Source organism: Schistocerca serialis, chromosome 5, assembly GCF_023864345.2.
Source record: "Schistocerca serialis cubense isolate TAMUIC-IGC-003099 chromosome 5, iqSchSeri2.2, whole genome shotgun sequence".
Classification (NCBI taxonomy): Eukaryota; Metazoa; Arthropoda; class Insecta; order Orthoptera; family Acrididae; genus Schistocerca; species Schistocerca serialis.
In genome coordinates, this window is record NC_064642.1 from 469,099,702 (window position 1) to 469,243,880 (window position 144,179).

General features: G+C 43.0%; 1 protein-coding gene across 1 annotated transcript; it reads right to left on the reverse strand.

Moving 5' to 3' along the window:
• Window positions 1-6,033: 6,033 nt before the first annotated feature.
• On the reverse strand, window positions 6,034-90,287 carry LOC126481116 (chondroadherin-like protein). Its single transcript, XM_050104650.1, has 4 exons — window positions 90,251-90,287; window positions 65,215-65,469; window positions 38,359-38,577; window positions 6,034-11,114 (listed from the first exon to the last, which is right to left on the reverse strand). Exons 1-4 carry the CDS (start codon window positions 90,251-90,253, stop codon window positions 10,764-10,766), a joined length of 828 nt encoding a protein of 275 aa, XP_049960607.1. The 5' UTR covers window positions 90,254-90,287; the 3' UTR covers window positions 6,034-10,763.
• Between the last annotated feature and the right edge of the window lie 53,892 nt (window positions 90,288-144,179).

A 144,179-nucleotide genomic window follows, 5' to 3' on the forward strand; every position in this document is an offset into this window, starting at 1 on the left:
AAAATAATGTATTATATTATTTTGGGGATGAGAAATGTTGCCCTTTGACCAGCATTGGGTGCTCATTTTGCGACACAACAGTGTAGCCATTATGTAAAGCATCTCAGAGCCTTTTATAGTATGAGGTTCAGCTATATAATGCAAGAGAACTAGAAAAGTTAAGGGACAGAATTATTGTAAATCCTAAGCTGTTAAAATAATTTGTAAAAATGAGGGGCATGATTTAGAGTAATTGCCCTAGAGAGATATTGTAGCATTTAGAAGAAAAGAATAAATCTTGGAGAGAAATAGGATGATACATATATTTTCACTAACCAGTCACTAGGCATCAAGACAACATATGGGCTTTGAATTATGCAAAGACAACTGTATTTGATGCAATTAATCGATAGAGGTTTTTCAGTAACTGACTGAATGTATAACAATAATGGAAATTGCTGGATGGAGTAACATGTAAATAAAGGAAAGGCAACCACTCACCTGTAGTGAATCCATGTGTGGAGCACAGAACTACATAACAGAAAACAGCATTCACTCTAGCTTTTGAGCATTAGCTCTTTTTCGAGCAAAAGTACACCCTTTCTCTCTCTCTCTCTCTCTCTCTCTCTCTCTCTCTCTCTCTCTCTCTCACACACACACACACACACACACACACACAATTACACATATTTTGTTATGTGTCATTGTGTGTGTGAATATGTGTACTGCTTCTAGAAAGAAAGCTAATGTTTGAGAGCCGATGTGAATGTTCCCTTATTTTTGCATATGAATGAATGTACAGCACTTGTTACATGAGAGAATTTTCCATCTAGTCTACTGCTATGAAGCTGTTCCCACTTATGAGATATTGGAACAGAATATAGTTGTGAGAAGCTGAATGTGAGCACTTGCTCTTAGGGCCCACTATACCGATTAATATGGAGTCAATGATTTAAAGTCCCAGAACAACAAGGTAGGCACAGGTAGATGAAAGGAAGTACTAAATTAATACTTCTGACTTCCTCCCAGTCAGTCAACACAAAGCTCAGATACTACAGCCCCTAACATAAAGCTTTTGTAGGGAAGGCAAAGAGAGGATTTGATTAATTATAGCATATGCACAGGCATATAAGCAGTCATTCTTCCCAAGCTCCATACACAAGTATAATGGAAAGAAACTGTAATGTGCGATATAATGGGTTGTACCCTCTGCTGTGTACTTCACAGTGCTATGCAGAGTTTGGATGCAGATGTTGATGATACACCTATAGTCATTTGCAGATTCTATACCACACGTAGCTTTTTTGCCTCAAAGGAAATGATATCTACAGGTCTGTAGCCTTTTAAAATTATTTCAACCTGACAAATATTATATTAAATAAAGGGTCAAAGGGAGAAGAAGGAAAGGAAAGGAACTATGAATGTCAGCTGCGCCATGTCAGCTGCATCAGGGCATTATGCAGAATCTGCAGTGATGAGTGAAAATGTATGCCGGACCAGGATTTGAATCTGTGCTCTCCTGCTGACTAAGCAGTTGCATTAACTATTGCACTATCCTGACACAGTGTTTATCGCAATCTCGCAGACTATCTCGGCATGCTTCCCAGCTGACCTACATTCCCACCTAGCGCCATCTATCAGCAGTCCCTGCCCATGTCCTTCGTGCCTGCTATTTTGAGATTCCCACAGGAGCTGGAATGTAATTGTGCACCGCACTGAAGGTGGTGGATTCATTGCCTACTGAGGTGAATCAATTATATGAATTCTTGGTTTCTATTCTTTTGGATATGTCCAAAAGAATGGACACCATGTGTTCATATAACAAATATTACCTGTTTTGCAGGTAGTGTGACTGCATACTGCGAAGTTTATGTCATCTTTGCAATATTAAACTGAGACCAGTACCATTCCATTTTACCCATTATGTTCAAACAAATCCTCAAACCAAAAATTTCCACAGCATTGGACTGAAAAGAGGGTCGACTATCAGGGTCACCTTGTTTCTATGAATTTTTTGTGTTAGGAATTTTTACCGACAATTGTTTACAGGGTCAGGGCAAGACTGATCAACTATTAACATTTCTACATCAGTCCCCCTTTGACATCCTGCACTGTACATGGGTAGGTATGAATTGTTGTCTGGACATTGTGGTGTAACCTGTTGCTTCTATGGAAAACATGTTCCACTTCTAACGAAAGATGTTTGTGCAAACTGGAATCATTGTTTAGGTAGTTGTTAAATGTAAAACATCCCACTGTGCATGCTCTGGTTTGCAATATGTGCAGATTTGGTGTAAAAATTGCCAGGTCGGAACACTGACAAGGTGCAACAGCATTTAATTGTCTCCACCCGCTGTGGAGAACCTCTAATGCTTGGGCTTCGTAACTTGGCAGTGCATTGGAAGTCAAGGAGCAATGGATGGGGGCTATAATGTCAACACCAGAACAACTGAAGAAAACATAAAAAACTGTCATTCTGTAATATCATATCAGTACAAGAATACATGTTGTGATTTATTTCAAGCTACAGGTTAAGAGAGATATGTTCGCCCACAGCTGCAACTGCAGTTGTCTATTGGAAAGATTGCATTTATGCCACAGAAGAGTTATTGCAAAAGTGACTATGTCATTTTAGTAGCTTGAACAGATGAGAATTCTCTTTCAGCACCCATCCAATGCATAAGGTGTAGTAGTCACACGTACTGTATAGTGACACTGCATAGCAGGTTCATTACATCGGATACCGTCAAGAATGGTGACCGCAAGTTATATGTAATGTGAAAGTTCCAACACATATCAGCTGGATAACAGATCATGTGGGGGGTGAAAAACAGAACCACTTCTGTCCCACTCCAGTATCTCCTGAGTAACAGGTGAAATGTATCTGCAGCCATAATCACCACATTGCACAATGGCATGTGATATGCCTACAAAATAAAATGTCTTTGGTCTGCTTCATAATTTCTGTGTATAGATAACACAAAAGATTATGCACATTTGATATTAATTTGTACATTACATCATTATCTGTTGCAGTTCAGAAATAAAGATCAGTTGTCTAGGGGGTGTAACATCTGCCATGTTTAATTGTCTCATGTGCAGTATCTTGCTCAAGAATATCTGAGTGCAGGTATCTGAAACTCATTCTGTAGTTTCTTTCTCTTTGTGTCAATAATAATGGGTGATCTATGTGCAGGTATCTGAAACTAATTCTGTAGTTGCTTTCTCTTTATGCCATTAAAATGAGTGCAAAAATAATCAACTTCAATGTGTTATTTAGAACTGCTCACTTAATTTCTCAAAATAAAATGGTTTAAAATGGTGGAGGAAGGGTAAGGTAATCATGTTGTGCATTTAGAGATGGTCCTGCAAATGTGCACATTGAGGAGAAGCAGGTGTGACGAATTTGTTTTGGAAAACAGTCTCTTGAGAGGCAGTTAGTCAGGTATGGAATTTCTTTAGGAATCACAGATAGTGCTCACACAGAAAGTCAGCTTCTACATGTGTGCATATCAGAGAGAGAACAGTTTTTTTTATCATGTCATTATTTGCAACGGAACTTCAACTTTTTTTTGGTTCAGTGTGGAATCCAAACCACATTGTGGTCATTAACATTCACTAAAAGAATTCGAGCACAATCTGCACAGAAATTTGAGGGAGCAAAGACTTGTATTGTTGGTGGATTTTGTGGATTTAGAAACACAAGTAATACTTGAAAATGTACTTTCTAGCACTTTCAAAACTTACATGTTCATTCGAAACAGGAAAAATTGAGGTCTAAAATTGTTTTGACTCATGGCCACACACAGCTGCCTGCTTGTCAAGACATTTTGGAATTTTAGAAGGGAAGTTTTGGAAAAGCTTTCTCATTGTACCCAATGACTGTTGTCTCTGCCAGCACCAAAAGAAATGACTTACCTCTCAATGTTTTGCAGATAAAATGTGCTGAAACATAACTCCTGAGTGGCAGAAATAGCAAGCGGAGGAATTCAATGCACGGGGGAGGAAGGAGAGGGGGACTTATTTACTCTACAAAACTACCTGAAAAGTAATTGTGGCAGTAGGACAATATACATATATCATGTGTCTGTGGGTCTCGAAACAATTTTGGCCAGTCCTGTACTGTTACTCACTGAAAGAGCACAGGGGGCAGAAGTTGGCGTCCACTATTGTGATCCTGTGCCAGATTATCAAAGTTGAGATGGTTTGCCCTTGCCTTCCTGCAGTCTGTTGTGAAGTGTCAGGTGTCTATATGTATTGTGTGGATGACTGATGGGTTCTTGTACTGTATAATCATTATGTTGCTGTGTACAAAAAGTCAAGGAAGGGTGAAATCTGAAGTTACCACATAGCCCATATCTCCTAAATAGCACCAAGACTGCTGAACTTTATGTCTTCATGCAGTTGACACATCACCATCAACAATGTTACATGCCCTCACTCTGTAATGGTTCAAACATCAACAGCCAAGACTGCAGCCAACCAACCAAAACCAGGTTGAAGTTACAGGCCAATAGACTAGTAGTTGAGAAGCATCAGTAGATGTGCCTTCTGCAACGGACACTTCCATGTGAGGGACATCACGTGAATCACCATTGTACAGTATGAGTGACTGACCTTTACACTGCCCCAAACCATCGACCCCCCTCCAGATGTTTTGACATGGCCTTAGTGAAGAAGTGCCTTTAGCAACTGTCAGCATGTGGAAATTGGATTTAAACTGTCAGGACCAACCCATTAGAAAGTCATCACAGCTGGGTCATCTGATGACACACAGCCTATGTCAGTCATTGCTACCCAAGCACAGGAACATTGCCCCACTGCTACACCATCATCTTGCAGCTGTCAGCCACCATCTGTCATCCATCAGCAGGCTGTAGTAGCTGGGCCATCACTACCATCCACGGGAAACACCTGTGTCGGCATGCTTGAGCAAAAATGGCAATGTTTGCAGATGATACAAGTATTTTTATCAATGGTCCCAACTCTGCAATGCTAGATACAGTTGTAACAGCCACCAACGAAGAGCACAAATGATTCACAGAAAATAGCCTAACCCTAAATTTTTCAAAAACTATCATTATACAGTTTCAGACAGTAAATAAAAAGCTCCAAGTTCCCAAAATGGAGATCAACAACCAAAATTTTATGAAACCACAGATCAAAATTCCTAGGCATCTAGATAGACATCCAGCTAAGATGGACAGAGGAAACTGATCACCTGGTCAAAACACGTAGCGCAGCATGTTTTGCCCTGAGAGCTATTTCTCACGTTGTTAACAGAGAAATAATGCTTTTGTCAAATTTTGCCTATTTCCATTCTATACTCTCCTAAGGTATTATCTTTTGGGGAAATGCTACAGGGGTTGAAAGATTCTTCAAACTACAAAAATGAGCAGTGAGGTTGTTATGTGGGGTCTCTAACAGAACATCCTGCAGAGGTCTCTTTAAGATTCTCAGGATATTTACTGTTAAAAATCAGTATATATACTCACTGATGATGTTTGTAGACAGCAACAATGAATTATTCCACAAAAACTGTGGCGTTCACAAGTGTAACATAATACAGGGGAAAAATTTCCACCAAAGGTCTGTAACTCTGACAAAAGTCCATAGGGTCAGTAATAAAAGTATATAGCAAACTTCCCACCAGTATAAAAAAGGAAACTGATAACATACAGATATTCAAAAGGAAACTAAAAACATTCTTCAGAGTACAAACTTACAAAATGAATGAATTCCTAGAGTAATAAGGCATCCTTTTGAGTAGAAATAGAGGAAAGAAAATCTTTACTTATGTCATGAAGACAAAATTGTGTACTTCTGATATAAATTGTAGTGACAATTAAAGTGTAAATATATTTATATCGTAGTTAAAATGTGTATTACCATTTATTCTTCCCTATTAGGTATTCACTTGAATGCACTTATGTGATGAAGATAAAATTTTTGTATTTTAATTTAAATCATAATAAAAAATGTAAATTTCATTGTTTATTTGTGGCATTGGGATAAAAATGTTTACTTCCATTCATTCAGCTATTTTAAGCATTTACTTGAACTTATACCACTGAAATGCAGGTTGCAATATTGTCCACAATTAATTGTTCATAGAAAATAACTATTTGTATGATAGATAAAATGCTGACAATTTTTTATTATTTCACGTGACTTGTTCTGTATTACTAGTACACCCTTTATACAATATCTAATCAACAGGACCAAATAAAAAACAACTCAAATCACCTCTTGTTGTCTGCAGCCTGTCTATTTCAGATGTGCTGAATCATGTGTGGTTGTGTCCATCAATAAAGTGTCCTATCAACTGATTGGCTGTCTCCTTCACCCACTCCATCACCAACCCCCAGCAGAGAACCACTTGCCCACTCTTACCCTGCAGTAAATCCATGCTACAAGTCCATGTGATGCTGTGGAAAGGTCTGATACATAACTTATGATACTGGCTGAAGTATGATGTTCGGAACTGTATGCCACCACTTCTCCTACCATTGTATCCAAACACTGGCGATGGGACTGCCTTCCCTCTGACTAGGTTTTGGACCAACAGCTCCACTGTTGAGCATCATAACACATGTTTGTGATAATGAGCTACAATACGTGATGTATGTATGTTTATACAGGACGAATCACCCAAGTAGTGCACCTGTTTTATTTCGTAAATTGTTCAAAATATTTAAACGAGATTTTCAGCATTTTTATAGTACACAGAGGGGCACATAAGTTTGTTACATGTTTAATCCACTTAACTCAGTTGTCAGCTGATACATTGAAGCAGTATTTTTTAAAATGGGTTGATATACTTTTTTAATGGCATTCAAAAACTCTTGAAAAGATGAGTACAGTAATACTGGTGCTGAAACTTTTCACAAAAATAACCAAAAAATGAAAGATAGAAAGACAAGCTGGTGAGAATTGGCTATTGTGGTGTAAACACTGCCATGTACGGCTCTTTTGTCAGCATGTATTGTTGTCTCAAGCCTTTTGGCTGTTGACTTGTTTCCACAAAATCTGTTCACTGAAACATGTTTGTTGCACATCACACATTTGGAATAGTTTTCCTAAGCCCCTTCTGATGTGTAGAAGCTACCTATCATTTCAGTTACAACAATCATAAGTGACTTATATCTATTTCATACAAATTAGGGCCAAGAGGAATCATGTTTAATAGTTAGTAGCTTAAGCCTGTCTTTGTGCTGCATATAAAGATGGAGTCTGACATGAGAGCCTCACTTGGCAGTTTATGCTCTTTGCTAGTCATTCGGGTTCAGTTCAAAGCTGGACTCATCACTGAAGACAATTCTACCGCAGTCAATGAGGTTCTGCGTAAAAGATGTGTCTGGAGACACCCAGGAGAGTGGTGGGATGCTGATCTGACTGGCATCCACCATACAGTCTGACAACCATCAGTGATGGTCTGAGGTGCCATTTCTTTCATAGCAAGACACCCTCAGTTGTCACCTGCGGCACCCTTAATCATTTTGTTGCTCTTCATGGCAAGCCATCCTGGGCTTACATTCCAGCAAGACAATGCCCACCTGTACATGGTGAGTGTTTCTACTGATTGTTTTCATGCTTGCCAAACCCTGCCTTGACTAACAAGATCTCTAGATCTGTCCCCAACTGAGAACATTTGGAGCATTATGGGGAGGGCCCTTCAATCAGCTCGGGATTCTAACAATCTGATGTGCCAATTGGACAAGATATGGTATGATATCACTCAAGAAGCCATCCAGATACTCTAATCTATAACGGTAAGCCAACAAACTTCTTGCTTAAGGGCCAGAGGTAGATAACACATTATTGACTTGTTCAATTTGTGAAGTACTTTCTCATGAATAAATAACCCAATTTTTCTGAAATTTTAATCATTTGTATGTCTGTAGATGTAATCACATCTACCAATTTCCTCCCTTTTCAGGTAATTTCTTCATGGTGCATCACTTTATTTCTTTTTCTTTTTGTAGAGTGCATCACATGCCAAAAACCTCGTTTCCATATCTTGAACAGTTCACAAAATTAAAGGACATACAAGCATTAGGCTATGCACACACTAGATTTCACAATAACTGATGTGCATATTTTTAAAGTGGGGCGTAGTGGTGGAGGAATTGGGTGAGAACCGCCATAAATATGGTAAATGTTGACCAAGATTTGCTGTCAGATTGGAAATTTACACCTGACGCGTAAACACACGGCATTTTTCCTGGCTTGTTGGACACTTAGCATTTTTTCTCGCCAAACTTAGAGGCACTTATGTATAGGAATTTATTGACTATTTGTCGCTGCAAAATTAGGACCAGATATGGAGTGACAGAGTGCAATTATGTGCATGTGATACTCAAGACAGGTTAAAAAATCAAAATGACAATGAAGAGCATGCGTTATTGACATAATCATGTAATGAAACAGGAAAATTGGGAAAACCATTTCAAGTTAGAAAGGAAACAGACTTAAAATGCAAACTACTTTGAGATCACACTTGGAATGCAACATAGACAAATCGTTGTTTGGTGTAACATTGTGTTTTTAAAATTTTATCATTATTATTTTTAAAAGTAAGAGAAGGAAATGACATGTTTTGCATTTGACATCTAATTTCATTTGTTTTAGTAACAAAACTGGACTAATCACTTTTAGCTACAAAAAACTGAACAAATCATTCATATAATTAAGATAAATATCACTTGTTCATTTTCCTTGTAATACATGTGAAATTCTTATTGTAGGAAAAAACTTTAAACCTGTAGCAACTGTTACAATCCTACTGTTTAATTTCTCTAAATTACATTTGAAAACAGTGCAAACAATATATAATATAGGATAAAAGAAAAAGGAACTAACAATAATTTATGTACTTAAAAAAAAAAATGTGCCTGTGGATACAAAACATTCACAGCTATAGTCGACCTTTTTTTCATAGTCGTCGTCATCATCATCACCACCATCACCATCATCATCATATTGTTGTTATTATTATTATTATTGTTATTACTAATTTCTTGTTTAGTGTAAATAATTTGTAGGCTATACTGATCATGGTTAAGCTATGCATCAACATCTGTAAAAGCATGTAATTCTTGTATTTCAGTTCATAACAGATTAGTTAAAAAATGGTAAAACACATGTCTGGAAACCAGAAGGTCATGGGATCCTGGCCAGATGACAGAAACTTTTAGCCTGCCTTCAATCTAGAATTCGCCTCACAATGCCGTGAGTAGGCACCAGGAAAGAAACATAGTTAGGATTCAGCGTGTTACACTACAGGTTCCCTTTACCCAGCTGAATAGCTGGAGTAGATAGGGATACGCAAGTTGTCAAAATGGTGTCCAATTGAAAGACATGCACCTGCCCATTCAGCCACATGAAGTAATTATTATTATTATTATTATTATTGTCTTTTTAAAAATTGTTCTAGTCAGTAAGCCCACTATTGCGAGTGATTCCTCGTATGCTACAGTGGCACTCTAGATAGTGCCAGATTATGAGGGGCAACCAAATAAGAACCGAACACCCACCACAATGGGACCATGAAAGGGTGCCACTCAAAAGTAAGAACCATGCACATTAAGACATTGACCCCACTGAGAGACAAGATGGTCAGTTTCTGTGTCATAGAATGCAGCTGGCAGATCCACAATGACCCTTGCATTTTCTCATCTAATTGAAACTGACATCCATGCATGTCTTACTTCAGGTTGCCAACAATGTGAAAATCACATCTGGGCTGTACAGATGTTGCTGCAGTGTTTCGCAACCAGATCAATGAAGTGTAGCCTTCATACAATTGGCAGTGTAAGTGCGACCATTATCGTGCAACAGGCGATTCTGTCTGAGAACATTCCTGGGCGTTTTGACTTCATGGCACATCACAGTTTCTGCAAAGTGTTTTCATAGTGCTGTGCACTGATTGTGGTTCTGCAGTTGAGGAACTCGGCAACCAGAGGGCCCCGAGAGGTGAGGAAGGAGATCGTAATGACTTTACTTTGTGCCATCATCTTGAGCCCGAGGGCAAATGGCAAAGCCAGCACTCTAGGCTTTTCACATTTCCCCTGCTAAATAAATCCAAAACTGTTCACACAAGTCCTGGTAAGGTTACAATGATCTACAACCGCAGGGGCCCTGTGCTCATCGAGTACTTTGACCGTGGGACCACGATCGAGGCATAGCGCTATGAAGACAATTACAGAGACTGTGACCTGCCATAAAGTCAAAACGCCCAGGAATGCCGTCAGACAGCATCATCGTGTTGCACGATAATTCCGACCCACACATTGCCAATCAGACAAAGGCTACAATTCAGTGATTTGGTTGGGAAACACTGCAGGAGTCTCTGTACAGCCCAGATCTTCCAACGTGTGTTTTTTACATCATTGGCGACCTAAAGAAAAACATGCGTGGATGTCCCGTTTTATTTAGTTGAGGAAGTGTAAGAGCAGGTGTGGTCTATCTGTCGGTGGCCAACTGCATGCTACAAAACAGGAACTGATCGTCTTGTCTCCCAGTGGGAATGTCTTAACACGTGTACTGATTACTTTTGAATGGAACCATTCCATGGTCCCATTGTGACTGGTGTTCGGTTTTAATTTGGCAGCCCACTATAGATAATGGGAACGGCAGAGGATACTAAAATAGTTTTATAACAACTTGGAAACTCTGCCTCCTAACGAATCAGTCTCCTCAACTCTGTTCGTATTTCGAGTGATACATAAAATCCATTCAAAGTCCGAGGAGGCTGTTAAGTTGTACACGAACTATGGTAAATATTAGGCGTCCACGCTGCCACGGATGAAGAAGCGGCGGTAGGGCACGCCGGTGCTCGCGCCTTTCCCGTAGCGCCAGCGCCAGAGGCAGGCCAGTGCAGTTACGACGGAGACGATGGCGACGACGCACCAGAGGACGACCAGAAGGCTCGGCGGCCGGCGCAGGCGGCTCGCGCGAGCGGCGTCGCACAGCAGTCGGGGCGCCGCCGCGCTGTAGCGCATGCGCTGCCGCAGCTGGCGGCAGTGCGGCCCCGCCGAAGGGTTCCCGCGCGTGTCCAGCTCGGCGGACGGAGCCGTGTCCGACAGTACCTCGAGCGCCGCTTCCGGCACCGATGTCAGGCTGCAGTGGCGCACCTACCGGAACAGGGTGCTTGTTTATTTATCGTATGGTGAAAAGGTTTTAAATTGTAAGACATTTCCAGGGGCAGATGTGGGCTCTGACCACAATCTATTGGTTATGAACTGTAGATTAAAACTGAAGAAACTGCAGAAAGGTGGGATTTTAAGGAGATGGGACCTGGATAAACTGAAAGAACCAGAGGTTGTACAGTGTTTCAGGGAGAGCATAAGGGAACAATTGACAGGAATGGCGGAAAGAAATACAGTAAAAGAAGAATGGGCAGCTTTGAGGAATGAAATAGTGAAGGCAGTAGAGGATCAAGTAGGTAAAAAGACGAGGGCTAGTAGAAATCCTTGGGTAACAAAAGTGATACTGAATTTAATTGATGAAAGGAGAAAATACAAAAATACAGTAAGTGAAGCAGGCAAAAAGGAATACAAACGTCTCAAAAATGAGATCGACAGGAAGCACAAAATGGCTAAGCAGGGATGGCTAGAGGACAAATGTAAGGATGTAGAGGCTTATCTCACGAGGGGTAAGATAGATACTGCCTACAGGAAAATTAAAGAGACCTTTGGAGAACAGAGAACCACATGCATGAATATCAAGAGCTCAGATGGAAACCCAGTTCTAAGCAAAGACGGGAAAGCAGAAAGGTGGAAGGAGTATATAGAGGGTTTATACAAGGGCGATGTACTTGAGGACAATATTATGGAAATGGAAGAGGATGTAGATGAAGATGAAATGGGAGATATGATACTGCGTGAAGAGTTTGACAGAGCACTGAAAGACCTAAGTCTAAACAAGGCCCCGGGAGTAGACAACATTCCATTAGAACTACAGACAGCCTTGGGAGAGTCAGTCCTAGCAAAACTCTACCATCTGATGAGCAAGATGTATGAGACAGGCGAAATTCCCTCAGACTTCAAGAAGAATACAATAATTCCAATCCCAAAGAAAGCAGGTGTTGACAGATGTGAAAATTACCGAACTATCAGTTTAATAAGTCACAGCTGCAAAATACGCGAATTCTTTACAGACGAATGGAAAAACTTGGAGAAGCCGACGTCGGGGAAGATCAGTTTGGATTCCATAGAAATGTTGGAACACGTGAGGCAATGCTGACCCTACAACTTATCTTAGAAGAAATATTAAGGAAAGGCAAACCTACGTTTCTAGCATTTGTAGACTTAGAGAAAGCTTTTGACAATGTTGACTGGAATACTCTCTTTCAAATTCTGAAGGCGGCAGGAGTAAAATACAGGGAGCGAAAGGCTATTTACAATTTGTACAGAAACCAGATGGCAGTTATAAGTCTAGGGGCATAAACGGGAAGCTGTGGTTGGGAAGGGAGTGAGACAGGGTTGTAACCTCTCCCTGATGCTATTCAATTTGCATATTGAGCAAGCAGTAAAGGAAACAAAAGAAAATTCGGAGCAGGTATTAAAATCCATGGAGAAGAAATAAAAACTTTGAGGTTCGCCGATGACATTGTAATTCTGTCAGAGACAGCAAAGGACTTTGGAAGAGCAGTTGAACGGAATGGATAGTGTCTTGAAAGGAGGGTATAAGATGAACATCAACAAAAGCAAAACGAGGATAATGGAATATAGTCGAATTAAGTCGGGTGATGCTGAGGGAATTAGATTAGGAAGTGGGACACTTAAAGTAGTACAGGAGTTTTGCTATTTGGGGAGCAAAATAACTGATGATGGTCGAAGTAGAGAGGATATAAAAAGTACACTGGCAATGGCAAGGAACGCGTTTCTGAAGAAGAGAAATTTGTTAACATCGAGTATAGATTTAAGTGTCAGGAAGTAGTTTCTGAAAGTATTTGTATGGAGTGTAGCCATGTATGGAAGTGAAAGATGGACGATAAATAGTTTGGACAAGAAGAGAATAGAAGCTTTCGAAATGTGGTGCTACAGAAGAATGCTGAAGATTAGATGGGTAGATCACATAACTAATGAGGAGGTACTGAATAGAATTGAGGAGAAGAAGAGTTTGTGGCACAACATGACTAGAAGAAGGGATCGGTTGGTAGGACATGTTCTGAGGCATCAAGGTATCACCAATTTAGTACTGGAGGGCAGCGTGGAGGGTAAAAATCGTAGAGGGAGACCAAGAGATGAATACCCTAAGCAGATTCAGAAGGATGTAGGCTGCAGAAGGTACTGGGAGATGATGAAGCTTGCACAGGATAGAGTAGCACGGAGAGCTGCATCAAACCAGTCTCAGGACTGAAGACCACAACAACAACAACAACAACAACAACAACACATGGTGAAAAGAATTACAAATAAACAGCATCTGTGGACAAATGTGCACAATCACAAGTGCGTACAATCTTACGTCTCCAGATCTACTTCCACGACCCATTCGATAAGTTCATCCTATGAAGCATGTAGCCAGAATTTTGTCAAAGAGTGGGTCCAATGCAGCATTATGCTTGTTTAATACCTCTAATAACGTTTTTAACACCACCTGTCGCAGTTACTGCGTTTAATCCCACATACACGGCCGCGCTGTGTTCACGGGACCTAGACGTGGTAGAGAAGACCTTAAATAGACTCATGCTTTTCATTTCATTCGAAAACACATTTATTTATTAATTCTATGTACTTCGACTCAGTCTTCTAATACACTACTGGCCATTAAAATTGCTACACCAAGAAGAAATGCAGATGATAACTCGGTATTCATTGGACAAATATATTATACTAGAACTGACATGTGATTACATTTTCACGCAATATGGGTGCATAGGTCCTGAGAAATCAGTACCCACAATAACCACCTCTGGCCGTAATAACGGCCTTGATACGCCTGGGCGTTGAGTCAAACAGAGCTTGGATGGCGTGTACAAGTACAGCTGCCCATGCAGCTTCAACACAATACCACAGTTCATCAAGAGTAGTGATTGGCGTATTGTGACGAGCCAGTTGCTCGGCCACCATTGACCAGACGTTTTCAATTGGTGAGAGATCTGGAGACTTTATTGGCCAGGGCAGCAGTCGAACATTTTCTGTATCCAGAAAGGCCCGTACAGGACCTGCAACATGCGGTCGTGCATTATTCTGCTGAAATGTAGTGTTTCGCAGGGATCGAATGAAGGGCAGAGCCACAGGTCGTAGCACATCTGAAATGTAACGTCCACTATTCAAAGTGCCGTCAATGCGAACGAGAGGTGACCGAGACGTGTAACCAGTGGCACCCCATACCATCACGCCAGTATGGCGATGATGAATACACGCTTCCAATGTGCGTTCACTGCGATGTCGCCAAACACGGATGCGACCATCATGATGCTGTAAAGAGAACCTGGATTCATCCGAAAAAATGACATTTTGCCATCCGCGCACCCAGGTTTGTCATTGAGTACACCATCGCAGGCGCTCCTGTCTGTTAAAAAAAAAAATGGTTCAAATGGCTCTGAGTACTATGGGACTTAAATTCTAAGGTCATCAGTCCCCTAGAACTTAGAACTAATTAAATCTAACTAACCGAAGGACATCACACACATCCATGCCCGAGGCAGGATTCGAACCTGCGACCGTAGGGGTCACGTGGTTCCAGACTGTAGCGCCTTTAACCGCTTGGCCACCCCGGCCAGCGTTCCTGTCTGTGATGCAGCATCAAGGGTAACTGCAGCCATAGTGTCCGAGCTGATAGTCTATGCTGCTGCAAACGTCGTCGAACTGTTCGTGCAGGTGGTTGTTGTCTTGCAAACGTCGCCATCTGTTGACTCAGGGATCGAGAAGTGGCTGCACGATCCGTTACAGCCATGCGGATAAGATGCCTGTCATCTCGACTGCTAGTGATACGAGACCGTTGGGATCCAGCACACGGTTCCGTATTTCCCTCCTGTACCCACCGATTCCATATTCTGGTAACAGTCATTGGATCTCGACCAACGCGAGCAGCAATGTCGCGATACGATAAACCGCAATCGCGATAGGCTACAATCGGACCTTTATCAATGTCGGAAACGTGATGGTATGCATTTCTCCTTCTTACATGAGGCATCACAACAACGTTTCACCAGACAACGCCGGTCAGCTGCTGTTTGTGTGTGAGAAATCGGTTGGAAACTTTCCTCATGTCAACAACTTGTAGGTGTCGCCACCGGCCTCAACCTTGTGTGAATGCTCTGAAAAGCTAATCATTTGCATATCACAGCATCTTCTTCCTGTCGATTAAATTTCGCGTCTGTAGCACGTCATCTTCGTGGTGTAGCAATTTTAATGGCCAGTAGTGTATAAGTAGAGATATAGGTAGAGGCGACAGCCAACAGTAGTATCGATAGCTCAGGCGTATCGATGGCCTTGTCGACTATCTATAGTGCATATTCCTTTTTCGTTGTATGATTGAAAATAAGAATGTAAGTGCGATCAAAAGTTTCCGTCCGGAGGCCGTACAGTCCAGAACTGGTATGCCACTCAGGAAAAATCACCGTGGGCGTTGAGGCAGTCGTCCCTGAAAACCGTGTCCTGCTGCGTCGGTAAGTCCGTAACTGCTGCTGCACATCCTCTTCCGGCAGGAATAGTCGACCCTTCAAGACCTTTTTTAAGGGACCAAAGGCGTGATAATCGTGAGAGGAGCGATGAGGTCAAAAGGACGGCCACTCGACTGTGTTCCACTTGCCGTAACTTCTGCGTCATCACATTTGCGATGTGTGGACGGCATTATCATGAACAGTAGCACCTCTTGTCACACCCTTCCACGACGGCGGCTTTCGACAGACATGCTGACCCATACTCATTCCTCGTTCTCCAGTTTGAACGCGTTTGTTATAACGCCGCCATAGTTAACGTTTCGGCATTTACTGCACATACGTTGGAAAGGCAGTAATGCCACACTGATCTCTTGCCTTCATGTCGGTGCTCATATACCCACATTGGAGTCACACTACGTTGCATATACGCTGTAGCAACACGCTCAAACGAAAACTCTCCTTATCTTTCAGTTTCACTACACGGATACTTGGTTATGTGTAATTTAAGTTATACAATATAGCACTGAAGATGGTCACTCAGTGACAGAAAATCGATTTTGCAATAGTAAAAAATATACGACCAATGCTGTCTCTTTTTTCAAGTATACCTGTTACCTGGTCGTAGTGCACAAGACAACATGGAGTCGCCAATCAATAATTTAATTTAGATGATACGGGAGCCCCGGACCCCATGCCTTTACACCAGGCACAGTTGGGCAACGCTAATCAAAAAGTTAATTTCACTAATCGTTAATCCGTTACCAAAAAATTTAACTTCGTTGAACGTTAAAGTGTTACATTACAGAAGATTTATCCGAAGTTACCGTTAATTTTTAATCATTGACTCGGAATGGTAAACTTTATATTGTGGGTACAGTGAACTGAGCTATGGAATCAAACGCATTACCGTTGCTTAAATGAAAATTTATGGTTGGCAGTCCGCCCCGATAGCTGAGTGGTCAGCGTGACGGATTGCAGTCCTACGGGCTCGGGTTCGATTCCCGGCTGGCTCGGGGATTTTATCCGCTCAGAGACTGGGTGTTGTGTTGTCTTCATCATAATTTCATCCCCATCCGGCGGTCAGGTCGCCCAATGTGGCGTCGAATGTGATAAGACCTGCACCAAGGCCGCCGGACCTGGCCCGTAAGGGACCTCCCGGCCAATGACACCAAAAGCTCATCTCCATTTTATGGTTGGCAAAGTTTAGATAGAACATCTAAGATAAAAAGAGCAGTTTAATTATTTAATAATTTACTTTTATAATTATTTAGTTATCAACAATAAATCACTGGAGAATCAAAATACGGGAGAATAAGGTAGTATTTGATTCTCGGTGCATATTTCCTTTAATAAGATGTTGCTTTAATCGATTACGCTCACAACGATGCGTCTGCCCAGAATTCTACTCGAAACTGAACTTCAGTTATCAGTCTCAAATGACTTCGATTGCTGGCCGGAGTGGCCGAACGGTTCTAGGCGCTGCAGTCTGGAACCGCGCGACCGCTACGGTCGCAGGTTCGAATCCTGCCTCGGGCATGGATATGTGTGATGTCCTTAGGTTAGTTAGGTTTAAGTAGTTCTAAGTTCTAGGGGACTGATGACCTCAGAAGTTAAGTCCCATAGTGCTCAGAGCCATTTGAACCATTTTTTTGCTCACAGCGATTTGAACCATTTGACTTCGATTCTGCGACTTGTGAAAGAACAAAGTCTACTATACATTGGTCCACACTAGCTTGGGACACACCGCTGCCATTGCTGCAACGCCAAAAGACTCTCCTGTTTCTCTGTCGTATTCTTTTAACTGGATTACTGTTACTGGCTCCGCTGTAGATATCTGAATGTCCAACACTGATGTATCTTTTGAGTTTCCTCGACCAGACCCCGCATTCACTGTTTCTTCAAACGTACTGTGATTTTTATGTTCTCGTTATGTGTTGCTTCAAGTTGTTAAGGCTGGAAATGTGAGTCCCGCCTGTTGATAATTTAGGCAAGCACAGACTACAATCGCAAAGTATTTGTTCTCCCGATATGGTTACAAAGTTAACGTAATCTTTTAAGTGCGGCGATGGATTTTCATTGGTTGTAGAGCTAGAATCCGATTCTATGATTTAGTTTCCACAGTCAGTGCATTGACAAAAATTAGTTATCATCCCGCACTCAGTAAACAAACAACAATAAACAGCCAACACCTATAATTATTCCCATTCGCGGTGGCGCATCCAGGATTTTGTTTTGGGAGGGGCTTGACCCAACTGAGCGTAATCTTTCTGAAGGTAAAGATAATAGTCTAAAAAACACACTTTTTTGCTAATTTAACGCATAACGAGTCTCCTCGGATAACGCTTTGCAAATTCTTCAATGACTTCGACAGGTTGTAGGCAGGCTTGACCCAACTGCTAGATATATCTCGGTGAATTTTCCACAAAATACCGCCTTATTACGTTTTATAGCTGCAGTACATTTTGTTCTACGTGTTTTAAGTTTTCTGGTAATATTACTGTCTGTGAATTTACTCTTGCACAAATCAGTTAAGTGATGACATGACGTGATCGATGGACACAAATAATGCAAGGGAGCCCTCAGCTTCATTCACTTCTAAATATTCTTTCACGGTTTTGAAAGGTATTTTCGTTTGTTGACAATGGTGCTGCCGCTGCCCTGTGTTTTTTTTTACGTCACTGTGGCTTATTATTGCGCAGAACACGCTGACAGAATATTATGGCAAAATTTACATGCTCTTGTGTCATCGCCTTGAATTCTTTCTAGCCAGCCTGCAAATTTACTATCGCGTAGCGACTCTGTACGAAATTTTTGGGCCTACTGTCCCATTACTTTACATATGTTTAGCACTAATACAACAGCAACTCATTTAAGAACACTACATTACCATCGGCACTACAGATATGCACTGTGCATGAAATTGCTGATTTATTAATACTAGAGGACATAACAAAACGGGTGCATAAGAATACGGCCACAAAACAACACGGGAACGAAGACAAAATACTGTGTCTTAGAAATGTTTAGGTGATATATATTTAAGAGCTACTAGACTTCAGCAAATTAAATAGAGCTATTTGCTGTATCTAGAATCGATCAACTGATTTTAAAAATAATTTTACCATGAACCAATCCAATCTTTTTAAAGTCCACCATAATTCACAGCAGCCAGTAGATGCAAAATCTGCGCACTAGACAGATACTGAAAAACACCAAATTTATTGTGAAAAACCAATAACTTCGCAATACTGATCCAGAGTCCAGTCCACAGCCACCAACACCACACCGACCAAAAGATCAACGAACGCAACCTAATAAAAAGTCACAAATTCGACTAATCGTGTTTGTATGTATTTCATTAAGTACGTACAAAATAATCGGAAAGATGTACCTGCTGGACGTTGAGTCGACAATGATAAGTCACCGATATTGTTTCCAGGTAATACTGGCTCATTTTCTCTCGATTCTACCTCCTCTTTCTTCCTTTTCAGTAAAGAAAAACGAACGAAGATGTCCTTGTCTATGTTTCGATGAAAACTAGTCACATAAGCACGTTCTTAAAGAAATGCAAAATTTGAAAACATACTACGCCTACTTTAAATGGATTACGCAATAAGTGATGGAAATTGTACTGTAGGTAGTATAGTACTAAGACAGTAGGATAGTATCAAGTTTAATTTGAGATTTGTCATGGGTGGACCCAGATGCTTTTTTTTGGGGGGGTGGGCGGACTGAGCCTCTTAGCCCCCCTCTCCCCGCCCCCTCCCCGCGCCAATGAATCCGCTACTGCTCACTCGCACTCGATTGTTTGCATTGATCGCGCACACTCCGTCGTAGTCACACTCCTACATGACACGAACTTGTCAGAACATGATTTTCGCGGGCGGTGCTGCGTCATTTTTGCCATAAATAGTAGATATCTGATTAACGGACTATGAGAAATTTAACGGAAATTAAAGAGTGGGTTAACGTTTTTCAAAATTAATTTAAAGGTTTAAAAGTTCAGCAATGATACCACGTCTGACCAAAGAGCACGCCGGACGCTGCTAGAGCTGTACTGTCGCCTTGCCGGACGCCAAGCAGTTTGCCAACAGTACTACTTGCGTTAAATTAGATTTATGTTCTGCATTGGGAGTACTAAGGTGTCTACGCACTTGTCCATAAAGGAAAAAGTGGAGAATCACTCGTTCAATTCCGAATGTACTTTTACTACCTTTAAAAGACAAGCAAAGGCCCTAATATACCTTCGCTCTATTATGAGCCGGTACAACATTTATTGGAACGTCATTACAACACCAGCTACAAAGACAATACGATGAATTTGTTTTTTGTAGAATGACGGTGAACGCAGCCATTAGAGAATAAAACTGAGTTCAGGGTAAGTAGAGTAGTGAAAAAAATCTTTTATTGTTGGCCTCACAAATTATTTGAATTCTTTAGGTACCTTAATGCAAGAGGAGAATCATTTGGTAACACATGTGACGGACAAGATATATGCTATCAAACAAAAAATAATCTTGTGGAAAAATCACCTTCAAGTTCCTGATGTGAAACACTTTCCATAACTCAAGATAGTCATATGTGGATCGGGCATGACCGAATATTTTTCAGTAATTGAAATACACTGCATAGCCAAGGAAACTGGTACACCTACCTAACGTCGTGTGCGGGCCCCGCGAGCACGTAGAAGTGCCACACGACATGGAATGGACTCGACTAATGTCTGAAGGCAAACTGACACCATGAAACATGCAGGGTTGTCGTTAAATCCGTAAGAGTACGAGGGATGGAGATCTCTTCTAAACAGCACTTTGCAAGGCGTAGCAGATAGCTCAACAATGTTCATGTCTGGGGGGTTTAGTAGCCAGCAGAAGAAGTGTTTAAACTGAGAAGAGTGTTCCCGGAGCCACTCTGTTGCAGTTCTGGACGTGGGGTGTCGCATTGTACTGCTGGAATTGCCGATGTCCGTCGGAATGCACAATGAATATGAATGGATGCAGGTGATCAGATAGGATGCTTACGTGCCTGTCACCTGCCAGAGTCGTATCTAGGTGTATCAGGGGTCCCATATCACTCCAACCGCATACGCCGCACACCATTACAGACCCCCCACCAGCTTGAACAGGCCCCTATGCTGACATGCAGGGTCCATGGATTTATGAGGTTGTCTCCATACCCGTACACGTCCATCCGCTCAATACGATTTGAAATGAGACTCATCCGACGAGGCAACATGTTTCTGTCTTCAGTAGCCCAATGTCGGTGTTAACGCGGCCAGGCGAGGCGTAACGCTTTGTGTCGTGCAGTCATTAAGGGTAAACGAGTGGGCCTTCGGCTCCGAAAGCCCATATCGATGATGTTTCGTAGAAAGTTTCGCCCGCTGATACTTGTTGGTGGCCGAGCATAGAAATCTACAGCAATTTGCGGAAGGGTTGCACTCACGTCACGTTGAACGATTCTCTTCAGTCGTGGTTGGTCCCGTTCTTGCAGGATCTTTTTCCGGTCGCAACGATGTCGGATTTGATATTTTACCGGGTTCCTGATATTCACGATACACTCGTGAAATGATCGTACGGGAAAATCCCCACTTCATCGCTACTTCAGAGATGCTGCGTCCCATCGCTCGTGCGCCGACTATAACACCACGTTCAAACTCACTTGAATATTGATAACCAGGCGTTGTAGCAGTAGTAACCGATCTAGCAACTGCGGCAGACACTTGTCTTATATATGCGCTGCCGACCGCAGCGCCGTATTCTGCCTGTTTACATATCCCTGCATTTGAATAGCATGCCTGCACCAGTTTCTTTGGCGCTTCAGTGTATTTCATCAAGAGTTCTCAAAGAAATTCCAAAACATTGCGCACAAAAAACAAATTTCGATTTATTAGCAAGAAAATTTTCTCTTTTCGCTGCTCATGTACATCGTTTCTTCTGACTTGAGGTGATGGACGCACGGTCGAGCACCCAGCTAAACAACCTGCTTGTCCAATTGAGGAATTTACAAGACTTTTATAAAATGTTACTCCACGAGCCACATGCTCGGCTGCACATACAAGCCACTAAAGTTAATTCAGTATTTGATGAAGTGCCGGAAACAATTTAATCTGCGTAACTCATGTGTTCAACTGTTTCATGAACGATATTTCGGACATATTACATATTCTAAAATCGAAATATGTATAAGTTTGTAGCCGGCCGAAGTGGCCGTGCGGTTAAAGGCGCGGCAGTCTGGAACCGCAAGACCGCTACGGTCGCAGGTTCGAATCCTGCCTCGGGCATGGATGTTTGTGATGTCCTTAGGTTAGTTAGGTTTAACTAGTTCTAAGTTCTAGGGGACTAATGACCTCAGCAGTTGAGTCCCATAGTGCTCAGAGCCATTTGAACCATTTTTTTATAAGTTTGTAAACATCACAACGTAATGTTAAATTCCTATCTGTAAAGCTTTTTATAGTCCTGCTATTGGCATTACTTATTATTTTTATTTAATCAAGTAATAACAGTTATTGCTTTGGCAGAAAAATAGAAAGTGGAAAGTAGACAGATATGATAAAATCCTGCTTATAAAAGTGTGCTGTGATATTCACCTTTGAGAAGTAGCTGCACCGAGTTGCAAACACCTCTTGCTAAGGTTCCCGCGTGTGTAGCCTTCAGCGTGTAGCCGTTACACTCACAGCTTCTCGGAATAGCGCAGTGGTGGGGGAAGCGCCGGCCGAGTAGCCGAGCGGTTCTAGGCCCTACAGTCTGGAACCGTGTGACCGCTTCGGTCGCAGGTTCGAGTCCTGCCTCGGGCATGGATGTGAGTGATGTCATTAGGTTAGTTAGGTTTAAGTAGTTCTAAGTTTTAGGGGACTGATGCCCTCAGAAGTTAAGTCCCATAGTGCTCAGAGCCATTTTTGGTGGGGGAAGCCGAAAAGCTGAGCAGACTCGATCGCACTTGGAGAGCGCTCTGGGAGCGCACATGTTGCTTTATACGTCAAAGAGGACACCCAGTAACGATATGGTGGACTGACTGTAAGGAGGCACCTCTGTCACAATTTTCAGAACTAACCTAACCCCATTTGTCAAGTAGATAACCACATGTGCATTGACAGGTTCCAGTCCAGATCAAGGTCCTCCATTGACTTCTGGGGAAATCGAATCCTTGTATCTATATGGAAGGATCCTCAACTGATGTTTCTTGACTATTGATGATTGCTGTTACTGGATTCTCCTTGAATGGTTGACACTGAAAGTGGACCCAACAAGGTTGTTTGCTGTGCGCCACGACATTACCTTGTAGTCAAGTGTTGGTATTCTGCTTGTGCAAATCCCGACGAAAGGGTAGCTGAGGGCTGAGGATTCTTCTAAATTTTGTTGTGAACCTTCAGCGTAACTTCTGATGATCTTTGAGCTGGAGGTGGGATATTGCTGAGACCACGAAGTCATAGGGTATTTGTACTCTGAGAATATCCCGTAAGTATCTGGATTGTTTGATTGAATTGCACAGTAATGTACTTAGTGTGACCACTATTGATGTAGATCAAACAGCAGCATTCAGCAACAGAGTATGATAGGACTAAGGTCGTAGATCATAAAACATGAACATTATCTCACAACGAGGTACGTTGCTTCACGTCCGTAGGGATGGGCTTGTGCAGAAATTTCTGCCAGAGGGAGCAAAATTCTAAAACTGACACTTTTTATATGACTAATTAGAATAGTGTGAAAAACGTGACGTCCCACAAGAATTATAGCTGAGAATAAGAACATAAAACGTATTGTATCTCAAATAATTGACAGTCGTCCCCTTAGTACACTGACGGCAAAAAATCGCAACACCAAAAAGTAATGTACAGTAATGAAATTTCTGGAATACGTTTGCCTAGGTAACATTTATTAACATCGCAAGACCACAGGTTAATCTAAATGCGAGATAAGCCATCGTAAATGTGAAATTCTGGTGCATTAATCGGTGTAACGGCCAAAATGTTGAAAGTAATCATGCAAATTTGCATGCATTGTGTTGTGAACGCGCTGGATTTCAGTTTGCAGAATGGATTTCAATGCCTGTTGCACTTGATCGGTCAATACAGGGACTGTTAATGATGTTTGTGGATAACGCTTCAGTTTTCATCCGATGACGTCTTATATGTGATCGACGGGAGACAGGAATGCTGATCGAACGGCAACATGTCGACACTCTAGGGCATGTTGGGTCACAACAGCGCTACATGTGAGCGAGCGTTATCCACTTGTAAAACGCCCCATGAATGCTGTTCATGAGTGACAGTGCAACAGGATGAGTGACCAAAGTGACGTGGTATAACGACGAGAATGCTCCTGCTGTCACATGAAATTGCTCCCCAAATCATAACTCCAGGTTAGGTTCAGTGTATCTGGCTTGCAGACAGGTAGGTTGCAGACCCTCAGCTAGCTTCCTTCTAACCAACACTCGACCATCACTGGCACCGAGCAGAACCAGCTTTTATCAGAAAACACAACAGATCTCCACACTGCCCTCGCTTGACACCACTGAGGTCGCAAATATGCTGTGATATTTGGAGCAGTGGAATGCACGCTACAGGGCGTCTGTCTCGGAGCTATTCTTGAAGTAAACGATTTGTAACAGTTCGTTGTGCCAACTACTACTCAGATTGCTGCCGCAGGTGCTGTACGATGCTCCAGAGCCATACGTTGAACGTGATGGTCCTTCCTGTAAGTAATGCCACCTGGCCGTTCGCAGCCCGTTCTTCTTGCGACCGTACATTTTGTTGACTACTGCTGCCAAAGTCATGTGCAGTGGCTACATTCCTGCCAAGTCTTTCTGCAGTGCCGTACGAGGAACATCCAGCTTCTCGTAGCCCGATTACACGACTTCGTTCAAATTCAGTGAGGTGTTGATAAAGGCACCTTTGTCACCTTAAAGGCATTCTTGATCGACATCCCATAAGTGACTAAAGGTCACAATAGTCACTTCTTGTATTTAACGCAAACCTGATTTGCATCCTCGAAGTGGTCCTACTAGCGCCACTCTTATGCGGCTGGCACGAAATTTGGATGGAGATCATCATCAGATGTAGAAACACGCCTACAAACTTAGTTCATGTCACACAACTCCTTCTTGGTGTTAAGATTTTTTGCGTCAGTGTATGTACGCTAGGAATTTTCACGCAGTGGTGTTGGACCAACTCCTTTCTCCAGCTCGGAAAGTGCTGTAGGAGCAAGTGACAGAGAGAAGACTGAGGACACTATTTCGATACGGTTCTGTAAAGGTTCGCAGCCACACTGGATGCGAAAGAGCATCCAAACCGCCGTTGTACCAAGGGATCAGCAAAATTTCGTGTGGACAATGTGGCTACCAAAAAGCCCAAGGGTGTACACTTATTGATAAAGTCACAGTATTTCTTGTGTTACTCAATATTGTTAGACTTGCTCTCCAGTAGAGTCGCAGGCAGTCATTAGTATAAGTTCCTGAGAATAAAACACCTATACTCAATAATTTTGATGGTTTATTAACAGCAATATCGATTTTCGATCACATAATGATGATCTTCAGTGCTTTAGCGTACAAATTAAAGCTCGTGTCTAGTTAATAGCAGTAACAGAAGCTATGATCGTTTCATAGCTTCTGTTACTGCTAATAGCTAGACACCAGTGCCTACAAACTTTAATTTGTACGCTAAAGCACTGAAGATGATCATTATGTGATGGAAAATTGATTTTGCTGTTAATAGATCATCAAAATTACGGCCAATGCTGACCTTCCTTCTAATTTTATTTATCATATGGTCGTTGTGCACACAGCACTCAATGGAGTCGCCAATCAACCTATACTCAAATCACTCACCTCATGCCGATAATTGCGAACACTTAGGTCAGTAGGTATGATCTTTAATTACCTGCACAGGATCTACGGCTGGTGCTAAGAAAGCAACAATGTTGAGACCGAACTGTCTGAAAAGACCTCTCGGCCATAGGACATACAAGAAGACAGAAGATCCTTTTCCAGGCCCAGAAGTTATCATAATTGGACCATCTCTGCACATCCGAAGGGTTAAGCGAGCGAAGTGTGAACAGGATGCTAACTTAGTAACAGGGTGTGGGGGAACGTGGTGGTTTCTGCAAAACAGGAAAATAAATTACTAAAAAGTTATAAAACTGAAAAATAGAGCAATAGACATGGACGGTGAATAGTCTGTTATCGTAGCACTACGTACTAAACATACTACCAGATCAAGCAAGCGGCGCCGCCTCATGTTTCCGGCAACTGTTTATAGGTAAATGTTTGAGGGCAGGATTGCAGTTGGTGCTGTTGGGATGGGATAAGAGAGCTGCAACAGCCAGTTTGATCGAATGATGTTTAGACCTCATATTACTGTGGTGAAAGCGTAGTGGCAGATTGGAGGTAGGCACAAAATATTAAACGAACTACTGAACGAAACAAAGGGAGATGCTATTCACACATTTACTTCTTTTCTTTTTGCCAACAAATCGCACAAATCGCATCGGTACGAATTGTTTCGTTGTTGTTGTAAGTCCCCCTGCGTACACCCATCCAATAAAAAATACACCACGTACGTAGAGCTTGTTGGGCTCCTCGATATGCTGTAGTTCTCCTTTTCAAAGAAGAAAGATGACAGTAAGCTGGAACATAACTTTTATGAACATAGAATCAATTGTATGTTTTTTTAAGTAATCCCATCAGTGATTACCCTTTTGCAGCATGGCGTCTTAATTTTGTAGCGCACAAAAGACCTATGAAAACAGAGACATCGAAAGTTGGAAACGAACGAGAGGGGGGTGGGTAGCTGAAAAGGCTCTAGCCTAGAGTGCCACACTCTGTAGATCTGGTCCTGAATTTAGGTGAAACACTGAGATTGATGATGGTAGCTAAAAGCTTGTCCTTCTATTGTGTATAGACCATGGCAACTGCCACGAAACACAGCTCTGTAGATCTGGTGTCTATTTAGATCTGTGGAAACGGCGGTTACCGGTGTCGTTTTGTTGACGTTTAAAGACATTTATTTTATTTAACAGCATTAGCGTAGTTTTAAATTCTGTACATGTTTTTTATTCGGTGCTTGTTATTTGCTTTGTGCTCCACACCTACCATTTTTCATGCGTCCTTAACAGTGACACAGGAAAAACAGTGTCCAAAGTTTACAAAAGTTTATTGACGAAACTGCTTCGATGATAATAACAAAATCATGATTACAGTGTCTGACAGGTATGAAGTCTTGACAGTATGGTGATTCCAGAGTCTGACAAAGCAACACAATTAGCATCTTTATAGGCAAATACACTTGTACGGAAAATATTCTAAGTCCGAATATGCTGTAAATAGTCTTCACGGGTTTGCCGCCGGATCACGCTGTGCAAATTCCACTTTATATTTTCTCGGAGCAACTGTCCGACTTCTTCAAGTGGTTCAACCTTGCTGGTGGCTAGGTACGGCTGACGGTATCCGCACGTCGACGACCAGTTTCTAGAACACGCACGCGAAGAATGCGCAGCCGCGGAAATCGCGCATGCGCAATGATTTGCCATATACAAACTCCCTCTGAGGAAAATCTTAGAGCGGCTCTCCTGCGCGTGCGCTGTACACTGCGTTTGTCAACAGTACTGCCGGACGTTACTCACCAACGGCCGTACCAGGCCAATATTATGACAGGCCCGTTATCGAAGAACCTTAATTTTCGTGTCGTGATTTCAAATGGTTCAAATGGCTCTGAGCACTATGGGACTGAACTGCTGAGGTCATTAGTCCCCTAGAACTTAGAACTAGTTAAACCTAACTAACCTAAGGACATCACAAACATCCATGCCCGAGGCAGGATTCGAACCTGCGACCGTAGCGGTCTTGCGGTTCCAGGCTGCAGCGCCTTTAACCGCACGGCCACTTCGGCCGGCCGTCGTGATTTAATAGCAGCCAATGCAGGGAGGCTGTGCTCAGTTGAAATCCCGTATCCTTGTTCATGAGATTATGGGCTGTACGGATATATATTGCTTCCTTAATGAAGCAGTCCCAGAAAGATGAAGCCGGGGATACAACTTCTGTCTCTTCATAAATCATACGATGTCCTGTATTCAGACAGTGTTCCGCAGTTGTCGTCTTTTCCGGTTGACGAAGGCGTTTATGACGCTGATGTTCATCGCAGCGTTCTTGTACTGTGTGGCATGTCTGCCCTATATACGCTGCCCCACACTGAGAAGGAATCTTGTACACACCACATTTCCTCGGGCCAAGGTCATCCTTAACCGAACCCAACAGGTTTCTCAGTTTTGCAGATGGTTGAAAAACACACTTAATTCAATATCTTCCGAGGACTCATCCGATTCTTGACGACATGGCACCAAAATATGGCAAAAAGGCCAAAGTTGTGGGTCTCTTCTGCTCCATAGATTGAACTCGCCTGGGCCTGAATGCATTACGTATCTGTCTCTCAGAATAACCGTTTTGTCTTAAAATGTTGTATTTCACTTGATAGGCTCTCAGGATCAGATACCGCATGTGCTGTATGAACTAACGTACGTCGGCCGGCGTGGCCGAGCGGTTCTAGGCGCTACGGTCTGGAACCGCGCGACCGCTACGGTCGCAGGTTCGAATCCTGCCTCGGGCATAGATGTGTGTGATGTCCTTAGGTTAGTTAGGTTTCAGAAGTTCTAAGTTCTAGGGGACTGATGACCTCAGAAGTTAAGTCCCATGGTGCTCAGAGCCATTTGAGCCGAACTAACGTACGTAATGCACTACCGCATTGTGCAGGATGATGGCAGCTTGTGGCCTGCAGATATAGATCTGTATGTGTTGGCTTGAGGTAGACACTGTGTTCCAAGGTTCCATCTGCTTTCCTTCGAAACAAGACATCAATAAAAGGTAAAGTACCATCTTTTTCCACTCCCATTGCGAAGTTTATATTCGGATGGAGCGAATTCAGATTCTGAAGAAACGTAGGTAGTGTATCAAGTCCACGTGGCCCCATCACAAATGTATCATCCACATACTGCAGAAAACAAGAGGGTTTGAGAGTGGCTGACTGTAGTGGATTTCTTCGAAGTCCTCCATAAAATAAATGGCCACCACAGGAGACAGAGGGCTTCCCATGGCGACACCGTCCACTTGTTCGAAATATTGTGCATGAAATAAGAAGTATGTTGGAGTAAGCACGTGTTTAAATAATTCTACTATGTCCTCTTCAAACTTGTTGCTAGTGAGCTCCAAAGAGTCCTGCTAGGGCAAACCCTTGAAGACTATTTTCAACACATCCACCGGGAAAGCTTGAAGAGTCACATCCGAATATGCTGTCCTAAATAACAACAGCATATGAGCAGGAAAGTTTATCCTGGATACAGTGTGATTACGCCAAGGGAATAACAGTGAATACTGAATACAACGGCATCGGTCCCTACAATGGGCTTCGAGGGCGTCCTAAGACGATGGGCTGTGTAGCACCTGCCCGGAGACTAGGAGAGGCTCTCGACGCCGGAAGAACTAATTTCTATAGCTTTGGTGCCAATGTTTGTAGCGACCGGCGGGGGAGTACTCGCGGCAATTTTCTCTGGTCACGTGTGCGGAGGATGCGAATAGGTTCCTTGGAAGTGGCAGCCTCTGTTAGCGCTCGTACCGCCGCCGTGTTTCCCCCGTTTCTGCGACAGTGCGAGTCCGCCGTTCTGAGGCATGCAGGGGCCTTGTAGGCTGCACGCGTGTCCGAAGTGTCCGAAGGGTTGCTGATCGCTTTTACGAAGATCGTCGGTATAGCATTTTTTCCCTTATTTTTCATGTTATGCCGAACGTTGCTAAAAGGGTGTTCCAAATGGCTCTGAGCACTATGGGACTCAACTGCTGAGGTCATTAGTCCCCTAGAACTTAGAACTAGTTAAACCTAACTAACCTAAGGACATCACACACATCCATGCCCGAGGCAGGATTCGAACCTGCGACCGTAGCGGTCTCGCGGTTCCAGACTGCAGCGCCAGAACCGCGCGGCCACTTCGGCCGGCAAAAAAGGGTGTTCCGGTAATGAGTTAATGTTCACCCAAATCTCCTGTGCTCTGCGTGAACACCTGGGTAGATTATGGTCCTAATCACACAATGTTTAGACCGTATACGGGGTGGTCCATTTATCGTGACCGGGCCAAATAACTCACGAAATAAGCGTCAAACGAAAAAACAACAAAGTACGAAACTTGTATAGCTTGAAGGGGGAAACCAGATGGCGCTATGGTTGGTCCTCTAGATGGCGCTGCCATAGATCAAACGGATATCAACTGCGTTCTTTAAAATAGGAACCCCCATTTTGTGTTACATATTCGTGTAGTACGTAAAGAAATAAGAATGTTTTAGTTGGACCACTTTTTTCGCTTTGTGATAGATGGCGCTGTAATAGTCACAGACATATGGCTCACAATTTTAGACGAACAGTTGGTAACAGGTAGGTTTTTTAAATTAAAATACGGAACGTAGGTACATTTGAACATTATATTTCGGTTGTTCCAATGTGATACATGTACCTTTGTGAACCTGTCATTTCTGAGGACGCATGCTGTTACAGCGTGACCTCGTGATGGCTGGGTGTTGTGTGCTGTCCTTAGGTTAGTTAGGTTTAAGTAGTTCTAAGTTCTAGGGGACTGATGACCATAGCTGTTAAGTCCCATAGTGCTCAGAGCCATTTGTTACAGCGTGATTACCTGTAAATACCACTTTAATGCAATAAATGCTCAAAATGATGCCCGTCAACCTCAATGCATTTGGCAATACGCGTAACGACATTCCTCTCAACAGCGAGTAGTTCGCCTTCCGTAATATTCGCACGTGCATTGACAATGAGCTGACGCATGTTGTCAGGCGTCGTCGGTGGATCACGATAGCAAATATCCTTCAACTTTCCCCACAGAAAGAAATGCGGGGACGTCAGATCCGGTGAATGTGCGGGCCATGGTATGGTGCTTCGACGACCAATCCACCTGTCATGAAATATGCTGTTCAATACCACTTCAACCGCACGCGAACTATGTGCCGGACATCCATCATGTTGGAAGTACATCGCCATTCTGTCATGCAGTGAAACTTCTTGTAGTAACATCGGTAGAACATTACGTAGGAAATCAGCATACATTGCACCATTTAGATTGCCATCGATAAAATGGGGGTCAATTATCCTTCCTCCCATAATTCCGCACCATACATTAACCCGCCAAGGTCGCTGATGTTTCACTTGTCGCAGCCATCGTGGATTTTCCGTTGCCAAATACTGCATATTATGCCGGTTTACGTTACCGCTGTTGGTGAAGGACGCTTCGTCGCGAAATAGAACGCGTGCAAAAAATCTGTCATCGTCCCGTAATTTCTCTTGTGCCCAGTGGCAGAACTGTACACGACGTTCAAAGTCGTCGCCTTGCAATTCCTGCTGCATAGAAATATGGTACGGGTGCAATCGATGTTGATGTAGCATTCTCAACACCAACGCTTTTGAGATTCCCGATTCTCGCTCAATTTGTCTGCTACTGATGCGCGGATTAGCCGCGACAGCAGCTAAAACACCTACTTGGGCATCATCATTTGTTGCAGGTCGTGGTTGACGTTTCACATGTGGCTGAATGCTTCCTGTTTCCATAAATAACATAGCTATCTGGCGAACGGTCCGGATGCTTGGATGATGTCGTCCAGGATACCGAGCAGCATACATAGCACACGCCCATTGGGCATTTTGACCACAAAAGCCATACATCAACACGATATCGACCTTTTCCGCAATTGTTAAACGGTTCATTTTAACACGGGTAATGTATCACGAAGCAAATACTGTCCGCACTGGCGGATTGTTACGTGATACCGCGTACTTATACGTTTGTGACTATTACTGCGCAATCTATCACGAAGCGAAAAAAGTGGTCCAACTAAAACATTAATATTTCTTTACGTACTACACGAATATGTAATAAAAATGGGGGTTCCTATTTAAAGAAAACGCAGTTGATATCCGTTTGATCTATGGCAGCGCCATCTAGCGGGCCAACCATAGCGCCATCTGGTTTCCCCCTTCAAGTTAGACAAGTTTCGTTATTTGTAGATTTTTCGTTTGATGCTTATTTAGTGAGATATTTGGCCCAGTCACGATCAATGGACCACCCTGTATAGACTCTGATTTTTAAAATCAAAGTAAGTTTTATTTTTTTCGTAATTGGTGATAAAAGTGTTTTTTCGGCGACGACAGAGAAGCGGATTCAGTAAGGTTCATAAACAGCTGCCATCGTGAAGGAAAACTAACTGCAACACATGAATTTACAAAGCGTTTGCTTGAGAAATGTTGCAGAGGCATTTGACGTTGTTGAAGGTAGGTTTAGAAAACAAAAGAGCTCCTTGGCAGGCTGTGAAGGCCCAAGGGATTATTACCGGCCGCCGTGTTATCCTCTGCCTTGCAAATTCATGCAGATGCAGTATGGATGGGTGTGTGGTCAGTACACCACTCTCCCGGTCGTTTTACAGACTTTCCCGACCATTTGCTACGTCAAGCAGCTCCTCAGTTGGTACCATGAGGCTGAGTGCACCCCGTGCGTTGCCTCATCATAGAAAAAAACTTAGGCAGTACCAGGAATCGAACCCAGGTGCACCCCCTGGCAGCCATGTACGCTAACAACTCAGCTCTGTAGGCGGATTGGAGGTATGTTACTGAAACCAAATGAATTTGCAGAAGACGCAGGTCCAGCTGAAAAATCTGGGCACCATGTTGCTTTGGAAGCATTTCTCAAGATCTGTAATAATGTATTACTTGTTTTGATGACAAATGCGAGTGTGACCAGGCCGAATTTAAAAAACAGCTAATGCGATTTGCTTCTGCCTCAGAAATTAGGATAAAATGGCACAGATTTCTTGTTGATGCTTCTGAAGCTAAAATGTGTGACCTGTGTTTCAGTTTTTTGTCATGATATTATTACCAACATATCTAACCTGAAAACTGCACGGAATTATTTGGAGCAAAAAATGAGGGGTGGCGCTATGAATAATTCTGAATTACCTGATTTATTTTACTCTGAAAGATTCTAAGGAGCTTACTAAAGGAATCTTTTCCATTTAAATCCAACTGGATCCTTACGTCTAAAAGTGATAGAACAATTGATCATCCGACACCACAGCTTATGAATGGGCTTTATGAAATAAAAGAAATAGAATATACATATGAAGAAACACTTACGTTAGGCTCGAAAGAGCGGAAGAAATATCTACAGAGTTGAAGCAGGAGAAGAAAATAATCTGAAATTATTACAAAAAGCCAAATCATATATTCAAATAATATGGAAAGTGTAACCTTTTTGCCAGTACCTACTGTTGCTACTGCAGATGGAACTACTGTTGAAGAAGCTGTAAAGGAAGTATGGATATAGAAGTAGCAGTAAGTGGGTTGCAGAAACTGGCATTGGGAGACGTATGGCAACTCAAAGGAATTTATCTTCTGTTCTTGCAGCACAGGATAAAAATTGAAATAGCAAATTTATTTCATCAGTAAAAAAAATGTAGTCTTAAAACTGTGAAACCGCTTATCAAAATTACAAACTTTGTGTCAATAACAGAGACAATTTCAAAAATATGTTGGAAGAACATCCGAAATACATAAACAAAAAAAAGTGTTTTTTAACTGACGACACAGCACGTGTTATTCAAAGATCACTACTACTGATCAGTCAACCGTTGAATTCATGACGAAATCGATCACCATTTATCTGTGAAAGAGAGAAGATATTTTTTGTTGAATAGAGGTAGCTGTGAAGAGGTGAAGATGAACTGAATAAGAGATTTCATAATTAAGTAGGTCATGTATTTACGCAGTTATAATATAAATGACTCAGATAAATGCATTTGAAATCAAAAGAAAAGAAATACACTCTACGAGGTCAATGCTGGTAATTTGTTGCATTTCTCGGTCGTTTGACATAACATGGAAAAGAGGGTCAAAAGTTGTCTATAACACTAGTCTAAACATAAAGTTTTAAAAATAACGACGATCTCTCTTTACAAAGAATCATTTCATGGTGTACCTCTTCGAACTCCAGGGCCTATCCATCCTGTAAGATGGATGGCGAAAGCTATTGTTGCTTGAAATGTTCACGAAACTGATAAATTTTAACAAGAAGAGAATGCAGTTTATCAATTTAGTTTTTCTTACCACTGCGTACGTCGAAGGCCTTTCTAAAATCTCTGTGGTCCTTCAGAACTCAGGGCGCTGTATTTCGATTTCAGTATGCTTTTAAAGCTTTGTAAATACCAAGTTGTCTCTCTCATGTAGTCTTAGAGAAATTGAAAAATCGTTTGTGGTTCTTACCTCCTGTTCTAGAATCTTTACGATATTTGATACTAATTAACCTCCTGAATAAAATAAATGAAAATGGCCACCGCACTGCATTATAAGAAAAATGTTAAAATGATTCAAGAAGGAATCAATTAAATCCAAAAATGATTGATAATTAGGTCAAAAAGCTTGTTTCCAATAAATTAATAGTATTTTTAACTAGATTTCAATTTTGTCTTTCTTCACTGCAAGGGATAGATGGAGGTGTTGGAGAGCTGTCCCATTATACAGCCTCGGTTAAAAAAAAAAAAAAAAAAAAAAAAAAAAAAAAAAAAAAAAAAAAAAAAAAAAAAAAAGGTTCAAATGGCTCTGAGCACTATGAGACTTAACTTCTGAGGTATCAGTCCCCTAGAACTTAGAACTACTTAAACCTAACTAACCTAAGGACATCACACACACCCACACCTGTTGCAGGATTCGAACCTGCGACCGTAGCGATCGCGTGGTTCCAGACTGTAGCGCCTAGAACCGCTCGGCCACGCCGGCCGGCAGCCTCGGTTCCTTCAAGCCAAATACCAGGCATAGTGTTACCATTTGGGAGTAAACGGGAGCGGATTACCCAGCTCCGCTATTTGCGTTACAACGAAGGAAACCCTCCTGATAACCCTAAACGACATGCCCCTTGAGAAAGATCCTCCGCAATGGGTTATTAAACTGAGAGTTGCAAATGATCCAACTGAGAAAGGTACCAGGCTAATGGAGGACTACACGAAATAATACTCAATAGACGAGCAACGAAATCAGAATGTGTTTCATGTTGTGTCTGAGAATCGCCTAAGTTTCCAGGGCCTAAAGAGAGAGCTTATGAAAAGAATAAGAATTTTGAAAAGAAAATTCGAATTTTTCGTCATAATTGTCTTACAAGCATTGTGTACAGTAATTCCACGTATAGCATTACTAAATTTAATTTAGAAATATTAATAATTAAATGCAAAGAAATGAAGTTTTTCATTAAAAAGCTAGTTCTGAACAATGTTTTTTGAAATATAAATAAGTAGTTTATGCCTCGATGTTTTACACATGTCTGGGCCAATGCGTAGCCCTTCCCATTTCCTGTTGGCTTCAAACTACACACAAATGATTTTTTTGTGCGGTGGTACCAAATTGAAGGTGAGGGGGTGGGGGGCGGTGTTTAAAATGTGTGATCAATTTCTGTCTGCAGAGATGTGGAATGTGATGGAAACGATAGGCCGCAGGAGTTTGGAAGTTGGAAGGGAGTGAAGGCTAATGGTGGAAAGTTCAAATGGTTAGTGAAACAAGACGACGACAGCGACGGGCGAGAGCCTGTCTGCCGGCAACTGACGGCCAATGAGGAGGAGGGAATCGTGATCAATGAGCAATGGTGACGAACCTGTTACATTTGATAAGAAACAAAGTAATCTGAATGGAAGGAATTTAGTGCTAGATGTTCCGTCTGCGAGGGTGTCATAGAGACGGATCTGAACCTCAGATAGGAGAAGGATGGGGAACGAAATCGACCAACTCTTTTTCACCCGTTGTTTGTTTTAAAACTTCGGACGGAACATCCGTCTGACAGGCGGATACGGTTTACATTTGTTCCTCTACAGGCGCTTAAAATCGCCCTTTGGTTGTAGCCAGTCGCAAGAGCCTCGGTTGGTATTTGGTCGTAGTGCAGTGAAGGTCATGTGCATCGTCGTGCTGATTTACTGAACAAAAATTCTTTCCATTTCAGAGCCACCTCCTCACAGGCGGATGTTCCAGGTAAGAGCAAAATTCACCCGCCCCACAGACTGGTGTTCATGAACCTGCACTATTCTGCTTCACAGGCAGGTAATTCAACTTATTCTTTAAGTTCTTTTACATAACATTTATAAAATCGCAACTACCAAATTACTTATATTTAAGTGCAGTTTTAGTTCTTTTTAGTGTGGCTCACTTTTTTTATAATTCACAATATTACTCGTTTGAAATATTTTCTGTACAAAGGCATGTATTTTACAATCTATAAATTTTGATTTATTTATTATGGCTCATTCATTTTACCATTGTTTCTTGGTTGTTTGCTAGTTTATTAAGATAGGCAGGTTCTCTTCTTAAACTCTTTTTCATTAATTACAGCCAACAAGGAAGTCCCAGCATATATTGATTCCTATATCAGGCTGTCTGTTTAGAGTGCAATGGCTGGAAAAGTACCTGCAAATGTCTCTAACAGAAACAGCTGAATTACGCTATCTGTCAACTGTAGGACACGACACAGACTCAGAAATCTCCGAAAATGAACTGGTTCAGAATATTTTATATGAAGAGAAAGCAACTATTACTACTAAAATCAGCACGACCGAGCTGAAAGAGAATGAGCAATCTCAATTCTGATCATAATGTGCCAGATATGACAAACTCGGAAAGTGAATGACCCTCCAAATCCACCACGTCTTCCAACTTCCTCTGTCGAAGTGACTGTTCGTTATTTCTGTATAGCTACAATATTATACATGATTTACAAAACTTTGTTTGAGACTGATTGATTTTCTTTCTGAAATTGAATAAAAAATTAAAATCTTTACATTTCAACATTTAATTTATTTTAAATTTACAGGTAAATCCCAGTGGTCAACAAAGGCTTAACATACGTCAGAAAAAAAGCGATGCCGCGCGGGATTAGCCGAGCGGTCTAGGGCACTGCAGTCATGGACTGTGCAGGTGGTCCCGGCGGAGGTTCGAGTCCTCCCTCGGGCATGGGTGTGTGTGTTTGTCCTTAGGATAATTTAGGTTAAGTAGTGTGTAAGCTTAGTGACTGATGACCTTAGCAGTTAAGTCCCATAAGATTTCACACACACACACAAAAGCGATATTCGCCCCACAGGCGGACATAACAATTCCCTATCCGCCTCTCAGGCGGGTGTTCGTCAGAACGCGCTGTAAAACGACGTTCCTGTCTAAGTGTTGGCCCGACGGGAATGTGAACTACTGCCTTCCCTAGTCCGATGTCTTACCACTCTGCCGTACCCCTCATTGAAGCAATCTGTTTGAAAGCGAGTTCAGCGGAATTTTTTCGGATCCAAAAAACACGAACAATGTGTATTAACAAAACTGATGGCGTATTTGTTCATAAAAGTGTGATAGGTTAATAAGCTTGGGGGCAGATGTTGAGTCGATGAGTTTTTGTGATAAAAGTTTGTGAAAAAGTTGGGAAACACGTACACTCATGAACCAAAACGTTATGATCACTTCCTGCTAAACAGCGTGTTGGTCCGCCTTCCAAACGCAATACAGCAGCGTTTCTGTGCGGCCTGGAATCACAAAGTGCTTGGTAGGTTTTGGAGGTATGTGGCACCAGGTACCTACGCACAGATTACTTAATTACCTAAATTATGGGTCGGTGGTTGTGCGCGCGGAGCTGGCTGGCGCCCGGTGGCGTCCCATATGTATTCTGTTCGTTCATTTTGGTGACCAAGACATCAACATGAGTTCATGATTATGCTTCTCAAACCACTGTAGCACGGCTCTGGCCTCGGTACACGAACAGTTATCCTGCTGGAAGAAGTCATCGATGTAGGGCAACACATCAAGCATGAAGGGATGCAGATGCTCCGCAATTATGTTCACGTAGTCCACAGCTGTTACAGTGCCTTTGACTAATACTGTCATGGAAAGACAGGTGAATGTTTCCCATAGCATTATACTGCCCCCACCGCCGGCATCCGTGGTGCGGTGCATTTTAAAGCAACCGTTCGCCAGCAGAACGCCATATCTGGACGCGACCATCGATCTGGTGTAACAATAAATGTTATTCATCCGATTAGCTACAAGTTTCCCTTGAACCACGATCCAGTCTCGGTCATCCCATGTCCACTGAACTCGTAATCGCCGATATCATTGGGTCAACATGGAAACACGTGGGGGTCATCTGCCGTGGCGCCCTATGTTCATCAATGAGCGCTGAACAGCGCGCTCCGAAATGTGGCTAAATCATCATTACCGTCAGATCTGCCACAGGTGCTGTTTTACACAGCGGGAGAGCTCCAAAATTCAACATTCAGTGCTGTGGTGTGGACGTCCTATACCTCGTTGACTACTCGTTTCACCATCTTTGAACCACTTTGCAAAGATACACATAACAGTAGCACGTGAACACCTGATAAGCCTTGCTATTTCCGTGATATTCGTACTGAGATTCCTGGCCATAACGATCTGCCCTTTGTCAAAGTCCAATAAGTTAGTGGTTTCCCCATTTGGGGCCCATATTGTTGATGGAATGATTTCCCTTTGTCTCCTTCCTAACCATATCACATGCTAACATACTAAAGTGTAGATTGACGGGTTTTCTGGATAGCTTAGGATCAACGATCTAAAATATGGTCGTGTGCAACATGTCTATGAATTTGCAATGTATATGAACCTACGAACTTCTGACAAATCCGGTAAGAACAAAGTAAAACGTCCATTCAGAGTAGCGAGCAAACTGGAGTGTAGACGCTACCTGGAGGTGGCTGAGCTGTGTCAGCGGCAGCAGGAAGGCCCAGTCCTGAGGCAGCGGCATGGCCAGCGACAGCAGATGGTTGTGGGACAGCACGAGCGTCTCCAGCTGCGGACTGCCAACCAGCGCCCCAGCCTCCAGCCGCTCCAGCCGATTGTGCGACAGGTCCAGAGTGAGCAGCCCCGGCAGTCCCACCGTCGCATTCTCCAGCACCGTCCGGATCTGAAACAGCAGAGATAGTTTCTGCGCTGTTGGAGTCTACTATGCACCATCAGCTCAAAACTGTGTGAGCACCTAGCAGTGGAGGTTAATACTGGGTGCATTCAAACTTAGCCTTTATGACGACTTGAACTCTGCTGGGGACACTTTCACTGACGTGTCTGAATGTCTATGGAGAAATGGCAAACCATTTCTCCTCAAGAGCAGAAACGATAGAAGGTAGTGATGTTGGACACTGCGGTCCGATGTCGATGTTCGATAGTTAACGACTAAGGTGTTCCACGTCAGCACTCTGGACATGCCATTCCATTTCAGGGATGTTATTGTCAACAGACCATTGCTTCACAGATGCTGCTTTATGACAGGGTGCGTTGTCATCCTGATATGAACAATCGTCATCTCTGAATTGCAAAATCGGTTCATATCCTTCTGCATTTAGCCTTTTCTTAAGCGCAATAAGGGTCCACACTCTAACTTCGAAAAAAAAAGAAACATACATAACACCACCTTCTGTACTTCACTGTTGGCACTACACATGATGGCAGGTAATGTACCCCAGGCATTCGCCAAACCCAAACCATTCCATCGGAATGCCACAGAGCATACCGTGATTCATGTCTCCAAATCACTAGTTTCCTATCATCCACTGTCCAGTGGTATCGCTTGTTACACCACTTCAAGGGTAGCGTAGCGTTGATTGCAGAGGTAAACGTCTTTTGAAGCACTGCTCGCTCAGTGTGCTCCATTCCTTTTAACTCCTTACGCTCACTTTAGAACTAGAGTTCCTTTCTTCCACTGATTTCATTTGATTTTTTGCAGGCATCCAGCTCAATGCTCGACGGTTCCTATTTGTCAGTACATGAGGACTGCTAAGTGTTGGTTTAGCTCTGGTTGTTCCTTGGCGTTTCCAGTTCACAATAACAGCGCCAAAAATCGACTTTGGCGGCCTTAGAAGACTTGAAATGTCTGTAATGAATGTTTTACGGAGGCATCAGTCAATGACCAGTCCACGTTCAAAGTCGCTGAACTCTCCTGACCGACGTATTCTGCTGTCACTGCCTCTCTACTGACCACATAATATTCCACGCCTCTTTTTATACTAACGGGTCACCCTCTCTTAGCTATCCGTTGTGACCGAGCGGTTCTAGGCACTTCAGTCCGGAACCGCGCTGTTGCTACGGTCGCAGGTTCGAATCCTGCCGCGGACACAAATGTGTGTGGTATCCTTGGGTTGGTTAGGTTTAAGTAGTCCTTAGTCTAGGGGATGGATGACCTCAGATGTTAAGTTCAAAAAATGAAATGTATGTGAATCAGACTAAGAACAGCCGACCAGTTGCAAAGGATAAAGTAAACTTTACCTAGGTTTCAATAGATATAAATCTATCTTCTTCAGAAGATGCAGTATTATAACAACATGAAGTGATATGTCCTTATCGTTTAGGCAAACATCTGCATAGTTACATTAATCATATAAATTAACTATGCAGATGTTTGCCTAAACGATAAGGACATATCACTTCATGTTGTTATAATACTGCATCTTCTGAAGAAGATAGATTTATATCTATTGAAACCTAGGTAAAGTTTACTTTATCCTTTGCAACTGGTCGGCTGTTCTTAGTCTGATTTACGTGGAACCATTGCTGTAGCGCAGCTATGTTTAAAATACTGAAATGTATGTGAAGTCTTATGCGACTTAACTGCTAAGGTCATCAGTCCCTAAGCTTACACACTACTTAACCTAAATTATCCAAAGGACAAACACACACATCCATGCTCGAGGGAGGACTCGAACCTCTGCCGGGACCAACCACACATTAAGTCCCATAGTGCTTAGAGCCATCCACCTCTCTTAGCATCTAGACCTAATTCCACATTACGTATGGATGTTCGGATACTTTTCAAATGGTTCTAATGGCTCTGAGCACTATGGGACTTAACATCTGAGGTCATCACTCCCCTAGAACTTAGAACTACTTAAACCTAACTAACCTGAGGACATCACACACATCCATGCCCGAGGCAGGATTCGAACCTGAGACCGTAGCGGTAGCGCGGTTCCAGACTGAAGCGCTTAGAACCGCTCGGGCACACCGGCCGGGTCGGATACTTTTGATCAGATAGGTAGTGTATGTACAGTCAGCTCTTGCTAATGCGTACCTTGATAAATCGGATTTGTCGACAAATCAATATTGTTGTCCGGCCCCTCTCGAGAAATTTAAAAAATCCTATGCGTTTTGTTATACGTTATAGGACTCGACTGTCGTGACAAACCGTCACAAAATCCTCTATAATTCGAAGTTAGCTCCTATCTAGCACTCGATAACTCTGTTTGCTCAGTGGATTTCTTAATTATTTAGTCATTCAGATATTTACGGCATTCCTTTGTTTGCTAAACGATATATAATGCTCTAGGGTACGTAAATTAGTGTTACAAATGACTTCAAAGAAGAACAAATACTAGATTCTCGCAGAAAAGGAGCAACTCTGATGATTTCGTACATTTTGTTGATTATGTGAAAGCCTGTCTTGGTCTGACTGACGATGAAATTTTAGCTGTTCGGTATGACAAGAACAAAGACAATGACGAAGAATAAGGAGAAGCAGAGCCGTTTCTATCTGTGACTACAAAAGAAGAGGAGGCATCTGTGGAAACTTTGCGTGAGTACATCTCTAGAAACGAAGTAGGCGATGATTTATTTTCGGCTATGGTCACAACAGAAAATCCACTTGGCTAAGAACGCTGGACGTGGCTATCACAGAAAAAAGTTCAGCGATGTCGTTGCAAAATACAACTGAATTTCACCTAGCTATTTACGGAAATTTGTCTGTGCTCTTAGCCTGAAATGTTACATTGGTAAAAATTAATGAAATCTGTAAAAAAGTAAGCTTCATTCTCTGTTCTTGTTGTCGCTTTCTAAAGAAATACGAGTGTTATTGAAAGGTCCGTATTACACTTTAGTTTAGTTTTTGATGTTCTTCGATTTTTTCTTGTTTTCTCCATGATTAGCCAGTCTTCCGATAAATCTAACTGTTAATTATTGGAAATTTTCCTTAGCTTCCTTGAGCTTCAAACTGTCGATCGTCGACTGTATTTGGTTTGGCCCATTAAATAATTTTTAGCACATTATTTGTGCGTGTGATACAGGACAGCTCACCTTTAATACAATTAATTTATAATTATAGTAGTTAATAAGATAAATTAAACGCTCAACATAGGCAAAGTAAATAATAAGCGTAATATTAAGGGATGTAACGTTCTCTGGCAGCACGCATCCAAAGTGAAAGTTAAAGGGACATTTCGATGTATAATGCTCACTGTAAAAAATAATTTATATGCATTTCTGTTAATTGAATTTCAAAAGGACACTTAATTTTGTGAGGAAAAGTATAATTACGAATTTTGCTATTATAAATGATTATTCAAAGAGTGTGAAATACTATCTGTGGCGGAGGATGTGAAAACCGCCACAGAAGAAACGATATGTAATGAGAATGACGAAGACTGTAGAAGAATTAGTTAAGATATAAATACGCAATATATTGTGATAGAATCGCTTGTCTTCTGCACGGACTGAATGGAAGAGGAACCCGTGACGTTGCATTAGGCTCTTAAGTAGTCTTCATTTGTCATAAGTCGATGATCGACGCCATTTGTAGCTGGGATTGTAAAAGGTGTGTAAAGATTTTAATTCTTTCTGTTAAAATATATTTATCTAGTAAAATCTGTTTGTCACAATTACTGCAAAGTTCGCAGCGGACGTTACCCATTTTATTTAAGAAATTTTAGCATTTTATTGGATATCGCTGGCGGTGTGGAGCTGCGCCGCGAGCGAGCAGTCTGCAGCAGCGGCGGATTTAAATATACGATCGCAATAACGACCACATCCTAGAAAGGGTACAGGTAGAGATGAACGAAAATAATAAAGTGTTTCTTTTCACACCATTCCAGACGCAGAATAAAAGGAGATAGTAGATTTTATCTTGTGCATTCACAGGTGGATACAAGCTGCAGCTATTGTAAATTTTCATTCAAAAAGTGATAACCTCTGAACATATCGTAAAGTGTATTTAAAAGTGGATAATTTTTCAGTAGAGCTTAGCAATATATACATAAAAAAACATTTTCATATAGTAAAGATAGTCTTATGCTTCAAAGCTAGTCGGGGTATATTCAGTTAACAAAAATCCACTGCACCGTGAAAATGTTTGCTAAGTTCGATGGACAATAATATTTTCATTCTCGCACAAACAGCTTTGGTACTTGAATAAAAGTAAAACTTGAATCATTATTTTGGGAATATTCAAAGAAATTCATTTTTATTAATCTGCAACAGAATATGTCATACATAAAGTAATAATCACAGATGAAAAATTTATTGCAACCTTTCATTTCTCATGTCCATCCATATATATGTTAAGTTCAATCGCAACGGTTTCCCAAGCAATTTAAACGCGAAAAGCAAAGAAAGTTTAAAACTAGATGGTCAACTCCCGAATAATTAAAACAGACAGAATCGCATTGAAGGGAACATAACACAACGTGACAATATAATTAACAGATTTAATAAATTAGATTTACTCTTCTTGCTTCTCCAAAAATTCAGAATCATAGTAGGAGCAGTTAGCAAGGAAGAGCACTCCCAGGTTCACATTCAATGTATTTGACGTCATTATGTATATTAAGTAAGCAGGCTTGTGCCTGTGTAACATTAACACCAGTACGATATACTCATCTTTTGGATATATTTATTCTTGTCGCTTTTATTTTGTAGGCTAAGCTTCTAGTTTCACATGAGTGAAAACCATTCTTATGTTTTAAAACATTTGTTTTCTAAGATACCCCTTATTGTACAAAAAAAGCATTTCATCTAGCTTCCCAGAGTATATCTTCTCTCAGGTTCTTCTCAAAATGTAAGCCTAAAGGTGTTGTACCACTCACATCTAAAACATTTTCACGCTCAATAATAAAGAAACATTTTGCAGGATGGAGATTTTGTGTTATGTGATAGGTAACTACCATTGTTTTCTTTCGAATTTTGATGATCGAGTTAGTTCTGAACCACAATTTACATTGCCAGTGATGCAGTTACTAGCAAATTTTCTTCATTGTGTGACCTAGTTAAAAAGTTACGTCATTTGCAAAGAATGAGATGGTTCCATCATTTTTTGCCAGGTTATTAATAAAGAGCAGAAATAAGAAAGGTCACAGGACTGACCCTTGAGACGATCCATGCCTTCTTTTGGTACATGAACTAGAAATTCTGTGTGTTTCCCTGTCTTTGTTTGTTATTTTTGTAACCTGCAAGCGATCGTCGAAGTGTGATTGTATCAACCTTTCAGACAGGCCTCTAATTCCGCAATTACTTACATAATACAAGAGACTGTCACTATCAATAACATAGGCGGAAAATCTGATATCCCAAAGAAGCAGCGTATAAGACTGTAATGTGCAGGATGCGCCAGAGCACTGTCCTGGAGCGAGAACACCCCCGGGACCATTTCCCACAACACTTCCTCTTGACAGCTTCCTGTACCCTCATCAGGAGATTTAGATAATATTAGTTCTATCATTCTGTGACGGTCTAATATTAAATTTGCCAAAATTAATACCTGAAAACAAAAATATTGGCTTGTACAAAATTAAATTTTAATAGGATTTCTTTTTCGAGAAACTTGATCCAAGATGGCGAACGTGGCCATAAAGTACAAAGTTGCAAAAATGATTTCTCTTAGATAAATAAAAAATCCAAAGCTCCATTAGAAAAATTTTAGATGAGAAAGTTGTAGGATGTAAAAAGATCTGCTGGGTACTCATCGTAAGTATCGACTGCTTTTCCAAGTTTCGAAATATATCGAAAAAACCGCTAAAATCGAATTCTCTAGAACCCTCATTATTCACGTCTGCATCCTAGCTATTTCCTGTAAGAGCAGCCAGCGGTAAGTCAAAAAAGTACTTGTTTGAAAAAAATTAAATAAAATTAAAAATAAGGCTCTCGTTAACTGGCTAGATATTCTCTGCGAACGGTCCTACAGCAACGGTTTTAAGCTTATTTTGTCCGCAAAGAGTTGTGCTACCATGCTATTAAATAATTTTTACTATTGTATTAATTGTAATTATCAAATAATAACTTCGAAAATCTTGCTCTTTTTTGTACGTCTTTTTAACTATTTTAATTTTTATTTTATGAAAAGAATTTTTAAAGAAAGAAACTACTGACATTGCTCCCTACATTTAAAAAAAAAATCTGATTTTTAGTTTTAGTAACTGAGTTGGAGCACGCGCCGAATCACGACGCCCCTCCAGCTCATGCACTCCGCACTTGCAAACGTCACTTTATTACTCAATTACTAATATTAAAAATCAGTGAAACACATCCAATCATTTTCTTGAAAATATAGTTACTCGGTATTAACCTCCATCAAGTGCATCGTTCTAAAATGTTAACTGCGTCCACTAGATCCATAAAAATGTTATCTCATCTCCAGAAAATCTTAGATTCTTTTTTTTAAATTCGTGAAAAAGTGAAAGCAATTTTTTTCTTTAAAAGTTATTTTAGTGAAATGTTATCGATAGCGCCTTTTTATTTAAAAATCGATATATCTCGGAAAATAAATAAATTCTTTAAATTTTTTCAAAAAGTACTTTTTGACTTACCGCGCTCTTTATTTATAGTAAATAGCAATGTTAACGAGTTACACTAAACACGGTTTTAATGGATTTTCTATTTATCGAAATGTAACAAAGCAGTGGATACTTATAGATAGTAATCGATAAGTATTTTTACGACCTACAACTTCCCCATTTAACATTTTTCGATCAGAGCTATAGCTTTTTTACTTATTTAAGAATAACCATATTTTGCACCTTACTGTTTTTTCGGCCATGTTCGCCATCTTGGATCAAGTTTAATGAAAAAGAAACTATTTAAAATTTAATTATCTATATGCTCATCTCTTTGTTTTCAGATAATAATTTTCACTTCTCATAATATCCACATGTCCTTACTTTGTGCCATCGTTTTAGGGTCATAGTGACTCAACTAGCACTCATCTTGGTGATTAGGTGGCTAAAGAAGTCATCTGGGTTGTTCTGACAGAGCAGCATCATTTCCGCTGCTGCTGCGGCTCGTTTGGCATGTTGGATGGGTGTGAGCCTTCGCGGAGCCCAATGGCGGCGCCCTACTTGTGTTCATATCGTGCGAGATTTTGAAAACTGGTCCACGAGTGATTTTTCACTCTTTCCACTGTCGCCTCGATTTTGGTGAACCAGTCTTCATCCGCCAGGAGCTCCATTATGCTTGCGATGTCCTTTTCTTCACAGAAACATTGCCTGCCACTTCATTCTTCGTCCTTTAGAGTTCTTTGACCACACTGGAAGTACTTAACTCAACTAACCGCTGTATCATATGATGGGGTATTGTTGCTGTATGCTTCCATCAATTCAGCATGGATTGTTGCGGTGTTGTTTCCCTTGAAATGTAGAAAATGAATTACCGCACTATACTACATTTTATCAATGGATTGCGTCAATTTTTTCGGCTTATCTAGCGGTGTGCTGCGGTACTGTGACGCGGGAATTTGAATGTGTTCCAGGACTGCAGGCATATACCTGGAAATACAAAAAAATTGATTACGGAACCTTGTTTGGCGGCCATAATCGAAACTTTATGACTATCTCTCATATTTTGCCTTTGTCATCCAACTATAAAGCGTTCAACAACTTTTTCATTGCAGAAATTGTTACGTTTAGTTACACTACCGAATTCCATATTGTCTCGGACATATATACGGCAAGCCCCTTGACTAGATCTTTTCCTAAGAAACATGCTTGACAGTTTAAACAGTGGGGACTGCATCAACTGAAACATATCTTGATTTAGGCATAGACTAGACATACTACTGTGACCCTTGCTTACTGTACAGCGGCTGAAAATTCTGACGAGTTATTTAACCTCTCTGGCTGGAGAAATATAACTGGAAGTTCTGCTCAGATGTTTCCACTCAGAGTACACTTGGCTAGCTACAATCCTCGAGAACATAGACTATGAGGATCTCCTCACCACGAATTTCTGAAACAAAAAGTTAATCTAATCTAATCATAGTCTAAGATAAACCCCCCTAACTGGCTTCTAACGGATGCATTCACTTCTGTTTAGCTTTGTATCCATCCTCAGGGTGTGCTATTTCATTTGCAGTTTTCATTATGGCCTGATGAAGCAGTTGCATTTTTGAAGGCCATTGTTTCTACACATTAGTTGATTGAGCTGATAAGTGTTCAAAAAGGAAATTCTCCATGGTCTCGCCGTAAAGCAGATTCTCTTAAAATTCGGATACGAATGCTTCATGACGGAAAGTCTTCATAGAAGCTTCCTCCTCAAACAACGTATAGGAAAAAAAGAGACACTGTAATACGGACAGTGAGAGATATTTATTCACAAAATAAAGGGTGATTACAATTAAACTTCCGCTAATTGAGAGGGCACTACAATTTGTGGCACATTAGCCGTCCGCCTCTCCCAGCAGTAATTCCCAAATCGCCAGTTAATTCTAACTTCCGAATCGTATTCTCCAATCCCTATGCGGAAAGAGGACTTCTCGGTATGCTTTTACTGCATCGATACTCGCAAAGAGCAGCATTATTATTCCTCTTGTTTTGATAAAAAAACTTTTGGAATAAAGTGGTTATATGTCTCCTTGAGTGGCGCCCGCTCCTCGTAGCTTCATCAGGCTCAAATGGAGTAAGCGGTATGATGATAAATAGAACAGTGGTCGACACCGGTTACCAGTAAATACATAAACATCTTTATGCAGTTGGGATTGTTTTATTACTGAAAAATTAACATTTGTTATAAACGTTGACATCCCAATAGAAACAAGGTAAAATGGTTCAAAAAACTTTTATGAGTAAACCCCTGTGCACCTTGTCCAGACCTATGTTGACAGTCTGCAACTCTAAGCAAATCCTTGCAGTGCACAGTGTGAACATCATTTTTATATATTTGGTTTACTCTGGCTCAAGTAGCGAAATTTTAATTATAACTACCCTCTACATTCCTTCCACTGTTTCCATCGGCCAACCGAAACCATTACGAATTCGTTAAAAAGGAAAAAAAAAGCGTATGATCACTTGAAATTCTGAGATGGTTTAAGACTGTCACATGTTATATAATTTCCATGTTGTTCGATAATATACATAATTTCATTGTTACTCTCATTTGAACCTTGCCGAGTCCATTTCCCACTTGTTTTCTTTTTTTCTGGAAGACTGTTAAGCAAAATCAAGCTGGTCCTCTCGGAAAATTACATTAATACATGACCTCTGTCATTTCTAGAATAGCACTCAAAAGTTTTCATTTGAAGCACTCAAAAAATGGCTCTGAGCACTATGGGACTTAACTTCTGTGGTCATCAGTCCCCCAGAACTTAGAATTACTTAAACCTAACCAACCTAAGGACATCACACACATCCATGCCCGAGGCAGGATTCGAACATGCGACCGTAGCGGTCGCACGGTTCCAGACTGTAGCGCCTAGAACCGCTCGGCCACTCCGGCCGGCCATTATCCACTTTTCACTAAAATGTTCGTTATTACCTTTTAGTATAATAATAATAGAAATTAAGAATTACTCTTATTATTGTACTAAAATATAAATAGTAATAATAATAACACTTAAAATTTACGTGCATAATGATTGTGGATAACGGAAGTGTTGTCCAAGTCCAGTCAGTAGCTACAGAAACCATCCCAGCATCCGCCTGGGATGCTTTGTGATTGGCATGGAATATCTGTATTAGAACAGCTGGAAAGGGTAAACTAGCTTATAATTCCTCTGTATAAATAGTTTCACACTCTCCATTCCTTCGAGTTTCATTCATTTTTCTAACAGATATAACAACACAATCAAGTGGTTACCAAGTTTCCATAACCATTAGGAGGATCTAAAATATTTTGAAAGAAATAGAAGCAGATAGCCAGTGAAAGGGAAGCAAAGGACCATAATGCTAATGGATAATTTTATGGATTTCGAAAATTAATTTAAAAAGTTTCTTTTTGGCAACATCTTATCCTCCATTAAAAATGTAAATGTCGTATGACATTGTTGGTGGGGTGGGTTGAGCCGCCTGTCGGAGAAGTTCTTCCTCCGCGCCCTTTCCTTACGGATATGTGAGAGTTGTGACTAACGCATGTCTATAGAGAGTAAAGTAAAGTCGTATGGCATGAGGTTGGGATACCCTGAACAGCAAGTTCAGCTGTTTAACTGGAAAGGTATCTTCCTATTTCTGGGGCCAGAAGCACCTTTCCTTATTGAAGTATGAGAACTGTACATGCAACTGTATTTGTTGAGTGTAGGGACTCCAACGTCGCCACATGGCTTACTCCTCCCGTTAATAGCAAGGGGACCGCTGAACTTAACATCAACAATGTCACAAGGGCTCACTTTATGAGGCACTGTGGAGAGGTTTGAAACTGAATCCAGGGCGCTGGCGAAAAGAGACGTGATCAGGAACTTAATGTCATCACCTCATAGGGACCGATGACCTCAGCAGTTTGATCCTATATTCCTTACCACAAATTTTCCAATTTCATCACCTCTCCTCTCTTTGCCGGTCAAATACTGGCAGTGAAAATCTCATCCTGCACCAGGATTCGAACCAGCTTACCTCCGACTAGAGGGCACTACACAGACGTGCGTTAGTGACATCGGCTACTGAGGCGGATTCTGCTCCATTGGAGAGGAACTCCATTGAAACTCTTAAACTTAATGTAGTACGCCATATTTCACGTATAATTAATATTCACCCTGCGTTATAATATTATTTTTTGATGTTGTATTGAACTTAAATGAAATGTACATCCATGGCTTCCTTCCACATTCCAGAAACGTCTGTCTGGAATACGACTGATGTAGCAAATTTTGTATTGAGAGTATCCACAGTTGTAGAATTGTATCATGGTGAAGAAGACCATCTCAGCTGAGTGATAAATGTTTATTTATGATCCAACTAATTTCGTGGCGTTAGAGCCACGTTCTAAGGGATATATCTGCATAGAAACAATAGCAAAATGTATAAAGATCTGTTTCGTTTAATATGTAGTTGAACTATAAACGGAATTATATAGGGATATTATGTATTCACATTTATTTCATAGCTTAGGTCAAGAGATAATCAACACTATCTGCCAGCTGTGATAAAAAATTCAACCTTCAAGAGGTCGGTAGTCCAGGTTAAAATGCGGCAGAATGCACGGAACATCATCCCGATTCAGGAAATCTTAACTGAGGATAATGTGGTAACCCAAATGAATGTAAAAGAATAAAGCAAATGATACGTGTAGGTGATGAAACCTACGTTCACCTGGTAAGGTAAAATAAATCTCATAAAACAGAGATTGTATGGTCCTGTGACAGGTAACGAAAGTCAAGTTCAGATAAAATTCTGCTTACGAAATAGACCCTCTTGATAAGAGAAGGACTGGGGAAAGGCAGAACGCAAGGAACATCACTCAGATACAGGATATCTAGGATAAGGATAAAGTGCTAAGCCAAACGGATATAAAAGTATAAAACAGATGATATGTGTAGGTTATGAAACCTAAGTTCACCTGGTAAGATAAAGTAAATCAAAGCAGAGCTTGTACACGTATCATTGTACGACAGGTGACGTAGGTGAAGTCCAGGTAACATGCTGCTTACAAAATAGATCGTCATCTGGATAAAAGAAGCACCGGAGATAGGGAAAATTAAGATATTATATAAACATACCAAAGACGTAACATCGTCGTGATAACACAACGCAGGCAGTGACCGCCAAGACTGGAAATGGCAAGGGGAAGGTCTCAGACACGGCCAACCGATTCGGCTCAAATGTGGCAGGTCGCTTGTGTACAGCCTAAAACGAAGGACTCTACGATATTTTAGCTCAACACCCTCCCGTTTTTCAGAAAATCACCCCTAAACGTTATGACGAGCAATCGACTCAAAATTGGTGGGATCGATAGATAATTGTAAATAGAGTATTTTTCATCATCAGGTATGGGGTCCACAAATGCATACTTTTCCAGAAATCGAGGAAAGAAACTTTTACAAGTGCCCACATGGTAAACGCTTTTCGCGAACGCCGATAGCGCAATGGCCAAGGTAACTCCGGCACGGTAGCTCAACGTATTCGGTCAGAGGATTAGTTCCCCTCTATAATAAAAAAAGAACTGAGTAAATGGATCTACAATGAACTTCAAGGGGTGTCATGGGACGTCAGCTCCGAACAAATGCAACGAACTATAACCAACAAAATGAGATTAGAAACAAAATGTAACTGGCTGAGAAGAGGAGATATTGGGTTCGAATCTCGAGGAAACCTAGCGGATGCTATTCTTCTCGTTCGTATTTTTCCATATCTCAATTGATAGGGGTAGGAGGGTTAATAAGGTAAGTAAATCAATAAGGAATGGTAAGAAGGTAGGCAAATAAATTTCTCAAACCTCTTGGTATAGTAAATAACTGAAATGTAACTCCTGGTCATTTTACAATGGCTCTTCCAGTCACTGTCACATGTCCTCACTTTTCTTCGAACAGCTAGGTGGATGGTACTTGTCACACAAACATTCGAAATAAGCGCACTCGCCCCACCAAGAACATCTAATGAAGGCAATCTTTCGACAGGTACACTGTTCCTTGCGAAAAGTCGGCGGAAAACAAACTTGGTTTACATTTTAAAATATGCCTTTTTCGGGAATTAATTTTGATGCGTACCACGCATAAGATATCTTTGCCGCAAAAATCGGCGCTGAAAGTTGGTTAAGAATTATGCTGTGAATAGCTATTTCATCCGTGCGGTTGTGCAATTCCCGCTGGGTTTCCAGAAGCACACTGCAATTCTGAAGCCTCGAAATAAAGTTTTTAACCTGGCGATAGAAATAAACATCACACGGCTGCAACACAGGTGTGCAGTTTGGCGGTATTACTTTTGTCATACTCGTCGTTTGACTCTCGTCATCGATAGACATTAGAGTATTACTTTGTCCACCCCAGGAATCCAATATTAGGCAAAATTTGTTTTCAGCAACGTTTGGTTTTAAAACATTCTCAGGAAATGCTCCGTAAATCGCATTTGACAATTTTCCGGATTTGGAGCAAGTAATGTAAACGTTTTTCGAGTCGGCTAAGCGATTGACCTCTTCTATAAACCGAAGATCAAATGTAACATTCGTTTCCTGTAAACACAGAGGCTGTGGTGGCATATTGCTCCGTGTACGAATGTGTTAGTTGTTTTTTTTACTACCAGCTGCGACAAAGATTCATTTTTTCTCCTTTATGCTATAACATGCGTCGAATGCCCACACGATATTCGCATGCTGTTTGATCGGTGTTGAACGCATAATCACGATTAAAACCTGTAATAGGTGATGCCCAAGAAAATAATGCAGCAAACGTAAAATACTTGTTGGTCGTATATAGAAGCGCTGCACCTGCAGCCCACTCCTGGAGCATTCTCGTTGTTACATTCTCGTTACGACAACGAGATTCGACAAATCGGTCGTACGTCCACTTATTTATCGCCTGGTATGTATCGCATGTTGTCCCTCCTTTAACAATATCGTTTTCCCACAATTTTAGGTTCTTCTTCCTTTTCAGGTCTGTTGTTGCTCCACTCTTTTGCAGTGTTTCTAGGTTCCAATTTGGATGATTCCTGGCTAGCGTTACCGACTTTACTTCAAGAGGTATAGTGCCGTAGTTCAATCGTTTAGTAACCGGTTCGTAATACTCATCGGGAACAGATGAAGTACAGATTGCCTGCGACGTGAACATTGCCAAAGTGTTATGACCATTTTGCGATTCACTAGTCGTGACATATTCCACTGAATCACCTTCTATTTCGCCTTCATGGTGTAGTTCTTCAGTACCAACAAAAGTCATTTCGTTCGTCGGCTCCAAAAATCGCTCGACAATAGCCGCAACTGCCAATCTGGAACACCGAGAAACAGAACTGCCTGCTTCAGGTGATGGACTGATAATACGTCCGTCTTGCAACAATTTCACAAATCAAAACACAGTGTCGGTAACTTCCCGCTTGCCATCGTCTGTGACAGGCTCCCAACTATATACTTCAGCGCTGTTCAAAGGGTGTACATCCTCCATTATTCAGATTATGCAACTGAAAGATATGACACAACAAACAATAACTAGTTAGTACGGGATAAACAAAAAAGCTAATTACTACAAACTGTATACAGTACAAGTCATATCTTACTTACGGAAGATCACTGTGTTTTTTCACAAAGAATATTTAATTCGGTGGATTAACGATGAAAAATCATTACATGTATTCTCGAGGTTCGCGGCAGCCTAATGACGGAAAACAACTCTTTCCGATTGACTTCTATAAGTTTCGTGCTGGACACCCTCACTCATCGGGGTTCACAGCTATGATGTGACGAACAGGCAACCGGGACAACATAACTCTTCCCGCGTGCACTCTGTCCCGTGCCTGGATGTAAATAAGCGTCGTGCGGTTGGCTATCTGTGGTCCCTCGTGAGGAATTCGCAGCACTCTTACTCGGAGTTGTTTCCATGTGACAAGGCTTAAAAGTTTAATTCTTAACTAATTCACGTCGTTTGCGAAATTAGTTTGCCTACCTTATTACTATTATCATTCCGCGTTGAGTTGCGTACCTTCCTATCCTACGAATTCTGATACGAAAAATTGAAATTCAAAAAAATGAAAACCGTACAGTTTCCTCGAGATTCCATCCCGGATTATCCACTTCCCAGCCAGTTAACTTGGCCGTTGACGTCATTTTTTTTTTGTTGTTCGTCATCGCTCGTTGTAATTGGTCGTAGCGGACGTCACATGACATCCGTTGAAGTTCCTTGCTGACCCCTCAGTCAGTTCTTTTTATTACAGAGACCAGCTAGCTCTCTGACCGAACTCGTTGAGCTACCGTTCCGGTGTTATTGCCGCGCACGGCGAAAAGCGTTTACCACGTGGGTACATAAGCGGCAGTTGTAAAAGTTTCTTTCCTGGGTTTCTGGAAAGTATGCGTTTGCGGACTCCATACCTGATGATGAAAAATGCTCTATTTACAGTTATCTATCGATCCCGCAAATTTCGAGTCGATTGCTCATCATAGCTTTAGGGTTGATTTTCACAAAAACGGGAGGGTGTTGAGCCAAAATATCTTAGAGTTCTTCGTTTTAGGTTGTTCACAAGCGACCTGCCACATTTGAGTCGAATCGGTTGGCCTTGTCTGAGGCCTTGTGAGCTAAACCGGGGCCGGCGCCGATACGGAAAACGAGCGCATGCGCGAAGGAACGTATGCGACGAGAGGCGACAAAGCAACAGAATCACAAACAGTGGCAGAAAAAGTTGAGTAGCATAATTACAAATAATTTTACAAATGAAAGGCGGAAGAACCTAAGAAACAATTGTTACTTTATCTTCAAAACAAGGGGCGGGAGGGCGGGCAACCATGCCTAGTGGAACACAATTGCAAAATAAAAGGAATTATATAGGAATTTATTGATAAACTTCTTTAGGAATAGAAAATATTAGGATGTTGCATAAGTTCATAGCGTTTTTGTTTTATAGTTTGGCATTCCTTTTGCTGTGGATTTATTTATAAAAAAAAATGTGTGTGAAATCTTATGGGACTTAACTGCTAAGGTCATCAGTCCCTAAGCTTACACTCTACTTAACCTAAATTATCCTAAGGACAAACACACACACCCATGCCCGAGGGAGGATTCGAACCTCCGCCGGGACCAGCCGCGCAAGGTCAGTTGAGTAAGGTGGGCGCGGAATGACTTCGCAACCCAACTCCTGTATAGTGTTCTTTGTCAGTGTGGTAGATTGCGGCTGGGCGTTATTGTGGAGTGCCATCACTTCACGCAGTCTTCCTGGTCGTTGTTCTTGAACTGAGTCTGCAAACGTCTCAGTTATTGACAATGAATGTCAGCAGTGATGGTTACGCGTTGTGGAAGTAATTTGTAGTACACCGCAATGTCGCTGTTCCACCAAATGGAGAAGATGATTTTTTGTGGATGCGCGCATGTCTTTGTAAGGGGGGTTGCTGCTTTGTGTAGGTTCAACCATTCCTTTCTTTTCCTTATGTTAGCATAAAAACACCATTTCTCGTCACCAGTAATGCTACTGGATAGGAATGGTCGGTTTTGTTCACGGGTCAACTGATGACGAGTAAGAAGAGATGCACATATAGCAAGCCGCTGATTTTTGTGATTTTGGCTTAGAGGATGTGGAACCAATATATTCGATTTTGAAATTTACCCATTGCATGCAAATTCCACACGATGGTGGAATGATCACAGTTCATCATATTTGTAAGTTCTCGAGTACACTGACGTGGATCGGTATGGGTTATTGCGTTTAAACGGTCTTCATCAAGCTATGAAGATTCTGGTGAACGTGGAGAGTGACTTCAAACGAGAAAACCATTTTCTTGCCGTGCTCTGTTCAGTGGCATTATCCCCATTCACAAGGCAAATGTTTCTTCCTAACTCCGCTGCTGTTGCTCATCTACTGAAGTCTAACAGAAGAATATCTTGGAAATGTTCCCATTTCTCTACTTAGCACTCCATTTTCTAGCACTCATTCACTATCGCCAAATGACAAAATGACAATACGTAGCCGGCCGAGGTGGCCGAGCGGTTCTACGCGCTACAGTCTGGAACCGTGCGACCGCTACGGTCGCAGTTTCGAATCCTGCCTTGGGCATGGATGTGTGTGATGTCCTTAGGTTAGTTAGGTTTAAGTAGTTCTAAGTTCTAGGGGACAGATGACCTCAGAAGTTAAGTCCCATAGTGCCCCAGCTGACCAAATGGAGTCCCACAGTGAGGACCCTTTCAAACACTGTCAGGAGCTGGTAATGCTGTCTCGCACTTGTAAGCGGCATCCCCGTGTGCTTCACAATGATCACACAACGTCTGACGCTGTTCACGCCCCGTCTATACAAGGTCTGGTTACAATACAAAACACTAACAGCACTAATGCACTCTAATAGCCGTTGGACCTCTCACAGAGAATTTCAAGTCTAATCATTTACCCTCGAATATTGTGTACATACGAAGCTACACTGACATCCGGCTATGTCTTCAGGATGCTTCACTCTATTTGTCAGGCAATATACACACATAAAAAAACTTTTGCATCACCTCGGTTCCGAGAGTTCCTGAACCTGTACAGAAAATTGGAATAGAGATCAAGGTAAACATAATTTACGCACTTTTTATTGCTCATGAATACCACATGCTGCATATTGTACCTCTAAACAGCGAGACCTTCAGAAGTGGTCGCCCATATTGCTGTACACACCGGTACCTCTAATACCCAGTAGTACATCCTGTTGCATTGATGCTTACCTGTATTCATCGTGGCATACTATCCAAGAGTTCATCAAGGCACTCTTGGTTCAAATTTTCCCACTCTTCAAAGGCGATTCGACATAGATCTCTCAGAGTGGTTTGTGGGTCACGTCGTCCATAAACAGCATTTTTCTATCTATCCCAGGCATGTTCGATAGGGTTCATGTCTGGAGAACATGCTGGCCACTCTAGTAAAGGGATGTCGTTGTCCTGAAGGAAGTCATTCACAAGACGTACACGATGGGGGCGCAAATTGTCGTCCATGAAGTCGAAGGCCTCGCCAATATGCTGCCGATATGGTTGCACTGACGGCCGGAGGATGGCATTCACGTATCGTACAGCCGTTACGGCGCCTTCCATGACCACATAATGCCATCCCAAAACAGCAGGAAACCTCCACCTTGCTGCAATCGCTGGACAGTGTATCTAAGGCGTTCAGCCTGACCGGGTTGCCTCTAAACACGTCTCCGACGATTGTCTGGTTGAAGGCATGTGCGACACTCATCGGTGAAGAGAACGTGATGGCAAAACTGGGCGGCCCATTCGGCATGTTGTTGGGCCCATCTGTACCGCGCCGCATGGTGTCGTGGTTGCAAAGATGGACCTCGCCATGGACGTCGGGAATGAAGTTGCGCATCATGTAGCCGATTGCGCACAGTTTTAGTCGTAACACGACGTCCTGTGGCTGCACGAAAAGCATTATTCAACATGGTGGCGTTGCTGTCAGAGTTCCTCCGAGACACAATCCGTAGGTAGTGGTCATCAACCGTAGTAGTAACCCTTGGGCGGCCTGAGCGAGGCATGTCATCCACAGTTCCTGTCTCTCTGTATCTCCTCCATGTACGAACAACATCGCTTTGGTTCACTCCGAGATGCCTGGACACTTTCCTTGTTGAGAGCCCTTCCCGGCACAAAGTAACAATGCGGACGCGATCGAACCGCGGTATTGACCGTCTAGACATGGTTGAACTACAGACAACACGAGCCGTCTACCTCCTTCCTGGTGGAATGACTGGTTGCTGTTGGACTCCTTCCGTCTAATAGGCGCTGCTCATGCCTGGTTGTTTACATCTTTGGGCGGGTTTAGTGACATCTCTGAACAGTCAAAGGGACTGTGTCTGTGATACAATATCAACAGTCAACGTCTATCTTCAGTAGTTCTGGGAACCGGGGTGAAGCAAAACTTTTTTTGATACGTGAATATCTACAGAGTGTCCCTCCTAATAGCCAGTACTCCAGCAGCAACTGAGCAGCGCTGTTGCATGGTGGTAGCAGTCAGCGCGGCCAGGGCGGTGCAGTCGCTATAGGAGTACTGGTTTTTCTTCGTGTTTGGCTGTCGCATTAGATAAATCTGGGAAATGTCTATCGAAAGGGAACGTAAAATCACGCTTTAAAAATCGTTTTGTTCGCAACGTTAAACAAACCGACGCTTTCCGTCAGCACTAGGCGTTACATGAAAGACATGATGAGCAGTATTTGTTTGGGATGATTCCAGCAACTCACTGCAAAACAAATTGCAAATAGCTGCTGAAACACAAGAGGAAATGCACCCGATGACTCTTACGAAGCCGGCCGGAGTGGCCGTGCGGTTCTAGGCGATACAGTGTGGAACCGAGCGACCGCTACGGTCGCAGGTTCGAATCCTGCCTCGGGCATGGATGTGTGTGATGTCCTTAGGTTAGTTAGGTTTAATTAGTTCTAAGTTCTAGGCGACTGATGACCTCAGAAATTAAGTCGCATAGTGCTCAGAGCCATTTGAACCATTTTGAACTCTTACGAATATACAATGTCCAGTCACATTAATGTGACCACCTGTTATAAATGTCTAAATAACGATGTTTCGCAGCGCGAGACGTTCAGGAAGAGAGTCAATGAGGTTGTGAAAGGTATCGATTGGAATGTGGAGCTATGCCGACTCCAGTTCCGTGACTAGCTACACTAGGTTTCTCGGCTGAGGATCCACGGTGCGAACAGACCGATCGAGTGGTCCCACAGAGTCTGACTGGAGTAAGGTTTAATGACCAGGGGAGTACGGTAAACTCATCCCGGTGTTCTTCGAACCACACACCCACAATGCGAGTTGTATGACACATTGCATCGTCCTACTGGTACATGACACTGTATTGAGGTAAAACAAACAGCATGCTGGGGTGGACATGGTCCCGAAGGATAGATGCATACTTGTGTTGATCCGTTCTGCCTTCCAGAATGTCGAGATCAACTAGGGAATGCCTTCTTGCCTGGACCCTTCCGAAGACTGTTGCAGGGTATTTGCTTTCAGATGTTTCACGCCGTACAAGTCCATTTCCATCTGCCTGATGGAGCATAGAAGATGATTCATCTCGAAAGGCCACCTGTCGCCACTCAGTAGACGTACTGGCGTGTAAATTACATCCTCCGTCGCCGACGGACAGGAGTCAGCATTGGTGCATGAACCAGGCACCTGCTGCGGAGTACAGTCGCAGCAACGTTCACTGAACGGAAGGGGAGGTGACACTGTTGGTTCATCTGGGCGGTCAGTTGTTCAATAGTTCAAAATTGTTAAGGCTTTCGTGGCCACTTGTTGACAAACTGCCTATTGGCTTCTGTCTCGGGTTCTTCGGCCGACGTTTATCTAATGATTTTTCTGACGTTTCGCCAGCACGAGTGGCAGGCATTGTCAAAGCTTCACCCTCCATTGCCGGTGGTGAACTGGAGCCGAGCTCGCGGCCGCAGACTATATGTACCTGGCGCGCCAACGTCCGAGGGCTTCTCCGCGGTCATTTCCGGTGCGGTTCTCCTCTTGCTACCTGCGACGGTCGTTTGCTGCAGTACGGGAAGCCAGGATCCGTTTACCTTAAGGCTTTCCTCTTTCTTGTTCAAACTGTTCGCGTGTTTTTGTATTTCTACAGCTTCTCTGAACATGCGCGTGTGATAGTGCTTCTCTACAGCCAGAACTTCCGTATCAGCGAATTTTATTACGTGGTCGGTCTCATTCAGTGCGTGCTCTGCCACTGCCGATTTTTCCACCTGCCCCAACCTGCAATGTCGCTTATGCTCTTTGATCCTGGTGTTAATGGATCGTCCAGTCATTCCGACATAAACTTTTCCGCATGTGCATGGTATACGGTATATTCCCGACATTGCAAGTGGGTCTCATTTCTCTTTCGCCGATGTAAGACATTCTTTGATCTTCCTTGTCGGTTTGAAAATCGTCTTTACGCCATGTTTGTGCAATATACGGCCGATTCTGTCCGTCACTCTGGGAATGTATGGCAGAAAGGCCGTACCCGACATTTCTTTTTCTGGTTCCTCACTTCGCCGAGTGTTTGGCTCTGTTACACTTCTAATATAATTTGTGGAGTACCCATTGCTCCTCAGGACAGTTTCCAGGTGTTGCATTTCTCGTTTGAGGTGTTGCGGCTCACATATTCGTCCTGTTCTCGTTACGAGCGTATTAATCATGCCTCTTTTCTGGCTCGGGTGTTGGTTTGACAGTTTGTGCAGGTATCGGTCCGTGTGTGTCGGTTTTCGATACACGCTGTGTCCCAGGTTTTCTGCGTCCCTTGTGACCAGCACATCTGGAAATGGCAGTTTCTTGTCCCTTTCTACTTCCATGGTAAATGTTATGTTGGCATGGAGGTTGTTCAAGGGAATTTCGCTATCATCCCGAGAACTATACCTATGGAGGACATCATTGCCAACACCGAAGCAGCCATTCGGACCCTTCCTTGTGAAAGGGCAGAGGAAATACGCACTGAAACAGCCAGGATACTGCGCGGAGCAAAACCACCAGCTTGCAACCTGAAGAAAGAAGAGGTACAAGCCATTAAGAATCCCAACGCCGACAAGAGTATACTGGTACTGCCTGCCGATAAGGGGAACGCGACCGTCGTAATGAAGACCGAAGATTATGAGCAAAAGATCCGAGACCTATTAGATCCGACGACGTACCGAAAACTAAACGCAGATCCGACGCAGCGTATCACTCGGAATACGAATCGATTAATCAAGGCGTCTTCTCTGCCGGCGGACATACAGAGAAACCTGCGCAACACAGAAGCCCTACCACCTCGGCTGTATGGATTACCCAAGATCCATAAGAACAACGTTCCACTGAGACCGATCGTTAGCGCTCCTGGCTCACCGACATATAACTGGCAAAACACTTGGCCTCTCTGCTCCAGCCACACGTGGGGAAGACGGACACGTACATTAAGGACTCAGGACATTTCATTGAGAAGCCGAAGAAACTGAAACTTGCACCAAACGACATCCTGGTCAGCTTTGATGTTGTTTCGTTATTTACGAAAGTGCCACTCAGTGACGCTCTGGAGCACATCGGTTCCATTTTCCCGCAAGACATCAGAAAGCTCTTCCATGCATGTCTCACCACGAGCTATTTCACGTGGAATGGCGATTTCTACGAACAGCTGGAAGGCGTCGCCATGGGTAGTCCTCTCAGTCCAGTGGTGGCCAACTTCTTCATGGAACAATTCGAAGCACAGGCACTGGACTCGGCGACTTGCAAACCTAAGGTGTGGTACAGGTACGTCGATGATACTTTCATGGTGTGGAGCCATGGTGAAGAACAGCTCGGTGACTTCCTAAGACACTTGAACAGCCTCCATGCCAACATAACATTTACCATGGAAGTAGAAAAGGACAAGAAACTGCCATTTCTAGATGTGGTGGTCACAAGGGACGCAGAAAACCTGGGACACAGCGTGTATCGAAAACCGACACACACTGCCGATAACTGCACAAACTATCAAACCACCACCGAGGCCAAAAAAAGAGGCATGATTAATACGCTCGTAACGCGAGCAGGACGAATATGTGAGCCGCAACACCTCAAACGAGAAATGCAACACCTGGAAACTGTCCTGAGGAGCAATGGGTACACCACAAATTATATTAGAAGTGTATCAGAGCCAAAGACTCGGCGAAGTAAGGAACCAGAAAAAGAAATGTCAGGTACGGCCTTTCTGCCATACGTTCCCAGAGTGACGGACAGAATCGGCCGTATATTGCACAAACATGGCGTAAAGATGATTTTCAAACCGACAAGGAAGATCAAAGAGTGTCTTACATCGGCGAAGGAGAAAAGAGACCCACTTGCAATGTCGGGAATATACCGTATACCATGCACATGCGGAAAATTTATGTCGGAATGACTGGACGATCCATTAACACCAGGATCAAAGAGCATAAGCGACATTGCAGGTTGGGGCAGGTGGAAAAATCGGCAGTGGCAGAGCACGCACTGAATGAGACCGACCACGTAATAAAATTCGCTGATACGGAAGTTCTGGCTGTAGATAAGCACTATCACACGCGCATGTTCAGAGCAGCTGTAGAAATACAAAAACACGCGAACAGTTTGAACAAGAAAGAGGAAAGCCTTAAGGTAAACGGATCCTGGCTTCCCGTACTGCAGCGAACGACCGTCGCAGGTAGCAAGAGGAGAACCGCACCCGAAATGACCGCGGAGAAGCCCTCGGACGTTGGCGTGGCAGGTACATATAGTCTGCGGCCGCGAGCTCGGCTCCAGTTCACCACCGGCAATGGAGGGTGAAGTTTGACAATGCCAGCCACTTGTGCTGGCGAAACGTCAGAAAAATCATTAGATAAACGTCACCGAAGAACCCGAGACAGAACCCAATAGGCAGTTTGTTTAATAGTTGCTTCCGTTCGCCCATGCAGATCTCCGCAGCCTTCATTCACCCCTGACATCTATGGCCCGTGGTGCACCACAGCTGCCCCGGTTTCGGTTTTGAGTAGCTCCATGTACAGTATACTTTATCCATGCGGCACGCGAACAGTTTACAAACTTAGCCATTTCGGGAACGCTTCTACCCTTGGCCCGAAAGCAAGTGATCATGCCCTTTTGGACGTCAGATTTATCACCCAGTTTCCGTATTACGACAAAGACTGCAGTGTTTTCCGCGAACCGCCGATGCGGTTTATACGCTACTGGCCATTAAAAATGCTACACCACGAAGATGACGTGCTACAGACGCTAAATTTATCCGACAGGAAGAAGTTGCTGTGATTTGCAAATGATTATCTTTTCAGAGCATTCACACAAGGTTGGCGCCGGTGGCGACACCTACAACGTGCTGACATGAGGAAAGTTTCCAACCGATTTCTCATACACAAACAGCAGTTGACCGGCGTTGCCCGGTGAAACATTGTTGTGATGCCTCGTGTAAGCAGGAGAAACGCGTACCATCACGTTTCCGACTTTGATAAAGGTCCGATTGTAGCCTATCGCGATTGCGGTTTATCGTATCGCGACATTGCTGCTCGCGTTGGTCGAGACCTAATGACGGTTAGCAGAATATGGAATCGGTGGGTTCAGGAGGGTAATACGGAACGCCGTGCTGGATCCCAACGGCCCCGTATCACTAGCAGTCGAGATGACAATCTTATCGGCATGGCTGTAACGGATCGTGCAGCCACGTCTCGATCCCTGAGTCAACAGATGGGGACGTTTGCAAGACAACAACCATCTGCACGAACAGTTCGACGACGTTTGCAGCAGCATGGACTATCAGCTCGGAGACCATGGCTCCGGTTACTCTTGACGCTGCATCACAGACAGGAGCGCCTGCGATGGTGTATTCAACGACGAACCTGGGTGCACGAATGGCAAAATGTCATTTTTTCGGATGAATCCAGGTTCTTTTTACAGCATCATGATGGTCCCATCCGTGTTTGGCGACATCGCGGTGAACGCACATTGGAAGCGTGTATTCGTCATCGCCATACTGGCGTATCACCCGGCGTGATGGTATGGGGTGCGATTGGTTACACGTCTCGGTCACCTCTTGTTCGCATTGACGGCACTTTGAACAGTGGACGTTACATTTCAGATGTGTTACGACCCGTGGCTCTACCCTTCATTCGATCCCTGCGAAACCCTACATTTCAACAGGATAGTGCACGAACTCGTGTTTTAGGTCCTGTACGGGCCTTTCTGGATACAGAAAATGTTCGACTGCTGCCCTGGCCAGCACATTCTCCAGATCTCTCACCAATTGAAAACGTTTGGTCAATGGCGGCCGAGCAACTGGCTCGTCACAATACGCCAGTCACTACTCTTCATGAACTGTGGCTCAAATGGCTCTGAGCACTATGGGACTCAACATCTTAGGTCATAAGTCCCCTAGAACCTAGAACTACTCAAACCTAACCAACCTAAGGACATCACACACACCCATTCCCGAGGCAGGACTCGAACCTGCGGCCGTAGCAGTCCCGCGGTTCCGGACTGCAGCGCCAACACCGCTAGACCACCGCGGCCGGCCATGAACTGTGGCATCCTGTTGAAGCTGCATGGGCAGCTGTACCTGTACACGCCATCCAAGCTCTGTTTGACTCAATGCTCAGGCGTATCAAGGCCGTTATTATGGCCAGAGGTGGTTGTTCTGGCTACTGATTTCTCTGGATCTATGCACCCAAATTGTGTGCAAATGTAATCTGATGTTAGTTCTAGTATAATATATTTGTCCAATGAATACCCGTTTATCGTCTGCATTTCTTCTTGGTGTAGCAATTTTAATGGCCAGTAGTGTATGCCCTTCACTGCTAGTGCTGCCACCTGCTGTCAGTGCACGTTGACGTCGAACATAGGCGGTGGTCGCATTAATGTGACTGGAACTTGTTGGTGCACATAAAATGCTTAACTTCTTGAAGAGGTTCCTACAATTTTGTGTAATCTATATTTTTTTTTCTAAGTGGTGATTTTCCCCAGTGGGCGGACAAGCTACGTTTTTGACCTGCAGAGAACATATGTATTGAAATGTGTCCTTGCGAATTACATTTATACAGAGGTGACAAAAGTCGTGGGTCAGCGATATGAACATGTACAGATGGCGGTAGTATCGTACACACAAGGTGTAAAAGGGCAGTACACCCGCGCATCTGTCATTTGTACTCAGGTGATTTATGTGAAAAGTTTTCCTATGTGATTGTGGCCGCACAAAAGGAATTAACAGGCTCTGAATGCGGAATTGTAGTTGGAGCTAGACGCATGGGACATTTCAGTGAGGGAATCGCTGGGGAATTAAATATTCCAAGAACCACAGAGTCAAGAGTGTGCCGAGAATACCAGATTTCTGGCATTACCTCTCAGCACGGACAACACAGTGGCCAAATCGATGGCATTCACTACGACCGAGAGCAGCGGCCTTTGCGTAGGGTTGCCAGTGCTAACAGACAAGCAACACTGCGTGAAATAGCTGCATAAATCAATGTGGGAGATACGACGAACGTATCTGTTAGAACACTGCGGTAAAATTAGACGTTAATGGACTGTGGCAGCAGTAGACCAACGCGAGTGCCTTTGCTAACAGCACGACGTCGTCTGTAGCCCCTCTCCTGGGCTCGTGACCATATCGGTAGGACCCTAGACGACCGGAAAACCGTGGCCTGCTTAGATGAGTCCCGATTTCAGTTGGTAAGAGTTGATGGTAGGGTTAGAGCGTGGATCAGTTCCCACGATGTCACAGACCCAAGTTAACACTGCGCTGTGCAGGCTGATGGTGGCTCCATGATGACGGACTATGTTTACGTGGAATGGATGGGTCCTCTCGTCCAAGTGAACCTATCACTGACAGGAAATGGTTATGTTCAGCTGCTTTGATACCATTTCCAGCCTTTCAAGGACTTCATGTTCCCAAACAACTACGAAATTTTTATGGATGACACTGAACCATGTCAACAGATCACAGTTGTTCGCGATTGGTCTGAAGGATATTATGTACAATTCGAGTGAATGATCTGGCCACGCAGAGCGTCCGACATGAATCCCAAAATGGTTCAAATGGCTCTAACCACTATGGGACTTAACAGCTGAGGTCACCAGTCCCCTAAACTTAGAACTACTTAAACTACTTAAACCTAACTAACCTAAGAACATCACACACATCCATGCCCCTGGCTGGATTCGAACCTGCGATCGTAGCAGGAGCGCGGTTCCAAACTGAAGCACCTAGAATTGCTCGACCTGAATCCCATCAAACATTTATGGAACATAATCGAGAGGTCAGTTCGTGCAGAAAATCCTGCACGTGCAACACTTCCGCAGTTATGGACAGATGTAGAAGCAGAATGGCTCAATATTTCTACAAGGGACTTTCAGTGATTTGTTAAGTCCATGCCATGTCGTGCTGCTGCACTTCGCCAGGCAAGAGGAGGTCTGACAAGGTATTGGGAGGTGTTCCACGAGTTTTGTCACTTCAGTATACAGGGTCAGTTTCGAAGAGGACGTACCTGGTTGTGGGGCAGGTACAGGTGCGTCAGCTGCGGCAGGACGTGTCCGGCCAGGAAGTCCGGGCCCAGCTGCGGCAGCTGCAGGCCGCGCACCTCGACGCCGCTGGTGGCCGTGGTCAGGTTGGCCCAGTCCGGCGCGACGCCGTCGCAGTGCACAGTGACGTCACCTTCTCGAGCCGCCAGACCCTGGCACGCCGCCTCTGCCCGCCACCCGCAAGCCATCACCAGCAGGGACCAGGCCGCCAGGCGCACACCCTGCAACACGTGACTGTTGCAGCTGACTGCAGTGGAAGTCAAGGCTCAACCAGCCTTCATGATGCAAGAAATTTGTTTTGGATTGACATCAGAATTTCAGCGGGTCGACATTTGTCTCTTGTACTCGTTATGTTTTATCAGTCTCGTCAATACAGTACACCTGCTACAACCGATTTCATTCAGCACTTTGTGATTCACGTGAAAATTTCTAATGTACATATTGCAGTTATTATTAATTCATTTGACCCCTTAAAGAGCAGCCACAATCACTAGTTAGCTTTAGTCTTCCTGTTTCATCTTCCCGAATCATTTTGTTCTATTTTACTTATACTTATTTGCCTGCAAATGCGGCAACGCTTCGCAATTGCTAAATATGTATGGGAATTATGCGTGGGGAAGTCAAAAAGTGATGGGAATTTTGACAAAAGGAGTATTTATTCCTGAAACATATATTTTCTACGTAATCTCCGTGCACTTCAACGCAATTTGTCCCAAGTTTTACAAAATTATTGATTCCGTTGGAAAAAATTTTTGGTTGCACTTATAAAAAAATTTGCATCGCATCAATGACTTCTGCATCAGCTGCGAATCTTCTTCCCCTGAGCGCTTCCTTCAATGGTTCAAACATTTGGAAAAAGCAAGGGTTGGACTGTGTGGTGGTTGTGTCAGCGTTTTGAATCCCAACTCCTTTATTGCTTCGGCCGCACGTTTGGTAAAATATGGCCCAGCGTTATCTTGCTGCAAGATGACACCCTTTCGCAGTTTTCCGCGACATTTGGGTCTGACTACAGGTTTCAGTTTAGTTCGCAACTCATCACAATAGTTCTTACTGTTCACAGTTCCGCCCCTTGAAGTGAAATAAACGGCTACCACACATTATATGCCCCAAAATAGTGTTAGCATAATCTTACCAGCTGATAGCTGACGACTAAATTTCTTAACTTCTGGTGATGACGGGTGTTTCCAAACCATGCTCGCAGCCTTACTTTCCAGTTCGTGATGACGCAGCTACGTTTCGTCTACAGCAACGATTTGCTGTAAAAATCCATCTCCCTCGCGATGATAAGGGGTAACTGTTTACGAGAGACCTCTACCCTGTGCGTATTATGGTGCGGTAACAATTCTTTCCGTACCCACTTTGCACATACTTTTCAAAAATTTAGCCTGTCGTGTAGGGCGGAATAGGCTGAACCATGGCTGATATGTAAAGTATTGGCGATTTCGTCCACTGTAATTCGTCTGTTTTCAATCATCATACCTCAACCACTTCTAAATTGTCCTCAGTTGTTGACATCGATGGCCTGCCCGATCTCTTCTCGTCACATAGAGAAGTTCTTCCCGGTTTGAAGCTCTCTATCCATTGAAACTTTGAAACTTCTCTATCCATTCGTAGGTTTTGCATCGTGGTAAACAGCTGCACCACATTGCGCTTGCATTCGACTAATAATTTCCGCAGGTTTAACACCTTCCGCAAAAAAAAGTTAATCACTGCCCTCATTTCCTCCTTGGTGCAGGTAGACAATGGAGTTGTCACGTTTCACGGCCTACTGCGGGGATAAGAGTGACACGTTGTATAGAATTGTTGCAGACGACAATATTTCAGCCCTGGATACTAACTGTTTTACGAAGCACTATGGAGAGCAATTTCAACACACCCTTTACTTTTTGACTTCCCCTCATATGTACCTTCTGATCTCCTCCTTTCTCTCTCTACCTCTCTGTCCATCTCCTTCTCCCCCACTCTTTACCCATCTCCTTGTGTTCCCACCCACTTTTTGACCTCCACCTCCCCTCTCTCACCGTAGATTTCAGTCGCCCCCTAGATTTCACGATGTCCTCCACAGCCCTTCTCTGTCCATCTTCTCCTTCCCCTTCTCCCCTCTTCCCCTCCCCCTCTTTGACCATCTCCTCTTGGCCCCCTCCTTTTGACCTTCAGCCTTGTTTATTGTTACTGCAAACGGATCCTCGATTAGGAAATGGAATCACTTATAATGAATGGGTAAAGCTGTTGAGATCATTAATATAAGGGTGTGATTTACAACTCCACAACAGGCCACAGCAGTTCACCCACACCGCCGCCGCCCCCCACTGGACCAAAAACTCAGGGTTATTTTGCGGTTCGGCCCCTGGTGGACCTCCCCCCCCCCCCCCCCCCCCCCCCCCCCAAGGAAAGTCTCATACCAGACGAGTGTAGCCCCTAGTATTTGCGTGGTAGAGTAATTACGGTGCATGTGTACATGGAGACAGTGTCTGTGCGGCAATCACACCGACATAGTGTAACTGAGGGAATATTTAGTGTGAAGGGGCAAAAGGCTGATGCAAAATATGGATCACTGTGAACGAAGCTCAGCAACTACAAAGGGATGGGGGGCTCATAGCGGTGTAAAAAACCATGGGTCAACCTAATACAGTCAATACGAAGGCAGAGGATGGTAGATCCTCGCCAGGAGAGGCAGAGTGAAGAATGCCTAATGGTGGGAGACTCCTCTATAGCACTGGTTTATTAGACAGGAGGGTAGTGTCCGAAGAGTCAGCCCACAACTGAGCAAAGAGGGATTTTACGTAAAGCCGGAAATCCACCCCCAGAGGGGTCATGGAGAACAGGGGTAGGTGGTGCCCCCCCCCCCTCCCAGCCTGATGATCAGCAAGTTCTTTACCCTGGACACCTATGTGGTCAGGAACATAAAGGAAATCAACCAAACAAGCAGCATCACCAAGATCAGTGAGAAGGTTGTGGATGGCAGAGAGCGAGGGATGGGAGGAATAACACTAAGCGATGGTCTGAAGGCAACTCATTGAGTCCATACATAATAAACTTGGGTGAGGGAATACTGTTTAATAAAGCAGAGGGACTGATAGATGGCCATCAGTACAGCAGTAAGCATCCCACATGTGGCAGGCAAGAGATGGTGTTCCACACCAATAGAAGATGTGAAATATCCAACATTGGCTGATTAGAGCCATCAGTGTAAAAAAATAATGGCACCCTGAAACTCTTGTAAGAGCGTTTGCAACAAAAAACGGAACACTGTTGGAGCAATGGAGAGTTTCGGGCCCCAGAAGAGATCCATCTGAATCTGTGGTCGAGGAACTAACCTGGGAGTGGGGGGGGGGGGGGGGGGGGTAGGCGGGAGAGAACGTGGGGAAAAGGACAAGGAGGGGAGAAGGAACTCACAGCAGAGAGAAGCGAGACGGAATTCAACTGGTAAATCCACCCAAGGGCAGACAGCAGCTGGGCGATGGACCAAAGCCGAAAAAGAATAGGACAGGAAGAATGAGCAGGGGAAGAGCAGATAGTGGTGGCATAGGAAATCAGAAGCTGGGACTGCCGAATAGAAAGGAAAGGGATCCCAGTGTCAGCCAAGACTATCGACAGAGCTAGTGCAAAAGGCACAAGTGGCTAAATGAATATTGTGATGATGAACTGGGTCCAAAAGGAGCTGTGTGGAAGGGGCAGCTTATCCATAAACTTGACAACCATAGTCTAGATGGGATAGAACTAACACCTGATAAAGATGGAGAAGTGTCGAACTATCCATGCCCCAAGGGGTGTGGGTAAGGAAGCAAAGATCACTGAGTTTATGAAAACAGCTAACCTTTAGATGATGGATATGGGGCAACCAAGAATGTTGTCAAAAAGAGGACACAAGAAACGGAACGCCGCGCGGGATTAGCTGAGCGGTCTAGGGCGCTGCAGACGGTGCGGCTGATCCTGGCGGAGGTTCGAGTACTCCCTCAGGATTGGGTGTGTGTTTGTCCTTAGGATAATTTAGGTTAAGTATTGTGTAAGCTTAGGGACTGATGACCTTAGCAGTTAAGTCCCATAAGATTTCACAAACATTTGAACATTTGAACAAGAAACGGAGCTGGGGGATCGCAGTCAGGTGCTGGGCATCAAGGTAGAGCTCTCGATCTGGATGGACGGCAGTAAAGCGACAGAAATTCACCATCTCGACTTAAAGGGGAAAAAATCGAAAGTGTCGATGTTGAAGCACGGATGGCAACTTGGAGCTGTCACTCCACAGAGGCCACCGAGTGGGAGTTAGTCCAGATATGGAAATCATCCATATACAGAACACGAGTGACCAATCAATAGTCTGGTAGAGGTCACAAGGCCATTAACCATTAATAGTGATCAGAAAGGACACTTAATACAGAGGCCTGTGGAACACCATTCTCCTGGGTCCCTGGAGAGCTGAGAACAGTACCAACCCGCATTCTTAATGACTGTGGGACATGAACTGGGCCAGAAGAAGCTCCCATTCAGTACAAGGTTCATTGAAGGATTCCACCTGACAAGGGGTAAAACGTGAGTGGGAAGTTTCAGTCCGCTGATTCCAGAGGAGGAAGGCAGCTGGATAGGAGGCTGACGCTGTTGCTGTCGCAAAATGGGTCGTGTGGTGTTACATGAGAACTGATCGATCTGTACAAAGGGCACTTGGAAGGGCAAGGCCCTAAATGGTAGACTGCCACTGACAATCGTGAAGGATGTGGAGTGTAGCCCTCACCCATGATGAAGGCGCATAAGTACCTAGAGAGCAGACAAAGCATTCCCAAAATACCCATTTGTTCCATCTGATTAAGTAATGGGCTTTGGCGTGGAAACATTTACAGGTAATAAGACCGATGGAGGATGTGCCAATTCAGATGTTGCAAGGTGTGACGACTATCTCGGATAGCAGTGGCAATAGTCTTGCTCCAACATGGAACTGACCATTGATGACTGGGGCCTGTCATGCATGGAGTGGCAATGCTGGCAGTGTGGATTATCTTACTTACAGATCATGGACAACTTTATGAATACAACCTGAGAAAGAAGGTGAAAACACGTCCTGGGAGATATAAAGAGGCCAATAAGCATGATGGAAAGCCTAGTGGGGAAACCTGATAAGCCGGAGGCGGGAAGGGAACGAGAGAATCAACAGGAAGCGATCATTATCAGAGTCATCATGTGGTGGCCAGTTTAAGGAAAGAAGAAGGGGAGGAGAAGAGAGCGAAAGTTCAATGGCAGAGAAAGTGCCATCATTAAGAAGAAATTGGTCAATTAGGAAGCCCCAAATAGATGAAGAAGCACTGCCCCATAAAGAGTGATGGCCATTAAAATCCTCAAGGAGGAGGAAGGGAGGAAGGTAGTTAGGGCAACAGATATAGGTGGCCTGTCAGGAGGGAGATAGAGATTGCGCACAGTGATGGCAGAGACCAAGTGGAGCCAAACGGCAACCACTTCCAATGTGGTACAAAGTCAGATCAATGTCCTAGCAATACCCATACAGATCAACATGCAGACACGACTGGAAGCCCTCAAACGTCTGACCTGGTTCCAACAGAAAGCACAGAACCCATGAAGAGTCGATGAGTGAGCATCAGTAAAATGAGATCCCTGGAGAATGACTCAAGTTGCTGAGTAAAAGACAATAAGGGATGGGAGGTGACAGAAATATCCAATATAGTTCCATTTAATAATCACAGAGTGGGTATCCAACTAAGAAGCAAATCAATCACACTGCTGGGTCACCACCTGTCACTAAAGATGACGAGGTGACTTCCATAAATAAGATGTCAGACTCAGATTGTTAGGGGGGTATATGGCACCTCCAGAGGCACTGGGGAGGTCTTCTTCTTCTCTTTCATAGGTTGAGGAGGGCAGAGCACAGAGGAAGAGCAGGCTTCTGCAAGATATGAAACTGAAAGAGAGTGGGGACCTTGGGGCATACAGCCTGTGTCCCAGTGAGTTGTGGTAGCAGGCCTCCAGCCTGAGAGACGCCAGGGGGGGGGGGGTGGCGTCTCAGGAGGGATTGGGGGGAGGGGGAAAGAAATAACAGAGGCAAAAGTAGAAGTCATCGACACAGGGTGGAATTTGTCACATTTTTGACGAACCTCAGTGTAAGATGGACCACCCAGGGGCATATACTCTTGTATCTTCTTCTCTTTCTTGTAAGCTGGGCAATCTGGTGAGTGTGGAAAGTGACGGCTGTAGCAATTTACACACAAAGGTGGCAGAACACGATGACTCCACACGTGGAGTAGGTGTCACAGTCACCATATGGAGGGTCCACTGTACATAAGGAAAATATGTGCCAGAAACACAAGCACTGGAAGTACCTCATTCGTGGTAGGACGTATGGCTTCAGGTCGCACCGATAACACATGACCTTCACCTTCTCTGGGAGGAGGGTATCTCCCTCGAAAGCCAGAATAAAGACAGCAATATTGGTGCGGCTGTCCTTACGACCCTTCTATACGCATTGAACGAAATGATCGTCCCGTCGTTCCAGATTAGCCCGGAGTTCCTCATCAGTTTCAAGGATGAGATCCCAACGAAAAATGAGTCCCTGGACCATTTTCAGAGGTTGGTGAGATGTAACAGACACTGGGACGTCGCCAAGACGGTGATGGACACGGAGAGCTGCAGACTGGGCGGCACAAGAAGCTTTATCAACAGGGAACTCGATCACATTTTACTGAGATTGCACTTCGTCATACTTGTCTTCGATATTTTCCACAAAAAATGGCTTTATGGTTGTGAATGTGTCGTCGTCTGTCATAGTGCAGACTAGATAGTGGGGAAAGTGTTTCACTCCCTGCTGGCGAGCCTGCCCCTCCTCCCAGGGTATAGCCAGGGTATGGAAGGTCACAGGGTTGTATGAAGCAGCATTCAATGATCTGATACCATTCAAAGATACAGCCATAGAGAATGGCCAGATTTTTGGATCTTAATGCGCTTCATGTGCAAAGCATCTGCCATGATGCCACCCACTGCGATCAGGAGCTCTTGCCATGGGCGCCACCTAGCCACAGCAAGAGCCGTCTGTCATGTGGCCATTTCTAGGAGTTCCGATGCTCCAGAATGACAAGTAACAGCTCCCAGGCACGTATGGGAAGGCAACAGCTCAAGTATCAGAAGTGTAATCCCTGTGTTGTAAGGGGCTCAGCCAGATGGGTACATAACAGCTCCACCACACAAACTGGCTACAAATGGTGGTGACCTAGCAGGGCAGAGTTGAGCTACAGCAAGGAAGGAAAAGTGGAAGGAAGGGAGGGGAGGAATCCACGCCGTAGACACAGAGGAGGGGGGGGGGGGGGGGAGTTCTTCCCCAACTGGCTCACACTACAGACAGAAAATTTAGAAGTGGAGGTCAAACCCCAATGAGTGACCAAAAACGACAAGAAGGATGAAAGAAAAAAGGATAGGGAAATAAAACCACAAGGAATACAGGAAATGAATTAGACAGCCAGGTCGAGATTAGTAAGTATACCGAGAGAGGGGGAGGAGGGGGCAGCGAGGAAGGAGCAAGGATGAGAAAGGAGGGGCACGGCGAATGAAATGGAGCTCGGGCAGGAAGAATGGGCTGCAATAGCTTGGGGCCCTGTGGGCCCCCTAGCGGACTCATTCATCTTGTCTACTCTGTCGGTATATTGCTGTTGTGACCTGTGATTACTCCCTGGGTGAGCATGCTGATTTCTGGAGTCACAGTAAATGTGGATTTATTGTTGACCACGGCTCATTCTCCTTTCTTGATGGTTTTCAATGCCTTTTTGAATACAGTATGTCTAGATACATTTTTGGGTCTACTGTCAGGCTGACAAGTTACTTTGGAATTGTACTCGAATAGTAGTCCTGTATTGTCCTGACGAGTAGCACACACTCGTAGTGTTCGAGAACATGTTGGCTGTAGTTGACAACATGCTATCCTGTGCAAGCTCGTTAACCCCTGTTCTGAACTGTCAGCATCCATATCGTGGGTAGCCTTGAAGGCTAAAACCCTGTCACAGTGCCACAACATAGACTGCAACGTACTAATTGGCAGCTGAATTACTAGCGTGCGTAGTATAGCTATGGTAACAATAACTGTCCGGTTCCGTACTGGATACATAGAAGATGGTAGAAGAGTAACACTGGGCAGTAAGCGTTCTGTGCTGCCATTGGCTGACGTTATGAGGTCAATAAGGAACAGCGTCCCCCTCAGGAACAGTATTATAGCATCTGGACTGCACATTTACGCAATTTATTTCTACTCGTAGTATGTTTTAGTTTCTACTGAAATGAGTAGTTGTAAATTTCTATTCTGTTGTTGCTAGAACGTTAGAGCTCCATACTGTAACTTGTCCAGATTTAAACAGACAAAGTTGATTAAAAAAAGAAAACAAATGAAATTTTCAGCATTTACAGCGTCTTTTCTACAACATTTCAATAGCGAGATCTTTTGCAGAATTTAATCGCCAGGGAAAGCATGAAGTACTACTTCAGTCCCTTTATTCTAGCGATTGTGAGAATTACAGCCAACAACAACACAATTTGGCATTGCTTGTCCACATTGAAAACACTTTCACTTGCAGTTCATCTGCTAGCGGTACACAAAAGTGACTAAACGAAACGAGAACACTCACGAAATCATACAGCCTCTAACATACACAGCATAAGCGTGAAGTGTTCCTCTGACGTCATGCGCACAGTGGCAGAAACGCATATGCTTCTGCGGCCGCCTGAACACATCCCAGCGCTCCCCGTTAATGTCTTGTTTTGGTTCAGTTCGTCCTGTAGAATCGTAGGTCTTGTTACTTTTCGGAGCTGCAGACTCTGTTGCGTAAAATAAACACAACAGAGAAACAAGTGACACATCGGACACGAATCACAATTGAATTACTAACCACAATGGATGTCCACAATATAATTTGGTAACTGATACCCGAGGTAGCAGAGTGATATGACAATGGTAAAAAGAACGGAAGGCGAAACCAAATCCATTTCCTGACTGGTGATTGGTGTGGTAGCCGTCCTGTAAACAATTAGCTGTCAGTCATTTTGTCATTCTGATTTCGGTATAGAGTCAATCAGGAGTGAACCCTGAGGAACAGAATTTGGTATAAGGCACATGCCCACAACGCCACTAGGTGTGTTGCTAAGAAAAACTGTGCGTCAACAGGGTAAACAGGTTGCGGGCCCGTTTGAGAAACTTCGTAGCCCGGCGCGGAAAGCGTCCTATTTCCGACAGATGGGTGATAAGAGAAACGAGCCGCAGTGAAAGTTGCGCAACGTTCGTGACTCAAGGGGCGGCGAGAAGTGCCGAGGAACGGGCACGGAACAAAGCAACGCTCACGTGATGTCCGCCGGCGGGTATCAGCGCCTGCCCCAACGATCTCGCAGCGCAGAGGTCATCTGCATTGCAAGCGAGCCTTGGCGCAAACTTAACAGCGACTACAAATGAGGCTAGTTCATCAAGGCGCGAGGGATTCGCAGGCAATCCGTCTATAGTGCCGCTCTGTGCGGTTTCCCACACTGCTTCTCGTGGCTGACGAAGGCGAATTACTTGCTTCCGTTTCAGCAAAGCATTCATGTGGTGAAAACTGATATTAACGTCCTTCGTATAATAGATTCGAAATACTGAGGCAAGAGTTAGTGAGAGAACAGTAGATAAATACTCGACTCACATGTATGCGATGCTCACTCTGACAGCTGTTTTACGACGGTTTCCCAAAAGTAATGCACCACATTTTCTTTCTCCGACAATTCTCTACTGAACATAATGCGAATCACAAACACCAAAAAAATAGTGTTTGATCTACACACCCTATTTTTCCACGTAATATCCATCCAGTTCTATGGCCTTCTCCAGCGCGAAACAAGGGCGTGTATGCTCTGTCCTGGTGGCGGAGCCAGTGCTTCACTGTATAAATGCCGCGCTGGATTAGCCGAGCGGTCTTAGGCGCTGCAGTCATGGACTGTGCGGCTAGTCCCGGCGGAGGTTCGAGTGCTCCCTCGGGCATGGGTGTGTGTGTTTGTCCTTAGGATAATTTATGTTAAGTAGTGTGTAAGCTTAGGGACTGATGACCACAGCAGTTAAGTCCCATAAGATTTCACACACATATGAACATCACTGCGTGAATCACCTCTTCATCATCCTCAAAATGTCTTCCACGAATGGCTTCCTTTAATGGCCCAAACAAGTGGAAGCTAGCTGCAAAGTGACAGGTATGACAGCTGTGGATGGTCCTTCTGACCGCTGCAAATCGTGGAGCGCCGCCGAACCGTCTTCTGATGACCTCACCCTCCGTGGCCAGTGAGTAACCGTGCTTCTGGCGACAGCAGACGCTCCATAGACTTTGCACAAGCGTTTGTGAATATTTCCATAGTTTCTTTCTCTGCAGCGAGAGATTCAATGCTTGTAACGTACTTCACCTACAGACGCCATTTTGAGACCTGCAGCAACGCTATCTGTCGGAAGAGACGGAAACTTGGCGCACTCACTCAGGAGACTTCAAATAAAACACGCGTAATGTTTCGCATTCGTAGTATTGTTTTCGACTGAGGAAAAAAAAAGTGGTGCTTTACTTTCTGGGCAGCCCTCGTAGATGCAGCAAGTAGTTAATGTAATTTTTGCTTCCCAAAACACAATGACCGATTACTGGAATCCACTTAGCGGGTTAGCGCAAGAAGGACTCCGACCTGAAGAGCTGAAACACGTAATTTATCGTCTTAATATGGTTTCACTGCCATTGATTAGTTTCTTTCTCTGTACCGAGAGAATGTTACTATTTAACTATGTCATTTCTCAACAGGTAAGTACACATGCTGTAATCTACAGCAATGAAAAACGCGTTTATATTTACAATATTTACTGGCTAGCAAATGTTAACAAAACGTAAGTCACCAGACGTTTATAGCCGGTAAAATTAATGTCATTGGGAAAGTAATCGAAACAGCACAGCCAGCCGAAGTGGCCGTGCGGTTAAAGGCGCTGCAGTCTGGAACCGCAAGACCGCTACGGTCGCAGGTTCGAATCCTGCCTCGGGCATGGATGTTTGTGATGTCCTTAGGTTAGTTAGGTTTAACTAGTTCTAAGTTCTAGGGGACTAATGATCTCAGCAGTTGAGTCCCATAGTGCTCAGAGCCATTTGAACCATTTTTGAAACAGCACAATTGATGCTTGAAGTTACAGAAGTTTAGCGTCTATCAGAGGACACAATCAGTGACACGTGACAATAACGCGAGAAAGTTCAAAATCTTCCACACATCATAGATCATGGTATCACAGATTCCAGAGGAAATGTTGCCGGAAGTCGAGCAATGCTGGCACAGGTCAAATAACTTACGGGAATGCAGCCGAGTGACGTCATCGACAACCGTCGAAATTTCGACAGGAGATTACCCTGTCATTTTCAAGCCACAACTGTAGCAAGAAAACGCTGTACTAAGAAAACTGAAATCTCAGTTTGCAGAAGAATTCAAGATAACACACATAAACACTGTAAACACTAGCGCCACCACACTATCCGAAGATGATCGACGCCAGAAGTTATCGATAGTGAAAATTACTGAACAACTCGTGAGGTAGCATTAACTCTGTCCCTCCAATTTTGATGAAGGAGAGAGAGCAGGATTCCTAGCAAAATCTAAGCAGTAAGGTTACTTGATAATTTAATTTCAACTGCTTGCTTTACAAGACCCCACGAACGTCAACTGCTCAGTTGATGTTCATGGAGCCATATCACCTGCTCCGTTCACAACCATCATGGTATTAAGGGTCTGAAGATGTCCACATTCTAACCGAAACAGTTAACCGTTGTAAATAAATATTTTATTTTTTAATCCAAAAAATAGCCGATATGCTCTTCTGTTGTAAGCGTGTGTGACGTTTATGCTCAGTACCCAGGTCCCCAAAGTCTTGATAGCCTGACAAATATGCGAAACGGCGCAGCTGCAAGGAATACGATAGACACCCACCTTTCGCAAACCAAGATCATTCCTAACGGAACCTAAAAGGACCCTAATCTTAGATGAAGGTCGTAAAACACAGTTCACATTATATTTTCGCAAAATAAGACCAGTCTTATAGGAAATGCTCCCCGTGTAAGGCAGGAAGGCCGCAATCCTCGCTGTAAGCTCGGTATTAACATCAGCCACCCGGTGCACAGTTGGTCGATAGTGCAAAATGGAGGTTTTCGCTTAAATTCAGCCCGAAATCCTACTGTCGGTCTTGACAAAAAACAGAGGGACACAGTTAACTCTATCTAACTCGGCCGGCCGGAGTGGCCGTGCGGTTCTAGGCGCTGCAGTCTGGAACCGCAAGACCGCTACGGTCGCAGGTTCGAATCCTGCCTCGGGCATGGATGTGTGTTAGTTAGGTGTTAGTTAGGTTTAACTATTTCTAAGTTCTAGGGGACTAATAACCTCAGACGTTGAGTCCCATAGTGCTCAGAGCCATTCGAACCATTTATCTAACTCGTTTTTCAGTAATTTCCGCTATCTATAACTTCTGGTTTTGGTAATCTTTCGTTGGTGTGGTGGCGCTAGTGTTTAGTTTTTGTGTGTGTTAGCTTTCCGGAATTGCTCTGCAAAGCTAGGTTTTAAATTTCCTTGCCAGAACTTTCCTGCTGCACTTTTGCCTTGAAAATGACATTGCTGTCACCAGTCGAAATATCGGCCATTATTTGACGATGTCACCCGGCTGCATTCCCTTAAGTTATTTGAACATTGTGAACGCCGGAAGAAACTCAGATATCACAATGCTGACAAAGGTTTACGGTAGTACGATGGTTAAGGCGACAACTCGCGTATAGGGGAGAATCCGGGTTCGAGCCCCGGTCCGGCACAGTTTTTCATTTTCGTCATTGTATTATACAGCTGATGTTTGCCCCAATAAATATTACTGCGGGTTATGATATCATGATTTTTTGTAGAGATCTCATACTTGCAGGTTATCATCTCTGGCCCTTTATTCGCGTGCTCTTGTCCGCTGCTCGTGGTCTCGCGGTAGCGTTCTCGCTTCCCCAGCATGGGGTCCCGGGTTCAATTCCCGGAGGGGTCAGGGATTTTCCCTGCCTCGAAATGACTGGGTGTTGTTGTGTCATCTTCCTCATCATCATTCATCCCAATTACGGTCGGAGGAAGGCAATGCCAAACCACTTCCACTAGGACCGGTGCGGGGTCTCTCGCATCGTTCCCTTACGCTCTGTTATGGAGTATGGGACTTCATCATCATCTTGTCGAGAGTGTCTATGGAAATTATTTGAAGGACGGCGAAACCGCGAGTGGGTGACAAGAATAGGACGTCCATGCCTCATCATCCCAGTTCATCAAATTTGCCAGTTCTAGACCACACTGACGTGGATCATTGTGATTAATGAGTTTAAACTTTCTTCATCCAACTACGAAGGCATTATGAACGGGGAGAGTCAGTAATGTGAAAACGATCCTTCTTAAAACGATTTCTTGTCGTTCCCTGTCCTGTGTCAATATCCCCAGGGGGGCCAAATGTTTCTGACTGCCTCTGCTTCTGTCACCCCTCTACTGATATCTAACAGAAGAATATGTTGGAAATGTTCCGATTTGTCGACTTAGCAGTCCACTTTCTAGCGTCCACAGCTCCACTCACTATCTCTAAATGACAACATGTAAACTCAAATAGTAACTGTGAATTACAAATAAAAAACGACAATCGATAAATAAGCCCATAGCAGTCGGAGTACCAAAATGCAAAACAAAAACGTTACGAACTTATGCACCAGACTAATGTTTGCGTCAATCTACGTACAGTGCAGGAATGAAACAAACTCACTAGTCAGCTAACCACAAATGTGGATTATCAGAATGTATTTAATACGAGAGAGGAATACAAGACCAAATTAGATATCAAGTTCATAAAATTATAGGACAGAAATTATACAGCTGTAAAGAAAAGAGACAATATTTGAAAAAAAGTGCTATGGTGAAGAGAGAAAGGCGTTGCACAAACGAAGAAAGCAAAACCTAGTAAACCCCTACATGATAATTATTATGTTATCCCTCATTCAGTGATCAGTTTGATTTTTCACGTTTATTCACAATCAGAAGCACCAGGATACCATCACCAACGCATGATCTTTGCGTAAACGACCTCGTCGAAGTAATAATCGGGGGAGGAATACCCTAGGATTTAATGAGCATAGCTTGAAGTAAAGATAAATAAAATAATTTTTCACAACATACAAGAATCTACGTACAGTTACACAAAGCGAAAGAAAATCAGACCAAAAACATGAAGTTGTCGTACCTGCTAAACAAATGCAGTAAGCCAGGAGCAGGCTTTACTGACACGCAAAGGAGGCACTGGAGGAAGCATTACAAACGAAGCATGCAACAGGTTGCAAACTGAGCTTACAAGTTATCTGTATCGTAGTTACTGCTTCCTGATATCGGAGGATCTATATGGCTAACTGTCAGACTTTTTATGGTATTAGGTAAGTGACCAAAGACTTTTGTGGCAGCATAATTTACCCCCTTCTGAGCCAAAGTTACACTACTGGCCATTAAAATTGCTACACCACGATGATGACGTGCTACAGACGCGAAATTTAACCGTCAAGAAGAGGATGCTGTGATATGCAAATGTTAGCTTATAAGAGCATTCACAAAAGGTTGGCGCCGGTGGCGTCACTTACAACGTGCTGACATGAGGAAAGTTTCCAATCCATTTCTCATACACAAGCAGCAGTTGACCGGCGTTGTCTGGTGAAACGTTGTTGAGATGCCTCGTGTATGGAGGAGAAATGCGTACCATCACGTCTCCGACTTTGATAAAGGTCAGATTGTAGCGTATCGCGATTGCGGTTTATCGTATCGCGACATTCGTGCTCGCGTTGGTCGAGATTCAGTGGCTGTTAGCAGAATATGGAATAAATGGGTTCAGGAGGGTAATACGGAACGCCTTGCTGCATCCCAACGGCCTCGTATCACTAGCAGTCGAGATGACAATCTTATCGGCATGGCTGTAACGGATCGTGCAGCCACGTCTCGATCCCAGAGTCAACAGATGGGGACGTTTGCAAGACAACAACCATCTGCACGAACAGTTCGACGACGTTTGCAGCAGCATGGACTATCAGCTCGGAGACCATGGATGCGGTTACCGTTGACGTTGCATCACAGACAGGAGCGCCTGCGATGGTGTACTCGACGACGAACCTGGGTGCACGAATGGCAAAACGTCATTTTTTCGGATGAATCCAGGTTCTGTTTACAGCATCATGATGGTCCCATCCATGTTTGGTGACATCGCGGTGAACGCACATTGGAAGCGTGTATTTGCCATCGCCATACCGGCGTATCACCCGGCGTGATGGTATTGGGTGCCATTGCTTACACATCTGGGTCACCTCTTGCTCGCATTGACGGCACTTTGAACGGTGGACGTTACATTTTGGATGTGTTACGACCCGTGGCTCTACCCTTCATTCGATCCCTGCGAAACCCTACATTTCAGCAGGATAATGCACGACCGCATGTCGCAGGTCCTGTACGGACCTTTCTGGATACAGAAAATGTTCGACTGCTGCCCTGGCCAGCACATTCTCCAGATCTCTCACCCACTGAAAACGTCTGGTCAATGGTGGCCGAGCAACTGGCTCGTCGCAATACGCCAGTCACTACTCTTGATGAACTGTGGTATCGCGTTGAAGCTGTATGTGCAGCTGTACCTGTAAACACCAACCAAGCTCTGTTTGACTCAATGCGCAGGCGTATCAAGGCCGTTATTAGGGCCAGAGGTGGTTGTTCTGGGTACTGATTTCTCAGGATCTATGCACCCCAATTGCCTGAAAATGTAATCACATGTCAGTTGTAGTATAACATATTTGTCCAATGAATACCCGTTTATAATCTGCATTTCTTCTTGGTGTAGCAATTTTAATGGCCAGTAGTGTAGATTTAACCTTGAGTAGTGAAGATCATCCTTTCTCCTAGTGTTGTAGCCATGTACACTGCTATTACTTTTGAATTCGTTCGGATTGAACTCAAAAACGTTTCAGCAGATCTTCAGCGTGTTTTTTCCAGTTCAACCCCTCATCAATGTATACACCAAGAAATTTTGAATATTCTACCATAGCTACCGATTTCGGATCAAAGTCTATATTTATTAATGGTGTCATTGCATTTGCTGTGTGGAACTGTATGTATTGTGCTTTGTCAAAGCTTAATGAGAGCCCATTTGCAGAGAACCACTTAATGATTTTCTGAAAAACATCGTTTACAATTTCACCAGTTAATTCTTGTCTGTTGGGTGTGATAGCTATACTTGTATCATCGGCAATAAGTACCAGCTTTGCATCTTCGTGAATTTAGAATGGCAAGTCATTAATATATATTAACAACAGCAGAGGACCCAAGACCGAACCTTCCGGCACCCCATTCTTGATTGTTCCCCAGTTTGAGAAATCACCAGTTTCTTGCATATTATGTGAACAGCCTATTTCAACTTTCTGCACTCTTTCAGTTAGGTATGACTTAAACCACTTGAGCGCTGTGCACTGTTCAACGAGGGGCCCTGAACGGTGTGCTCCGAAACACTTGTACTTGCACCAGTATTGTACTCTGTAATCACGTCTGCCACAGATTCTCACCTGTCCTGATTTAGAGAGTGGCGAAGCCTCGGAGTTTGCTGAAGATCGTTTAAACTCATTAATCACTACGATCCACATCAGTGCAATCTGGAACTAGAAAATTTGATGAACTGGGATGATGAGGCATGGACGTCCTAGTCTTTCGCCCACTCGTGGTTTCGCCGTCCTTCAAATAGTTTTGATAGGTACTCAGGACAAGAATACGCGTATATCCGACCAGAGATGATAATCTACAAGTATGAGATCCCTACAAAAAATCATGACATCATAGGCCGCAATAATCTTTATTGGGGCAAACATAAGATGTATAATAGAATGACGACAATGAAAATCTGTAGCCCATTGGGGCTCGAGCCCGGATTTCCCGCTTTATGCGAATGGTCGTCCTAACTGTACTGGCTACGTGTTCACGACCCACGGCTAAACCCTAAATTCCATACGCCGTCGTTCTTGCGTCACAGCCAGCTGTCGTACACGTTATGTAATTCGCATACAGGAGGAGGACATTTTAATCGAAAGTCGCTGCCTAGCAGCAGTGGATAAATACGGTACTGCAGTGCCTATGTTGTTAAGAAGTACGATCGTACTTCTTAATAACACAGGCACTGCAGTATCATATATTCTCTATCAGTGGAGCCAGTTTGTTGAAAATGATTCTGTTTATCAAGATTATCAACATAAAACTGTGTGGAGTGTGACACTACGCTTTTTTTTTTTTTAATTCTTTACTGTGAAACAGTGTAGTTAGTTTGGTTAGTATTTCCATTTAGCCCTTGCCATATTTGCTTTCTTTTGAATTAATTTATTATGCGCAAACTTACTCTTTTCAAAAAAATTTTACTAACATGCTGTCATTTCTGTACCCAAAATGTCAAACTGAAGAATCATTGTGTAGTTTAAATTCTTATTTAGTATTAAAAAATCCCACTATCATTTGTGGGATTTGCTTGCCATTTAACGGTTGACGTACCGGTACAGCTTGGTAATGGTTTTCTTCCACTTCATTGTCAGGCGTGATGGTCTTGGCCTAAGGCATGTGCCTGGAAACTAAAATGTCACGGAATCGAATCCCAGTTTCGGACCACGGAAAGTTTCAGTCTGTTTTTAAACTATCCTTCAATTCCCAGTGATGTAAAGATTCGGCAATAACGAGACGTGATTCTAATTCCACGGTTAATTTGAAGGTTCCCGTTCGCCGGTATGATTCGTGGGATACTTTAGCAATAATCAAGTCGCCAAAGTGGGGTTCAACGAAGGACTAATATGAGGCCGTTGAGCCACTGAGAAGTACGAGTATTACAACTCTTCATTAGTGTGTGAGTATGCAGCGTAGATTTGTATGTCGAGTGTTTAAAGAGAAATTTCCTGATCCTTCAATTTTTCATTACTCGCAGTGTAAAGATAACCTAATATTAATGCTGATGTATCTGCTAAATTAAATAAATGTCCATATTTTTATCGATTATAAATTGGCATTTTCCGGTATGACCAGGGCCTCGCTGAAGAGAAGAGTTTTCAGTGAAATACGTTATTTATCTGATACTTAATAATTTAGCTACTGCATTTTTTCAACTAACGTATTTGAACACAGACTTAACGCAACAGGTAACTGGCAGTATTGACATCAGATACGACTTTAACCCTTGGATGAATTATGGGGGTCTTTTAGGCCCAAGAGTGAATTAACTTTCCCTTTAATCCTATATCCTTAAAAATACGTCTAGGTTTAAGGACCATGACAAAATTGTGTTTAATATTGCAAAGATTTTATGGAAACAGTCGTTTTCTAATAATATGCACATAGTGCAAGAAGGGAGCTTTTCAGGCCTATTTTAATCCAATGCTTTAGCGAGAGCTTTTCTTACAGCCTATGAAAATGGGTATCTGTGATATTTTAATAATGGCAGTTGTTGCTCCTGCTAGACTGTAGCAAAAACAATAATGGATTTCCTGCTCAGTGTTGAAGTTGACCTCAGAAGGGAAAAGTGTTGCTCTCATAGCTGATGTAAGTAATTATGTTTGTTATTCTCTCTGTTTTTCTTTCTATTCTTTCTCTCTTATAAAGTAACTATTTAGACTTTCTTTGTAACCAAGGAACGTTCGTTTCTTACAGTATGGAATCATCTACAACTCCTCGAAAAAGACAACCTACTTATTCTATAAATGTAGATGATTCAAACGCTTCAACGATTATTTATGAATGGTTGGACGAATGTGAATCTAGTATTGCTTCCGAACATGAGATTGATCCTACAAATAGAGCTTGTCATACTGTTCATAATCTGAAGAAAGTAGTGATGAATCTTAGGACGTAAATGATGTAGACTTACCAAGATGCCTGGCCTGCTAATACAGCGCAGCCTGCAGGTTCAAATAATGTAGCAAATACACCCCAGACTGCAAATACAAATAATATACTAAGCACAACCCAGCCTAAAAATGCAAATAATGTAGCAAATCCAGGACAGCCTGCAAATTTTTTTATCGGACGCGACGGAGATCAAACGAGCAAAACACTAACTCCTTCTAGCAGAATGCTTACACGTAATATAATGAAGGTTCTCCAGGTCTTGTTAGGTGAACAGATATGCAAACGCTAAAAGATGCTTGGAGTTGCTTCATCACAGATAATGTTGTGGATGAAATAGTTCATTGCACAAATCTGGAAGGATGACGCTCAGCAGCCATAAAAGATCAGTCATGAACTAACGTCACAAACGAGGAAATCAAACCATTTTTGGAATTCTCCTATTAGTTGACAGTCAAAAAACGATTGTACTGGTAACTCCTCTAATAGGGTATCTTTATCTATTGTTTGTATGGTATCTTTATCTATAAACGGGTTTGAAGAAATATGGCGAGCCATGGGGTTCCACGATAGACCATCCGAAAAGCAAGGAGCCAAGATGATAATGTGTGTGAGCTACTCATAAACAACTGCAGACAAAGATATCATCCATGAGGGAACTTCAAAATAGATGAACAGCTAGTTTCTTTCAAGTGACATTGCAGATTTCTACAATTTATTCCAAACAAGCCAGGAATATGTGGAATAAAGATACTCTACCTCTACGACTCTTTGACATCATACGCTATAGATGGGCTGCTGTACTCAGGAAAAAACGCAAATCACTCTTGTCAACGTAATGTTGTATGTCGTGTGGTAAAGACAATTAGAGGAAGCTCAACCAATACCACGATGGACAGTTACTTTGCCAGTATCTCGCTATTTCAACAGTCGGTACTCTTCACCGTAACAAAGCACGAATTCCCGCTGAAATGAAACCGTGTAAGACACGAGGGGTTCTGTCTTCAACATCTGGATTCAGAGATGATTTGATTATTGTGTGTTACGTACTAAAGTAGTACAAGGGTGTGGTGCTATTAAGTTCCATGCATCCCGACGCCACAGTTGATGAGACTCAGAACGATAAGAAACCAGAAATGATTGTATTTTATAACAAAACAAAGCCAGACGTGGATTCTTTTGGCCGAAAGGTACTTACTTACATTTGCGAAAGACAGACAAGAAGATGGCCGTTTGTTTTATGGGCTAAAGTAACGGGTGTTGTAACTATAAATGTTTTCTGTTTATTCGCAGATCAACATCCAGGGTATCACTATGGAAAATCACATAAAAGAGGATTTTCTTGAGAGACTTGGGCGTAGGAGTTATTCATCCACATATGGAGTCCAGAACCAAAACTTCAAATTTGCAATGAAACATCCTACGAGCACTGGCTAGATGTGGTGTCAAAAGGGTCTACAAAATGGATTTCGTCAACTGAAGAAAAATTTCCAGAAGGTGCGTTTTGTGTCCACTTGAACCGGAAAGGAAAATTGATCAGTGTCGTCCAAAAGTTTCTAAAAAATACGTACAATGAACGTAGTGTGTTTCTTTGTGAAGACTGTTTCCTGTAATGTGTAGACCTTTGCGACGGACAGTTTGTTCTTTATTTGGATAAAATGGTGTGTAGCTTAATTTTTGCTGTGCCTATGTAATGTGCAACTTAGCCATTTTCTTTCTTTCTGTTTTGTACCTGGATGCTTAATGCATATTGATTTGCGTAGCGCCTCACCAGTGTGCAATTACTAGTTTATATAAATGCTAATATACCTTATTATTTGTCAAAATAATAAAATTACTAAAGATTACATTGATATTTATTCCATTGCAATTGATGTCCAGTCCTCTTATTTAGTATCTTCCCAATATAAACGAATTACAGATATGTTTTATAAGACTGTATTCACTCGTTTATGAAAGTAGTTTTCATAAGAAATGTAACAAGGCTGAAAAACAACGATATTTGCAGAAATCTCAAGTGGGGCTTCTGAAGCCCTCATCATGCATTAACGTCAGTCCAAACGCTCATGGATCCAAACGCTAAGGGTGCATACCTTCATCATCTTACACTATCATTAAGATAACGATGTTCCTATAAATGTTGTTGACGATGTGCGGGAAGTGTTCATTTCAGCTCTATTGAGCTTTTTTGTTTCGTCGCTATTTTATTTTTAGTATCTAATGATTGTACTTCGTTAATATTCGTACTGAGTTATTAAAATTTAGTTTCTTGTTTGTTTTAATGTCTTTATAATCAATTTCCATTTCATTATTATTTATATCCTGTAAGAACTTGTGCGTGATGGAAAACTGGTCTTTCCGCGGGATGAAACTCTTGTTCATAAATGCATTCCTTGGACATGGCGCTGTGGAGCGTGCTAATTAGTTAGGTAACCTACTAGACTAGCAAAAATTGGATTCAGGGATTGCATATGTTCTATATTTCCTCATAGACTTTTGTTCTCGCCATTATTGGGTAGTTGCGTTGTGTGCCAATGCAGTAACGTTGACGGCATTACGTCTATCAGTTCACAAGTAATAGAATGATTGATAATGAGGCATAGTTGATGGCAGAGCTACTAGATGATTGTTTGCGGAAAAATTTCTCAACTGGAAGAAGAATTTCGAATCACTGGATGCGTTTGGAATGGTTGAAGTGTCTCTGATGGATCTATAACTCAGATGACAGCCAATGACTAGTCTACATTGGAAATCACTGATTTCTCCTGAGCTACTCATTCTGCGTAATAGCAAGCACGATACTCCCCACCTCCTCCTTTTATACTGCATGTCTTTCGTTTCACCTTAATTGTGTTGATAATTACATAATTATTCGTATGAGTGTCTAGCTTTGTATGCTAGCAGCAATGAAGTGCACTATGCAGTCAAAAACAGTTTGAAATAACTCTTTGCTGAAGTCCGCTTGTCTGTGCCAATACACTCAGAGCATACACCGTACATGTTGCTTGTTAAGGAATCGTATTAAAATTGCGCGCTATGAAACAATGCTATGGAGAGAGTCGATTAAAACACCTAAGTAGCTGTATTGTTCCAATGTTAATAAAAATCCTCATTTCTGACTTGATTTTATAAAAATTATTTTCATTTTTTCAAGGAAGAGACTACCTCAACTGATACAGCTAGAGTTCTGAAATATATCATCTGTTAAATCTAAACTATAATTAGTCTGGCTTTAATTCAATGAACTTCAAAAATGCGGTAAACCCCGTTATAACTATTTACTGTAATTATACTGCCAGGAAAAGCCTCTACATAATTAATGTTTTCAGTCTTTACGTAATGGCTGCCCGTGCGCCATTACAACAAACGAAAGGCAGATGGCCTAAAGAATAACTGTACCAATCATTTTAAATTGATAAGTTCATAATTACTTCACGTGGAGAGGTAAGAAATAAGGAAAAACACAGTTACATTTCATACGTGTATTATAAATCAACGCTTATATTCATGAGCTGTGCAGAAATTACGTCTGTAGCTTCGCTTCCAGAACAAGAGGGTAAAGCATTCTCCTTTTCATAAAAGATTTAGAGTTTTGTCAAGGAGGTTCTAAGACATGGCTTCTACGGACTGTCACAACACATAGCTAACACACAACTACCTTTATTTTTTTGATACATTGTTAGCTAAATTCAGCTTTCCTTGGCCCCTTGCAGTTTCAAATTAATTTACATCGATGGGAATCAGAGTTTACAGATTAACACGCACTTTTTCTGCACAAGAAATATATTCTCTGGATCCGTGCTGCCTATGTGTCAATAGATAATTTTTTTAGAGGTAATTCATAATGTTCGAATACAGTATATGTTCTTTCGTAATGACGCCGCAAATTGACGTCAGTGATATGAGCCTTTAATTCAATGGATTACTCTTACTTCCTTTTTGAGTATTGGTGTGACCTATGTAACTTTCTATTCTTAGCTACAGATCTTTCCTCGAACGAGCGATTGTCTATCATTGCTAAATATGGAGCTTCTGCATCAGCGTACCCTGAAAGGACGCTAATTGGTATGAAGTCTGGACCGAAACACTTGCCTTTACAAAATAATTTGAGTTTCTTCGATATGCCGAGGATATCTCTTGATTCGAATTCTGGAATTTTTGCTTTGTCTGCTTTGCTGAAGAAATTTCGGAAAACTGTTTTTAATAACATTACCTTGTTTACCGCGCAGTGTGTTCTTCTGCTGATGTATTTTACATACGATCAGAGTTTCTTTGCATTTTCCGACATTTTTCTAGACAGAGTTCTGTTGTGGGAACTATTAAAAACATCTCGTATTGAAATCCGCGCTAAATTTCGAGACTCTGCAAAACACCGTCAGACTTGGGTATTTTGTGTCTTTTAAATTTGACATGCTTTCTTCGTTACTTCTACAACAGTGTTCTGACCTACTCTGTATAACATGGAGGATCAGCTGCACCTCTTATTAATTAATCTCTCTATTGCTGTCCACACTATTTCTTTGAATTCTAGTCACATCTGGTCTACTCTTACATAGTTATTTCGAAAGGACTGGAGTGTCTCTTAGGAAGGCGTAAAGCGAATTTTTATCTGTATTTTTAAATAAATATGTGTTGCGCTTATTTTAGTTTGGTTTGAATGTTACGGTATTGGATCTCGTTACAACAGCCTTGTAGTCACTTAATCGGTGTATCGTTTATGATGCTCTCTGTTTGCTCGGAATTATTTGTTGCGAAGAGATCAAGTATTTTTTCGCAACCATTTATTCTTTGAGTGGCCTCCTGAACTAATTGCTCAAAATAGTTTTCGGGAAAAGCGTTTAGTACTATTTTTTACAGTGTTTTATAACCACCACCGGCTCTCAACATGTATTTTCGTCAACATATCCAGCGTACATTGAAGTTACCACCAATTATAAGAGTATGGGTAAGGTACCTATTTGAGATTATACTGAAATTTTCATTGAACCTTTCAGAAATTGAGTCAGGGGGTCGGTAAAAGGTGCCAACCATTAATTCATTCTGATCGTTCAGTTTAACCTTTATCCGTACTACCCCACTGGAACTATCTACGTCAGTTTCGCTACAAGCGTTTTGTATGAGAGAATTAGATTTCTAATTGTTTCTATTTTCTGAAAAACCGTGTTACTGTTTCTCCTGTGGTAATGCAATCATAGTTACAGCCTTCCAGTTGCATTTACTATTTTTTCAGAAAGTTGAAGACACACGTAATATTTCGTAATTTTACACAGCTGTATGTTGAATATGTTGTGTATTTCCATCCCTGAAGCTGCGAACCATGTGCAACGATCCTTCCGTACGTAGAAGTAGCTGTATACGACGTATCTCCAATTTCGTGTGTCGAATGACTCAACGGTCGTTATTCAAGCCTGCTGTTGCTGGGACAACAGTGTATTTAGTCAAATGTGAACAGAAAGTGAATTTTGTAAAAATAAAGTCTCGTAAGATAAAACGTCCAGCATCCACAAGAGTTGTTGAATACGCATTGTAATAAGTCAGCGATATTTTCTTTCCAAAACTGGGCGGAAAATGTTCATAGATTACTGTGCTTTGCTGTCTCCGATTCACGCGCTGGTGCAGTATAAAGGAACAGAACAGTAATAATGCTTCTTTAAATAAGAGAAACGCTTGAGAATACAAAACACAAATGCTTTACGTTATCTATTGTTAGTATATGACCAAGTAACGATTTATGGAGGTGAAAAATAGTTACTTTGGGACAGTGTCTTATCAAAAGAGTACTTGTTAGCTGCTTCCTTAAATAATGAAAAGCAATTATTGAGATAATAACTTTATCTCATCAGCTGTTTCATCGTCATCGGAGTATGTATGTTTTCAAATTTATAGAGCTTCCACGCGATTTCTTATGTTGCAATTGTTTATATTATTGAACGGCGTCGTTTCTTGGAAGGATACTTTCTAAAGTTCTTGTACCAGAGATTTGACAGACAAATATAATTCTTGCTGTAGATCGTTAAAATCATGGCTATCAAAATCACGCGGTAAGTAAGAGAATTCTGGGCGTATCCTGGCTGCAGTACCAAACGCCAGATTACTCACCATTCCGAATGCAGGCGGTGAGCTTCTCCCCGCGACCGTCCCCTGCCAACTGAACACCTCTGACACTGTTATCTTATCCGAGCGACAGCACTGATAACGGTTTGATGGCTTCGGCTAGCGTTCGTGAGCCATTTATGACAGGATAATCTGCGTGCTTACTCATTCCAGCCAAACGACCGTTAGCGATGTAATGAAGTCAGGCAGAGGTGTAAATATGGGTAAAATCCCTTCCATTTGCTTGGCTACTATATATATCACGGTGAAATATGGATCGCATCAGAAATCTGCACATGGATCTGTAAGTGATACTTAAACAATGAATCACGACGTCAGTTTCGAAGTTCACGAGACTATTTACTCAATGGATAGATTAAATAGCGATTTCGGCTGAACAAGTTGCAAATGGGGTGACTAGGGTAATGGTGATGCTGTAACATTTCGCACGTCAAAACTATCAGTTATTTCAATGTCACACTCGTGGGCGTTTACATTGCTTTTTGAAACAATGATTTTTTTTTCAGTCCGATCCTCCTCTCACGTGTTGTTTTAGTCGAATTGGGCCATAATATTTGACTTGTGTTCGCCACGTAAATTGTGCCCTATACAAAATAAGGAAGGGGTAGTAAGCTATTTGTTCAGTTTCATAAACAGTCCTGTTATTTGTGTAGTATTTTATCGGTTATGACCGTTATTGTTGCATTCACAGTCCATTTTGTCAGAAATCGTTGATTTTAACAAGCTTCTGATATTTTGCTTACATCAATCAGGGTATTTTTTTATGAGTTAGGGTATTTCGTAGCATTTACTACTTTTGTTTCAAATAGCTGCTGCGCTACCTGCTTGCATTACTTTGCACTGAAACTAACAGTTTTATTACCTTTGTTATTTATTGTCAATATTTTAGCTTCTTTCCGAATTCCTTCAAGGCTTGTGATCATCCTTGAATTGCGTTGGCTGCGAGTAGAGATTCTGACGACAGTGATTTAAAGTTGAACAGTACCAGGTCGATACGGATATCTTGATATTTCATAGTAAATGTGCAGTATTGAATTAACACTCTCTGTTTTCACTTCCTATTAACACCTGATTTCCTCCTGGTGCGATCTAAATTTACCAAGAGCATACGATGTATGAAAAATTCCTTGTTTTTAAAACTGTTCCAAAATTATCCTGAATGGCAGTGTAATCTTGTACCAGCATTAAAACTGAAATTTTATTCTAATAGGGATAGGTAGTATTCAGTTTCCCTCTTCCCAGCTCTCAGTGACTATAGATGTAAAATGTTACAATGTCTGTTGCAATTTGTAATTTATTTTGCGTCCACAGTTTTCAAAAATGGTAAAAATGGTACAAAGTTACCCTGATTGACTGTACCTCTGTCTTGATGAATAGCGAGTCGACCCAGTCTTGTTCGATCGTATACCATCCTTCGCTCTCTTGATTACTATCTTCTTCTTTTTCCATATCTAGGGGTGGGTGCTGGCCTGTTCTGAAACCAAGAGAATTCAACAGAACTGTTGTTCCCATCTCTTCATTGGCTGTCCTAGATCCCGTCTTCCAGTGTGATTAAAATGTAATGCTTTCCATAGCAGCCGCTCAGGTGGCGTATCTTTGATGTGGTCATACCATCGACTTTTTTCTTTTCTATTTGGAGTTCCGTGTCTCAGTCTTTAAAAATAGATCCGTTATAGAATCGCTTTCTTGTCCGTCTATCGGTCTGTCTGTCCGACTGTTAAGAACCCTTTTTCTTAGAAACGAGTAGACGTATCAAATACAAATGTTCGTCACATATTGAGATCGATGGTCCCTTGGCGATGTAAAGCTTCTAAGCTTCTAAGCCAATTCAATGAAAAGATACGGCCATTTATGTCATATATTTTGATACTGGAAAATTCAGCAAACTTACACGGTACTTCCCGTTGACCTAGAATCATGACATTTGGCAAGACGCACGGTATTACAGTACAACGGAAAATTATTAATTTGCAATTATATCACAGGAAAAAATATTTCTTTTGTCATTCGTTATCCGACTTCACACTTTAAATTAAAACATTCTCGGAAGTCTTGGAATTCCTTGCCTGTATCAATGTCGATAACATGCAAAAGTCGTTAATATCCTCGATTCCCGGGATGGATATACTGTCTCTATCCATAATTAAGTTTGTGCAAAACCCTCAGTGCGTGAGTCCTACTCGCACCTGGAAAATATTTTTTTTTGATTAATTTCTTCGGTCATCGATGTTTTCATGTCCAGTTGCTGCCTTATGTCTTCACTTTGCTCTCTGTCTCTTAATGTTAACCCAAGAAGTGACATAAGAAACATCATCTAAGAGGTTTCAATTCTTTGTTCCTCTCCGTGTCTCAGAATTCAGATTTCACTATCGTATACTAGAGCAGGCTTAGCGACCACGTTGGACAATCTTACTGTTCTCTCTTTCCCCAAATGTCTTCTAAAGTATCGTTTATACAACCATTTGTAGCAATATGTTTCTGTTTATATTGAACCACATCTGAATTTGTTCTGTTTATTAATGTCTGTCCCGAGATACTTAAACGAATTTATCTGTCCTATTGTCTTATTGTTTCTAACTATTTTTGCCCTTCTTGTTGCCCTCCCATTGCCGTTAGTTTTGATTCATTTACAAGTATAGCCACTCGATAAGATAGTGGAACATTACTCAATTTAACCCCATTTTTTTGTAAAGCGCTTTCACTGTGTGCTGTTAGATCCTGGCCGTCCGCAAATAAAGGAGTTTTGTTCCTTTCCAGGTCAGTCCTCTGTGGCACTTAGAATTCCATTCTTCTGAAACCGAGCGAGGTGGCGCAGTGGTTAGCACACTGGACTCGCATTCGGGAGGATGACGGTTCAATCCCGTCTCCGGCCATCCTGATTTAGGTTTTCCGTGATTTCCCTAAATCGCTTCAGGCAAATGCCGGGATGGTTCCTTTGAAAGGGCACGGCCGATTTCCTTCCCCATCCTTCCCTCACCCGAGCTTGCGCTCCGTCTCTAATGACCTCGTTGTCGACAGGACGTTAAACACTAATATCCTCCTCCTCCTCCATTCTTCTGAAACTTTGTTGATGTATACATCAAAAGAATTGGCCAGAACCCACAATCTTATTATCGTCCATTGGTTACAGTCAATAACTCATCGTTTATACTAATTTTTGAGTTATCTTACGGTGATTTAAAGGTATCGAATAACTTCATAGACACACTGTAATCAGCAGGTATTTCCCGTAATTTCATCCTTCCTGCATTATCGTAGGCGTTCTCGCAGTCTAGGAACAACAGAAATCGTGGCTTGTTGAACTCTCATCTCTTTTCTATCAGTTGTTATAAAGCAGATGTCTCCTCTGCACAGAACGTGCTTTTACGAAAGGTACTTTGCTCCCAAGCTGAACTATTTCTGGCATTGTCTGGAGTTTCCTTTTAATGGTAGACGAATAGATTTTATAAGTAGCATTTAAAATGTATGCACCCCTATACCTTGAGCATCGTTTTTATCTCTTTTTCTTGTATATAAACGTAATTATTGCTACCTTACATTCCTCTAGATCTTTCCCAAGCACAAAATATTATTCAGAAACTGCAAAAATCTCTTTTTCCATTTAATACTGGCATATTTCGTGAGTTCCAGATTTGTTCCATCTCTGCCTGCAGCTTTCCTATTTCTAGTCTTCTTTAAAATACTTCCCAGTTATGTCAGTCTGATTGCATTATACTCTGTAACATTCACAGTGTTTGTATATTCTGACTGATCTTCCTTACCTAATAGCTGTTTGTAATACTGAATCACTCCTTTAGAGGCATTATATCCATCTTTGCTTTGTCGCTGATTTCATTACGCAAGTTTGTGAATACTTTGAATCGCCGTGCGGCTCTAGGCGCTACAGTCTGGAGCCGAGCGACAGCTACGGTCGCAGGTTCGAATCCTGCCTCGGGCATGGATGTGTGTGATGTCCTTAGGTTAGTTAGGTTTAATTAGTTCTAAGTTCTAGGCGAATGATGACCCCAGAAGTTAAGTCGCATAGTGCTCAGAGCCAATACTTTGAATCCAAACTTTTGAGCTCGAGTTAAATCACATTTTAGTCTTTTAGAAATTCTTTCCCAGCTGTTTCTGTTCGCTTGTCTAGTAAGTAATTTGCGAACTATTGCTCTTTGCTTTTTATACTGTACCAGGGCTTCGACTTTCTGCCCGTTATCCAAATCGTATACAGATTCCTTTTTTCCATTACAGCTTGCCTGAGGCCATCATTCCGTAATTTCAACCGATCCGGTTTCCGTTGTTTTTTGTGTCCCAACTATTTCACTAGCATCTGCAATTGAGATTTCTTTTAACTTATCCAGTCGTTTCCTATATCCTCTGTTCTGTCTGGAAATAAATATCACTATAAAGAATTACATTGGAAGTGACTTTCCGAATTTTACGTTTACAGCGTTTTGCAGAGAACCATTGCACACATTTTCCAGCTCCACATTACACATCCACTACAAGTGGTACGGTGGAAAAAAATGGAAATGTATTGCTCTCTGTCCACTAACATGTGCCAATAGTACTTTTCGTCACACAATGAGTAAAAGTCAGTACCATTACATTTTTTTCAAACGTGACACCTGATTTGTGGCATGTTGTATAGTGCAATTTTGTTCAATCCTTTGTAATACGCTAAATTAAGAGTCAGCATTACAGGCAACAATATATTCTTAATACAGTACAAAAGTCTGTGAGAATGATGTTTACTTTTTATTAAAAACTACTGTTGTTGTTGTTGTGGTCTTCAGTCCAGAGACTGATTTGATGCAGCTCTCCATGCTACCCTATCCTGTGCAAGCTTCTTCATCTCCCAGTACCTACTGCAACCTACATCCTTCTGCATTTGTTTAGTGTATTCATCCCTTGGTCTCCCTCTACGATTTTTACCCTCCACGCTGCCCTCCAATACTAAATTGGTGATCCCTTGATGCCTCAGAATACGTCCTACCAAGCGATTCCTTCTTCTAGTCAAGTTGTGGCACAAACTCCTCTTCTCCCCAATTCTATTCAGTACCTCCTCACTAGTTATGTGATCTATCCATTTAATCTTCAGCATTCTTCTGTAGCACCACATTTCGAAAGCTTCTATTTTCTTGTCTATACTATTTATCGGCTGCGTTTCACTTACATACATGGCTACACTCCATACAAATACTTTCAGAAATGACTTCCTGACACTTAAATCTATACTCGGTATTAACAAATTTCTCTTCTTCAGAAACACTTTCCTTGCCATTGCCAGTCTACATTTTATATCCTCTCTACTTCGACCATCATGAGTTATTTTGCAAATAGAAAAACTCATTTACTACTTTAAGCGTCTCACTTCCTAATCTAATTCCCTCAGCATCACCCGATTTCATTCTACTATATTCCATTACCCTCGTTTTGCTTTTGTTGATGTTCATCTTATATCCTCCTTTCAAGACACTGTCCATTCCGTTCAGCTGCTCTTCCAAGTCCTTTGCTGTCTCTGACAGAATTACAATGTCATAGGTGAACCTCAAAGTTTTTGTTTCTTCTCCATGGATTTTAATTCCTATTACGAATTTTTCTTTTGTTTCCTTTACTGCTAGCTCAATATACAGATTTAGTAACATCGGGGATAGGCTACAACCCTGTCTCACTCCCTTTCCAACCACTGCTTCCCTTTCATGTCCCTCGACTCTTATAACTGCCATCTGCTTTCTGTACAAATTGTAAATAGCGTTTCTCTCCCTGTTTTTTTACCCCTGCCGCCTTCAGAATTTGAAAGAGAGTATTCCAGTCAACATCGTCAAAAGCTTTTTCTAAGTCTACAAATGCTAGAAACGTAGGTATGCCCTTCCTTAATCTATTTTCTAAGATAAGTCGTAGGGTCAGTATTGCCCCACGTGTTCCAACATTTCTGCGGAATCCAAACTGATCTTCCCCGAGGTCGGCTTCTGCCAGTTTTTCCATTTGTCTGTGAAGAATTCGTGTTAGTATTTTGCAGCCGTGGCTAATTAAACTGATAGTTCGGTAATTTTCATATCTGTTAACACCTGCTTTCTTTAGGAAAGTAATTATTATATTCTTCATGAAGTCTGAGGATATTTGGCCTGTCTCATACACCTTGCTCACCAGATGGTAGAGTTTTGTCAGGGCTGGCTCTCCCAAGGCTGTCAGTAGTTCTAATGGAACGTTGTCTACTCCCGGGGCCTTGCTTCGACTTTTAGTGCTCTGTCAAACTCTTCACGCAGTATCATATCTCCCATTTGGTCTTCATCTACCTTCTCTTCCATTTCTATAATATTATCCCGAAGCACATCGACCTTGTATAGACCCTCTATATACTTCTTCCACCTTTCTGCTTTCCCTTCTTTGCTTAGAACTGGGCTTCCATCTGAGCTCTTGATATTCATGCAAGTGGTTCTCCTTTCTCCAAAGGTTTCTTTAATTTTCCTGTAGGCAATATCTATCTTACCCCTAGTGATATACGCCTCTACATCCTTACATTTGTTCTCTAGCCATCCCTGCTTAGCCATTTTGCACTTCCTGTCTATCTCATTTTTGAGACGTTTGTATTCCTTTTTGCCTACTTCATTTACTGTATTTTTTTATTTTCTCCTTTCATCAATTAAATTCAATATCGCTTCTGTTACCCAGGGATTTCTATTAGCCCTCGTCTTTTTACCTACTTGATCCTCGCTGTTTTCACTATTTCATCTCTCAAAGCTACCCATTCTTCTACTTCTACTGTATTTCTTTCCCCCATTCTTGTCAATCGTTCCCTAATGCTCTCCCTGAATGTCTCTACAACCTCTGGTTCTTTCAACGTATTACTACTATTTGACACAAATTCAGCTTTCGATATTAATGTAGAACAATGAAACACACTTTGTTAAAGCTTGCGTCGAGGCAAATGTCACTCTCAATCTGAAGGGCGTCTTCTTCGACGTGAATGCCTTTTATACAGCGCATTCGTGCCCGCTAAGACGTACTGTAATATTCACTTGCTAACTTTGAAGTTTTACAGTCCCCTACGTATAAGCTAGTGCAGTGTATGTCTGGGTAGAATCTCCAAGGTATATCTCGATGGGACGAGCCAACTTTGGCAGGCTCCGGCCAGTCAGAGTGAGGCGACGTATTTCGGTCTGGAATCTCTCGTGGCCGCAAACAAAGTTGTACTTCTGATCCTGCTGTTGTGACGACTGATCGTGGCGATATTTTTTGAAGGGTAGACACTTCGTCTTGTGATCTAAAAATGGCCACATTCAGCTAACTTCATTCTGGACTGTGGTGAGATTGTTGCTGACTTGCACTGCAGTTACTTGATAGGAAATTACGTGGCCTTTCACAATAGGCAGAATTATTGGGTTTCTTTTCGCGATACATTTTGCAGTCGTACGAAGGGCGTTCAATAAGTAGTGCGACATATTATTTTCTCTGCCTATTTCGCATGAAAAAAATTGGGAATTTGTTGTGAAGCATCGTGGAATATTCTCGATTCATCCCCTAAAGTTTCATGAAGTATACGTAACCTTCAAAATGGCGTCTGTAACGGAAGTGCTTTCCAGGCGGATAGCTGTCATTGAGTTTCTTTTGGAGGAAAACCAGAGCATCGCAGACATTCGTAGACACTTGCTGAATGTCTACGGAGGCCTGGCAGTGGAAAAAAGCACGGGGTGTCGGCCGGCCGCACACAGCTGTGGCTACTGAGGTGGTGGAACGTTCTGACCCTAACATTCTAGGTGATCGGCGGATCACAGTCACTCGACGTTTCTGTTGGTAATGGAGACACAATCGTTTTCCAGTTGGGGTACTCAAAGGTGAGTACCCACTGGGTTCCTCAGCACTTAACATAAGACCATAAAGAGCAACTTCCGAGGGAAGCAGTACATGGATGCTGCGGAGGTTATAATGTGCAGCAAGGTGTTGGCTCTGACGTCGACCACCAGAGTGGTACCGTGTGGGCGTACAGGCGCTCCCAGTGAGGTGGCGCAAGGCCGTTGCATTGAACGGAGATTCTGTTGAAAATAGGACCTGTAGCCAAAAGAGTAGGAAATAATATTGTGAATTGGAATCCTGAATAAAACCAACCTGCCAAAACCATCTGTTGCATTACTTACTGAACGCCTCTCGTATACGGCGTGCCAATGTTAGGTAATTATTGACGTTTTTAACTACTTTAGAACACGAGGAAATCAGTATCCATTTCTAGCTTACCCATCCAAAGTTTATGTGGCTTATCTCAATGCTCTTCCACTTGTAAGACGATGCTTCGGAAATTAATACACTACTGGCCATTAAAATTGGTACACCACGAAGATGACGTGCTACAGACGCGACATTTTACCGACAGGAAGAACATACTGTGATATGCAAATGATTAGCTTTTCAGAGCATTCACACAAGGTTGGCGCCGGTGGCGACACCTACAACGTGCTGACGCGAGGAAAGTTTCCAACCGATTTCTCATACACAAACAGCAGTTGACCGGCGTTGCCTGGTGAAATGTTGTTGTGATGCCTCGTGTAAGGAGGAGAAATGCGTACCATCACGTTTCCGACTTTGATAAAGGACGGACTGTAGCCTATCGCGATTGCGGTTTATCGTATCGTGACATTGCTGCTCGCGTTGGTCGAGATCCAATGACTGTTAGCAGTATATGAAATCGGAGGGTTCAGGAGGGTAATACGGAACGCCGTGCTGGATCCCAACGGCCTCGTATCACGAGCAACCGAGATGACAGGCATCTTATCTGTATGGCTGTAACGAATCGTGCAGCCACTTCTCGATCCCTGAGTCAACAGATGGAGACGTTTGCAAGACAACAACCATCTGCACGAACAGTTCGACGACGTTTGCAGCAGCATGGACTAACAGCTCGGAGACCATGGCTGTGGTTACCCGTGACGCTGCATCACAGACAGGAACGCCGGCTATGGTGTACTCAACGACGAACCTGGGTGCACGAATGGCAAAACGTCATTTTTTCGGATGGATCCAGGTTCTGTTTACAGCATCATGATGGTCGCATCCGTGTTTGGCAACATAGCGGTGAACGCACATTGGAAGCGCGTATTCGTCATCGCCATACTGGCGTATCACCCGGCGTGATGGTATAGGGTGCCATTGGTTACACGTCTCGGTCACCTCTTGTTCGCACTGACGGCACTTTGAACAGTGGATGTTACATTTCAGATGTGTTAAGACCCGTGGCTCTACCCTTCATTCGATCCCTTCGAAACCCTACATTTCAGCAGGATAATGCACGACCGCATGTTGCAGGTCCTGTACGGGCCTTTCTGGATACAGAAAATATTCGACTGCTGCCCTGGCCAGCACATTCTCCAGATCTCTCATCAATTGAAAACGTCTGGTCAATGGGGGCCGAGCAACTGGCTCGTCACAATACGCCAGTCACTACTCTTCATGAACTGTGGTATCGTGTTGAAGCTGTATGTGCAGCTGTACCTGTACACACCATCCAAGTTCTGTTTGACTCAATGCCCAGGCGTATCAAGGCCGTTATTACGGCCAGAGGTGGTTGTTCTGGGTACTGATTTCTCAGGATCTACGCACCCAAATTGCGTGAAAATGTAATCACATGTCAGTTCTAGTATAATATATTTGTTCAATGAATACCCGTTTATTATCAGCATTTATTCTTGATGTAGCAATTTTAATGGCTGGTAGTGTAATAATATCTCGTAATTTTCTTTTGTCTTTCATATTCTGTGAAGATGTAAAGCGCATGATCTGTTGAATCGTCTCTATCTATGAAGCACATTATCCTGTGTCTGATCATTATACTAAGGTTCAGAGTTTGGCACTCGACAAGGTAGCGAGAGCGACCGACGCCATCCAACCACTAGCTGCACGAGTGCCACGCCCCCTAAGCTGAGCTGGCACCGGCACCATGGGTCACGAGTATAAAGTAACCGCCTCACTGCAGTTGTCCCCTGTTCTTAAAGTGTGGTAGGTGAGTTCTTGATGAGATGTTGTGTACCTCCAGTCTAGGTCAGTGTACTATCGACATAGTGTATTTGCAACTTTCTTTACGAAAGTAATACTTCAGGGTTGGCCTCAAAAATTATGTTTATGTCTTCATTGTGAACACCTGAAGTGTTTGATTCACCCCGGCTTTGTCAAGGTCTTGTATCTGAAATTTATCAAAAAGTCGTAGTATTGAAGTTAAGTAGAATACAATAATTTCTCAGAGTTTGCGTTCTCTCATTCCTTTAATGCTGCCTCAGAACCCAAGCACCGTCCCATCGGCACACGAGTACCTTTGGCAACGAGATCACCTGGTCACCTCATATTGTTCGATGAATCTTTCCAGATGTTCCAAACCTTCACATGTGCCCACTCGACGATTATGTTCTCGAAACGTACCCCATTCATTTTAATTGTGTAAAGCTGAGATGAAACGGCCTGAATTATCTAATCCTTACAATTATGTGATATAATAATTGTCTCCGTCGAGGCCAGTAACCGCTACTGCTGCCTAGGAGCCGTCTTAGTGTGTGTCAGGAGGGATTTGACCCTCAACTGGGGCCTTCTGGGTTCTTTCGACGGTTTCGGAGACGGGTGTGACATTGAGGGAAGCTGCAGACAAACAGCTGCTGAACACAAACAGGTAAATGCAACCGTGATAAAGAGATAGCGTCTTTGCTTAGTAATCAAAATGTCCTCTGTCCCTTGTTCGAACCTCTCTACTGGTTAAATTTTGTATAAAAATATTCAGCAATGGCGGCCGAAGACTTCGGGCATAAGAAGTCATCGTTATTCTGCCAACGGCCTTGTCAAAGAGGGCGAAGGAACGGACAGTGGTTCAGGGCCCAAGCCCTTGGGATGCGAAACTGCTCCTGAAGGTGTATCAGAAATGTTCAACTGCCTGAGGATGCAGAAGCCAACGGAAACTACTGCATTAAAGACACGTAATGTGTATACACAGGAATGTGGCCTGTAATTGAAGAAGCGTCATGATGATCACTCCATCGGCAAAATATTGACTAGCCCCCTAATCGGATCTCCGGTAGGGTACTCCCAAGAGGGACGTGACCATGATAAAAAGACTGAATAACCAACGAAAGGATAACGTCCTACGAGTCGAAGTGTGGAATGTCATAAGTTTGATCGCGACAGAGAAGCTAGAAAATCTGAAAGGGAAATGCAAAGGCACAATTTAGTTATAGTTTGGGTTAGTAAAGTGAAATGTAAGGAATACAAGGATTTCTGGTCAGATGAGTATAGGGGAATATCAACAGCAGGGAAAAATGGTATAGGAAGGTAGGTTACTGTGAACAGTGCAGTGATACGGTTGTTTTCATCAGGATCGACAGCAATCCAACACCAGCAACACTAGTTCAGGTATACATGCTAATGTCGCATGCGGAAGATAAAGATATAGGGAAAGTATATGAGGACGCTGAATCGATAATTTGGTATGTAAAGGGAGATGAATATCTAATAGGAAATGAAATGCTGTTGTGGAGGCAGGAGTAGAAGAAGAGTTACGGGAGAATATGAACTTGGTAGTAGGAATGAGAGGAGAAAGGCTAACTGAGTTCAGCAATAAATTTCGGCTAGTAATAGCGAGTACTCTGTTAAAGAATCACAAGCGGAGGAGATGTACTTGGAAAAGATCGGGAGAAACGGGAAGATTTCAGTTAGATTACATGATGGTCAAGCAGAGATTTCTAAATCAGATATTGGATTGTAAGGCTTACCCAGGGGCAGTCCGGCCCCGGTAGCTGAGTGGTCAGCGTGACGGAATGTCAATCCTAAGGTCCCGGGTTCGATTCCCGGCTGGGTCGGAGATTTTCTCCGCTCAGGGACTGGGTGTTGTGTTGTCCTAATCATCATCATTTCATCCCCATCGACGCGCAGGTCGCCGAAGTGGCGCCAACTCGAAAGACCTGCACCAGGCGAACGGTCTACCCGACGGGAGGCCCTAGCCACACGACATTTCATACCCAGGGGCAGATATAAGCTCAGATCACAATTTAGTATGATGAAGAATAGGCTGATGTTTAAGAGAATAGTCAGAAAGAAAAAAAAATGTGCAAAGTTGTGGGATACGAAAATACTGAGGAATGAAGAGATAAGCTTTAAGTTCTCTGAGGCTATAGATACTGTGATAATGAATAACTGAGTAGGTAGATGAGTTGAAGAGGAATGGAAATCTTTAAAATGGGCGATCACAGAAGCTGGAAAGAAAAACGTAGGTACAAGGAAAGTAACTGCGAAGAAACCATGGCAACAAAAGAAATACTTCAGGTTGTCGACAAAAGAAGGAAGTACAAAAATGGTCAGGTAAATTCAGGAATACAGAGATACAAATCATTCAGGAATGAAAGAACTAGGAAGTGCAGGGAAGCTAAGCCGAAATGGCTGCATGAAAAATATGAGGGAATTGCTCGTATGGTTGTCGGAAGGACTGGTTCAGAATACACGAAAGTCAATAAACCTTCCGTGGAATTAAAAGCAAGGACGGTAACGTTAAGACTGCAATGTGAATTCCACTTTTAAGTCCAGAGGAGGGCGCGGGTAAGTGGAAAGAATACACTGAAGCCCTCTGTGAGGGGGAGGACTTTAATGACAGAGGAAGAAACAGGATTCAATTTTAGAGAGCTTTGGAGGGCTTAAGATCAAATAAGATTGAAAGGACGAATAACACTACATGGGAATTTTTAAAATGATGGGAGGAAGTGGTAACAAATCAACTACTTATATCAGTGTGCAGAATGTATGAGACGGCGATATACCATCAGCTTTCAGGAGAAACATCATCCTCTCCATTTGGATACCATCAGCTTCAGGAGAAACATCATCCTCACCATTTCGAAGATAGCAAAAGCCGACAAGTGTCGGGATTATCGAACATTCAGCTTAACAGTTCATGCGTCCGAGTTACTAGGAATGGAAAAGAAAATTGAAAATGTGTTAGATGACGATCGGTTTGGCTTTAGGAAAGGTAAGGGCACAAGAGAAGCAGTTCTGACGTTGCGGCTGATAATGGAAGCAAGACTGAGGAAAATAAAGATATGTTCATAAAATTTGTAGACGTGGAAAAAGCGTCCGAAATGTAAAATGGTATAAGGTGTTTGATGTTCTGAGAAAAACAGGGGTAAGCTATAGGGAAAGACAGGTAATACATAATACCTGCAAGAACCAAGAGGGAACAACAACAATGGGAGACCAAGAACGAAGTGCTCGGCTTAAAAAGGGTGTAAGACGCAGATTTTGTCTTTTGCCGCCACTGTTCAATCTACACTCCTGGAAATTGAAATAAGAACACCGTGAATTCATTGTCCCAGGAAGGGGAAACTTTATTGACACATTCCTGGGGTCAGATACATCACATGATCACACTGACAGAACCACAGGCACATAGACACAGGCAACAGAGCATGCACAATGTCGGCACTAGTACAGTGTATATCCACCTTTCGCAGCAATGCAGGCTGCTATTCTCCCATGGAGACGATCGTAGAGATGCTGGATGTAGTCCTGTGGAACGGCTTGCCATGCCATTTCCACCTGGCGAGTCAGTTGGACCAGCGTTCGTGCTGGACGTGCAGACCGCGTGAGACGACGCTTCATCCAGTCCCAAACATGCTCAATGGGGGACAGATCCGGAGATCTTGCTGGCCAGGGTAGTTGACTTACACCTTCTAGAGCACGTTGGGTGGCACGGGATACATGCGGACGTGCATTGTCCTGTTGGAACAGCAAGTTCCCTTGCCGGTCTAGGAATGGTAGAACGATGGGTTCGATGACGGTTTGGATGTACCGTGCACTATTCAGTGTCCCCTCGACGATCACCAGTGGTGTACGGCCAGTGCAGGAGATCGCTCCCCACACCATGATGCCGGGTGTTGGCCCTGTGTGCCTCGGTCGTATGCAGTCCTGATTGTGGCGCTCACCTGCACGGCGCCAAACACGCATACGACCATCATTGGCACCAAGGCAGAAGCGACTCTCATCGCTGAAGACGACACGTCTCCATTCGTCCCTCCATTCACGCCTGTCGCGACACCACTGGAGGCGGGCTGCACGATGTTGGGGCGTGAGCGGAAGACGGCCTAACGGTGTGCGGGACCGTAGCCCAGCTTCATGGAGACGGTTGCGAATGGTCCTCGCCGATACCCCAGGAGCAACAGTGTCCCTAATTTGCTGGGAAGTGGCGGTGCGGTCCCCTACGGCACTGCGTAGGATCCTACGGTCTTGGCGTGCATCCGTGCGTCGCTGCGGTCCGGTCCCAGGTCGACGGGCACGTGCACCTTCCGCCGACCACTGGCGACAACATCGATGTACTGTGGAGACCTCACGCCCCACGTGTTGAGCAATTCGGCGGTACGTCCACCCGGCCTCCCGCATGCCCACTATACGCCCTCGCTCAAAGTCCGTCAACTGCACATACGGTTCACGTCCACGCTGTCGCGGCATGCTACCAGTGTTAAAGACTGCGATGGAGCTCCGTATGCCACGGCAAACTGGCTGACACTGACGGCGGCGGTGCACAAATGCTGCGCAGCTAGCGCCATTCAACGGCCAACACTGCGGTTCCTGGTGTGTCCTCTGTGCCGTGCGTGTGATCATTGCTTGTACAGCCCTCTCGCAGTGTCCGGAGCAAGTATGGTGGGTCTGACACACCGGTGTCAATGTGTTCTTTTTTCCATTTCCAGGAGTGTATAATCGAAGAAGCAATGGCGGAAATCAAAAGCCGGCCGTTGTGGCCGAGCGGTTCTAGGCGCTTCAGTCCGGAACCGCGCTGCTGCTACGGTCACAGGTTCGAATCCTGCCTCGGGCATGGATGTGTGTGATGTCATTAGGTTAGTTAGGTTTAAGTAGTTCTAAGTCTAGGGGACTGATGACCTCAGATGTTAAGTCCCATAGTGCTTAGAGCCATTTGAACCATTTTGAACGGAAATCAAAGAAAGATTTAAGTGCGCGATTAAAATTCGAGGTGAAAGGATATCAGTGATAAGATTCGCTGAAGACATCGCTATCATGAGTGAAATGGAAGAAGAATCACAGGGTCTCCTGAATGGAATGAACAGTCTAATGGGTACAGAATATGGATTGAGAGTAAACAGAAGAAAGGCGAAAGTAATGAGAAGTAGCAGAAATGAGAACAGCGAGAAAGGTAACATCACAATCGGGGATTACGAAGTAGACGAAGTCAGGGGATTCTGCTATCTAGGCAACAAAATAACCCACGACGGACGGAGCACAGAGGACAAATAAAGCAGCCTAGCATTGGCAAAAAGGGCATTCCTGAACAAGAGAAGTCTACTAGTATCAAACATAGGCATTAATTTGAGGAAGAAATTTTTGAGAATGTACGTTTGGAGCACAGCATTGTCTAGTAATGAACAGAAAAAAACCGAAGCATTTGAGATGTGGTGCTACAGAAGAATGTTGAAAATTAGGTACAACGATAAGATAAGGAATGAGAAGGTTCTCCGCAGAATCGGAGAGGAAAGGAATATATGGAAGACACTGACAAGAAGAAGGGACGGAATGATAGGATATTTGTTAAGACAACGGGGAATAAATTCCATGGTATTAGAGGGATCTGTAGAAGCTAAAAACTGTAGCGGAAGACAGAGATTCGAATAATTTAAAACGCAGGTAGCAAGTGCTTGTCTGCTATGAAAATGTTGGCACAGGAGAGGAATTTGTGGCGGGCCGCGTCAAACCAGTCAGAAGACTGATGACTCAAAAAGTTGTGAAGCAGTGAGTTTGTGAAGCACATAACGGACGTGGCAAAATCACAGTGTTCTTCCAGATCAGTCCCCACCACAAAGGAAGAGAGGGTAGTAAAATTGGTCCTTTAATTCTGATCACAGATTCGGACTTCCAAGAAAATTCAGAGTAAAGTGATAGCAGACTTAGAAACGTTGGTTATTTAATTAGTAGGTCGTCAACCTTAATCACTCATTTTATACTACTAAACTAATTTTTTCCATAGAGGATCTTCGACTGGAAGGGGCAGGATAATTCTGGCATTCCCCGTTAATTTAATAATATACTATAGAGAACACCCGAGATAGCGAAATCTAACTTGGTTTCTTCGTCTCATTTCGAATCGTTGTTGAAGCCAGACCGGGACGGAGGCGTCCTCAGTTCTCCCGTGTTCTGCGAATTCGCACCAATTCGGGCACTCAACTTGAAGGCAGAAACTTGGCCACTCCAGTCGGCCTGAACAGCACAAACGGTTACACTTCCAATGTCTGTTTGTTGGCTACAGGGACTTTTTCGTATGACGCGGAGGTGCACTGTAGTTAGTCGGCCGAGTCTTTAAGTAACCTGGAGACGAGCTCCAACCCCCTCCCCGCCCCCACCGTACCCCCCCCCCCCCCCCCACACACACACACCATTTCCTTCTAAAGGAGTGAACATCACAAGGTTCATAGTGCAGAAGTTACCGCCATTTTGTGGCAAGTGTTGTTTTCCGTTATGCTGGCAGCAGCCTTGTGTTAGCCACCCGCGTAGCGCTCGTGATGTTTAGAGTCACGAAGCACGTCGCAAGTACAATAGTTGTGACTGTGCTGTCGCTATGTTCGTAACGCGAGATATCGGCATCGCAAATCGACATGCAGCGTGGTCAGCTCTATTGTCTGACCCCTGTAGCTCTGATGGTATTCATGAGCTCTTCTTCCTCTATGGAATAACCCGTTTGAAGGGTACGATGAATCAACTTTGGCTACTCTTCATTGTATCAGATTTCCTTAGTTTCCAAATTTCCTTCATCCGTTTAAAGTGTTGTTCCCTTTCTTCTTGAGCCCACTTTCGTCTAGTTGTTTTCTTTCTCTTCTGAAATTCTGCCTTTTGAACTGCCTTTCTGAAATGTGTTCTGTTTTCTATTGTTTCTATTGTAATTCCAGCGTTTTCCATGCACTTTTTCAGTCTCTATGAACCATGCGAGCTTGGATTTGTAGCTATTGAGTAATGTGAATATCCGCTTGGTTAGTCTGTTGTTATCCATTCTGAATATATGTCCAAAAACTGTAGTCTTCTGTTCCTCATTACATCAGTTAGTTTTTCAGTTTTCAAGTATAGCTCTCTGTTTGGTCGTGACCTGTATTCAGCATTCTCGTTTCTTTTAGCTCCCACTATTTTCCTTAAAATTCTTCTTTCGACCTTCTCTAGTTTCTTAAGATCTCCATTTCTTGTTAGTTTAAGTGTTTCTGCCGCATACAGAGCTTCAGGTCTGGTCACTGTTTGGTAGTGTCTTAATTTCGTGTTCCAAATGGTTCAAATGGTTCTGAGCACTATAGGACTTAACATCTGAGGTTATCAGTCCCCTAGAACTTAGAACTGCTTAAATCTAACTAACCGAAGGACATCACACACATTCATGTCCGAGGCAGGATTCGAACCTGCGACCGTAGCGGTAGCGTGGTTCCAGACTGAAGCGCCTAGAACCGCTCGGCTACTGTGGCCGGTTTCGTGTTCCAGGACAAGGATTTTTTGTTATAAACATTTTTGGTCATATGAAAGACTCTTTCCATTTTGTGCACTTTAGTTTCTATAGCTGTCTTTTCTTTAGCATTGTATGTAATCCACTCTCCTAGGTGTTTAAAGGAATCTGTTTTTTGTACTGTATTGTTGTCAACTGCAATATTTTGAGGAGCATCACAGATGTTTGTCATGAACTTTGTTTTTTTTTTATCAAAGGATATTTGTAGTCCTACTTTGGCTGCTTGTTTTTGCAGTTCCCTTATTTGTTCTTGGGCATTATCTAGCGAATCTATAATCAATGCCACGTCATATGCGAAGGCTAAACAGTCGACAGTGATCTTGTTTGGATTTCTTCCTAGTTGAATCCCTTTAGTATTGAGGGCCTTCCTCCATTCTCGAACTACCTTCTCTAACACACAATTGAAAAGCAGAGATGACAAACCATCTCCCTGTCGGACACCTGACTTTATTTCAAACAATTTTGAGAGCTCTCCCCTAAATTTTACTTTCGATTTTGTATTTATCAAAGTTGTCTTGATTATTTCAGTTGTTTCAGTATCGAGTCCCAATTCCTTTTAAGATATCAAACAATATATTTCTGTCAATTGAATCATAAGCTTTTTTAAAATCCACAATTACATATTTTAAGTTCCTGATTTTCCTCATTTCTATTATGTTCTTTAAATTATATTTTTTCTGCACATGACCTTCGCTTCCTAAATCCAGTCTGATATTCTCCTAGTTGTTTGTCAAGTATTTCTTCCGCTCTTTTTAAAAGCGCCTTAGACAAGATCTTATAGGTCACTGGTAACAGGGAGATTCCCCTATAATTGCTAGGATCCGTTTTCTTCCCTTTTTATGTGGTGGATGTATTAGTGCAGATGTCCATTCTGGTGGTAATCTGTGTGTTGTCCAGATTTCTTTGAGTATTTCTGATAGAAATTGTATCATGTTGTCACTGGAGTACTTCCATAATTCAGCAACTATATTATCCTCTCCAGGTGCTTTATTATTTTTAAGGTCTTTTATGATTTCTTTTATTTCTTCTGTGGTTGGCGGCTTTGAGACCGGTGACGTTGGGTTTACAATATCGAAATTAAATTTTTCTTTCGGTGGATCACAGTTGTGTAGTTCTTCAAAGTATTCGGCAAGTATTCTACAATTGCCTATGCTATTGTATTCAGTTTTCTGCGTTTTTGGGTCCGTGAAAGATAGGCTAGGTGGAGCGCATTTCCTTAAGCTACTTTTGAAAGTTTTGTAAAAGTCCCTAGCATTGTTCTGTTTGAAGTTGGAGTCTACTGATGCTAGTTGGTCTTTCAGGTACTGCACTTTGATTTTTTGAGGCCTTTTGATGCTTGCTTCCGGGCTTCTTTTAGGGAGTTCCTATTTTTATCATTTTTATTTGCCTTCCATATGTTCCAAGATCGTTGTCTTGTTAGGATCAGTTCGTCACACTCATCATTCCACCAGGCATGTTTCCATATTTTGTTAAGGAGAATGGGGTCTTTTTGAAGTTGTTCCCGTGTTTTAGGTGTTCTCTTTTCCAAAAGTGTCCTGAGATTATCTTTCTTAGTTAATTTCTGTGTGTCAAACTGTTTAGGTTGATATTGGCTTTTTCTTTTGTATATTGGCCTAATTTTGAATTTAACGACAGGTAGATAGTGATCTGAATCTAAACCCGCACTCTTAGTAACCGATGTAGACTGACTGCTTGTAGCAGCATGGTCAAGTCGTTTCTCCCCGCAGACTGGATTAGGGGATACCAAAGCAGTTTGTTTCCTAGTGAGTTTTTTGAAAAATGTAGACTGTAGCTTCTTTCGTTTTAGTGATTCGTTTTAATTAATTTCTGCGCTCTCTGTAGGGACCTGTCTTTATTCTGAAGACGTTATTGTCAGTGTGAACTTTTGTTCTTTTGACTTACCCTACAGTAAGCCTATTGCTCTCCCAATGGGTGTGTTACTGTGAATGCCAGTTTAGAAAACTTGTGACGTGACTGTCTCTCATTTACGGGTCCATTTCCAAATAGATGTATTGCTAGATTGTACAGATTTTTATTAGACTGGAGCTTCCCTGATGTCCCTTTTATTAATAAATTTTTTTAGCAGGCGGTGAAACATCTGCTGTAAGAAACGAAATTCAACGCCTGGGACAGAAGATCATCTGATGAGTTATTTATTAGGCAACAGTGATGGTTGGTACATCTCCCAAAGGTAATTCTTCCATCTTTCGATAACCTGCATCAATTCAGGTCCTTAAGAGGAGAGACGACAGAGAGCCTAGCCACTGCTGTCGCTCTTCGCCCAGAAAACAGGCTACAAAGTGAATAGTCACCTCTTGTCTCTGTTAGGGTTTGGTATCAGATTGTAATATTTCCACTCAGAATGGCATCAGCTCGTAATGTTTCCACTCAGCATGGGAGGCGGAATGTTAATTTGATGTAGCTGGCACAGTGGGTCTTGAATCGCGGCTCTGCCACGGGTAAGGGACAGCCAGCGGTGTATTCTGAACGCCATTGTCGTCCAGAGATAAGCTCTGGACCGATGGGTGAAGAATAGCGGAGATTGGTTGGTGGACTCCGGCGGCACGGAACTGGGTTGGTGTTCATTCGCGCCTCAAACGAGGAGGTGTTGGCAGATACGATGGCGAGGAGTTCCGTAGAGGTGCCTGCCAAGGGTCTCTGCACGCAGGTACCAGTCGTCTTTTCGGAGCCCGGGAGTGGCGTTGGCGGCTTCTATATGTTTACGGAGTAGACTCCAAGGCTGTATCTGTACAACTCATGGTGACAAATGACACAAGGCAGGTGCCATGCGTGGCCCTGCTGAGCCGATCATCTTCTCGGCTGGGCTGCGGGTTTAAATGCAGCTGTCCACGGCCGACTTTGCGGAAGGGCCTGCGGTTTTGTGTCACACGGAAATGTCTCGAACATGGCCAACGACCGAGGTCCAACTTTTGTGACGAGGCAGTGGGTCGCACTACAGGAGCTTACTGAAGCTGATCTGGGTCTCAGTTTACTGACACGCGGAAATTCACCAGTAGGGAAATGGCTGCTTCAGCAGACTTGCTGAAGAGGCAGGGCGTCGCCCAGTTGCAGTCAACGCTTGGGACCCAGCGCTCTGTCTAAGGCACTGATTGTGCCTAGTTCAACACTACTCTGTTCCCCGAAGAAATATAATTTACAACTTGTAACACCCCAATTACAAAACCCTAATAAACAACCCTTTGTGGTAAAAGAAGTAGGAAAACTAGTCATCCTGACAGTGACGACAGTTACTGACGACGAAATTTACAATTGTGACAATTTGATCAACAGGAATGTCATGTGAATAATAATATTTATAATGAAATAGAGACTGAATGAAAGAATATGATAGGATACGCAACAAAAACATCAAAGAAAGAATTGCAAAATAATTAACAACGAAGGTTAAAGCCCAGACGGTAAATTGGACAAAGATAGCATTTACCATAGAAGAAAGTTGTAGCCGCATCGAAAAGGAAGTTCGATGTGACTACAATGTAATTCGGAAATAGGAATGTTAGCTTCAGTTGCTATCTAGTCGCTCTCTAGTACTATTGCGATCGTAGCATGCATGTGAGCGCTACTAGATTGTTTTAAGCTAATCGGAAGTTTGAAACTTTTGCGATATAGACTGAAGCATTATTCAGAAGTCATACTAAAGCAAAGTCATCTTTACCGAGCAAGATAACGGGATACGGAGATTCGCGACGAAATTAAATCGTGTGAGATTTGTGATGGGACTTAGCCTTCGTGATACTGAATAAACACGAACATTCAAGGACATTGAAAAGGAAGGATCGCTGACAGAAAAACAATTATTAGTCTTGAGTAGGTAACAGACAAATGCAAACATGAAGAACGTACAATTGCGCCGAGTTTTCAGAAGTTGTCGTCAACAACAGGATTACTGATGCAAAGGGACGCAATTCCATGAGTGAGAAATCGGTGTGCGTGCTCAGCGTACGGACAATTAATTACAAGGAACAATAAAACTGGATTCAAATTTTTAGTTCTTCGTGTCGCCTACATAATTGAATAGACATTATCATGTGTATTTGCGAAAAATAATTGACTATTAGAATATTATGAAGTGAAAAGTGAATTCATGATTATTTAACAGTGAACAGTCATCGATTTGTCCCAAGATTACGACGCATTCTGAACATTGCTTAAGTATATGTTATCTCTGGAATTACGTCGTGTAGTTATTGAACACGTGACGTAGCGACGTCCTGACAGCGGAATAATAACTTATCAACTTAACATCCTCGCAATTCCATAATGTGGCCACAACTTGGGTGATGGACTGAAGATTCAAGACTTTATATTATTAATATTCATCATCCATTATCTAACCGGGCATAACAAAAGGAAGAACTACAGTTAGCCAGTTCGCGCAAGCTGAAAAGTCGCGGACTCACAACAAAAGAATATTGGTGGTCATAATTTTAGGTCATCGTGTCATCGAGTGGTGCAATTGCCGCGTTTATCAGCGAAGAAGCAAGAGCGGCTTATACATTCTGACGCTCTGCTCTATCGAAATATTGACATTAATCACGAAAGACGGTATCTGCAATATGACCAAACCACGCGAGGAGTTTGTGTTTTTCTACTAGTTACAGGGTGGCGTCGTCGTGAGCGACCGACGCCGTTCCACGTCATACTGACTGGGACAACCATCACCACCGAGTCGTGTCAACTCTAAGGAGACGCAGACGCCACAAACTGCTAACTATAGGAACCTCAACGTCTGCTGTCTGCTTCATTTTACCCATAATAGGCGTTGCTTACTATTAATTCAATTGGAAAGCTTGGCAACTTCCATCCCCGCCAACCTTCAGCCTGCAGGTTCATACCATTAAAACAGTCTCAACGAGGAACAGTGTGATAGAGGACAGAATCAGTAATGAACTACATATTCCATGTGTGAGTGCTAGTGAAGTCGCAAGAAATGTGTAAATAGTGTAAAGGAACAAGTGCCACTGTGAGTGAAGTAGTGGACTCATATTGTAAATACGCTGCTGGAAAAAAATTATCATATCCTTTTAAAGGTTTCCAATTCACTCAAGATTTACTGTTGCAACAATGCAAATGGCGCACAGAAATGATGACATTTACAGATCAATAGCACGAGCGGTGCTGAGGAGCTAGCTATCGACCCACGCTACAACATCCATATTAGTACGTGGCATAGCCTCCACAGGCAACAATGCAGGCACTGACTCTGGCATCCAGTCGATCGTATTGATGGCGAATGCGATTCTTGAATACATTGTGCCACACCTGTTCGACCTGTTTAAGTAGCTCTGCGAGAGTTGTTGGCTGCCGAGTCGCATGAGTCACATCTCGTCTTATCGTATTCCACACGTGCTTGATAGGAGACAAGATCGGAGGTCGTGCTGGCCAGGGAAGTTGCTGTACATCTTGCTGAGCACGTTGAGTTTCATGGCAATGTGTGGGAGAACATTATACTGTTGCAACAACACATCACGTTGCAAGAACAGCAAGCGAACGGGTCTAACAACATTCTGCACGTATCGAGCGCTGGTTAACGTCCCCTCCACAAACACCAAAGGAGTACGAGAGTATACCCTCCGCTCGGAGTGGCCGCGCGGTCAGAGGCGCCATGTCACGGACTGCGTGGCCCCTCCCGTCGGAGGTTCGAGTCCTCCGTCGGGCATGGGTGTGTCTGTTGTTCATAGCATAAGTTAGTTTAAGTAGTGTGTAAGTCTAGGGATCGATGACCTCAGCAGTTTGGTCTCTTAGGAACTCACACACATTTGAACATTTTTGAGAGTATACCCCAGACCATAGGGCCTGGGAGTGGGGGGGGGGGGGGGGGGGCAGTGTGTCTTGGACGGATGCCCTATACGAGACAGTGTTCACCAGGTCTACACCGTACGTGCAGACAACCAACACTTGCGTGCAGGCAGAATGTAGTACATTCATCGCTGAAGACCACGGCGCGCCATTCCATCTTCCAAGTGATCCTCTGACAGCACCAGTCGAGCCGTGGACGTCGATGCTGTGGCGTGAGTGAAAGACGGGCTAGAGGTATGAGTGCCTGTTGTTCCATTGCAGATAATAGGCTTGCAACAGTCCGTGTTGACACGTCTGGGCTCACAAACCCTCTTATCTGTGCTGTGATAGCTGCGCGATCTGCTCTGCTGCCCTTACAGTACGACGATCCTGGTGGGCATCTGTGCTGTATGTCCGCTCCCGGTAGCTGAATGGCAGCCGGCGCGGTAGCTCAGCGCGTTCGGTCAGAAGGCTGCGTGCCCTCTGCAATAAAAAACCTGAGTCAATGAATCAACAATCAACTTGAACGGATGTCTTGTAATAAAAAACCTGAGTCAAGGAATCAACGATCAACTTGAAGGAATGACGTGTGACGTCCACTCAGATCAAACGCAACGAACTATGTCGAAAAAAAAAAAAAAAAAAAAAAAGTGGTCAGCGCGATAGAATCTCAATCCTAAGGGCCCGGCTTCGATTCCGGGCTGGGTACGAGTTTTTCTCCGCTCAGGGACTGGATGTTGTATTGTCATAATCATCATCATTTCATCCCCATCGACGCGCAAGTCCCCGAACTGGCGTCAAAGCGAAAGACTTGCAGCCGGCGAACGGTCTATCCGAGGGGAGGCCCTAGTCACACGACATTTACATTCACATCAGTGCTGTATGGACGCCCAGAATCTCGTCTATTGGTGTGAGAATATTCACGTGGCCACTGACATCACTGGGTGTTGTGTGATGTCCTTAGGTTAATTAGGTTTAAGTAGTTCTAAGTTCTAGGGGACTGATGACCATAGATGTTAAGTCCCATAGTGCTCAGAGCCATTTGAACCATTTGAACCACTGACATCAGTATCATTGCACGACTGATGCAGCACGTCCATTTTGTGTGGTAGTTCTCCAAAGGACTATTTCCCCACTCGGAAGCCACAGTTTAATCCTTTTCAAACTCGCTCATTTGGCTGTAGGGAGCATGAGAGCGTGTCCACGGCATGGTTACTTGCTTGCTACACACGTTTGCACACATATTGAGCCTTCTGGCTGAGAACATTCACTATTAAAGGGTAGGCACAGACGGCGCCTTTGTAGTTATGCTAATATGCTATCGGGTTCGTGGGCGTAATTGAAACCATTATCAGTTTATCTACTATTACCAAGGTGGCATATGCCGTCATCGGATCAAAATCGACGTCGTCTTTCTAGGTGTACTAATTTTTTTTGTCGGCAGTGTACTCGTAAATGATCAGAATTTATATTACAGCCAGTTTTCAACAGCAATATGGAGCCCCAGATTTTTGGTATGCTGTGAAGAAATGCAACGAGAGGGACTATGGCAGTGCTCAGAGCCGAAGACAGAGTGCTAGGACCCGGATATTGGCCACCATCGAACGACACACTGCCAGTTCAACAACTCAGCAGCAGTGAGCTGCTTCCATACCACTGTTTCTGAAAGTCAGTGACCTGGTGGCGTACCCATACTTCTGCCTCCAGAAGTCAACGACCTGATAGTGAACCAGTCTTCAGCAAGCTTTTGCTGTTTGAGCGACTACTGAGTGATAACAGCCGAACCTCAGACATTGGACTCTGTTCCAGACATTCTCGCGTGACACACAAACACGGCCCCTTCCGCAAAGTCAGGAGAAGCAGCTGCATTAAAATCCACCTAGATCAGCTCGTCGTGGTCGAACAGATGGGCTATAATATGAGGTCCAAAATATGTTGATCAGCGCCGTGACGATGATGCTGTCCATCGTCGCCCGACGTCAAATTTCCGTCTGCCACCTTAACACCTGGACACTCGGACAGCTCTGCGCTATCGCGTTCTCGGAACTGCGATGTGGGAGATCCAGTCGTCCCCTCCCATGCCGATGCATCGACGGAGAACATCGTTGCCTTGTGCCACTGGGGGCGAGACATAGCCCAGCATATTCACAGCGACAGCCGTTTATGCGGGGCTGACCACGCTGTGAACCACCGCCAACGCAAGATTTATCTCACACAGCTCTAGCAGTGGCACACTGTCAGAGACGCAGTAATGATGTATTTGCCGCGTTAGCCATCAACACTAACCGCATCAAAGTCAAACGAACGTGAGCAAACAGCAATAAAGGATTTATTCTTGTATCTGCAAGCTGCCTTTCCTTCTGTACTACCACCAAACTTCGTCCACATCTAGCCATCCTAACACCACTTTAAACATTGAAGATCCAAAGAAGCTGGTACACCTGCCTAACATTGTGTAAGGGCCTCACGAGCACGCAGAAGTACCGCAACACGACGTGGCATGGACTCGACTAATATCTGAAGTAGTGATGGAGGGAACTGACACCATGAATCCTGCAGGGCTGTCTATAGATCCGTAAAAGTACGAGGGGTGGAGATCTCTTCTGAACAACACGTTTGCAAGGCACCCCAAATATGCTCAATAACATTCATGTCTGGGGAATTTTGTGACCAACGGAAGTGTTTAAGCTCAGAAGAGTGTTCCTGGAGCCACTCTGTAGAAATTCTGGACGTTTGGGGTGTTGCAGTGTTCTACTGGAATTGCCCAATTCTGTCTGAATGCTCAATGGACATGAATGGATGCAGGCGATCAGACTATATTCTTACGTACGTGTCATCTGTCAGAGTCGTATCCAGACATATCAGGGGTTCCATATAGCTCCAACTGCGCATGTCCCACACCATTACAGAGACTCCACCAGCTTGAACAGTCCCCTGCTGACATGCAGGGTCCATGGATTCATGAGGTTGTACACGTCCGTCCGCTCGATACAATTTCAAACGAGACTCGTCCGACCAGGCCACATGTTTCCAGTCTTCAACAGTTCAGTGTCAGTGTAAACGGGCGCAGGCGAGGCGTAAAGCTTTGCGTGGCTATCGTGCATTCATCAATGGTACACGAGTGGGCCTTTGGCTCCTAAAGCCCATATCGATGATGTTTCGTTGAATGGTTCGCACGCTGACACTCGTTGATGGCCCAGCATTGCAATCTGCAGCACTTTGCGGAAGGGCTGTACTTCTGTCACACTGAACGATTCTCTTCAGTCGTCGTTGGTCCCAACTTGCAGGATCTTTTCTCGGCCGCAGCGATGTCGGAGATTTAATGTTTTACCGGATTCCTGATATTCACGGTACACTTGTGAAATGGTCGTACGGAAAATCCCCACTTTATCGCTTCCTCGGAGATGCTGTGTCTCATCGCTAGTGCGCCGTCTATAAAACCACATTCAAACTCACTTAAATCATGATAAGCTGCGATTATAGCACCCGGAACCGACCTAACAACTGCGCCAGTCTTGTCTTATGTAGGCGTTGTCGACCGCAGCGCAGTATTCTGCCTGTTTACATATCTCTGTATTTGTGTACACATGCCTATACCAGTTTCTTTCGCGTTTCAGTGTAGAATTTTCAGCTACATAGATAAGCCTAAAACGCTGTCGAGCTCCTACTACACAAGCTCAGGATATTTCAGATTATTTGGTGGAAGATGGCACAGATTGTATGAATAAGATAGAATTTCTTTACATACGCAGTCCGAAGAAGTATGATATCTGCAGCGAGAATTCCAATTTGTTTTGTCTTCATTAACTCTAGCTAACTCCCCGCCCTCCCTCCCGTTCTTCCGTTACGTTTTGAGAAAGATGTTGCCACTACGAAACTTTATCCAGCACAATCAGATTGCGTTTACTTACATGTCGGTCAGATTTAATATATAGAAGGAAGATTGATGGCACGGGAATGAGAGACGGAGCAAAAGCTTGGCTAACGAAAGGACAAGGAAGGAAATCGGCCGTGCTTTTTTCGAGGTAACCATACCTGTATTTGCCTGGAGCGATTTCATGAAACAATGGAAAACCTAAGTCTTGATAGGCAGACGGGGATTTGCACCGCCGTCCTCCCGAATGATAGTGCGGTGCGCTAACCACTGCATAAAATAATTGTCATAGTCTCATACAGAGCCCCATGTTAAAGCTAAATATAGGAGCACATAAATCTTCTACGTGTACAACCTACGCATGGTTAAAATATTTTTGTAGTGAAATCTAAAAAATTGTTGAGTCCGCTTGTAACTGATAATCGTTTATTGCGGAACCAGGAACCTTGATTGCACAATAACTGGGGATTAACAGCTAAAAGCGGATTACACAATTTTTTACAAGATTTTACTTCAAAAATTAAAAACAAAATTGAGCCAAATAAAGGAGGGGAGGCTCCATCTAGTAAAATACTGGATTCAAACACACTGAAAGCGGTGCCATTGTAACGCGGTCAGAAGAAAACAACACATAAATTATAGTTCACGTAATGGTCTCTGCAAGATTAAACTCACCATCGGCCATTGCATCCTTGCGGTATATTGTTCTCTGTTAACTGAGACTAAAGATTGTAAAAATCACTACTCATAACATTCCATTCTGATACAGCTTGTACCCTTTCTCTCCATAACAGTTTAAAATCTATCAGACTTAATTCTTGTTTTCATTCCCCAGGAAACTGATGGTACGCGATCATAAAACACATTGCAAAATCCTACAACAAACCAACGTCAGAGATATAGGCCAGTAGTTTTGCGATTGTGTAAGACAAGACCCGTCTTGGGAATGGGAATGATCTCCGTCACAAAATGTCTGGACAAATGGCTTCGATCGGTTTACTGATTTAATGCAGGGTGTTTCCGTAACAGCGTGCAAAAATGTAACAGGGCATAGAGAATGCTCCACTGAACAGTTAGAAACAGGGAACCTGGGGTCGGAGATGCCAGCTTAAGGAGATATGGAACTCATCTTGTCTACCGCTTTGTCTAACATTACTGTTTTTCAGCTTATTTACAATTAACATCCATGAACGTTTACATGAACTGTGCTGTGTATTTACATGTACATTGTTTATTTCCGGCAAGGAAACAAGGAGGACGGAGCCTGATAACTAGGAAGCCATGATGCAGGTTTTGTTTAATTTACTTGTCCATAAGGTGGCTATGTTGTATCGTTTATATATTGTCCTATGACAGAAGGTGTTATGAATCAACGACAGACCCATTCATTACTCAGTGCTATTCAGAGACGTATAGTACAATACGATGGAGCAGCTCCGGTACAGTTTCGTAGAACTCATTGACTCGGACCTTGTGTATGGGAAAGAAAGTTGCAATGCTCTCGTTGCTGAAATACTGTACAGGGAACGATTTCCAGACATCATCCATCACGACGAGTGTTTACTTCTCTCGATCGACGAATGCGGGAATCTGGTTCATTGGAAAGAAGAAACGACGGACCTGGCAGCATGAGAACCACTCGCATTCCCGATTTTGAAGAATAAGTGCTGGAACGTGTTACAGCGGACCCCCACGACAAGTACTCGTCCTATTGCTCTTGAAATGGGCGCTACACACACTACGTACAGCGAGTACTCCATGAATAACAAAAAATGGTTCAGATGGCTCTAAGCACTATGGGACTTAACATCTGAGGTCATCAGTCCCCTAAACTTAGAACCACTTAAACCTAACTAACCTAAGGACATCACACACATCCATGCCCGAGGCAGGATTCGAACCTGCGGCCGTAGCAGCAGCGCGGATTCGGACTGAAGCGCCTAGAACCGCTTAACCACAGCGGCCGGCCACGAACAACCATTATACCCGTATCGCCCACAACAAGTCCATGTAATGCTTGTGACTGACTTTGCACCAAGGGTCTCATTAAGCTAGTGGTTGCTCCAACAATGGATTGATCGACCAGAGTTCCTCCAAATCGTGCTGTTTACTAACGAGGCCTCATTTGATCGTGATGGTATTTCGAACAGCAGGAACACCCTTGTGTGGGATGAGGATAACCCTCACGCTGTAGTAGAGGCATACCATCAAGTACGTTTTGCTGCGAACATCTTGGCCGGAATTGTAGGCGACAGTCTCATTGGGCCATATCTTCTAACTGGCCATCTCAACGGCCATCTGTACGTGACGCTCGTGAGTTGTTGGAGAACGTACCCGTGGCTGTTCGTGAGAGGATGTGGATACAACATAACGGTGCACCGCCTCACTTCAGTATGGACATCCGCAGCTATCTCAATGCTGTATTTCCTAGTCTCTGGACTGGAAGGGGAGGTCCTATTCCATGGCCTGCGAGGCCATCTGACCTGAATCCCCTTGATTACTTCCCGTGGTAATATCTAAAGTCACTTGTCAGTGAGAACCCAGTGAACACGGAAATGGAATCAGTTGCCAGAATTGTAGCTGTCTGTGATGTGATTCGAAACACTCCAGGGATATTTGTCAGGGTGCGCCAGAACCTTGTCCGCCGATGTCATGCTTACATTGAGGTTGATGGCCGTCAGTTTCGGCACGTTTTATAAGATACAGTACAAATGGTACCTTCATTGTGTCAAAGATAGTATTTACAGTTAACTGTAACTAATGTAAAAAAAAGTACAACGTGATCTTACTCCTATTATCTCCTTAAGCTGGCTTCTCCTACCCCGGGTTCCCTACCTCAAATTGTTAATTGGAGCATCCTCTATGTCCTGCACGCCCTTACCCAGTAGAAGACCAAAGCTTCTTAGGATTTTCAGTCAACTCCTTAGTTCTCATTGAAAGCTTCAGGCATGGCTCTCCTCGTTGAAATCTTGATATCGCTCACTTTTTCTCCTTGAGGCTTTGGCTACACTGTAGCAGGATATTTTCATGAAATTTCCATCACCAACTTGCTCCTCAACTTTGTTGATGCCCACCTACAGAGGGAGAAATAATCATCATAATAAAGTAAGGTAAATCAGAGCTCTCACGGAAAGAACTGAGTATAATTTTTTTTCAGTGCGCAGTTCGAGAGTGGAACGGTAGAGAAACAGCCTGAAGGTCGTTCGATGAATCCTCTTCCAGACACTTAATTGCTAATTGAAAAGTAATCACGTAGGTGTAGATGTACATGAAATAATCTCCAAGTTTCCCGTCAAATATTCGCAACTACTGCTTCTGAGGCAGACGCTCTATAAAAGCACTTGATGAGCTCATATGATCCGTCTTTCAGTTTCACAAAATAAATTACTGACTGCGGTGGTACGCCTGTACTTTCCCACCCTCTAACCCTTTCCCCCCTCCTCCTGCTTCTAGGGTCTGTACTTCTGCCGTAGCAATGTGTTCATATCAAGCATCAGATTAAAGAGATGTCTGTCACGTTTCTGCGGTGTTACCTGCTAGATGTTTTTATCGGAATTAATATGGACTAGTACCGATTTCTGCTGGACTCTGATGGGTTGTCGCTTAGTCAGCTTGACCTTCATTCATAACTAGATACATCCGAAGCTACCAGGCACATCTGAAGCGAAATGTTACAGCACCAACTGGAAACGTTATGACAACCCATATACTAGTTCGTTTTTGCACGTTGTTAGCCTATTTAATTGCTGAAACAAGATCGAAGATGTCCCATTTTCCATGTTCAGGTCACGAAATTCGCCAGAATTACGAGAGGTTCTGCAGAAAATATATCAGACGAATTTTTGAACAGAGAAATTAAACGGAATTCATCGCGCTCATCGCACAACTGAACCACGATTATAGTGTTTTGGTGCGTATAAATGCCTTCTCAGCGAATGTCATATTTCGTAAAGAAGAAAGTACCCCCATAAGGGAATCTGACAACAGTTATATTCACGTACTCCACAGATTTCGTGAGACTCTGTGCAAAGAACCAAAGTTAATATGGATTCCCCACTGAATGCAGTACGGCCACCATTCGTCTACTTCTATCCCGCAACGTATGTTGATAAGACGTTTCCTCAGAAAACGGCTAATCTTGATAGTACCATAGAAGTTAGGTGAACATCGTCATGGAACACCGCTACTGAAAAAAACTCTTCTATATAATCACTAACTGCTTCCTCATACTCTGCAATGGACCCGCATTTAGAAGAAGAGTATTCAAATCACTGCCTAGCCTTCCAGATTTAGATTTTACTTAGTTTCACTTTATTTAGAATGTTGGGCTGGATTCCTTGCAAAGGATATGGTCAGTTGCTTTCTCCATTGCCATCTCCAATGAGTTTCCTGTTGACAGCATGCTAATCTAACCTTTCCGCTTTCCATTCACTGCTAGTGTCGTTATTCAATAAACAGTGTGATTCTTCTTTTCAGGATACTTGTTTATTTGGTGTCAAAAATGGTTCAAATGGCTCTGAGCACTTTGGGACTTAACATCTGAGGTCATCAGTCCCGTAGAACTTAGAAGTACTTAAACCTAACTAACCTAAGGACATCACACACATCCATGCCTGAGCCAGGATTCGAACCTGCGACCGTAGCGGTCGCGCGGTTCCAGACTGAAGCTCCTAGAACCTCTCGGCCACAACGGCCTGCTATTTGGTGTCCACCAATAATACGAGTACCAGATAAGGCACTGCTCATAGAGACCTCAGCCCTTGAGAGGGCATCTCATTGCAGACTGGTACGTCACTGTGGACCCAGCAGCAGTCAACACGTACGATACAGAACAACACTCATCTATTCGGCTCGTTGAGGCCAATAACAGCCAACTGCCACCAATTTGTTCGCCACGTGACAGTGCTGTGAATACTGAGCACTCACCAGATGAGTCTCGTGGTTGACGATGATTGGGGCAGTCGTGAAGTTTCCATCCGTAGAGGTTGTCGGAACGCTGGTATCTGAGAGACCTTCTGAGCTGCGCCAAAACCCGTGGGCAGACTTCATGGCATTCAACCCTAAGGCTATCGGTTCTTGAATACTCATGCCTCACATGTGAGTAACAGTTATACGGTGATAATATAAATGTAATGTTATGGTGACACGCAAGTGTCCTTGTCGAAAAGTCCTCGATGCAATAAGTGATATGTAACACTCGTCAACACGAGCACAGCAGGTTGTCGGTTTATGTCGAGGCCGTTTTTGGAGTTTGGCATTTGCTCCTATCTGTGACCTCTATGGGGTAACGACAGAGTTATTGGACAGTTTACATCGTGTTTATTACTCGCATTGTGTGGGGACGCATTCATCCTTCGTATGATGATAACGGACTTACATTTGCAAAGTACAATATAACTAATGTGTAAGAATCTTCCACAAGAAGTCGTATAACGTGAGAAGAGTAAAATCATCCACAGGAATCCTCTAGTACGAATACCCCAACTTTCATGGGAACTGGAAGAGAATCTGGATTAACCTGAGCTGGCCAAATCGGACCCTGAATACTGAAGGCATAAATATTGCGAAATCATTGCCTCCACGTGGTTCACAATGAATATTCGTCGGTAGATTTCACTGTTGGCTGGTGTTTAAGTGCCTGGCCCATTAATAAGTTAATTTTCCTTGGGTAGTTACTAAGGCGAGCGCAGAACCGACAGTAGGTACCGTCAGACTTCGCAACAGACTGACTGATTGATTCTCGACTGACAGAAGACTCTTCCTGATTATGGACTTTAATGTGCTTCCCACGACAGTTAAATTAAGTTGTACTACACATAAAAGAATTTAAACAGCTACAACGAGAGGAGGAGGTGACAAAAATCTTCGCGTATTGAGAGATTATACGGTTTTATTTCAGTAACTACAAAATCAAGTTGAATGAACAACGAAATTGACAGCAGGAGCACACTGCTGGTGCCTTGTCAGTGAGAAGCTGAATCCTGTTTAACCTCCATACATGCTGATTTGGCTGGAAAGAGTATAGTTCTGCCATTGTGTCCTCTCCTGTGATAAATTAGACAAATGTTGAAAAACTAGTGATGGAATTGATGTCACAGCTACAAAAGTTCTATTGGGGACAGATCAGATGATCTCACTGCTACAACAGAGAAGCATTTCACGTTTTAATACGAGCGTTATCCTCTTGAAAAATGGTACGATGTTGCTACCTCATGAGATTATACATAATGGAACAGGCTGTCTTTGGTGAATTGTTGTGATGTCAGAGTTCACTGAACCACTACGAAAGTGACCTGAAGTCATATTCAATGGCTCGTCATTCAGCTGCACTAGGGATACTAACAGAGTGTCTTTCAAAACACTGGAAAATGTATCCTCTCCTATTGGCTCCGTCACACTCATAGACAGTGGTCGTCCAAGGTAGTGTGGGACTGAGAAACGTGGTCAAAAATAATGTGCAGCCACTTGACAGCAGTTCATGCTTCCCAAATAAGGCACACTCCGAAGGAATTCACCTACGTTTTAAACAACGGACTTCGAATTCGTTGTACGACAATTCAGTAGCCGATTTCTGCTAGTCCCCGCCAGTGCTGCAGGATGTCAGGCGTGTTGTAGCGAGTACTTCAGTTGTGCCCGGGTGGCAGGTGCAAGTGAGAAAAAACGTTACGATCTGCTTGGTACACAACAGGGGAATGCTTCCTCTGTGTGGTCAGATATAGTTGGCCAGAACGTAGACGCCGTGGGTGTTCCCTCATGTTCCTATTCAGTTAAAAATTGGGCCAACCACTTTCAAAGGTCTCTCATAACTGGATATTGGACAGTTTATCAGCCGGCTACGTGCAGAACCACAGTGATGCCCTTTCAAACTGTTTCAAGTGCACGTAACGTTGCCTCCCACAAGTACGCGAAACTGCGATCTTCCTCAATGGTTACAAAGCATCTGGGGCATTGCGAGCGCATTATACAGTTTGTTAACGATAACTGTTTATAGTGTACCACCGTGGTGTAGGGTCAGTGGAGAAGAACAATTTGCCATAGAACTTTTGCAGTCCATCTAGCCGAGAAGTAACCTCAAATTGGCCTACAAAAGCCACCCACAAAGTAGGCTATATTTCGTATGAAATTTGACTGTTAATTATTTGGTACACTCTGGAAAACGACGGCGGTTACAGAGACATAAAGTATCGAAAGGCAGTTGTCGATACGATTTTATTTTGTTTATTCCTGATTTCAATAGTACGAGGGTTGGAACCTTAATAGTGGCAACTATTTATTTGCAGCTCGTACAAAATAGATATGTGTTTCAAAGTTTTACTGACCTTCAAAGTAGTCACCAGCGTTGTGTATAACCCGTTGCCAGCGATGTGGAAGTCGTAGGATACTCTTAGCAGTGCCAGTTGTGTTGACTGTTCGAGCGGCGCGATCTATTGCCCGACAAATTTGTAGCAGTTCTGAAGCGAAAGCCGCGAAGTGTTTCCTTCAGTTTAGAAATCGAGTTGAACTTGCGTGGGCTTAAGTCAGGGGAGTGCAATAGGTGGTATAGTACTTAGCAGCCCCATTAGTCAAATAAATCAGTAACAGCTTGCGCTGTATATGCTTGAGCATTGTCCTGCAAAATGATGGTCAGGTCCTGCAGAAAGTGTCATCACTTCTGTATCTATGCTGTTCATTTTTGGAACACAACCTACGACCAGTTTAGAGACAGAAATGATGACACTTTCTGCAGGACCTGACCATCATTTTGCAGGACAATGCTCAAGCACGTACAGCGCAAGCTGTTACTGATTTATTTGACTGATGGGGCTGCTAAGTGCTATACCACCTATTGCACTCCCCTGACTTAAGCAAGTTCAACTCGATTTCTAAACCGAAGGAAACACTGCACGGCATTCGCTTCAGAACTGCTACAAATTCGTCGGGCAATAGACCGCGCCGCTCTAACAGTCAACACAGCTGGCACTACTAAGAGTATCCTACGACTTCTACATCTCTGGTAAAGGGTTATACGCAATTCTGGTGACTACTCTGAAGGTCAGTAAAACTTTGAAACACGTATCTATTTTGTACGAGCTGTAAATAAATAGTTGCCACTATTAAAGTTCCAATCCTCGTATTTTAATTTTTTTGTGAAACAAAGAACGCCTTCATAGGAGGTCCAGAAAAGCAATTCCTACTCTCACTTTCTCAAAGATATAAATGCTCTCTGAAGGCGGCAGAAATTGATACCAGTAATCAAAAGAAAAGAGTGGATTAAAGTGCAAGGAACTGGCCTGTTTAGGTCTGACAAATGTGAGGTTTCTGACTGTAAGACGTACTTTTGTCATACTTCTTGAAGTATTACCACTCTGTAACACTCGAAATACATTATATAGTGTGATTCTTAAACAGTTTTTATTACAGTAAATAACAGAAATAGACAACATTCAACAATCTTGTCTCTTCACATCGTAAAAGGAAAGTAATATTTATTTTTACTTGTATCATTTTGTCTCTCACACAAAGCCATGCATCAGATATAATACACAGTGTACAAAAATATGTAAGCGCCAGGCAAACGTCATTTATAAATATGTTATCATTAGTGGAGGTAACCAAACAATGAAGCTCCCTCGCTTCAGTTTACTGCATAAATGTGGCTTCAGGGCTGTAGACGTAACTGGTCGTCAGACTTCATCCTTTATCTAACTCACTGATTGCAAAGGACAAAGAACAATAACAAATTACTTCTCTATAAATGAGAAATCCATTAAATCTATTTCGCCATTGTGACTAATAAACTACTTTTGTCTGGTTTTCTTGTCAGCATCAGCGCAAAACTCTTTATTTTCGGTAAAATAGTTTTACTTGGATTACCTCTTTTCGTTTCACAACACCATTTGTGCCGACCCACTAGGGGAACTCTCTCATCTGCTGGGGAGTGTCTCGTTAAACGGTAAACGTGCAAGATTAGCTCGTCAAGTTGCCACCTACCTAATAATGGAATGTAGAGGCTGGGGAAGCTCTCCGGGTATCTTCCTAGTAATTGGAAAAGTTAGATTAAATAGACGGGAAGGCTACATCTGTTAACAGTTTAGAGGATGTGAAGCAATCCAGGCACCCAGGAAGACAAGGGAAGGCAGAAGAAGAAAAAGGAAACAGAGAAGGTGGCTAAGTTACGCGAAGAAAATGACAGATTCGTTGTAAGAAATAGGCTACCACCTGAAATTGCATGTCAGATGATGGTCTATCCGGACTGACGTTGTTGAGGTATGGTGCGTCGTTTAATAAACTCCGAGTACCAAATATAAACGTTGAAAAGAACGTGTCTGTGAAAGAAACTGATAGTTAGCTCTTTTATAATCTAAACATTATAAAGAATGCGAAAGAAACTGCTAGTGAGCTCTTTTGTAAATGTAACGAAAACCGATGCAACGATACACTTTGACAGTACCTAGTCAAGTGTTCTACGTGTCCAACAGTCAAGGCAGATGTACAGAGACTCAGTCAGCCTTTGTGGAAACGGCTGTTATTTCTTAATTTTTTTCTCATAACACCAAACGTACAGGAGGATCCACAGATAATAAAGATCCACAGACAATAAAGAAAATATAAAAGTCGTGTAGGGAAAGCGACTACGACAACTAATTCTAGGTCCCGGTCTCGAGCCCAGTCATTACTTAAATTCTGAATAAAAGTTATCTGCAATGACGGCTGAAGACTTCCGCCAAATGAGTCACCCTCGTTCTGCCAACGGTTTTATCAGAGGGCGAGAGAGCGGACAAGTGTTCAGGGAACTCTCTTGCCTTTAGGGTTGGAAACTGCAGTTCAAAAACGGAACGATCACCAATGATCGGAGGCATCAGGATGCGGAAGGCAATGAGACCTACTGCATCAAAGACACGCAATGTGTATCCAGAAGATATGTAAATGAAAAGGTGTTACGATATTCTCTCCGTTGCAATAGAATCAGTATTAGTCCCATATTTAGCAATGGCAGAATTTGATCTAAAAGTAGTAGAAATGTAGGTAAGAAGGTGAGTTACTTTAAACAGCTCAGTGATGGGGTTGTTCTTATTAGAACCGACAGTAAACCATCGCTAACAGGTGTACATGCCGACGTCACAAGCGGAAGATAAAGAGGTAGAGAAACTACAGAATATGAGGATACTGAACGGTTAACTTAGTATGTAAAGGGATATGATATTGTAATTATCGTGTGGGAATGGAACGCTCTAGATGGGGAAGGAATAAAAGACAGAGTTCACTAGTGGGTATGAGAGAGGAGAAGGACTAATTGAGTTCTGAAATAAATTTCAGGTAATAAAAGCGAATACACTGTTCAAAATTCATTAGAGGAGGAGATATATCTGGAAAAGGCCCAGAGACATGGGAAGGTTCCAGCTGGATATTGAAGCACTCAGGAATGACGAGACACATTTGAAGTTATCTATGGCTGAAGATGCTGCAATGATGAAAACCACATAAGCAGTTGAGTTGAACAGGAACGGACATCTATAAAAAGAGCAGCAACAAAAGTTGGACAGACAAATATAGGTACAAGTAAGGCAGTTGCGAAGAAAACTTGGGTAAAAGAAGAAATACTTCAACTGTCCGACGTAAGAAGGAAGTGCAAATATGTTCAAGGACATAAAGCAATATAAGTCGTTTTTAAATGAGTAGGAAGTGCAGAGAAGCTAAGACGAAATGATCTCAGGTAAAATGAGAAGAAATCGATAAGGAACTTATCGTCGAAAGGACAGATTCAGCTTATACAAAAGTCAGAAAGACCTTCTGCGAAATTAAAACGAAGGCCTCCTTATGAAAAGTGTTATAGAAATTCCACTGTCAAAAGCATAGGAGCAAATGGATAGCTGGAAAGATTATAATGAAGGCACCTAGGAGGGAGAGGACTTATCTGATGACATGACAGAAGAAAAAATAGTAGACGATATGGTAGACGTAGGGTATCCAATGTTCGAGTGAGAGTGTAACAGAGCTTTGGAAGATTCCCAGTCAAATAAGGGGGAGGAGAAGGATATTAATGTTTAGCATCCCGTCGACAACGAGGTCACTAGAGACGGAGCACAAGCTCGAATTAGATAAGGTTGGGGATGGAAATCGGCCGTATCCTTTCAAAGAAACCATCCCGGCATTTGCCTGAAGCGATTTAGGGAAATAACGGAGAACCTAAATCAGGACGGCCGGACGCGGGTTTGAACCGTCCCACTTCCGAATGCGCGGCCAGTGTGGAAACCACCGCTCCATCTCGTTCAGTCAAACAATGCAGATGAGATAGAAGATTCCTGCGGAATTTCTAAAATCTTGTTGGAAGTGTCATCCAATCGATTGTTCAAGTTGTGTGTAGAATTTACGAGACTGGTGACATATCATCGAACTTAACAGAAACATCATCCTTACAAACCCAGGGATAGCAAGGCTAGATAAGTACTAAAACTATCGCACAATCAGCTTAGCAGCTCATGCATCCAAGTTAGTGACAAGAATCATATACAGAAGAAAGGAAAAAAATAGAGAACCATTTAGAAGGCAATCAGTTTGCCAGAGATTCAGTTCTGACGTTGCGGTTGGTAGTAGAAGCCCGACGGAAGAAAAATCAAGACACTTTCATGGAATTTGTCAACCTGAAAAAAGCGTTCGACAACATCAAATGGTGCAAGGCGTTCGAAATTCTGAGAAAAATGGCCACAGGGGAAGACGGGTGATATAGACCAGCAATATGTCCAAGAACCAAGAGGGGAAAAATAAGACTGGAAGACCAAGAATGAAGTTCTCGGATTAAAAACAGTGTAAGACAAAAATGCAGTCTTCCACCCCTGCTGTTCAAGCTGTTGTCGTTGTTGTGGTATTCAGTCCTGAGACTGGTTTGATGCAGCTCTCCACGCTACTCTATCCTGTGCAAGCTTCTTCATCTCCCAGTACCTACTGCAACCTACATCCTTCTGAATCTGCTTAGTGTATTCATCTCTTGGTCTCCCTCTACGATTTTTACCCTCCACGCTGCCCTCCAATACTAAATTGGTGATACCCTGATGCCTCAGAACATCTCCTACCAACCGATCCCTTCTTCTAGTCAAGTTGTGCCACAAACTCCTCTTCTCCCCTATTCTGTTCAATACTTCCTCATTAGTTATGTGATCTACCCATCTAATCTCCAGCATTCTTCTTTAGCACCACATTTCGAAAGCTTCTATTCTCTTCTTGTCTAAACTATTTATCGTCCATGTTTCACTTCCATACATGGCTACACTCCATACAAATACTTTTAGAAACGACTTCCTGACACTTAAATCTATACTCGATGTTAACAAATTTCTCTTCTTCAGAAACGCTTTCCTTGCCATTGGCAGTCTACATTACATATCATCTCTACTTCGACCATCATCAGTTATTTTGCTCCCCGAATAGCAAAACTCCTTTACTACTTTAAGTGTCTCATTTCCAAATGTAATTCTGGCAGCATCACCCGATTTAATTCGACTACGTTCCATTATCCTCATTTTGCTTCTGTTGATGTTTATCTTCCTTTCAAGACACTATCTATTCCGTTCAACTTCTCTTCCAAGTCCTTTGCTGTCTCTGACAGAATTACAATGTCATCGGCGAATCTCAGAGTTTTTATTTCTTCTCCATGGATTTTAATACCTACTCCGAATTTTTCTTCTGTTTCCTTCACTGCTTGCTCAATACACAGATTGAATAACATCTGGGAGAGGCTTCAACCCTGTCTCACTCCCTTCCCAACCACTGCTTCCCTTTCATGCCCCTCGACTCTTATAACTGCCATCTGGGTTCTGTACAAATTGTAAATAGCCTTTCGCTCCCTGTATTTTACCCCTGCCACCTTTAGAATTTGAAAGAGAGTATTCTACTCAACATTGTCAAAAGCTTTCTCTAAGTCTACAAATGCTAGAAACATAGGTTTGCCTTTCCTTAGTCTAGCTTCTAATATAAGTCGTAGGGTCAGTATTGCCTCACGTGTTCCAATATTTACCCGAAGTCGGCTTCTACCAGTTTTTCCATTCGTCTGTAAAGAATTCGCGTTAGTATTTTGCAGCCGTGACTTATTAAACTGATAGTTCGGTAATTTTCACATCTCTCAACACCTGCTTTCTTTGGTACTGGAATTATTATATTCTTCTTGAAGTCTGAGGGTATTTCACCTGTCTCATACATCTTGCTTACCAGATGGAGTTTTATCAGGACTGGCTCTCCCAAGGCTGTCAGTAGTTCTAATGGAATGTTGTCTACTCCCGGGGCCTCGTTTCGACTTAGAGCTTTCAGTGCTCTGTCAACCTCTTCATGCAGTACTATATCTCCCATTTCACCTTCATCTACGTCCTCTTCAATTTCCATAATATTGTCCTCAAGTACGTTGCCCTTGTATAGACCCTCTATATACTCCTTCCACCTTTCTGCTTTCCCTTCTTTGCTTAGAACTGGGTTTCCATCTGAGCTCTTGATATTCATACAAGTGGTTCTCTTTTCTCCAAAGGTCTCTCTAATTTTCCTGTAAGCAGTATCTACCTTACCCTAGTGAGATAAGCCTCTACGTCCTTACATTTGTCGTCTAGCCATCCTTGCTTAGTCATTATGAACTTCCTGTCGCTCTCATTTTTGAGACGTTTGTATTCCTTTTTGTCTGTTTCATTTACTGCATTTTTATATTATCTCCTTTCATCAATTAAATTCGATATTTCTTCTGTTACCCAAGGATTTCTACTAACCCTCGTGTTTTTACCTACTTGATCGTTTGCTGCCTTCACTACTTCATCCCTCAAAGCTACCCATTCTTCTTCTACTGTTTTTCTTTCCCCCATTCCTGTCAATTGTTCCCTTATGCTCATCCTGAAACTCTGTACAACCTCTGGTTTAGTCAGTTTATCCAGGTCCCATCTCCTTAAATTCCCACCTTTTTGCATTCTTCAGTTTTAATCTACAGTTCATAAGCTATAGATTGTGGTCAGAGTCCATATCTGCCCCTGGAAATGTCTCACAATTTAAAACCTGGTTCATAAATCTCTGTCTTAATGGCTCTGAGCACTATGGGACTTAACTTCTGAGGTCATAAGTCCCCTAGAACTTAGAACTACTTAAACCTAACTAACCTAAGGACATCACACACATCCATGCGCGAGGCAGGATTCGAACCTGCGACCGTAACGGTCGCGCGGTTCCAGACTGTAGCGCCTAGAACCGCTCTGTCACCTTAGCCGGCTATCTCTGTCTTACCATTATATAATCTATCTGATACCTTATAGTATCTTCAGGCTTCTTCCATGTATACAACCTTCTTTCATGATTCTTGAACCAAGTGTTAGCTACGATTAAAGTTATGCTCTGTGCAAAGTTCTAAAAGGCGGCTTCCTCTTTCATTTCTTATCTTAATTCATATTCACATACTACGTTTCCTTCTCTTCCTTTTCCTACTATCGAATTCCAGTCACCCATGAGTATTAAATTTTCGTCTCCCTTCACTATCTGAGTAATTTCTTTTATCCCATCATACATTTCATCAATTTCTTCGTCATCAGCAGAGCTAGTTGGCATGTAAACTTGTACTACTGTAGTAGGCGTGGGCTTCGTGTATATCTTGGCTACAGTAATGCGTTCATTATGCTGTTTGTAGTAGCTTACCCGCACTCCTATTTTTTATTCATTATTAAACCTACTCCTGCATTACCCCTATTTGATTTTGTATTTATAACCTAGTATTCACCTGACCAAAAGTCTTGTTCCTCCTGCCACCGAACGTCATTAATTCCCATTATATCTAACTTTAACCTATCCTTTTCCCTTTTTAAATTTTCTCACCTACCTGCCCGATTAAGGGATCTGACATTCCACGCTCCGATCCGTAGAATGCCAGTTTCCTTTCTCCTGATAGCGACGTCCTCTTGAGTAGTCCTCGCCCGGAGATCCGAATGGGGGACTATTCTACTTCCGGAATATTTTACCCAAGAGGACGCCGTCAGCATTTAACCATACAGTAAAGCTGCATGCCCTCGGGAAAAATTACGGCTGTAGTTTCCCCTTGCTTTCAGCCGTTCGCAGTACCAGCTGTTCAATCTATACATAAAAAAAGCAATAACAGGAATAAAAGAACAGCGGCATTAAAATTCAGGATGAAAGGATACCAATGATAAACTTCTTTGATGACATTGCTATCCTTAATGAAAGTGAGGAAGAACTCCAGGACATTCTGAATGGAATAAATAATCTGATGGGTGTAAAATAATGGCTGGTAGTAAACCGAAGATAAACGGAAATAATTAGGTATTGCAGAAATGAGATTGTTAAAATTGTTCGGTTATTTACGTCCAGTAGCCGAAGCTCTCGTTTTTTAGCTCTTCTTCTGCACTTATATAAGTATCACATTCAATATCTATAAAACCTGAATATTCATAGTTTCAGTACCTTTGTCGTCCAATTGTTTTGATTGTGGTTATTGCGTTATAGTTGGTGACCAGGTAGCAGATGAAGTGAAGGAATTCTGCTAAATAACTAATTCTGCAAAATAACTAATTGCAGGCGAGGCAAGGAAGGAAATGCAGGGTACCAATGCCTGATAGGGCACTTCTAGATAAGAGAAGCCTGCCGGTATCAAATATTGCCCTTAATCGGAGGAAAAAGTTTCAGAGAATGTACGTTTGGAGCACAGCACAGTATGCTAGTAAATCATGGACTGTGGGAAAACTAGAACCGGAGAGAATCGAAGCACTTGAGATGTGGTGCTACAGACGAATATTGAAAATTAGGCAGTCTGGTAAGATAAGCAATGAGGATGATCTCCGCAGTGTCGGAAAGGAAAGGAATATACGAATAACGTTGACAAGAAGACGGGACAGAATGTCAGGGCGTGTGTTAAGACATCAGAGGATAACTTCCATGGTACTAGAGGGAGCTGTGTAGGATAAAAACTGTAAATGAAGATAAAGATTGGACTATATCCATCAAAGACTGACGGCATAGGGTGCAAGTGCTACTCTGAGATGAAGAGGTTGGCTCGCCTCTTAGGTTTCCGTAAAAAATTAATTACGTGGTTGAATAGTAATAATTTTGCGTGGCGCAATGGCCTGGTGTAACTCTTTCTATTGTAGACCAATTCGGTGGCTTGCATGTTCCAAATCTACCACAATTATTCAGTCGGAAAAAGGGTCCTACGGTTTAACGTAGAATCTGAACCACGTGTTGTTTCTGGTTACTCCTCACACCGTTGAGGTGAAGGCTAGGTTAAAACGAAGATTGAAAAACCCTTGGTCCGACCGGGATTCGATGGCGCAACCTCGCTGTTTACAGACACTCACTTTAACACTTTTTAATTTTTATTTTGTTTTTGTTCCCCATTCACCCTTCCACTAGACCACGAGACTTATCAAGTATATAGGTATTAGGTTGGTGCATAAGTTCGCAGCATTTTTGTTTTGCATGTTGGTATTCCGGTTGCTATGGGTTTGTTTATCGACTGTCGTTTTTTATTTGCAGTTCACTGTTGCTGTTTGAGTCTACATATTGTCATTTTGTCATTTGGAGATCATGAATGGAGCTGTGGACATTAGGAAATGGAATGCCACTTGGAGAAATAGGAACATTTCCGACATATTCTTGCGTTTCACTTCAGTAGACAGATGAAGGCAGCGGATGCAGCCAGAAACATTTGCGTCGTGCATGGGGAAAATGCCATTGGACAGAGCACGGTAAGAGAACGGTTTTCTCGTTTTAAGGAGGATGGTTTTGAGATTAGCGAGCCTCCACTTTCGGGAAGACCTTCGGGGTTTAATGAAGCTTGGTTCAACGCATTAATCTACAATGATCCACGTCAGTGTACTCGAGAACTGGCAAAAGTGATGACCTCTCATCATTCCACGATCGTGCGACATTTGCAAGCAGTGGGGAAGGTAAAAAAATCGGTTTTATGGGTACCACAAGCTCTAAACCAAAATCATAAAAGTCAGCATGAGGCCCCATGTGCATCTCTGCTTGCTCGTCATCAATTGGCTCGCGAACGACACCGATCATTATCATCCTGCATCGTTACTGGTGACTAAAAATGTGTCTTTATGCTAACATAAGGAAAATGGAATGATTAAGCTCAAACAAAGCAGCAACTTCCCATACAAAGACCTGAGTGAATCCACAAAAAATAGTGTTATGCATTTGGTGGAACAGCGACGGTGTGGTGTACTGTGAATTGCTTTCCCCAGTCGTAACCATCACTGTTGACATTTACTGTCAACAGCTGAGGCGTCCTGTAAACGCAGTCCAGGAGCAACGACCAGGAAGACCGCTTGAAGTGACGATACTCCACGATAACACCAGCCCGCATCCTTCTAGACAGAAGAAAAAAAAAATCCTATGCAAGATTTGAGTTGGGAAGTCATTCCGCACCCACCTTATTCACCTAATATTGCGCCCTCAGATTTTCGCCTTTTCCGTTCTCTATCGTACAAACTTCAAGAAATTTCCTTTTCATATGAAAATGCGGTTCAAACACGGCTCGACTGGTTCTCCGCCAAAAAACCACATGATTTCTACAGTCGCGGAATCGATAAGCTATCCCAGCTTTGGCAGAATGTTGTAAATAGTAAAGGAGAATATATTATTGATGAATAAAATCTCTTTTACGTGTATCTGTTGTGTTTATTAAGCTTTTGGAAAAACCTTACAAACTTATGCAACAGTTCAATAGTTCATCTATAGATTTGAATGAGTGAGTTTGAGAGTACCAAAATATGTGAGATATGTGTCCTTATTTTTTGACTACATTGAGTAAGAAGTTTAAATTTTTGTACATCGCCAAGGGAAAGTAACCTTAATACCAGAGATAAATTTCAACTTGGTAGCCTACCCGTTCCTGAGAAACAGGGGTTTTAACAGCCGGAAAGAAAGATGGACAGACAGAAAACAACATTGTACTATAAATCAATAGTTTTCAGATGTTTTGATTTATTTGTACTTTGAAACCTTGTTTCTTGCCCAATTGTATGATACTGTGTCAACGGGAAGTATCCTATAGATCTTCATACCTGACATAAATTTCAGCTCGGTACCCCCACCCGTTCCTGAGAAAAAGTCCTCTTAACAGACGGGCAGATTGACCATAGTCAAACAGTGCATGCATTACAATAACACGAAACATTTTACCGCACTCTCTCAAATATCCCACTTGTCTGCTGCACACTCAAACAGGCAAGTAGTATTCTTTCGACCATTTCCTGTTCGGTTTTGTGTAGGGCTTCATATAACAATGACGTCATGTAGGTCCACTAGATGATATAGGGGAATCCTCCCTATCTGGTGATAACACCGTTTTTGAGGTTATACTTGATCGGAAATACTGGACTTCTGAATTACTTTGTTTCTGCGTCCTGATGTCGTTCCTGTTGCCAGATCATAAATACCGTAAAGTGCATACCAAATGGCTGCAAAACAAACAATCATTTTACTGTGTGTATTTTCATGGTTTAAATATTTGGCTTGTTTTGGTGTCCACAGCGTATACTGATTTGATGAAGCTGTCCATGCTAATCTCTCCAGTGCAAGCTTCTTCATCCCTACATCACTGCTATAACCCACAACCATTTGAATTGCTTACAGTGTTAACTCCTTGGTCCCACGATATAATATTCACCCTTCACAATTTCCTTCATTACAGAATTAACAGGTACACCGTACCGATTCCCACTGTAGAGTTCCACTCTCTAATCATAATTAAATTTTGCCTCTTTTAATTTAGTTGTAAGGTGGCTGTAATTTCGCACCTTACAAGCACTCATCTACATACTTTGCCGTGATTTACAACCGGAATCATTTAATAGGTTGTACATCGTATATATGAATATTTAAAGAAGACACAGTGTCACGTACTCCTTACAAATAGTTGTCCACGCTTATTGCTTGAAAGGTGATGGAGTGTTTTTATTATCAAAACGGAATAATGAATGATTGCCTATACTAGTAGAGGTTGGAACGCCAGTAGAAATGAGATTGCACGTAACTCAGGCCCTGGTTGGAAATACCCGCACAGGTGTGTTGGTCCTGCTTAACAGAAGAAGTAGCCCTAGCCAGACGGTCGGGGCACCTGAGAGCTGAAGCACAACAGAGTGGCGGCTGGCCGATTTTGTAGCTGGGCTGGCAGGATAACCGGAAACTCTGAAAATCTTAGGCGCAGCAGAGAGGAACAAGGAAGCATTACTTCGGAAATCACGCAGTCTGGGTTATTTCCGAAGATTTTTACTCTGAGAAGCGTACCATTGTATGAATTCCTAAGTAACGGGGATAGGCATTTCCTCGCAAACTTTCCGCGCTGGACGACAAAAGAATAAATATGGAGAATGAGATTTTCACTCTGCAGCGGAGTGTGCGCTGATATGAAACTTCTGTAAAGTTTGGAAGGTAGGAGACTAGGTACTGGCAGAAGTAAAGCTGTGAGGACGGGGCGTGACTCGTGCTTGGGTAGCTCAGTTGATAGAGCACCTGCCCGCGAAAGGCAAAGTTCCCGAGTTCGAGTCTCGGTCCGGCACACAGTTTTAATCGACTAAAATATTGTTGGTCGACGTTCGGAAGAATCTGTAGAGAGGGAGAATATTCCGTGGTTTCGAGAATATGATTCGCCTTCTGCAGCTACGAGGGAGGGGAGCCGAGCTTTGCTGGGAAGCCAGCGGTGGAGAGAATGAGGTCTTCCGTTTTGAGCGCCCTTGTTTGATGGTCGCTCAGTATCAGCTGTTGTTGGTACAGACGAACTTACTGTCTTTGCTCTCAGGAGATTTTATAGATAGAACGGTTAGGCACTGTACTGTTGCGAACTTATATGATTTTGGACTTCGCCTCCGGGTAGGGAGTCGTCGTTGAGTACGCAGCGTTCAGTGATTAAGAGCACTTCTGTCTATACTCACCTAGAGACGTTATCTGAATTCCGCCCTTGTGGCTGGGCGTTCGTGTTTCTTGTCTATAGAACACAAAGAGGAGAAGACAGTATTAGATTATACTAGTCAGAGGACCGCCTTCTGCCGTCCTAGTCTTTGAATGAGGGTTTTTTTTTGTATTTTTGTGCCTGGAGTTCTTCCGTTGTCGGAGACGTGTACGAGAACCATCACTCCGACACACCGGACGCAGTAAATACGGTGATATTTCTAATTGCTTCGGCTTATCAGGGCTATAAAGCTAAACATCTGTGATCACGTAAATTTTATTTCCACTGAGGTTGCACACCACTGTAGATCACCTTTGAAAGTAGTATCTTCTAGTGTTTGTTACGTAGATGATGTCAGTCATCTCGCGTTATTTATATTAGATTGCGTAACCATAAAAAGGAGCAGATTTGGGCAGTTGATCAATCATATTAGTTAGGAAATTTATTTGTATCTCTTTATGTCCATTAGACATTGATATATAAACATTTGAAATATATAAAGGGGTTTTAATCTACAATAAATATATAAGCAGAAACAGCATTTATCATTTTGTAGTTACTAGTACTCATAATGATTCATTTATGTTTATATTGGAATTTATATGTTAAAGAGCAAGATGGTTCAGATGGCTCTGAGCACTATGGGACTTAACATCTGAGGTCATCAGTCCCCTAGAACTTAGAACTACTTAAACCTAACTAACCTAAGGACATCACACACATCCATGCCCGAGGCAGGATTCGAACCTGCGACCGTAGCAGTCGCGTGGTTCCAGACTGAAGCGCCTAGAACTGCTCGGCCACCGCGGCCGGCTAAATAGCAAGAAGGAGGAGATAATATCACTACTAAGAGATCCTAAGATCTGCTTCAGAGGGTAGTCAGACAGGGCCAAATCTTCATTTTCGCTTTCAGTATTTTCAGTTGCGCACATTCATTTTACACCCTCCTGGAGTAGCGTCATGGATTGTGAATACGTTTTGTATGTTACCAAACATTTTTCCGTCCTCTGTGGAGCTTGTAGGCATACACACTTGTATTATGGTGATGGGTGGTCGCTTCGTGTCTATCTTCACTCTTATAATCCGATCACCACGCTGTCCATAGTGGGAATGATCCCGCAGTTCTTTTTTATTTTATTTTTTAAAAAATCTGTTCCTCCATTCTCCTTTTTCATTTTCTATTGATAATTAAACTCATCTGACCAGAACCCACTTTCTTCCTACAGCCGCACTTCACTTATTTTCCCCAACATGTTGAACTTCATCCTGTTCCATTCTCTCTTGAAGTTCACCGGAGTAAGCAATCTAACACTCCATGTTCTGAGCGATAGAATGCCAGCCTCTTTTAAATACTCAGCTCTTGTACTTTTGACGTGGATTGGTTGGTTGGTTGATTAGGGAGAGGGGACAAAACACCGAGGTCATCGGTCCTATCTGATGAGGGCAGGATAAGGAAGAAAATCGGCCATTCCTTTCAAAGGAACCATCCTGGCACTTGCCTGAAGCGATTCAGGGAAATCACGATGATGTGGAGATGTATCAAGACGAGGATAGCAAACTGCCTAAATTCTAGGGACAGGTTGGTTAGGTACCAGACCAGTGACGTTGATCCGGTCCAAGGATAAGATCTATGACTCACATCTTCATCTTGCTGGGTGACGCTTTAACCTTCATGCGCTCGCGCGGGCGGTGAAGTGACCGCCTTTTTGTAATTTCGCGCCATACTTACTCCACAAAGGTAACGAGGCGGCGGGAGGGACATGTATTCTCTAGTTGCACCTTTTTCCGACAGATGCTGCTCAAAGTTCGTCCAAGCCGCACCTCTCTGCCTCTCAGGACAAGTTCAAATAGGATCGAACACGTTCGGCGGTCAGTTTACCGCCTTGCGAGCGCTTACGGCACTTACAAACACGGCCAGTTTACCGCCTTGCAAGCGCTTACGAGACTTTGTTCTACCCGTCTACTTCGGAATGTAAGTATTTCTTTTTGAATTTCCCCTATAATTCCTCAATTTTATACACTCTTCCAATTCTCTAGTGAATGTGCATGTGCTCCAGAATTTCAACATCAGGAAGAACACAAAGGTGGCCTGCATGTATATTTTTCCGCTTACTTGGCTTGGCAGGAATAAATTCGTTACGCATTTTTCAATTCAACACAGGTAATATAAAAGAAAAAACGAGAAGACAATTCTTACATGCGTTATCTTTGGAACTGATGAGCGAAACCCTCAAAGAAAGAGCTAAATTGAAGCATTTACCAAAAGATTTGTTAGTATTTTTGGAAAATTACAGAAAGAGTGTTGTAGTTTATCCAGCTGTATCAACCCCTATAAGGAGAGGAATATGTTATTTGTGTGACTCAAAAAAGAATATAAAAACAAAGCGAGAATGCGGTGAATGTGGAAGAAATGTCTGTCTACGACATTCAACCACGACAGTTACGTGCAATAATTGTTGTCAGCCTCAAAACGAAAATGAAATGGATACAGACTGATCAGCATTTTTCATCTGACAGAAATGTTTGTGACGTTTTCAATCAAAAATTATTTTTTCAAAGCAAAACTAGCTTTTCTTGTGACGAGTTAAGATAGTGAATAATTCTAGTCTTAAGTATTACATTATATAGTCCCAAAACATTACAATTGAAAAAATGTTCTTATATTTCATTTGGGTATTTGGCTTCCTTTCTGTATTCCATTGTATATTTTATTGCTCAATAAATAATTTTGATTACAAGTGTGTTTGCAATATTGTGTGAGATATCCTATGTCGATATTTTATGGAAATATGACCTTTAAAAACGGAAAACCTCAAGAGATTGATGAAAACCCTCGGGCGGTCGGCCGACCGCCCGTGCGAGCGCTCGCGTGACTATTTCTAGCGCGAGCGCATGAAGGTTAAGAAAGGAACTAAAGGAAAATATCTGTGAAGAAACTGAAAGAGGGTCTGATTGATATCTTGCTGAATCATAAAATCGCAGATATTTTCCCGTCAGATACGAAAACCATTATACACTACGCCGTGAAAATGAATTTTGTGGTACGTTTGTCTTCACGCCGCCGACCTGGTCACAGTAGTGCAGCTGGGAGTCTAGCCAGACGGCGCGTCTGGTGGCGTGTGAAAACCAGCAGCGCCACTCTGAGCCTTCTTGACTAGTCGTGATGAAGCAGTGGTGAGTCTGCTGTACCGGGCAAATCAGGTGATCTCGACTTTGGCTGAGGCTGTCAAGCTGTGCGACAGCGCCAGTGACTCGACTGTGCACTGACCACACTTGTTTGAGGAGTCGGCACGAGGCAAAGGCAGCGCTAAGGAGCCAGGAAGGATCAAAAATGGTTCAAATGGCTCTGAGCACTATGGGACTTAACTTCTAAGGTCATCAGTCCCCTAGAACTTAGAACTACTTAAACCTAACTAACCTAAGGACATCACACACATCCATGTCCGAGGCAGGATTCGAACCTGTGACAGTAGCGGTCGCGCGATTCCAGACTGTAGCGCCTAGAACCTCTCGGCCACCCCGGCTGGCCGGGAAGGATCGTCTTGTACCAGCACCAGAGGCCACTGCTGTGGTGGCTGACAACTCGTGAGGCGGTATCGGAGCCTGGTCGCGCACCATCCGGACCTGTACCGTCTCTCTGTGGCTTGCCAAGGGGTTGGCAAAATTTGGCCACTGGCATGGCGGAGGAAGGCAGGTCATTGACGGCCAGTAAGCGAGAGAGACTGGAACGTTAGCAATGAGGAACCGGGCATCGTGTTTTTCTCAGTACAGGATGTGGCCAAGCTGTACGTGGACTTCATCTACTTTGGGAGTGATCGTAGTCTTTTCCTGGTGTGTAGTACAGGACGGCAGCCGACAGTTATAGATGAGGAACGGTGGAGAATTTTTTACTGCAGTCTTGTGCAGATCGCTGAGTGCCATGCTTTTGTGAGCACGTCTATCAGTGGGCAGTTCATATGTTTTCTCATAGTACATTATCGGTGGCAGGTGCCAATCGTGGTGAAGTCAGTTGATGCCTGTTGTGGGGCTTTCAAACACTGCGACGCCGTTGTAAATTGTGTGAAGTGAAATTATGTATGGAACTGCGGGGCCGTGATGCATAAGAAAGTGTTAGTTTATTGCGTTGTAGTTATCGTACTAGTCCAGAGATCGAAATTTAATCATCGTACACAGCCATAAGTTTTTGTATCGTGCTGGTTTCCTTTATCTGAATAATAAGTAGCTCTGCGTAGTTGTGCTTTCTGTTAGCGTTGGTTTGACAGCTAATGGAGGTTGACTGCATGTATTTTCTGCAGCAGTTGTTCGTTTTAATTTTACATTGTGATTCTAGGTGCCCACTTGTAAAGCTACAGTGGTCAAAATAAATGTTACACATTGCCGAGACTTTAATATTGAACGTTATGATCCAGAACTACCCTATTATATCAATACACTGGTTCGTTTGTAATGAAATGCTAGCGTAAAAAGTCCATGTTTCTCCTGTGAGGGGACAGTATCTGCAGTCTATGGCAACCTTGTCACCTGTAAACATTGCAGTACTTCTTTTTTTGTGTCATCACGAGATGTATTGCTTCAGGATGGCTCGGACAACAATCACGCACGATCAGAGAATCAGTACAGTCACTCAAATGGAGCAGCGAATCAAACAGGTGGATGTCGCAGCGAATGTCGCTGTGAGTCAAAGTGATGTCTTTAGATTCTGGAACAAGTTTCTGGCGACAGGGTCAGTTGAGGATCGTCACAGAAATGTCTGCGGAAGAAAAGTAACAGGTGATCAGGACCGATATCGAACAGCAAGAAGAAACCTTTAACATGCCACACGTCTATTGCGGCAGCTGCAAACAGCCACGGGAGTGCAGGTGTCAAGAGAAATTATGTGAAGTATGCTCCATGAGCAGAGATTACGAGGTTCGGAGAGGAACTCGTGTCGCATAGCTACGAAACCACTCTTTGTGGATTGGGATGGAGTGGGACACAACTCTCTTCCCGAATGAGTCTCCAACCTGATATTACTGATATTAGTTGTGTGGAGGTAGTGATGACAACGTTTGCATCCTAACTGTATCGTAGACTGCCAACCTTATCAGGGCGCTTGAGTGATGTTTTATGGTGGAATCGTGAATGGCCGGAGGACAACCTTTGTGCCAATACATAGGAGGATGACTGCTGTGAAGTATCGGTACGACATCCTTGCACCTTTTGTGCCTCCATTTGGTGAATATATTGTGGCGGGATTCACGCTAATGGACGACAATACACGCCCCATCGTCATAATCCTGTGAATATCTTCCTAGTGTAGCGTAGAATCGGTCGGATGACGCGGCCTCTATAATCTCCAGATCCAGACTGTATTGAGAATGCATGGTCCATGCTAAAACTAGCGGTATACAGTCGTCCTGTCCCACCAGAGACGTTGAGGCCGCTGAGGAGGAATGGGACGTTATCGCTTACGTTTATCTGGACAATTTGGTAAGACGTGTTCTTAAATCCATTTAAAAGTGTCTCCAAGTACGACGAGGGCCATTAGGTTTATGAACAACGTGTTATGCAAGGTAACAGTGAGAAGAAACGGCAGTGGGATCTGTATGAGGTTTCGTTTTCACTTTTTTGTTTGTGTTCATCAAGACGAAATGTATTTCTCTTCCTTATTTTTGTTTTGTTATGAATGTACGGATAGAACAAAATCAGTTTTGTTTCCTGTTATGTCCACAGTTGACAGTAAAGCAATATGAAACATTTCTTTTGACCACTGTGTTATGGTAGAGATTGTGATACTTGCTTCTTGAAGTGTGTCGACTTGTAGTGTGTTTTGGGCCTACTGCGAGTATTCTCTAGGAATATTTGGACCTGTCTAGCGTAAATCTTTTAGTATTGCAATCTCTGCAAAAGATAATGACGAGGTAGATAAAGAACCATAAAATATTAACTACTCGATGAAAGTAACTGCGGGACCATGATGCCAGAGGGCTCCAGGGGTCTCCACAGAAAGCTGGACGTCAAATGGTTTGCGGTCAGTGTGACTATAGTGCCAAATACGACTGGGTCTGCAACATATGGCAGCTGCGGGATCGTGAAAAGGCAGTGTGTGTGTGTGTGTGTGTGTGTGTGTGTGTGTCAATCAGCAAGCGGTTACGGTACACTGGTGGCGTTCTTCATTACAACACGGCTCGGAGACAGTACCTGGATGAATCATCGGGAAACTGGAAGAAGGACAAAGTGTGACGAGTGTTGCCTAGGGGTTTGGCATTGCTCATAGCATTGTTTCACGTGCATGGCGAACGTTCTGATCTACAGGTACTGCTGCCTGAAAGAGAGCAGGTGGTCAACCACGGTCAACTGCAGCAGCAGTTCACCGTTGCATTGTGTACCAGGCAAGAAGGAACCCATATCAAATACACGAGTGCAATTATAACCACGTTTAAGAGGACTCCGAGGCATGCAATCTCACGCTCCATAGTTAACCAGTGACTGTGTGGGGGTGATCGCTTGGTCCGACGACCAGTATTCTGTGTTCCATTGCCACCCACACATCAGCGGCACCGTTTGCGATGATACCAAGAGCAAAGGAGCTGCACCAATGAGAGATGGGGTCGCATTCTCTACTCATATGTAATCAGATTCACTCTGACTAGTGATTCCGGACGTACCCTCCTATGGCGAGACGTGTGAATACATAATTCGTCCAGGAACTTTGTCGAACACTATCATTTTGGTAGTCCAGGTTTGTGGAGGCATAATGGTGCATGGACGTACTGACATTCACATCATTTAACACCGTACACTCACCGGCCAAGATACACTTAACTCCTGTCCCATGTCTTTTCAGGTGTGCATTTAAACATGACTT

Bases quoted from the DNA above. Each gene is read 5' to 3' on its own strand.
- LOC126481116 (XM_050104650.1), bottom strand. The intron at 38,578-65,214 runs GTACGTCCTCTT...CTGCTGTTTCAG, and splicing joins TGTACCTGCCCCACAACCAG to ATCCGGACGGTGCTGGAGAA. The intron at 11,115-38,358 runs GTAGCGTCTACA...CTGTTCCGGTAG, and splicing joins CACAGCTCAGCCACCTCCAG to GTGCGCCACTGCAGCCTGAC.